Raw genomic sequence first — 144179 nt, 5'->3', positions numbered from 1 at the left:
GTTAAGGATGCGAAAGACCGTGGTTTCAAGCAGGGGGAGGCCACTTACATCAAGCAATGTGAAGCTTCAAAAGATCTTTTCTTCAAGTGTAGATGAACGGCGGCTGTGGCGCAGCTTGGTCATAGCCAGAGACCGAGGTCTTCAACCCTCCTCCGTATTTCATACCGAGCTTTATGGCGGAGTACGCTGCGGCCATTCAGCAAAAAATTCTAGAAGAGGAGGACGAAGATGCTGCTCCAGAAGACAACACCCAGCCCAGTCGCCAGTCTATCTCCCCAACTTTAGTGGTCTCCATTCTACCTTTGCCTGCAGTGTCTGATGCGGTGCCTCCAACCGAGCTGAACCGAGAGGTGCTTGCAACAACCGAGCTACCTCTGGGTGAAGACCAGGTTGTTTTGGACGCCGACCTAGACGATCTTTTCTCCTGATTTTTCTTTTTTGTCTAGCAAAAGAATTTTGTAACCGGGCTAAAGCCCCATCTTTTGTACTTTGGCTTTGCATTATCAATTAAATCATCCTTTGTTTTCCTCAAATGTCTATTCGGTCTACTTCTATGATATAATCTGAATGAAGTAAATTCTCTGGCCGAGATATTTATCCCGGTCTTAACTTTGCAATCTAACTGGGAATACCTGCCAACCTCTTTAGCCTAGATCCTTATCTCGGCTGAAGAACAATAAGTGTTGGTTTTTCCAGCCAACCTCTGCAACCTAGATCCTTATCTCGGCTGAAGAACAATAAGTGTTGGTTTTTCCAGCCAACCTCTTCAGCCTAGATTCTTATCTCGGCTGAAGAACAATAAGTGTTGGTTTTTTCAGCCAACCTCTTCAGCCTAGATCCTTATCTCGGTTGAAGAACAATAAGTGTTGGTTTTTTCCAGCCAACCTCTTCAGCCTAGATTCTTATCTCGGCTGAAGAACAATAAGTGTTGGTTTTTTCAGCTAACCTCTTCAGCCTAGATCCTTATCTCGGTTGAAGAACAATAAGTGTTGGTTTTTTCCAGCCAACCTCTTCAGCCTAGATTCTTATCTCGGCTGAAGAACAATAAGGGTTGGTTTTTTCAGCCAACCTCTTCAACCTAGATCCTAATCTTAGCTGAAGAGAGCTCAAAGTTGGTTGTTCCTGCCAACCCTGAGTGAAGTGTTTGGTTATTCCTGCCAAACGTCCTGCAGCTTGGATCCTTATCCTGGGCTTAAGAAAGGTGCTGGTTATTCCAGCCAACCTCTAAGTTAGTTATTCCTGCCAACCTAGAGTAAAGTGTTTGGTTATTCCTGCCAAAACGTCCTGTAGCCTGGATCCTTATCCTGAGCTTAGGAGGGGTGTTGGTTATTCCAGCCAACCTCTAAGTTGGTTAATCCTGCCAACCTAGAGTAAAGTGTTTGGTTATCCGACCAAACGTCCTGCAGCCTGGATCCTTATCCTAGGCTTAGGATAAGTGTTTGTTGGTTTTTCCAGCCAACCTCTTCAGCCCAGATCTTAATCCTAGCTGAAGAGAGCGCAAAGTTGGTTATTCCGGCCAACTCTGCTTTTGTTGCCCCTAGCTCACTAAAACAACTTTTACAAAATAAAACAATTATGCTAAAAAGAAAACTACTTGTTTTATTGAGGAAAAGAAAAATTACGAGTATGTCTAAAGAGAAAGCTAAAAATAAAATAGTTTGAGATTGGCAGTGTTCCATGGCCTGGGAATGGCTTTGCTGTCCTCGTCTTCCAAGTGGTATGCCCCTTTTCCTACTAACCCAACCACTTTGTAAGGTCCTTCCGAATTGGGCCCTAACTTGCCGTCTCTGGGTACCAAGGTGTTTCCCATTACTTTGCGTAGTACCCAATCTCCAACCTTGAATTGTCTTGGATGTACTGTCTTGTTATACTTTCTGGACAACTTTTACTGGTATGAGGCAATGTGAACCAGTGCTCTTTATCTTCTTTCTTCCGTAAGGTCGAGTTCCAAGGCTATGGCTTTCCTATGTAAGTCTGGATCGAAATTCTTGCTTCTCATTGTGGGGAGGCCGACTTCTAGTGAGATTACTGCCTCCATGCCATAGGCTAAAGAGAATGGCGTTTCTCTAGTTGATCGCCGAGGTGTGGTACGGTAAGCCCATAAAACATGAGGAAGTTCCTTAGCCCACTTGCCTTTTACTTTCTTTAACCTTTTCTTTAATCCATCTAAGATGACCTTGTTTGATACTTTCACCTGGCCATTTGCTTGGGGGTATGCCGGTGTAGAGTTGTAGAATTCTATCTTGTACTCCTCACAAAAGCCTCTAAAAATTTTACCTTCGAACTGAGTACCGTTGTCTGATATCAGCGCCTTGGGTATGCCAAACTGAGTGATGATATTTTGCCAGACGAACTTCTTCACATCTTTCTCCTTTATTGATGCTTGCTTCTGCTTCCACCCACTTTGTAAAGTAGTCTGTTGCTGCAAGGAAGAACCTTCTGTTGCCGGGTGCTGTCGGAAGTGGTCCTACTATGTCCAAGCCCCACATTGCGAAGGGCCATGGGTAAGTTAGTGGTAGAAGCTCTCTGGCTGGTTGATGTATTTGGTGTGCGAACTTCTGACATTTCTTGCATTTCTTGGCATACTTCTTTGAATCTGCTTGCATGTAAGGCCACCAATATCCCTGCGAAATCGCTTTGTAAGCCAATAATCTTCCTCCATGGTGGCTGCCGCATACCCCTTCGTGAATCTCGAACAGGAATGCTTTGACCTTGCTGGGATGGATGTACTTCAGGTAAGGTCCTATGAAGGATTTCTTGTACAAGGCCATTGATGGGGAGTGCCAAAATCATTGCGACTTTGCTCTAATCTTGTTGGCCTCCTTATTCTCTTTGGGCAAAGTGTCGTCTTTTAGGAACACTATAATGTGATCCATCCATGAAGGGCCTAGTTCGGCACAACATACCTCTTCTACTTCGGGTTCTTCAATGCTTGGTCTTGGTAAGTAGTCAATTAGTAACGGATGTGGGATGGATGTATCTGTCATTGAAGCAAAGCCTGCTAGCTTGTCCGCTCTGTTGTTTTCTTCTCGGCCAATCTGCTCTATCCGTATTACTTCAAATTTCATGATCTTTTTTCTGACCAACTCTTGGTACTTAGCCATCCTTTCATCCTTTGCCTCGTAGTCGCCGAAAATCTGGTTTACCACCAGCTGTGAGTCACTGTAGACCATGAGCTCGGTGGCCTTCATGTAGAATGCTGATTTCAGTCCTGCTAAAAGTGCTTCATACTCCGCCTCCTTGTTTGATGCTGGGAAGCCAAGGTTGACTATCTGTTCCACCACTAGGCCATCCGGTGAGATGAGGACTATACCGAGTCCTACTCCGTGCCTGTTGGATGCTCCATCCACAAAGAGCTTCCACATCTCTCTAACGAATAGCTTCCAGCGGGTAGAGAGATCGGATGATGCCTTGGGGTGCTGAGTGTTGCTGGTGTTTTCTTCAAAGTCCACACTTACTATTTACCCCTTGCTATCTGATTGTACCAAGTCTTTATTTGTTGATGGGTCTTTGCTTGGTGTTGCATGGTTTGTTTCTCCCTCCCTTTGTCCACTCTGGTCTGTCTCGGGAGGTAGTTGGGTATCCTCTATTAGGGGTTACGCTATTCCGGCGCCACTTTCCATCCCTATTTCGGTTGTACCTGTAACAACTGGGCAGACGTGATGACTTCCTGGTGTGAATTCTACGACAAAGTCTACCAAAGCTTCGGCTTTTATCGCGGTTATGGGTTGAAACATAATGTCAAACTATCCCAACTCTACTGCCCACTTCAAGATTCGCCCAGAAAAGTTCGCCCTCTCAAACAAAGCTTTTAATGGAAAAGGTGTGAGGACGATTATGGTATGGGCGTGAAAGTTATGCGATAACTTCCTTGAGGCCATCATCAAGGCTAAGGCCAGTTTTTTCAATGGCAAGTACCTGGTTTCTGAGCCCAACAATGTCTTGCTGACATAAAAGATGGGCAGATGTTGGATTCCTTCCGCTCGGACCAACACTGCGCTAATTGCGTGCTGTGAAACTACCAGGTACAAAAATAGTTCTTCTCTAAGTATTGGGGTCACTAACAGCGGTGGAGAAGACATGTATTCCTTCAAACTTTCTAGGGCGCGGTCGTATTCTTCATCCCACTCAAACTTGGCTTTTAATGCTTGAAAAAATGGTCGACATCTGTCTGATGACCAACTTATGAACCGGTTTAGCGCGGCTGCCATACCGGTGAGATGTTGTACTTCTTTTACTGAGTTGGGCGTCTCTAGATCCTAAATTGCTTTGATCTGAGTAAGGTCTGCCTCTATACCTCGGTTGGTCATCAGGAAGCCTAGGAACTTGCCTGATCCTACGTCGAACGCACACTTAGATGCATTAAGGCGCAACGTGTGCTTCTTTAGGATCTAAAACATCTCACCTAGGTCCCTGAGATGGTCATTCTTATCCTTACTTTTGACTACCATATCATCGATGTAAGCCTCCATTGTTCTGCCTAACAATGGTTCGAACATCTTGGTGATCATCCGCTGGAATGTTGCCCCTGCATTTTTTAGGCCAAAGGGCATGACCTTGTAGCAATGCAGTCCTCTTGACATTGTAAAGGATGTGATCTCCTGGTCTGGTTCATACATAGCGATCTGACGGTAACCTCTGTATGCATCAAGAAAGCTAAGTCGATTGTGTCCTGCCGTTAGGTCTACTAGTTGGTCTATCCGTGGCAGGGGAAAGCTATCTTTTGGGCATGCCTTGTTGACTGTTTTGTAGTCCACGCAGACACGCCATTTTTCATTCTTCTTTGGCATCACTACTGTGTTGGATATCCACTTGGGATAGTGTATTTCTCTAATAGCTCCTGCCTCTAGAAGGTTTCCCACCTTTTCCGCCACTATCTCAGCGTGGTGGAGTGCTGATCTATGAGTGCGCTGTATGATTAGTCTTGCAGTTTGGTGGACATTCAATTGGTGACAGATGAAGTTTGGGTTAATGCTAGGCATGTCATACGGCGTCCAGGCAAACACTTCAATGTTAGAGGTCAAGAATTCCATGACCTCTATTCTCTCGGTGTTGGACATAGATGAGCCAAGCAAAAATAACTTTTCCAGGTCCTTTTCATCTATTTTTACCTGTACCAAGTCTTCCACTGCCTTCTGTTCAGCGTCTTTGCCAACATCCGCAAACAATTTATTGCTCTCAGGTTCTTCCACTATCTGAGCAAATGTGAAACCCCGTATTTTTTTATATAATAAAAATAATATATAATTATTCACAATATTTTGAATTTAATATTCTGTATATTTTTATACTGAAAATTTATTCAAAACAAAATAAAATAAAATATTTTTGACTTTATATTATTACTCAATATTAATTTCTGAACCGTATGATATTTTTATTATATTTTTCTCTATATTTTTTTGTAATCAAATTACACTAGAACCATATATTTGCTGTACTAAAACCCAATCAAAAACCATGGGTTGCTACCCCAGGTTTTCTTGCATTCCACCTGCAACGTGGTGAACATGCTGACCAAGTGTTCAATTTATTTTTTTATTTTTTTATTTTTTTATTTCTTTTCATTTTCTTTTATCTTCTTTTACTCTTCCTTATTTTCCTTCTCTTCCAATTGCATAGCCCTCTCTCTCTATCCGTTTCATCTCTCTCTCTCTCCCTCCATCTCTCATTCTCAAAACTCTCTTTCTCCTTTATCTATGTTTTTCCTCCTTCCCCAACCTCCATAGCCATGGCCTCAACCCACACTATCGCCAACCCGCGAATTTCACCACCATTGGCGCACCGTCGGACCGGCACCACCACCATCACCTATTTCTATTATCATCTAGAACCACCATTCACAAAGTGTTGTAGGTGAAGAAAGAGAAAAAGAAGGAAGATGGAGGAGAAAGAAACAAAGTTAGAGAAGTTTACTTTGAATTTCAAAAAGTTGGTTTTCGGCTTACTTTCGGCATGCCAAAACCATCCATTCCGGGAAGAATTGAGAAAAATGGATCATGTAAGATGAAGTACGGAGTAAGTTGAAGAGATTGGCGAAAGAATGAAGTAAAACCGTTAAGAATTAAGAAAGTTATGGAGTCCGAAAGATGGTTCGAAAAAAAATGTCCAAGACGGTAGGAAAATAATCTTATTTTCCATCAAATTTTGGAGATCCGACGGCATGCAAAAAGAGACGGAACGAGGCGTGTGAGTAGTGAACCAAAAACTAGGCCGTGAGGTGAATCCAATGACAGAAAAATAAGATAAAACGGAGTTACGATGAAGAAGATACAAGTATTTGAACTGGGGACATTGAAACCAAATTTCTGGGTCTCTTCTGCTCGTGCATGCTACGGCCTTGGGAGAAGATGAGCTTAAATTTTATCCTATGTTTCTCGGCCCATGCTGCTACGGTGCACCTTAGTACCTTTAGGTTAATCGAGTGGTCCTATGACTTTGGGGATGACCACCCTTAGGTTTTTCGACGTGTAGAATCCATTTTTCGGGTTAGATCTTGCAAATTTTGAGTCTAAGATGATGATCAACAACTAAAAGTTCTAAGAGAATCCAATGGCAGATCAACGGTGAGATCGCGTCCGATTGATGTGAAATTTTAGCAAGACGATCATGGAGCCAGGACAATCATATCTTACGATCAGAATCATAAATCAAATTCGGACGATAAATCGTTAACAACCTAACATAGTAAGTAAACTCTTATAACCGTCTAATTCTTTTTAATTGTTAAATATTTAGATTTGTGTTCATATGTTAACATAGCTAAAACTTTAGATAAAATTTTGTTTATAGTTGTATGTGAATTTGTGATTGGTATGTTATTTGAAGGTCATTTCTTTATTAGTAGCCTTAAAATCATGATATAATCTTGGATTTAGACTTGCATGTGTAGTTTGTGTCATTAAAGAGATGATTAAGAATTTTATTTGGTTTGATTATATAACTCTTCAATCTGCCAGAAATTTGTACGAATTTTTAGACAATTTTGTGCTCAAAATTTTGAAATGATTTCTTCTACAAAGTTGTTGAGAATGATGTCTAGTTCACCCAGGAATTTTCTTAACAATTATTGAGCTTGGTACGAATTTATACAAATTTATAATTAAATCTGCTACTGTAAGACAGATTTTAGTATATGTTTAAAAGCTTATTAAAAATTCCATATTAATCCAAATCTGGAAATTTCTAACTAAAATATGAAATTTGAGAAGTCTAATTTCATACTAATTTTGAGATTGTGGGTTTGATTTATAAATTTAAGTATGGAATTAATTTAAGAAAATGTGATAAATCTGTGTCATAAAATTTCTTAGAATTTTACAGAATTATTTATAACTTATTTTTGGGAATTTATTCCTGAAAAATGACCCAAACATATTTATTGAATATTCTGTACATTTTCACGAATTTTAGAACTGCATAAATAATTTATTTATAATTTTTATTACCTAAGGTATAACCTGAAAATTTCCTGACAGGTTTAAGATCATGACTTTAATTATTTATTCGGATAAAAATCAGTTATTGTGTTGGTCCAATTCATCAAATATAGTAAATTAGTAATCCATGTATGGGTGTATTGTGGTTTATTTAATATTGTGGTAGTCTAATCTTGCAAATTAAAGATCCATGCACGTGTGTGACTTTGGTTTATCTTCTCTGTATCTAAATTATTATTTCATACCATGGTTTAAATAAATTGTTTATTTAAATGTTGTACATTTATTTATTATTGTGTGACATGTGCAATATTTTATGTTGGGAATTTTAATGAGTTGATATAACATCAATTGTGATTAAAATTTGGAATTATTTGTGAGTAATATCAAAATTAACTGAAATGATTAACGGCATATACAAAGTTAACGATTGACGGTTAATATCAGTTGTTCAGAGTGAGTCTGGGTTTTAAAGAGTATACGAAATTAAGGGTTGACGGTTAATACCGGTTATTCAGGGTGAGTCTTGATTTTAAAGAGTGTATGAAATCAAGGGATTGACGGTTAATACCGGTTGTTCAGGGTGAGCCCTGGTTTTGAGAATTCTCACGTAAATTGTGTTGCGAAACTCTAAGATGGCACGGGACTTATTTGAACCCTTTTCGGTATTTGGTTTTGGAATAAGGGTGGATGTGCTGGTGGCACACAGGGAGGTTACGTACCCCTGGCAGACCGTTTCCTTGGGGCAGACCACGGATGCCACTACTTGGGTATATCACTCCGGACGTGGGCATCCCTGGTAGTTACGGTTGGTAACACTTGAATATTTGACCAAGGGAGGGTTTCAAATTAACCGTTGCCATGCTTAGTGGTTGGTAAGTTAAATCTCTTTGGTGAGATTTCGAGTGTCACCTAATTTATTAAACTTATTTTAATGGTTGTAATTTATGCTCACAATTATATTGTTACCTCATGTTTATAATCTCATTATTTTTCTCTTAAAAAGAATGGTAGGTTGGTTATGTTTTCTTACTGTGTTGCAAAACTCACGGCATATATTTTTGTTGCCCTGGCGTTTTATGCCAGGTCTTGGCGAGAAAATAACTGAAGCTGAAATGGAGTCGACGCTAACGTAGAGCCCTGGCTGACCTGAAACCCCGAGTAGAGCCAAATAAATTATATTATTTTATATAATAGCTATTAAGGACTTTATAATTTCATTGATGTTGTATTTGGAAAATTTTAAGTTTTTATCTATTGTTATTTGGACGTTTGGTTATGTACGAGGGTTGGATTACCCTATTAAGATGTCAACTTTTTAGTTTATTAAGTCATTTTGTTTATTTAATTTCCCTTGATGTTCGAAAAAAAATTTGGGGCGTCACAGCAAACCCTTTGGTAGCTCGGCTTCCATTTATTGTGACGAAGCACTGCTTGGACATAATTTGGTCTCCAAAGACCTCTTCAATTACTCTGGCTTCGTTGGGGAACCACATTACTTGATGGTAGGTTGACGCTACCAATCACATGGCATGCAGCCATGTCCTCCCCAAGATTATGTTGTAAGTGGAAGGGACTTTCAATACCCAGAATTCCACTTGTTTCGTCATGCTTCCTGCTCTGACTGGGAGGATAATCTTGCCAACTGGCCACTCTGGCATTGAGTTGAATCCGATCAGGGGAGATATGGCGGGTGCCAAGTCTTTGTCCTCCAGTTTCAGTTGTTTGAAGGTTTCGTAATACATTATCTCACATGAGCTCCCTTGGTCAATCAAAATTCGCTTGACGTTGTAATCCTTGATGCGGAGAGTGACGACCAGTGCATCGTTGTGAGGGCAATATATCCTTGCCAAGTCTCTGTCTGAAAAAGACATAACGTTCATGGCCTCTGTTCTCCCCTTTTTAATGGTGGGCTGCGCACTTAATACCTCCCTGAAGTGCTCAGCCTTCTTTATCATTCCCCTGAGCTCACATACTCGCTCAGGTTTGGATACCCCATGTATTATGTTTATCACGCCTTGAGGTGGAGCGTCGATTGGCATTCCGTCTGGGTGATCGTGGTTTTAGGGGGCTGGCTGTGTCCCTCCTTCTATGTACTGGTCAAGGTGCCCAGCTGCCACTAACTCCTCCAAGTGCTGTCTCAACGGCGTGCAATTTTCAGTGCGGTGCCCTTTTTCCTTATAGAAGGTGCACTGAGATCTTTCGTCATAGTTCTTTTGTGCCTCTCCCAATTTAGCTAGCCATCTGACGAAAGGTTCATCGCGTATCTCACTGGGAATCTGATAGATCGGTTTTTTGAACACCATGGTAATTGTAGTGTGGACTCTCAACCACCTTTTATCGTGGTCCTCTCCGTTGTCCCGCTTGCCTCGCCCGTTTCTGCTTGGACGTTTTACCGCGTTGACTTTTGCTAAAGTTTTTTTATTTGGTATTGCGGTTGTACCAGACTTCATTTTAGTACAGTCGCCATCCTTCTCCACCCGAATGTGCTGGTGTACCCTCTCCATTAAGGCTTCCATTGTGAGGGGTGGCGTCATGGTGATTGAGTCCCTCAACTTGTTTCCGACTAGAAGACCTCTTTTGTACTGCGCGATGGCGAGATTTGTGGAGCAATCTCCTATTTGGTTGAAGGTCTCCCAATAACGACTATTGTAGGATCTCAACGTCTCCTTGTCGCCCATGTCAATGGAGAGTAGCTGATCAATCTTTACTGGCGTCTTGGCGTTTGTTCTGAACCTTGTCACGAACGCCTCCGCTAATTGCGCCCAGGAGGCTATGCTGCCTTCTGGTAGCCTTTCGAACCAGGTCAAACCTAGGTCGCCAAGGCTGGATGGGAATAGGATGCACATCAAAGCCTCGTTCGCCGGTATACTACCATGACCTGGCGAAAGTGGCTTAGGTGCATGTAAGGGTTTGTCTTCCCCTCGTACATCGTAAATTTAGGCTGGATAAAGCCTAAAGATAATAGTGTGTTGTCAATCGCCGGAACGAACGACGAGCTATGTAGCCTTGCCAATGCTTTATCTGTTGGTTTGTAGGCAAGGTGTGGTATTGGCATTCCTACCTCGACGCTTCCATGCGTCCAAGGAGCCAACCGTTGAAGGGCTGAAACTCTGTGCAGGTCGCGTGCCCTGGCATCCTCCTTCCGTCGTGCCCTTTCTTCCAGCACAGTCCGTAAGTCAGACAATCTAGGCAACTCCGTTTTCCTGGATGATGTCTGGTGCGTATGTGAGGACCGATAGGTGCTTTCCTCAGTGTAAGACCTCAATGATCTCGTTCTCTCAGACCTGAAGTAACGAGTTCTGGAGGTCCTTGATTGAGTGTCGCCTGTTCTGAGGCTCCTACTCTCTGCTTGCGATGGCGTGGTATGCCTACCACGATCTTCTGAGTGGCGAGGGGGCGTGTTGCTTTTATGCCCCTCTCCTGTCGCCACTCCCTTCCCTTTTATCTGGCGCTTCATCAATTCCATGTCTGCCGCCATCTTCCTAATTAACTCCTCATGTTCCTTTACTCGATCCTCCAAAACTTGAGGGTCGATCCTCCGCCTCTGCCTATCAAAACTTGATGAGCGACGGGGGCTGTTACCCCGCCTCCCCCTTGCATCCCTCCGAGGGTTCTGTCGCTGGGGCTCTAAATCTGCCATGGGAGGGATGGAAGGCAAACCTTCGCGCCTCCCACCTCCCTCTGGGGTTTGTCCGTCAATGGCGGACTGCGACAAATCTTCATTGTGTGCCATTGCGTCTAATCTAGAGAGGAAAACTTTGATCAAGAGGTTTTGTTCTTTGTGTGATTCCCACAGACGGTGCCAATTGTACGAGCAAGAAATAATCTTCTCGTATAATCCTGTTGATCAAGTCTGCTCTCCTCTAAACGTCGTCGCTTTACTCCCTGAAAACACAAATGTGAGCTAGCCGGCGGGTGTGTGCCGGATACCTCTCCGATGCCTAAGTCAGCAAAATAGACAAATAGACAAAAGCTCTGTGTATTCGGGAATCAAAGTTGTGTTACCTCTCCATAGGTGATGTTATGAGCTTTTATAGGTTCCGTGTGGCACAATTCTAGTAAGACTCTTATTCCTTCATGCAGAGTCCTCCTAGGAATCACACTCCTGAAAGATAATGCTTATCCTTCAACACCCCCCTCACTGCTTAAACCAAGTGAGATGGTTTTACCTCGGTGGTATGACAAAACGACCGAGCTATCACAGCCATGCTATACTGGCTGAAATGACCGAGCTTTACCTAGCTCGGTTCTCCCCATCACTGCGTGAACATCAGCTTCTCCTGCTGAGACCGTGCTAACCATAACGAGATTGGACCGAGCTAAACCGTAGCAAGGTCCTGAGAAAAGCTCAAAATACTTCGGCTCAGAAGGGTATGGCCGAGCTAACTGCCATCACTCTAACAGCGGTGACCGAGCTAAATACAAGGCTCTCTTGGACCGAGCTAACTACAAGGCTCTTTTGGACCGGGCTAATTACAAAGCTCTTTTACTCAACCTTTTTTACTATGGCCCACAGAACGACCCATCACCCAGCTCGGCCCAATTTACATATAAATTACCCTCTCACTATCTATCTATTTATTATATAAGGAAAAAAAAGTTTCTAACTCACATGCCGTGTAGGAGTTCCAATATTCCAATCTTAATTTTCTAAATTTTTGATTTAAAAAAAAAAAACCTTAGCATTTATTGACTTCTCCCAAGCCACAAGCCTTTTTGACTTCTCTCATACCTACTCCTTCACCCTTTTCAACTTCTCTCATATATTATAGTTATTGATGGGATTGTTAAATTATTTTTATAAAAAAATTAAAAAAAATAATTTGTATATTAAAAAAATATCTAAAACGAATATAAATTCTTGTTAAATCTATCTATCTATCTATATCTATACTATATATTAAGCAAAAGGGGGTTTTTAACCCCCCCCAAGGCCTGTGGGAGCTTCAATATCCCAATCTGAATTTTCTAAATTTTTTATTAAAAAAAAAAACTCAGCATTTATTGATTTGGTCAAAATCTCCTGATCAGCATTTATTAACTTTTTTCAATCCACATGTCTTTCCACATGCTTGCATTTATTGATTTGGTCAAAATCTCCTAATCAGTATTTGAAATCCCCTCATACAAATAATTATAGATACAATCTGTGTATAGTTACTGCAGTACCCTTTTCAACTTCTCTTATACATTATGGTTAGTGATAAGATTGTTAAATTATTTTTATAAAAAATCTTAAAAAACATAATTTATATATTAAAAAAAATCTAAAACAAATATAAATATTTATAATTATCACGTGCATAGCACGGGTGATAGGCTAGTAAATTATATAAGTAAAAATGGGGTTTCTAACCACAAGTCTTGTGGGAGTTTCAATATCTCAAACTAAAATTTCTAATTTTTTGATTTCAAATAATTAAAAAAATCTTCTATAGCTTTCATTCAAGCAAAATTACACCCTTTTCAACTTCTCCCATAAACTATGGTTATTAATGGGATTGTTAAATTATTTTTATAAACCAATCTTAATTTTCTAAATTTTTGATTTAAAAAAAAAAAAAAAAACTCAACATTTATTGACTTCTCTCATACATACTCTTACACCCTTTTCAACTTCTCCCATACGCTATGGTTATTGATGGAATTGTTAAATTATTTTTATAAAAAAAATTTAAAAAATAATTTGTATTTTAAAAAAATACCCAAACTTTTCAAATACCCAAACTTTTCATATTTTAGTTAGTTTTTTATTTTTTAGATGTACAACAAATACCCAAACTTTTCGAATTCAACAACCGACTCATTTTCTCCTTCTTGATTTCTCACTTCCACACTTTCCTCTACACTTTCAACTTCAGTGACCACGTATGCTTTTTTGTTTTCTCCTTCTTGACTTCTCACTTCCATACTTTCTTCTACACTTTCAACTTCAGTGACCACGTATGCAAACAGTGAGTCTCATTTTTGTTTTCTCCTTCTTGACTTCTCCTTTTGTTTACTGTTTTAATATTGTAGTTATATAGCGCATAAAAATATTTGTGATTTGTCTAGCGAAAAAAATTATAATTTGATTTTTTAATATGATTGAAATTAGATAAATATAAACCCTCACAAAGAGAAAAATGTGATTATAATTAGTTTAATGGTTCTTTTTTTAATGTGATTGTAGTTAGTTCAATAGTTTTTTTTTCATTTATTTATTTTATTATGGGGAAAATGTGATATGATTGTAGTTTGTTCAATGGTTTTTTTTTTTTTAATGTGATTGTTGTAGTTAATTCAATAATTTTTTTTTAATATGATTTAATCTTTTTATTTACTGTTTTAATTTTATTTTTTAATATGCTTGAAATTAGATAAACATAAACACTCACAAAGAAAAAAATGTGATTGTAATTAGTTCAATGGTTCTTTTTTTTTTTTTTAATGTGATTGTAGTTAGTCAATGGTTCTTTTTTTCATTTTTTTTATTATGAGAAAAATGTGATGTGGTTGTAGTTTGTTCAATGATTTTTTTTTTTTTAATGTGATTGCATTGTAGTTAGTTCAATTGTTCTTTTTTTTTAATGTGATTTAATCTTTTTATTTACTGTTTTAATGGTTCTTCTTTACAATTATTTATAAAAAAATATGATTGTAGTTAGATTGCATAAAAATATTTGTGATTTGATTTGATTTTTTTGTGATTTGATTTTTAAAGTACCAATTATTGATAATGATTATATTGTATTTTCAAAAAAAATTGTAATTGATTTTTTTAACTCATTGTGTTTTTTGAGAAAAATTATTGTGTTTTTTTAACTATCAATTCACGTAATTTGTGATTTGATTTTTAACTCACTGTGTTTTTTGAAAAACAAAATGGATTGTATTCATTAGGGTTAATGCACCAATTATTGATGATAATGAGATTGTATTTTGAAAAAAAAAAAAGAGGATTGTATTCATTAGGTTCACATAAAGTACTCATTATTGATGATGATTAGATTGCATTTTGAAGAAATTTTTTTTTTGTAATTGATCATTAAGGTTGAAAGTTGTATTTCTTTTTTCTCATTTTTTTTATTTTGTTTAAAAATATTTAATATCTCTAGATTTATGACTTTCAAATGGAAAGTATATTAAATACATAAAATAATTTTATCAAGGAGAGCAATTATAAATTTTATTTTTTTAGTTAGTTCTGTTAAATAAATTTTTTTAACAAGGGGGTATTTGTAATTTTTCAAACCACAGGGGGCAATCTGTACTTTAAACAAATCTCAGGGGTGCATTTGTAATTTACCCTAAAATAAAATTTCAAATTTGGATTCTTACTTAAATTATGTTACTATAATTGGAATGAGACCAATATTCATTCCTTAAATTTTGCATCCTTTATTAAATTATAAAATAAAATTTCAAATTTATTTTTTTTTCAAATTATATTACTAAATTTTGCAATTCCAGCAAGGGGAGTTGAAAATTACATGATTAAATTTGTGACAAATTAAAAAATAATAAATAAATTGTGATAAAATTGTAGGACTTAAATTATAAATTTCAATCTTATTTGATTTCATAATTTGCATACAAAAATTTAACTATTTTTATTATTTTGTATAAAAGTATATTATTAATTTTTTACATGCCGTGCATAGCACATGTTACCACTAGTTCACATATATAGATAATTGTAAACATAATCTATGCATAGCACGAGTGATATGCTAGTTGATCAGTAATAGGAAAGGAAACTCTCTGAATTTGTGGCAAATTTTTATCAAGGTATTTTGTAGATTTAGAGAGCACTAGTCATGAATCAAGTGAAAGCTAATTTGATATACTTTTATCAAGGTATTTTATGTTGTCTATTTTTAATGTGTTCACTATTTTGCAATTTTGAATTTTTACATCAGATCTGCTGCTTTTGTTTATGTTTTGCATTGCCTTGCAAAGTAATTATGAAATATGATTTATGGTCTCCGCTTTGATTAGGTGTAGCAAATTCATTATTTGTTAAGTCTGGGCATGAGAAGCACTCATTATGCTAGTACAGAGACTTTACAAAACTTTTGGTTATTTTCCCTAACAGTCAATTTTAGGTAGCAACAACACTTGTTAACAGAAAAAGTATCCCCAAAGAAGAATGTATGAACCTAATTTTAGGTAGCAACAACACTTGTTAACAGAAAAATATTACCGATGTTGTTCCAATTGACATAGGGGTGTCTTTGATGTACCAGAGGTAGATGATGGAGAATCATTAGATGAACCAAAAGAAAACGATGTGTTCCAACAAGAAAATATTACCGATGTTGTTCCAATTGACATCGGCCCTAATGTTCAATGTTATAGAGATGGTGTTGAAGTAGAAGTTGTTACAAGGGTTAGGTCATCTGATGAAACAATGATAGAGAATAGAGTTGACAAACAAAATGAAGAGTGTGACGAACCTGATGTGGATTACGATATGGATCTTGATGTAGACTAGGATTTGTAGTTATTTTGCACTTTCTATATGAACATTGTTCTTAATTAATGTAGTTGAATTTCAGTTGTGGGGTTCATCCACTGTTATGTAGGTTTATCGTTGATTGGTCATATTATGTGTCTGATGGCTTTATAATTAATTTTTTCTATGATAAGTAAATGGTAAAAACAAAAATCATCCATCTCACTCTAGCCATATTTCAATGATTTAGAGCCTATATGACATATCCACTTGTTGAGATTGTTGTTGCTTTATGCTTTATGTATAGAAATACATAATTATCTTTTCTTTACATCTAATGTTCAATTATGCGTATCCACCAAAAAAATGTTCAATTATGCTTTATAGTTGGGCAAAATGGACGCTACAAAAAAAACAGTTGACCAAATCAAGTACCACAACTAAGAAGGTAACGAACTATTAGAAACAAAGAATGAAGAATATTTAATAAAAACCGTGAGAGAATGAATGCTCTAGGAGTGAAGAATATAACAACTTGTTTGAAGGCTGCGGTTCAACATAAGAAATTGAGGAAGGAAAAACAAATACCAATTGAGGAAAATGACGATGATTATCGACCGTCAGAGGCTGAAGATTGCAGTGACACTGAATCCTATGATTCGTTTGAGCATGAGGTACTATTCATTTATGCATTGTGAAATATGTTCTTTCTTGTTACTTTCAATTCATACACACATAGACATGTATATCTTTGTACATATATTCATATTTTATTATGTTATTCAGATGTTAGAGATACCATCGAGAGCCCGTTCACAATCTCATCATGAGGCATTGGCCCACGCATTAGAAGAGGGGGATACCTCTTCTCGTCCTAAGGTGGCTAGCCATCCGCCACCACCTCTCAATGTAGAGCCTCAACTTGAGGTGACTGCTGGTAATACTATTGGTAAGACACACTCTTTATTTACATTGATTTGAGATCTTAATTAAATTTGTTCACATACTATTTCAATAGTATGGCTTCACAATATCAGCTGCTAAGCGTGTTCGTGGCCCGACTCGAGGCAAAGAGGCTCAAGGCCTTGTTGATAAAGGTGGAAAGCCTAGCGTGCCTATCCCTCCAGAATTTCGTGCACCGGTAGGGGACTAGGCCTCAAAACTAGCCTCAAAGATTGGTGTAGAAGTGCGAACTCGTTTACCAGATCCAAGTGTTCGTAGGTGGAAGTATGTTGATGCCTCCGTTAAGGAGGCGATGTTTCAACGCTTGAATGTAAGTTCATTGTCTACTCTATTATAGGACATTTTACTCATTTTTATAATAGGTTAGAAATTTTAATTATTTATTGTAATTATTTTATTTTTTATAAGAATTATCTATGACTTATCTATTTTTTGCAAGATCAATTTGATTTACAAGGAGACCCTGTTGATATAGAGAAGGCAATGAACACAAATTTTGGTCGGAGATTGAGTAATCATACCTATAGGCTGCACAAACAATTCATGGAGCTGAAGGAGGCCAAATGAGAGGAGTATGTAAGAAACCACCCACCAAAGAATGTTGATCCTACCAAGTGGATTAGATCTTATTGATAAAAAGTGGAACACTAAAGAATTTCTGGTAACATTTTCATCTTTTTTATTTTATCAGCGAAGAAAGAATTTGATTAGAATAGAGAGAGATTCTAAAAAAATAGAAAGAACACAATCAATTTGCTGTGAAATTCCATATGTCTTCTTGTCCCTTTATCTTCTAGGCATGTAAGTGGAACATAATAAAAACCAAATAAGTGGGAAAATGAGAAAGGGAAACTATTAAACATGGATTAGAAGACTCACATAATAGGAGATTAATTTATGGTTCCTTAAAGTGCATCTTTTACGTCATAGAATAAAGAACTAAGATTTCAGTTTGTATGGTTGTATTTTCTGTTTGTTCTTGGGTTTGGTCTGAAGTTTCATGATAATGGTAAGCAACTAGCTAAGTAACTAATACAGGGTATTGAGACAAAACGTTAGATTTGATAGAGTTGTGGAAGAAAGAAAAGGTTATGAGTTTGGTATCAGTAATTGTTCCATATCTTGTGAAATGTAAACGGATATTTTCACAATGTATCTTGCTCATGCTTATATGCCCCCTATTTGTGAATGGTGTAAATTACTCGTTTTTCTTTTTTCACCCAGAAAAAACATCTTATGATGAAATCTCAACAAGTCCTCTAATCTATTTTTCAAAGAATTGAATGAAACTAGTGAATAATTTGAAATATCTTTTAAGTTGAAATGATATATAGAAAAATGATAGAGAGGAACAATGCAATTTCTTTATTATCAAGCATTAAATTTGTTTTACTAGTGATACATTTCATTGTTATAGTGGTTCATTATTCCTTACAGAAACAATCAAAAACCAACATATTTGTCTTACTAATGATACATTTCATTGTTATATTGGTCATTCTTCCTTATAGGAACAATCAAAGGCCAACATCGCGAATAGAGAAAGGATGTATACAAAACATAGGTGTGGTTCTAGGTCAATCCCTATTAGAGTAGAAAAATCGGTACGTATCCTTGCGCTTTCAGAATTATATTAGATTCTTAACTTTATCTATTGAATATTTGGCCTATTGAATTAGGCACGAGAAAAGAAGATGCTACCTAATCTAGCAGAGTTGTACAAGGAAACTCACCATAATGAGAAAACACATGAGTGGATCTCATCTCAAGCTCAGTGTAATTATGTGAGTATATATTGCAATTTTTATTAACAAAATATTAGAATACTATTTGTTATAATCTTATTTAATTTTCTAATAATTATTTAATTTTTTTTTTATATTTGATAGGAAAATATGATGCAGACACAGGCTAATCACCTCTCACAGCCGGGATCAACCCCTTTGACTGCAGAAGAGTTGTCAATCAAAGTCCTAAAGCCAAGGTTTGGCTATGTGAAGGGACTTGGCATGAGACCTTCATCCTCTATTAGGAGGACCACTACCATATATGCTGAAACAAATGATTATGTGAAGCGCCTTGAGATGCAAATAGAGATAGAAGGAACAAATACAAATGCAGAACAATAAAATAGAAGATCTTGAAGAGGGTAGGAAGAAGCAAGGGAAAGATAATGGTTGATGTTGTCAACTTTTTGAAGACCAAAGGATTCATTGGACACTTTGGAAGTGGAGGGGACTCATTCACAAGTGGACATACTTCTTGGTAAAGTATATTAACTTTAATATAACAAATTTTATAAAAGAATATATGTTTGAAGAATTAGGAAGTAATGGAAACATGCATATGACATCTAATTTGAACAGGTGCACGGGATGTATAAATTGTGAATTAGTCTAAAAAATATTTTTTTTCTCTATACTTAAAGCTTCAAAAAAGGCCGTCGAAATGCTAAATTATCACACAACTACAGATTTGTACAAGAACCAATAGAAACACTTTAGAAGGGACCAATATAAGTTGTATGAACTTGCGACACATTAATGGGATACACCATTTGTGAATTAGCCTTAAAATTAATTTTTTGTTCTCATAATCTCGAAAAAAGTCTGTTAGAGGGATAAATTGTATAATTGATCTATTTGTAAATTGATGAGTTACTAATGTTTTTAATCTTTTATATAATTGATTAATTACTAAAGCTTTTAATTTATTTTTTTGTAGATTGGATTGGGGTGGCATTTTTGACGTGTAACAATGATGTAATTTGCTTGAATGTTCATTTTTGTTTGATAAGGATACACATACTTTGTGGAGTTGCACTAGTTATTGTTGGATGTTTGGTGGAATTGATGAACAAGTTATAACTTTTGGATATTTTGTGGATATCTCACTATTTTATTGTATTAGGATGAAATTATTTGTAATGATGAATGGATATTTTCATTTTGTTAATTCGTAAATGTATTGATAACAAGTTAGGTTAAGATGTGATGGAATTGTTATATTCAACAGGTTTCAACATGAATAGGGTTATATTTGTTGAACTAAAATTTAGATTTTGATAAAATAGGTATATAATGTGTAAAAAAATATTATGGAATTACTGACAAAATTTTCCATCCCTAAAGAAGGTTTTTTTGTCTCTTATTTGGCTTAGGTGGATGATTAATTTTGTCATGAATTCTTTATTTCGCCGCTAAATGAATTTGTCATGACAAAAAATATTGTCACATTTTGTCACTATTACCCTCAATGTGTGACGAATTTTTTTTGACATTATTTTATCATTTTTAATGATGAATTTGTTTTTGTCTCTATTGGTAGCTTCTTTGACAAAAAATTTTCGTCTTCGTTTATATTAAATGTGACAAAATTATTTCGTCTCTATTTCTTATATTTATGACAAAATATTTTGTCTCTAATTTCTTCCTTTAATAACAAAATATTTTGTCGCTAATTACTTACAAGTATGTTCCTAACAGAGTGTATTGGAGACAAAAAAATTCATCACAAATTTATCATTTTTAATGATGAATTTGTTTTTGTCTCTATTGGTAGCTTCTTTGACAAAATATTTTCGTCTTCGTTTATATTAAACGTGACAAAATTATTTCGTCTCTATTTCTTATATTTATGACAAAATACTTTTGTCTCTAATTTCTCCATTAATGACAAAATATTTTGTTGCAAATTACTTACAAATATGTTCCCAACAGAGTGTATTGGAGACAAAAAAAATTCGTCACAAATTTATCATTTTCAATGACGAATTTGTTTTTTCGTATCTAAGACCCTTTAGCGACGATGCTTTGGCGACAAAATGGGTGACGAAAAATATTCATGGTAATTAGTTTGGGTGATGAAATATATACATTCTGGGACAAATTTGTTTCGTCTTTAAATCCCAAATTTGTTGTAAATTTGGTCGCTTTGCTGTTGTAAATTTTTTGAAATGCTTTTGATTTGGAAAATTCTTAACATCGAATTGGTTTATTGAAATTTGATAATTGACTAGATGTCATAGTGAGGCAGAAGTAATTCAGACTATATCTCTACACCAATTGTGAGATCAAGACCTGTCTTCTCATTTCTTACACCAGCAACACTTTCCCCACCGTGAGTCACCATATCTGTATCTCTCTCAAAAACCTTAATAGTATATAACTCTGATTTGCTCTCATCTAAATCACTTGTGGAGTGGGTGCTTTTTAGTTTTGTTTAAGTTCAGCTTAATTTGGTTTGGTGGCAGTATTAGGAGATTTCTTTATTAGTTTAAGTAATGATATTACCTTTGACTTTACTCTGCAGAGATGAAAAGAGCAATACTTCGTGAATGTCGGAACTGACAGTGGGTTAACTATAGCTGGCTTTTACTATATTTGCTTCTCTTGTAGTGATTGCTCCATCAATGGCTTTTATTATGATCCTAATAGCAGGTATGCTGCCTCCTTATTCACAATTCCTGATCAGAAGTGCTTCACAATCCACATTGCGACTCCCCTTTAATTCTTGAAAATATAAAATTGTTATGACAAACATGAGAAGTATGCATGTTCATGAACCAAACATGTTACGCCATGTACTTTATGCATTTTAGTTTGTATTCTCCTAAACCTATTCAAGTGATTGATAAGGACGTGTTCAACTTTGTCTGCAGCCCATTTCAGAAACTCGAGCTGAAATCAACTCATGAAGGAAGATTAGGTTTCTATTTTTCTTCATATGAGTTGCAATAAATGGAAATAGGCAGTTTTTTCCAAGACTGAATATGAGCATTTCATTGAGCCGCATAAAGTTTGTGAAAGTTGATGTTGCAGTTGCTGCTGCGTAAAGCTTGACAAGGTGAGGTCTGTTACATGTTGAGGGAGCACATGGAGAATCTGAACAATGTGAACTACAAAATTTACCATGGAAGAGTTGATGTTATGTGTGCTGTTTTTTTAATTTTTAATTTTTATTGTTATGTGCTTCCATCTATGCTGGAAAGATTATTTTGTATCCCCCATTGTTTAAACATAACTATAAAGCTCTAGCAAAAAAAGTTACTCTCTCCCTCAGCATATCATTCATTTTCCAGAAACCAAAAAATTCAGTGCGTTTTTTGATAAAAACACAAATAGAGATGTGTGTGTGAAGCTTAGTAGCTAAAAATAAAAATAAAATGAAGAAAAACTTTTAGCTACTAAATATTTAGTAGCTAAAAATAAAAATAAAATGGAGAAAAACTTTTGGCTACTAAATATTTAGTAGCTAAAATAAAAGCAAACTTTAGGCGACTACGAATTTAGTAGCTAAAAATAAATAAATAAAATAAATAAAACAATAAGATGGAAAAAAAACCCTTTGGCGACTAAAACTTTGGTCGCTGTAGATACTTCAAGTTTTGGCTACCAAAGTTTTACTAGCGGAATATAAGATTTTTGGCGACTAAAATATTATTTTTAGAGACAAAAAACATTAGTCGCCATTTATAGGACTTTTGACGATTAAAATTTTTTTTGTCGCCAATACTTTCACCGACCGTCTTTTCACAACCAAGTCGGCGACCAAACTATTTAGTCGGGAAAACCTTTTGGCGACTAAAAATTTAGTCGCCAAAAGTAAAATTTCTTGTAGTGTGGGTATGGGCATCCTGAGGCAGCAAAATGAAAAAGATTCATGGGAACTATTGCATAGACTTCACGATTAGATGAGTATTTCATGGGTATGCATCGGGGACTTTAAAGAAATTTTATTTGCTCATGAGAAAGCTGGGATGGTGGCTCGCTCTCAAACTCAAATGGATGGTTTTCAAAGGGCACTTTCTGAATATAATTTGGCTGATTTGGGTTTTGAAGGGGCCCCATTTACTTGGTGTAATGGTAGACATGAGGAAGGAATGATTAGAGAATGGCTCAATAGAGGAGTAGCGAATGATAGTTGACTAAATTTATTTCCTTTGGCTAAGGTGTATCATTTGGGTTGTACATCTTCGGATCATATCCCTATCTTGTTGGATGTAGAAAGGGCTAAAGTGATCGCACAACAGGCCCCAAAGCACTAAAAGTTATACCGATTTGAAGCGATGTGGCTGTGTGAGGCCGAATGTGAGGATATAGTAAAGGCTATGTGGAATCGGGATAACAATCTATCTGGGATGGAGTTAGTTTTGAGTAAAGTGGCTACAGCTACGTCCGGATTACAAGACTGGAACTGGAGGGTTCTTGGGAATGTTCAACGACAAATTCAAATGAAGATGCCTTTTCTTCAGCAGTTGCAAGCTCAACAAAGTTTGTTGGATAATGATATGATAGAGGTGAAGAGGGTCCAAGTAGAGATGAATAAGCTCCTAGAAAAAGAGTCGGTTATGTGGGCTCAATGGGCGCGGGCTAATTGGCTCAAGGAAAGGGATAGAAACACAGCATTTTCCCATGCCATAGCATCCTAATGGCAAAAGAAGAAGACTATCAATGGGCTGGAGAATGAAAGGGACGTTTGGTGCACAAAGTCGAATGAGCCGAACGAAATCGTGGCCAACTATTTTCAAGAATTGTTGATAACAAGTTCACTGAGTAACATGGAGATAGTGGTGGAGAGTATGACTCGTCCGGTCCTAATGAGATGGCACAAAGGTTAGATAGGATGTTTGTGCCAGAGAAGGTTAGACATGTGCTGTTCTAAATGCATCCTACTAAGGCTCCAATCCCTGATGGAAAACTAGCTCTTTTTTTCCAGAAATTTTGGCCTCTGGTTCGCCTGAATGTGTGTAAGGAAGTGCTTGGTATCCTTAATGATGGGTAGAATGTATCTTTAATTAGTAATACTTACATTGTCCTCATTCCTAAGGTGAAGCAACCAAGATCTCCGAATCAATTTAGACCGATCAGTCTATGTAATGTGGTTTACAAGCTGGTATTGAAAGTGTTGGCCAATTGACAGCAAAAAGTGTTGAATGAGGTGGTGTCTCCGACGCAAAGTGCATTTGTCCTAGGTAGAGCTATTAACGACAATGTTTTTATGGCTTTTGAAGTGTTCCATTATTTGAAGAATAAGATGAGGGACAAGGTTGGCTATTTTGCGTTAAAATTGGACATGAGCAAGCCATATAACTGGGTTGAATGGGAGTTCGTGAAAGTGATTTTGGTCAAAATGGGTTTCCTGCAAATATTCATTCGGTTGGTGATGCAATGTCTATCTAGTGTTTCTTATTCGGTGCTCTTGAATGGACGACCTACACAATAGTTGTTTTCGTCATGAGGCATTAGACAAGATGATCCTATATCCCAATATTTATTCTTGCTGTGTACGGAGGCCCTATCCGCGCTGATTCATCAGGCTAAAGCTGAGAACCTGATTTCAGGAATTTTGATCGGTCAGGGATGCCAGCGTCTCTCTCATCTATTCTTCAATGATGATAGCCTATTGTTTGTTGAGGCTAGTGACCAGGTGGTGGATTATATTTGTTCAACCCTCCAGAAATATGAGGCAACATTTGGGAAAAAAGTAAACTTTGAGAAATCCGGAATTTGTTGTAGTAAGAATGTGGGGATTGAAGAGCTGAATCGGATTTCAGCATTATTTGGGGTGGGTCAACTTGTTCGTGACGGTAAGTACTTGGGAATGTCATTTTTTGTGGGATGGTCGAAGAATACGGTTTTCAATCATATTAAAGATCGGGTATGGAAGTGTTTCAATGGGTGGAAGGAGAAGTCATTATCCTCAGCAGGGAGAGAGGTTCTAATCAAAGCAGTGGCCTACACAATCCCAATCTATATCATGTCGTGTTTCCAATTACCAGAAGACTTGTGTCATGCGATAAGTGCGCTTATAGCAAGGTTTTGGTTGGGACAAAAGGAAGAGGAGCAAAATTCATTGGCGTAGTTGGGATGGTTTATGCAAAGTGAAGAGTGAGGAAGGAATGGGATTTCGCTTCCTATCGGTGTTCAATCGGGCTTTACTAGCTAAACAAAGATGGCAGCTTCTCAAGTTCCCCAACAGTCTCGCGGCTTAGATTTTGAAAGCGAAATATTATCCACATTCTACAATTCTTGATGTGTCGTTGGGGTCAAATCCATCTTTTTCTTGGAGGAGTATTTGGGGTGCGAAATCTCTCTTTATGAAAGGCCTGAGATGGCGAGTTGGAGATGGGTAACACATTTGAATTTGGCACGACAAGTGGGTGCCACGACCATATTCATTACAGATTTGGTTTGCCCCATGAGTTTGCTAGTGCCTTAATTGATAATGATACTGGGAATTGGAACGTAGAGGTTCTAAATCAATGCTTTCTTCCGTCTGAGGTGGAGGTAATCCAAGCTATACTAGTTTGCCCATATCCGATAGATGATGGGTTGGCACTATACCAGAAATGGCCTATTCTCGGGACGATCAGCTTATCATCTTAAGATGGGTGTGCGAACTCATAGACATCATCAGAGGCTAGAACTTTAATGGAAAGGTTTTGGAGGAATTCTTGGGTAATAGGTCTCTGGGGTAGGATTAAAATCTTTGGATGTGAAAGAAATAAGAGAGTGTAAGAAATCTCTTGTGTATATTGTGTCTGACAGAGGAAGAGGAGACTCCTATTTATAGGAGCTATTGTTTACAACATCATTATGTTACATTACATAAAATATTAGAAAGTGGCCGAAAGCAACCGAAAGGCATCCTAGCATCCTATATATATATATATTAATATGATACAGCTGAGTGTGTTAATATAATATATATATACATATTAATATATGTTACATTATATTAATATATGTTAACATCCCCCCTCAAACTCAAGGAGGACAAACATCAACCAACTGGAGTTTGGAGACAAGGTCAACGAAGCGGCCAGGAGAATGAGCTTTGGTGAAGATATCAGCAAGTTGATCAGCAGAGGAGATTGGATGGAGATGAACAGTACCACGAGTAACGTGTTGACGAATAAAATGACAGTCAATCTCAATGTGCTTGGTGCGATCATGAAAAACATCATTGTGAGCAATTTGAAGAGCACTTTGATTGTCACAAAAGAGGGCGGTAGCGCCAGAGGGGGAAACGCCCATGTCAGCAAGAAGCCAACGAAGCCAGAGAAGCTCCTGAGTAGTATCAGCAAGAGCACGATATTCGGCCTCAGTACTGGAGCGAGCAGTAAGAGATTGTTTCTTGCTGCGCCAAGAAATAAGAGAATCACCCAAGAAAAAACAGAACCCGGTAGTAGAGCGCCGGTCAGTAGGATCCCCAGCCCAATCAGCATCGGAAAAAGCACGAAGCTGGAGAGAGGAGCGGGCGGAATAATGAAGTCCATGAAACAAGGTACCTTTGAGATAACGAAGGATACGAACTAAGGCAGCATAATGAGGGGTACGAGGAGCTGACATAAACTGGTTGACAATATGAACGGCATAGGCAATTTCAGGACGAGTAACAGTGAGATAGACAAGGCTGCCAACCAGCTGACGATAGAGGGTAGCATCAGAGAGAAGAGTGCCATCAAGAGGTGTAAGACGACTCTGAGGCTCCAGTGGAGTGGAGGCAGTCTTGCAATCCGTAAGCCCAGCACGGGTGAGAAGATCAGAGGTATACTTAGCCTGAGAGAGAAAAGACCCCGTTGAATCATGGAAGATTTCAAGACCCAAGAAATAGCTGAGAGGACCAAGGTCTTTCATCTCGAAATGATGGCTAAGAAACTGTTTAAGGCATAGAATACCATCAAGATCGTCACCGGTGATAATCATGTCATCCACATAAAGAAGAAGCAAGGTGGTCCCTTTAGCAGTGGTCCGGATAAAAAGAGCAGTATCATAAGAACTGGAGGTGAAACCACAATCATGAATAGTAGAGCTGAACTTGGCAAACCAAGCGCGCGGAGCTTGTTTGAGACCATATAAAGCACGCTGAAGTTTGCAAACTTTATGAGGTGGATAAGTAGACCCAGGGGGAGGTTGCATGCAGACCTCTTCAAGAAGAACACCATTAAGGAAAGCATTTTTGACGTCCATTTGATAAAGATCCCAGTGTCGAGTGGTAGCAACCGCAATCAGGCTGCGAACAGAGGTGAGACGAGCAACATGAGCAAAGGTCTCCTCATAGTCAATACCATATTCTTGGTTGAAGCCTTTGGCAACAAGGCGAGCTTTGTAGCGCTCAATAGATCCATCAGAACAAGTTTTGATTTTGTAAACCCATTTGCAACCAATGGCAGTCTTGCCAGGAGGAAGATCAACAATGTCCCAAGTGTGAGTTTTGTCTAAAGCCTGCAATTCATCAGTCATAGCTTGCTGCCAAAGAGGATTAGAGCGAGCCTCACGATAGGAGGTTGGTTCATAAGTAGAAAAAGCAGTAGAACCAACAATAAAGTCACGAAGACGAGTAGAAGGTTGGGTTACCCGGTGTGGTTGAGTAGAGGCAGGAGGAGCCAAAGGGAGAGACGCATCAGGAGGGGAGGATCCCGAGGGAACAAGAGCAGGACCATCAGAGGTAGCAGGTGCATGGGACAGACCAATAGGCAAGGCAGGCTCGAGAGAAGCTGGTGGGGGCGGTGGAGCAAGCTCATCAGAGAACTCGAGAGAGGCTGGCAAGGGCGGTGGAGTAAGCTCATCAGAGAATAGATCCGTGGAAGGGTCAGTAAAAAATAAAGTGGATGAGGGAACGGACAAACGGAAGAGAGAGAGAGAAGAAAACATTTTGTGTTCCCAAAAGACTACATGACGAGAGATACGGAGTCGCTGGGAAAGAGGATCCCAACAACGATACCCCTTGTGTTCAATACCATACCCTAAGAAGCAACAGAGGCGAGAGCGTGGTTCAAGTTTGGTACGTTCATGAGGTTGGAGAAGAACAAAACAGGCAGAGCCAAAGACCCTAAGGGTGGTGTAAGGGGGACGGGTGCCATGCAGACGCTCATAAGGAGTGTGATTATGAATGACAGGTGTAGGGATACAATTGATAGTGTAAGCAGCAGTGAGAGCTGCCTCTCCCCAAAAATGTTCCGGACAAGAGGAAGACAGAAGAAGGGCGCGAGTAGTGTCAAGGATATGTCGATGTTTCCGTTCAGCACGTCCATTTTGTTGAGACGTACCGGGACAGGAACGATGAGGTTGAGTACCATGACGCTGAAGAAAAAAAAGAAAGTCAAAATCTTTATATTCCATGGCATTATCGGAGCGAAAAAGCTTAATAGTTGTAGAAAATTGTGTTTTAACCATGGCAGCAAAATTGTAATAAAGTTGTTTGAGCTCAGAGCGATTTTTCATAAGAAACAACCATGTAAAACGGGAAAAATCATCTATAAAAACAACAAAATAGCGGGCACCCCCCATAGTAGGAGTAGGAGAGGGTCCCCAAATATCAGAGTGAATGAGATCAAATGGGGCAAGAGAAACAGAGTCACTTTTATTAAACGATAAGGCGGGTTGTTTGGCAAGTTGACAAGACACACAATCTAAAACATCAGAACTTACGTGACCTAAATGACCACTGGAAATTAAATATTTTAAACGACCAACAGAAAGATGGCCCAAACGACAATGCCAAAGCTGAAAAGGAGATAAAGGAGAAGCAGTGGTAGCAGTGGTAGGAGCTGTGATCTGAGAGGAATCTGGAACATGAAGATGGATGAGTTCGTAGAGACGTCCATGCTTACGGTCTATCCCAAGAGTTTGCCCCGTCCGAGGGTCCTGCACCAAACAACCAGAACGAGAAAAGGTAACAGTTAGACCATGCTCACATAATTGACTAATGGAGATAAGATTTAAAGTAAGAGCAGGCATAAGATAGACATGAGATAAAGATAAGTGAGAGGTTGAAACAGAACCAACATGACTTACAGACAGAAGAGACCCATCAGCAGTATGGATAGAAGGAACATGAGGAGTAGAAGAGAGAGGAGTAAAAATAGTAGGGTCAAAGGTCATGTGATTACAACAAGCGGAGTCAAAGTACCAAGAAGAGTTACCTGCGGTGGCAGAGAAAGCAGTAGATGGAGGAGTACCGGAATGCTGCCAAAAATGTTGAAACATGGCTTCGACATCGGATTGAGAGAAGACTGGAGTGGAAGGGTCTACAGGAACAGAGGAAGGTAAATCCTCTGAGGCAGCAGCAGCAGTGCGTTGAGCAGGCAGTGGTTTCAACGGGGTCCCAGAACGGTGAGAGTGGCTGCGAGAAAAATTCCCGGGGGAAGGACCAGGGCGAGAGGCACGGGCAGGATTGCGGAAGCAATCTTGTTGAAGATGACCAGGGCCAGTCTTGTTGCAAAACCGACAAAGACGAACTGGACAATTAACCAGAAGATGAGTGGACGGAAGATTGCGGTTGTGATAGTAATTGCAGGCATTGGACTTCTGTGGTGAAGGTGGGGAAGGAGAACTGCGAAGCTGGGGAGTGGCAAGAACAGAGTCCACAGGGTGCGGATGGAGAGTACCAAATCTGGTTTCCTCTTACAGGAGTTCAGAAATTGCTTGCTCAAGAGTGGGTAAAGGAGTGCGATGAAGGAGAGATGCGCGTACTGGCTCAAATCGGGGAGTGAGAGCCATGAGAAACTGAACCAAGCGTTGTTGGTCACGGTAAGTAGTAAATAAGGCAGCATCCTTAGTACAATCCCAAGGAGGTTCAGAAAGAGCGAGCTGATCCCAAACAGAATACATTTGGGAGAGGAAATCATTAATGTTCTAAGTTGTTTCTTGGCGCATACGGTGAAGATGACTCAGAAGCTGATATTGGTGAGCAAGGCCAGTAGTTTGATAGCGTTCTTGTAAAAAATCCCAGATGTCTTTGGCAGGAGAGGAAGCAGAGTCAAGTTGGAACCGACCAAACTGAAGGCTGATAGAGGTAATAGAAGTATTGCGAAACCAAGTGATGATCTGATAGTTTTTACTATCCCAATCTTCCAGTCGTTCGACATATTTGGTAGTGGAGTCCGTGGCAGCAGAATCCGGGGTCCCTTGAATGGGTTTGCACACATCCCCAGTGATGATGCGCCAAAGTTTCTTTCCTTTGAGGAAGCCAGACATAGCTTGGGCCCATAGGAAATAATTAGTCCCGTCAAGAATAACGGAAATAGGGTGGTTAGAGAAGTCCAGGAGATCCATGAGAGAAAAATAGCACAAGCAAGGGAGAATCTGAAATTTCCAAGGGCACCAGTGGGTGCAGAAGGGCCAAAATAGTCAGAAACCGGGCTGAACCGGTCAAAAAGGTCCAAAAATGGAGGTGAATCGGCTTGGGAAAGTGGCTGAACCGGTTTGAGCCGGACTGGCTGGAGCCGAGTGGGTGACCAGCAGGTGCAGGCGGTGCGAGCCGGCGCGAGGGACGTGTGAGCCGGCGCGAGGGACGCGAAGAGAGGTGGCTTAGGCGACTGGGGACGCGTGGAGCGCGTGTGATGCTGAAGGCCGAAGCAGGCGACGCGCCGGCGACAAAAATAGCGCGTGACGGCGCGTGTGACGGCGAAAGAGGATGACTCCGGTGGCCGTGGATCTGTAGTGAAGAGATGAAGGCTTCGGTGGTGTCCAAACTGTAATTGAGAGAAGGATGAGAGGGGCAGCAATCTGCAGACTGCCAAGAGAGAGAGAAAAAAAAAGGAGGCTAAGAAAGAGACTGGGCAGTATACCTGTGCTCTGATACCATGAAAGAAATAAGAGAGTGTAAGAAATCTCTTGTGTATATTGTGTCTGACAGAGGAAGAGGAGACTCCTATTTAGAAAGTGGCCGAAAGCAACCGAAAGGCATCCTAGCATCCTATATATATATATTAATATGATACAGCTGAGTGTGTTAATATAATATATATATACATATTAATATATGTTACATTATATTAATATATGTTAACAGGATGGAAAATGTGTTTAAGCATATTACCTGTGCAAACTAATTTGCAGAGGTGCAAGGTGCTCTTTAATGACGTTTGCCCACTGTGTAAGGTGGAAGCTGAGTCTGTTCAACATTGCTTTGTAGATTGTGATTTTGCCAAAGAGGTGTGGGAAAATAGTCGCTTCGACTCAATTGTGGGAAGAAGGACAGGTGGTGGTTTTTTTAGGTGGATGGTGGATCCCCTTTCAAAGCTGGATGAGGAAACATGAGAGCTCTTCTTTGTTTTTTGTTAGTGCATTTGGATGAATAGGAACTAGGTGGTATTCAATGATAAATGGAGATCTGGGATTGAGTTCGCAAGGTATGCTCAGGAATTCTATGTTGAGCTATCCCAGATTAGAGTTCGTGTTCAGATTATGCCGGGTGTACAGTCGCCGATGTGTTGGCAGCCTTCTGCAGAAGTCTTTTTCAAGATTAACTTTGATGGGGCTTGTTTAAAATCTGAAGGCTTGAGTGGCTTGGGCGTAGTTGTTTGACACCATTGGAGAGCGGTTATTGCAGGTATGTCAGCAGCTCGGAAGTCATCTATAGAGGTAGACTGTTTTGAAGCATTTGCAGCTCTATCTATGGTTCAGCTTGCACACGATTTGGGCTTGCACTTGATCGTTGTCGAAAGAGATTTGCTGTCAGTTATACGCGCGTATCAGTCCTCGACAGAAGTGCTGTCATCTTCTTATGGTGTAGTGTGGGCTATCCGTACTCCAATAGTTCAGCTTGTGAGAGGTAGTGCATGTGAAAAGGCAAGGAAATTTGATGGCGCATTCTTTGGCTCGTATGGCAATTGAACATGATGGCTGCACGATTTGGATGGAGGAGTTGCCTCTAACTTTGCAGTCCCTAACTAGAAGTGAAGCTTCTTTTGTTTAGTTTATTTGTGTTTAGCTATCTAAAAAAAAAATGTGTACACATAGAAAATATATTTACATTGTTCAGTTGAGTTTTCAATATATATATATATATATTTTAAAAATAAAAACTAATTTAATGAAAATAAACACCAAAATAATATTTTAAAATTTACCAAAAAAGAAAAAATCACGTGAAAGTGATTTTTTTTTGGTTTACCAATTTAACTTTTATTTAAAAAGAAAACAATATACAGATTTTTGAAAGTTCAAAACATGTATGGTGATTAAAATTTTTGGTTTGGTTACCAAAATTTGTTTTTGAAATTTTTTGGAAAAAATAAAAAACTAACTGATGTTTGGTTTGAATTTTTTTTCCTGAAATTAAAAAAAAAAAAACACTAAAAACATATTTTTAAAACTTTTAAAAATCATTTTATCTTAAAAAAAAATTATATAAAATTGATGAGTGTTTATTTATATAAAATTGATGAGTGTTTATTTATTTACTATTATTTTTTTTCACAAAATTAAGCATTGTTTGGTTTGATTTTAGGAACTTATTGTTTATAAAATAAAAATTTAAAATTTAAGTTAATAAAATAATAATAAATTAAATACACTAATTAAAGTTAATAAAATAATAATAAATTAAATACACTAATTATTTCATATAATTTTTTTAAGAGATAAAAATAGTTCTTTTAAATTAAAAAATTTCCTTTTATTGTTTATTTTTGTCAACCTAATTCATGTTTTTTCAAAAAAAAAGAAAGAAAAAAAGAATTCAAAAACTTATTCAAAAATTGAAACCAAACCGAACCTTAAGGCTTCATTTGGGGGAAAAAAATTTTAGTTTAATTTTTTGATTGTCTTAGCCTAACTAAAAAAGTTCTATTTGAGATGAATTTTTGATTTTTTTTTATAGTTTTATAAGGAAAAAAAAATAAAATTATTATAATTTAAATGTGATTTTTATTTTATTTATTTTATAATTTATTTTATCTGAGTTAAATTAGGGAGTATTTGGCATGTGTTAAAATAACGCATATTATTTTAACACATTATTTTATTTAGGTTATAATCATCACATTTAAGTCACACTATCGCTCTAGAACGTTATTTTAAATTTAATTAATATTTTATATCTTTTCATAAAAGTTAAAAAAAAAAAATTTAACACATGCAAATCACCCTCTTATACTGTATTTGATTAGAAAATTTCGAAAGAAATTTAAAAAAAAATATAAAATTAAATAAAATATAAATATATTTTATTCATATTATATTTAATTTATTTATATTTATTTATTTTTCATTTCTGTTTTCAAATCGCGCCTCAACTTTCTGTAACCAGACCGAACATTAGTCTCACCCTCTTACTAAGGCCAAGTTTGGGTACTTCCAAAAAAGCCAAAAAGCCAAAAAGTTACTCAAAAAGTTAAAAAGTTAACACTATTCACCAAAAGTCAACAATTACGGCTGCACAACTCCCAATTCAAATTTTTCCCTACAAATCAATTTTTACAATTTTTTATTACACATTTTTCAATAAAAAGTCAAAAAGTTAACCCAAACATCCATATTTTCAACATCAATTTTTTAGTCCAAAAAGATAAAAAGTGCACTTTTTTAGTCTTCCCAAACTTGGCCTAAATTATCACTGATTCGGCCGACACAGCACAAAACCTTGACCATAGCGTTGCGTTCCACCTCTCTCTAGTTTCAAGTTTTGAACCCTCGCACCCTTCCAGCACTCTCTGTTCTCTTCAACTTCGAAGCACAAAAGCGCGGGCTCGTTTTTTTCTAGGGTTTCAAATTTCAACTTCTCTCTTCCAATTTCCAATTCTGGAACTCAAAAGCAGCTTCAATGGCCACCACCACAACTCCATCTTCCACCGATCAAGCTGTTACCACCACCAACTCCGTCGACCCCTCTCTCTGGTGGGACTCTTTCTCTCTCTTACTCACTGACCTCGAGAACTCTCCTCCCTGCTCCGACCTCCCTCCTCATCTGGTACAATTCGTTCCTCTCAATCCAAAATTCCCAAATGTATATCAGTATTTGATGTATTTTGACTGTAAATCAGTATATCAAGTATTTTTAGTATGTTGTGAGGTGTCTTGTATTTACTCAACTCCCAGCCCAGGGTGCGCGACGCACTTGAATTTGCTTGCAATCCGGGGCCGAAATTGATATTTATGGGCCTGTAATGTTTGTTCCGGCTCAGTGTATACGTTGTACGGTTATTGAGAAAAAAACATAGAGCTGCGGAGTGTTTTGTAATCCGAATTGTGTATAGTTGATTTGATCATTTCACTGAACTACGTATATCTTGTGCTTGTGTGTGCACTTCTTCTTCTTGTTATTTGTTTATTGTGTGATTGAAACTAGGTTCTTGCATACCGGAGTAGTATATGCTTTTATATATGTTGTTTTGAATAAAAAAAAGTTGTGTATTTGTTTAGGTAAAGAAGATGAATGCTAATCATGCGTGGTTTCTGGACACTGTTTCTCGTTTCAAGCCCCCAAATGAGAAATCAAGAGAGGTTTTGAATTCACACCGAGTTAATGTGGGGTCGCATCAGTTGACTATACAGCCTGAATTGAAAGATGCGGCGCTCAAAATTAGTTTGATTTTGGTAAGCTTTTTGCTCTTCTTTTGTTTGTTGAATGTTGTTGTGTTGGGATTTTGTTGGAATTTAAGAAGCATGGACACGGACACGTGACACGACATGGATACGATACAGACAAGTCGACGCGTTAATTTTCAAAAAATGTAAGACACGACACGTGGAGACACGCATGAAATATATAATTTTATATATTTATTTTATGTTATATATAAATATATTATTCAAAGATAATAAAAAATATAATATGACACTAATTCCTATAAATATATATGGGTTTTATTATTGTATCTTAAGTTGTTTTGTTCAAACTTATAATTAGTTTTACATGTGTCTAATCAATAGACATGTGTGTTTAAGCAATTGACATGTGTGTCTTCCAAATATCAAAAGAGTGTCTGGGTCTTTAAAGAAATTTAAAAAATAGGACACGTTTTGAAGAGTGTCGGACACGTGTCCTAAGAGTGTTCAAAGAGTGTCGGCGTCTGACACGGACATAACACAGAACGTCACCTTCTTCGAAATGTCCGTGCTTGGAATCAGAGGTGGCTTCCCTATGTCTATCTTTTGTTAGTTGTTTTCGCCTTGATGCATGTCTTAAAGTTGCCTTTGAAAACTTCGGTTATTATAGACTAAAGCAAAGTTGTAAAAGGCTATATTGAGAATCACATTGAGGCTTGAGGCGAGGTTAAGGCAAAGGCCACCGAGACTTTGATTTTTAGGTGATACTCGCTAAAAGATCACAATCTCAGACGTGCACCTAAGGTGCGCCTTGTACCTCTCTTGCGTATAAGCATATGGAGATTACACATATGGAGAGCTTGTCTTGAGCTACTTTTAAACTTAGTCTAATACATGGCTTAAATAAAAAAAAGGACCTCTCTTTTGTAAATATATTCCATGGGCAAAATAAAGTAAATGATTAACAAAGAAAAAACACAAAGCTCATACTCAAGCGACAAGCTCGATAACTAAAGCTTAGAATGTCAATTTTACCTTCATTGAGAACAAGCTTCCTTTTTTAGTAGTGAAATGTTCGACACCCTGAGCTAAAAAATATTTACACCTTTATATTTAATTTTAATATTTTTACTATTTTAAAATGTTTTATCTATTTACTAAAGATAAAATTCAAAATGCTTATGCCTCGCCTCATGAAGGGTAAAATGTCTCACGTTATGCATTTGCCTTTAAAAACTTTGGTGTGGAGCACCATTGCTTTTTGCAACCAACCCTTGATGACCAAAAAATCTCTTCCAATCAGAATATCTGGAAACCCCATTGAACACTTCATTGGCCTTCCCATGAAGTGAGTGTTCAACTTTAATGGCATTGCCAGTGTGTATTGGCTTGGAAAATGTAAGAATGACATTGTTTCTATGGTCTCTAAAAATGCCCCCATCTCCAATCATGCATTTTTCCTATAGAACATCTATCATAATTAAACTTGAGTCTTCCAAGAGGCGAACCCACAATGTACTAATAAAAAAAAAAAAAAAAAAAAAGTGAAAAGAGAGGGGAACCCATAATGTTGGCAGTGGTCCAAGTGTCAATGGTAATAGTTTTAATGCTTGTACTAGTGGCTATGAGAGGGTGGTGGCTACCAGTGTTTTTAAAGGCGAAAGCCAAGGCGAGGCGTTTTACCCTTGTTGAGGCGAGGCGAGGCGTAAGCCTTTTGAATTTTGATTTTTTTTATTTTTATAAAATACAAAATTAATTAAATATAGCATAAAAAGAGTAAAAAAAAAAAATAAGAATTACCAAATAAAATTCTTAAAAGCCATTCTAAGCATAAAACCAAAATTAATTAATAATTTCAAGTATTATAAGAGCTTTCTAAGTCATTCTCATTAATACTATAATAAAAAAATGACTTGAAGTGATGGTCAAAATAACGTAAACTCCAATTGTTCAATAAACAAAATAACTTAAACTCTAATACTCTATAAACAAAGCAATAAACAAATAATTGGTCACTCTAAGTCATTCTCATTAATATTGTCTTCATCTTCGTCCGCTATATCTATAATGGGATAGGTTCCATCATCTATTCCGCCAACTTCTTCCAACTCCATATCTTTATCCACAAGGGTGCATCTTCCTGCCTTGCCTTTTCCTCTATCATTTCTGTTAGAATTTACCATAAACCTACCACCACTACCACCTCACCTACTCCACTAAACCTAACCCACTACACCACTACCACCTCCACTTCACCTACTCTCCACCTACTCCCAAACACACTCCTATATAATAGGAATCCTTGTAATTGTAATATACACAACACATCAATATCAATCAATAATACTTGAATTTTATCATGGTATCAGAGCAGGTTTAGAACCTAGTATTTTTGCTTCCCCGGCGGGCGGCAACCTTACCTTAGCCGTCCGCCGGACCTCAACCTAGTCCGCTTGAATTTTTACACATACCTTGAAATTTCTTTTCTTCAACCTGCTTATGCTCGTCTTCTTGAGGGTGATCCGTTAAAGGTTGATCAGTCTGCCCTTACCGGAGAGTCACTTCCAGTGACCAAAAATCCTTATGATGAAGTTTTCTCTGCTTCAACCTGCAAACAAGGCGAGATTGAAGCTCTGGTTATTGCTACTGGCGTTCATACCTTCTTTGGAAAGGCTGCACATCTTGTGGATAGCACAAACCAAGTTGGGCACTTCCAACAAGTGCTTACTGCAATCGGGAACTTCTGCTGCTGCCGCCCTTATGGCTGGTCTTGCGCCCAAAACTAAGGTTCTTAGGGATGGTCGATGGAGTGAGCAGGATGCTTCAATTTTAATTCCGGACCAGTCTACGAAGTCAAGTAGATCCACTTGGCTTCTCGGAATTCCAGAGGCGGATTCAGCAGACATGGCGTGCGAGTCTTTCAGGCTGAGAAAAAAGTCATCCCAGCCCTGCAAAATCCATGATGCACCCATACAAATACAAACACTCTTCTCTCTCTCCTCTTTCCACTTTTCAACCCACACATCTTTTTTTAATCCACCGCCCAAAACCATTGCCCTTGCCAGTTTTAACAAACAGTGGGCTATTAGATGCTTTGCTTCACGAGGCGACGACTCTAAGTACAAAGCATCAATTGTCTGACAAAAGTTCAAATTCTTCTACCACCACAAGTAAAAAAAAAAAAAAAAAAAAAAAAAAAAAAAAAAAAAAAAACATCAAGGTTGCTTGGAAGAACAGACAATGAGATAAAGAACTACCTCCACTTTACCTTTATTTATTTTATTTTATCTTCTCTTTTTCTTTATCTGCAGCTGCTCCCACACGACACATGCTTTCACTATTACTATATATTATTATTATTATTATTCTTACACAATCAAACCATTAATATATAGTTTTCAAGCCCACGGTTTTCATTATTATTATTATTCTTATTATTATTATTTTTTTATTATTATTCTTATTGTTGTTAAAAAAAAAAAAAAAAAAAAACAAAATCACACATTCTCACCCCTTGATTTTTTCTGCATATCCTTCCTACCATCCGGGTTTGCACAACACATTTGTTTTATTCATATCAGGGGCTAAACCCCGATCACCATTTTACACCAAAAAAAAAAAAAAAAAAAAAAAACAAACAAACAAAACAACCACACCCACAGTGGGATTTTTCTTTTCCCTTCTCTATTCTACTGCAGGTCTCTTCTTTTTACTTTTATCTTGGGTGTCCCGTGCCAGTCCGGTCTCCGTACTTCCTAGTCCACCGAGCACGTTCACTCCCCCATACTCCTCCACTGCAGCATATGGCGGACTTCCAAATCGGAACATCACAGTGGCCTTCCGCTTCAGCTCCTTGTTTTCCGCCTTTAGCATACTTATCTCTGCTCGCGCATCCTTATACATGCGTTGGAGCAGAGCCAGCTGAGAGTTTAACTGCTGCACCTCATTTGTCCTGCTCTGCAGCCGGTGCGACAAGTTTGTGACCGCCGTCATGCTTTCCACACATGACTTCAAAGTATACTGATTGGCCTCCACATCCGACTGCACTGCCATTCTTTGCTCCACAGACCGCATCGGAAAGTTCAACGGAGTAAACTCCGGGGCGCTTGGTTGAGGTTCCAGTGCCACCGCACCAGTTGTCTCTCTTGTTGACTCGTTGAGGTCGGGAAAGAGAGTGAGCAGCCCACGGGACGACGAAGCCATTTTCTGGGCAAGTGTTACAGAGTCTCTCTCTCAGAAACGGAAGAGTTTTTTCAAAGGATTTTCGCAGTTTTTTTGTCTCAGCCTTTTGCCTCGGCCTCAGCCTCTGTCTTGGTTAAATAGCCGAGGCAGCCACGCGTATCGCGCGCCTCTTGCCACCAGACGACAAAACGGGCGCGCAAGCCAAGGCGCCCACGTGCCTCGCCATCATGTCCGGCACACCTTTTTATGACTTGGGCTCGCCTTTTGATGGCACGCCTTTTTATGGATTGGGCACGCCTTTTGATGGCACGCCTTTTGATAGATTGGGCACACCTTTTGAGGGTGCGACTTTTTATGGGTCCGACAAGACTCTGTAAACTGTCCCGACATTGATTCCGGTTAGCTCCTTTATGGGTCCGACAAGACTCTGTAAACTGTCCCGACATTGATTCCGGTTAGCTCCTTTATGGGTCCGACAAGACTCTGTAAACTGCCCCGACATAGATTCCGGTTAGTTTCTACAAGGGTCCGACAAGACTCTGTAAACTGTCCCGACATAGATTCCGGTTAGTTTCTACAAGGGTCCGACAAGACTCTGTAAACTGTCCCGACATTGATTCCGGTTAGTTTCTACACGGGTCCGACAAGACTCTGTAAACTGTCCCGACATTGATTCCGGTTAGCTCCTTCATGGGTCCGACAAGACTTTGTAAACTGTCCCGACATTGATTCCGGTTAGTTTCTACAAGGGTCCAGCAAGACTCCGTAAACTGTCACAACAACTGTCACAACATTGTCTGCTACAACGGTCCGACATGACCCCATAAACTGTCTTCTACAACGGTCCGACATGACCCCATAAACTGTCTTCTACAACGTTATGACACCACCATACAGTGTCATCTACAACGTTATGACACCCCCATACAGTGTCCTCTACAACGTTATGACACCACCATCCAGTGTCTTCACCAACGGTCTGACACGACCATACAGTGTCTCCTATCCTTTTTTATTTTTATGTATTTTCTTGTTGTGTTCCTCTCTTCAAACTCAAGTTGGTTAGTTTCTATCCTCCTTAAGTTTGCGGGGGGCTGTTAGAATTTACCATAAACCTACCACCACTACCACCTCACCTACTCCACTAAACCTAACCCACTACACCACTACCACCTCCACTTCACCTACTCTCCACCTACTCCCAAACACACTCCTATATAATAGGAATCCTTGTAATTGTAATATACACAACACATCAATATCAATCAATAATACTTGAATTTTATCAATTTCCTATACAAGAAATAGGATTTCAAATTAATTAAATACGCACATATAATAATATATATGCAACTAGTCCATAATTGTTTAACAACTTGAACCTTCGCCAACTTTTCTTTTCTTTGCATTCGAAGATGAGTCAACATTAATCGTAGTCGTAGTTGATCGATTCTCCATACTTCAATCATAGGTAGTGATAGGCATAGTCCTAATTGTTTCAGCATCGAACAATTCTTCTTCATCAAGCCAAAAAACATCAAGGGAGAGGACATGATCGTCTTTTTCAGCAATCCATTCATCATCCGAATCAATTTCATAAATAAGTATTGGATCGATGTTTTGTCTTCTTCTGATACTCCTCTCTCTTAGTTTAGTGTTGTACTTCATCTAGACCAAAGCATTCAAACGTTTGTGCTCAAGCTTATTCCTTTTTTTTGTATGAATCTAATATAATAATATTAGAAATGAAATATAACGAGTTAGAAACATGAATATTTTATTTTATGCATAAGAAAGTTTCGGAAAGAAAGATATATTACTGACTCAAAGGTGCTCCAATTCCTTTCACATCCCGAAGCACTACAAGTTAGACTAAGTATTCGAATAGCAAATTTTGTTAACGTTGTTGTTTTGCTTCCAAAACGAATCCACCAATCAGCTACATAATTTGAAAAATGCACAAATGGTTTCAATCTCGTATTTTAATTTTAAAGAATGTAATTGGAAAATTATTTTCATATTAGTTTCTTACCGGGAGAGCGTATCGCTTTGGAATCAATTGCAACACGGCTTCTGAATTCCCCTTTTGCTTGGTCATAATAGTCCAATTGGATATCAACCTTGAGATGCTCATCATAACTCAACATTCTATCCATGCACTTATACAATCCTTGCCTCACCTCCTCAACATTGGAGAAGGCATCTTGATATCGCAACTGAGGGTTTAGATAATAACCAGCAGCATGTAAAGGTCTATGATGTTGTGGTGTCCACCTTGCATCTGTCTTATTCCAAATTGGTCTGTACTTCCTAACATTTCCTCTACAATTGAAAGCAATCTTTTGTTTAGCCGAATCCATCAACTCATAAATGTAACCCATAGCAGGCCTCTCATCTGAATCAACTTCTCGCAAAACACTAACCAAAGGTATTGTGCTTTTGATTCAAAAAGCAACATTAGGCCAAAATTTTGGATCAAACAACACAGTTGCACAAGCCTTTACCCCTTCAACTTTTCTTGCCCAACTACTAGAAGCCCACTTTTCTGAAGAAAACATAGTTTGGAGTGGTTGCTTTTGTTTGTAAAGACTTTGGAGAGTAAGATAAGCAGTGGCAAACTGTGTTACTGTTGGACGGAGTAGTTCACTGTTCTTTGTAAATGATCTCATCATTGAAAGAACCCAACAATGTCCATATATAAACTTGACCACTTGCCTAGCTAACGAGAGAGTTTGGTCACAGACTTTCAATTTTCCAATGTCTTCCAACATTAAATCAATATAATGCGCAGCACATGGCGTCCAATACAACTTCTTCCTCTTCTCCATATGTCTCGACCCGGCATTGACATAGCTTGAAGCATGATCGGTAATAACTTGAACAACATTATCTTTTACAATTTCATTTACAACACTATCAAGATAGTTAAACATCAACTCCCCATTTTTTATAGTATCAGATGCATCAATTGATTTTAAAAACCAAGTTCCAGCAGGGCTATTCACAAGAAAATTAATAAGAACTCTACTTTTCCCATCTGTCCAGCCATCAGACATAATTGAACATCCATATTGTTTCTATGCTTTCTTATGTTCCTCCATCATGACATTTATATCTTCTACTTCTGCTTTAAGAACCTAAGTCCTCAATTCATGCATAGAAGGGGGTTTGAAACCAGGTCCACAATTTGCAATTCCATCAACTGCAGCTACCCAATACGAATCATTCACCAAATTAAATGGAAGAGCTTTACAATATATAAAACGCCCAATCTTTCGGCACACATCTTTTCTTTCTTCTTGTTTCCATTTGGAGTTCAGTGTAGGTTGTCGTGCTTGAGAACTAGCAAATTTATCCATTGGACCCCTCGGTTTTGGTGGTTGTGTCATACCACTAGTATTGCCTTCAATAGATTGAGAAGCACCACTCTCGCTCTTTGCTTCAGCACCCATCCCAATTTCATATAGCATCTCATTGTGGGCACTTTTTTGCTCAAAGAAATTTTTTAATGCATGTTGGCATTCTAAATTTACATCTTCAGTAACTTTTGAACACAGTTTAATGCCTTTATGCGTGCTGGCTAAATGATTTTTAATCGACTTACAGTACCACTACAATTTTGATCACAAAATTTACATCTAAAATACTTTTCCCCATCAACTTCTTTTACATATTTCTGGACAATCTTTTCTTTGGCCTTTGGGTTCAGTCATTTTTTTTCCCCCACAAACTTATCAACAGTAGCACTGTATAAAAATAAACAAATAAAAAAAAAAAAAAAAAAAGATATTGGTTAGGTGGGATGGCAAAAAGAAGAATAGAATGTTAACAACAATAATAATAATAAATTAAAGTCTATCAAATAATAATAATAAATGAAAGAAGGAGAAACTAAGTTATAATAATAATAATAATAATAATAATAATAATAATAATAATAATAATAATAATATATTAGTCTACAATGTAGATAAGTATAATAGAGAGATATTTGTTTGTACAGAAATAGAGAGATAGATATATACATCACGGTCGGAGTGAAAGAACCAACACGATGAGAGAGAGAGAGAGAGAGAGAGAGAGAGAGAGAGAGAGAGAGAGAGAGACTTCGTACCTTGAAAACCCTTGTTCATTGGAGAAGATTAGAAGACAACGATTAGAAGACTGATTCGAAGTTGTTGGGACTCTGATTCGAAGAAGATCGACTTACATGGTATTTATATCTTCTTCTTGAGCAATTTTTGTTTCAATTGAAGTCGTTTATAGCAATTTTCCATCAACTACTCTATCGTTTTCCTTTTTTGATTTTTGAAATTGAACTTCTCAAAGGCTTGCGCCTCGCTGTCAAAAGCGTAAAAAGTGCATAAAGCGCGGCAGATGCTTACGCCTCTGCGTTTAACACGTACGCATATCTGGTGTCTTGCCCAAAAAAGAACGCATCTGTGTATTGTCCGTACGCCTCGCCTCAAGTTGTGCCTCGTATATGCCTTTGAAAACCTTGGTGGCTACCATAGTTGTCAAATCGGGATTCGAATCGTGAATTGAAATGATATTGTACCGAATTGCGAATTGAATCGAATAGTGAATCGTAAAGATTCGGTCACCTTTTTTTAATTAGATAGAAAATATATCTACACGCTTACATCTTAAATATATCTAATAAATATGAAATATTTAGACTTAATTCAATAAACAAATTGTTTTAAATGATGATCATTTGGTCTGAGTAAGAAGTTAACACTGGTTCCCATGTTTACCACTTCACATTTTCCCTTTTAGATACTATTCCTTATCAACAGTTCTTAATAAAGAAAGCAAATAAAGACAAACTTTCAATTTTCAAGTAACAATAACTCAACAATAATGTTTTTAATTTTTTACAAGGTTAAAAAAATCAAAATCTTCGAACTTTTTAAAAATCTCACTTGATGCCTTCAAAAAATTCATTTTGTAAATGCAAATACTTAGATAAAATTGAATATGTAAGCCTAGAATATTGTAGAGAGAGAAAGTTCATTTTTTTCTGCTATGGTTTAAGTATATAAGAGTAAATAGGGAGGGAGAAAGTCAAAAGACGGCATATAGTAATCTTAGAGACCTTAAAAAGGTTGTTTGAACTCTTTTCCAACAATAAAAAACCAAAAGAGAAAGTCAAACATCTATTTCAGCGAATCGAATCGATTCAACCACGATTCATAGTTATTTGCGATTCACAGTTATTTGCGATTCACACAACCTGTTGTTAGAGAGGTGTCGATGATTGGTGATCTTGATGGTGGCGGAGACAATGGCCTTCATTTTTTTTAGATGAAAAAAATTTATTTTACTTGACTTTGGTGCGTGTTTTCAAGTGGTTCAACAGGTAAAGGGGTTTTGTTTCGATAGTTTTTCTCATTATTTTTGATAAATAAGGAGTAAACTTTTACTTTAAAGAGCATCAAGGAGATGCTAAACAATACACCCTCTGCCAAAAAGAACTAAACATATAAGCATCTATAAAATCCAAAAAAAGAAAATAATCTGGAGATACTTTCCCCGTGACTCAAGTATACGGGACCCTTAGAAAATTATTCTTCAAGATAGACAAAGGGATTGCCACCCTTGGAAAATCTGCTGATTACGTTCCAACCAGATCAACTACATCAAACACTACGACGCCAGATCCCATGCCTTTCGGCATCTCTTCCCAACCCTAACCTCTTTCCAACTGGAAAGCACACCCTCCACGCAACTCGGCTACACCTAGACTACCCCAATCACCAAAAAAATCGACGACCAAAACTGATATGTGATGGGGGTAGTGAAGTAAAAGGTAAGGAATAGACTCTGCATCCATACTACACATGCAACTCCAATTTACCAAAATCTGGCCACACCGAATAAGAATATTTAATGTCAAAATCCGATTAGATTCTGCCGTCCACACAAAAAAAGCCACCTTAGATGGTGCCGCAGACACCCACACACTTCACCAAGGAGAAGGCGCAGACCCTCCTTCCACCTGAGCATGATAAAAAGAAGAGATAGAAAAAACCCCTTTGGCACCCTTACAACACCACATCATACAATGCCAACAAATCCACTAATTGACCAACCTGCCAATAAAAAATCTATCGACGAAGTCTCACATTCCAAACCACTTGGCCTGTAGTTAACACCATGGATCCACCGCTATGCGAAGTATAGGAAACGGAATTGCCAAAGTCTGGTCACCACGCCACCTGTACTTTCAAAAGTGCACCGTATTCTCGCTACCCACTCAAAAGCCAACCCAGCTCTAAAACTCCACCGTATTAGAAAAAATACCTTTCCACAAACCCTCCTACGAGTTCCTAGCACCACTTGTGAACTCTAATCCCCCCACCTAGCCATGGTTATTAAAATTGCAATCCGGATTGTAGGATCGTACGATTCTACGATCCTACATTGCTAAAATGATCCAGATCGTTGTAAGATCGATGTTATAACAGAATTGCAAGTAGGACTGTAGGTAGGATCGTTGATTTTGTGATTTTTCACCTTATTTTTAATTTGTATCATTCTAATTTGTATTTTTATCTTTTTTTAATAGAAAGTAGGATCCTATGATCCTCGATCTGATCCTACGATCCTCGATCTGATCCTACGATTCGATCCATGAGACCCTCTCACCAATCCTACCTAGGATCCCGATTTTAACAACCTTGCACCTAGTGTTATTGAAAGCGATAAGCGCACCAAGGCGCCAAGATCTCTTGAGGCCTTAGGCGCAAGGCGATGTGCTGCACAGTCTTCATCGAAGTAAGGCGCACCATGGCATGTTGAAATAATATAATTTAATATGAGGCATATAAACAACTAACTAACTGGTATACCATAAACAAAATGAAACATTGAACATTTTAAAAGTAGAGAAGAAACAGAGCAATTCAGAATAAATATTTAATAAACAAGGCAGTTCAGAGAAGAAAATAAAAAAAAGAAAAAAGAAGAAAAGTAGAAAATAAAAGCAAAAGAAAAGCTGAGTAGAAGGTAGAGAAGAAAAGCAAAGAAGAAGAAGAAGAAGCAGATAGCATGGGTATATTTGAAGCCCTAAAAATCTCAGCTTAGCCTAACTCTATAAACAAGAATAGAGAGAAGAGAAGAGAAAAAGAGAAGAACAAATGAAGAAGAAGAAAAAAAAGAGACGAAGAAGAAGGACATGACGATGACTGACAAAGAGAAGAGAAGAGACGAAGAGAACGGACAAAGAGAATGGGAAGAAGAGACAAAGAAACAATGAGAAGAAGAACATACCTACGAAGCTCCTGGATTGGACAACGAGTTTGACTTCTTCGGAGCTTTGGATTAGGGCTTGTTTTTTCTTCTGTTGTTTGTTGATTTGGGGCTAAATCGACAATATTAGCATGTATATTTGAAGTATATGATCTGTTGTATTGTAGCTAACACATATAATTTTAGTGGTCTAATTGGAATAAAAAAAAAAAAAGCCCTTAAGGCCTGCACCTTGGGCTTAATTGCGCCTTGTTCCAGTCACGCACTTTAATCGTGCCTTAATGAAGTTGCCTCGCCTTGACCATTGCAAGGCGAAGGTGGCGGGCATGGCTGGGACTTGAGCCTAGGCGCGCTTTTAATAACATTGGTTGCACCCAACCCCATATTTACCTGCTACAACTTTATGCTAGAAACGCTCCTCTGTTGCGAACCACCAAAGCTACTTCTCTAATAAAACCTTGTTAAAGACCAATTTCCTCAACCTCAACCTACCCATTTCCTTAGGGTTACCCTATAGTTTAGAGTTTAGAATATGTTCTTGGTTGTTACAAGTTTTAGATTCTAATGGATTTAGCGTAAAGTTTAGAATATGTTCTTGGTTTTCTAACCAAATGCAAATGTAGAAGTACATGCTTTCTCATTAATGATGTGTTATTGTTGTGAAACAAATAGGCCCCATATATTAGATGTTTAACTTTGTAGGTGGGATTTTATTGTGTGAATAATGCCTGCTAGATTTCTTGACATTCAATGTATCAACTCTCATCTATTTGTTGAGGAAATGAAATAGCTTTTCATTCCTTCCAGGGTTTAGATGAGGTTCAGGCATATATTCTTGTCAAAAGGGTGATTGAGCGCAATACTCTAGCCATTGATCTTATAGCTAATGAGCTTCTTCATTCGGTTAGTATATTTTCTCTTTTTGATTCTTCCTTCCTCATTTTTTCACTAATTGTATTTTTTTTATACTGCACTCTCTTTAATTGTTGATGCTCAACTAGTGGCCTCAGATTTATTTTTCGCGTTATGTATAAACAATCATTGCTAGATCCATGATGTTATAATAATCATTGTTCTGGTTTGTATTGATATTAAATGCAATGTATAATCCCCTCTGGCCCATGATTGTCTACCTTATAAGACTAGTTATTTCATTTCACCTTTCTATCAGATGGCCTAATTAATGCCATCACAGCTTGAATGCTTGTCACTATTATTTCATGCCATGGGTTACTGCAAAAATGACAAATCTTCATGGACTTACTTTTCTACAAGGGTGCCAATCTTTGTGGGACAGAAAGACATTTGTTGTCACAATCATGTGTTGTCATGCAAGCCAGGTTCATCTGATATTTCTTTTTGTTGTATTTGTTGTTCTTATCATTTTCTTGTTACCATTCTCTGCATATGAAAATTTGCGAAGTACCAACTAACTAAATGTTAGATGATAACTTTGATAATTGCAAACTTATCCCTACCCTTCAAAGATTGAAATAATGAGTTATCTTGGCTGAGGAGGTAGGGTGAGTTAGGCCCCATTCAGATATAATCCTTCCATCTTTCCATAATTTTTCTCTCATTCACTACAGTCTTTGTTTCCAACTCTAATGCACTCATCGCAACCTGTTCATTACATACACGCACTTTTATTGTTCTAGGTTTTTTTGGTTGGTTTTTTTTTATTATTATTAGTTTTCCCCCCCCCAAGGCTGCACATTGTTTTGGCCTCCGTTATTGGGCACTCCCTTTCTGTTACTCACAATATGCGGAGCTGTCCCCTTTGCCAACTGACTGTCAATAAATAACCATAAGGTCCATAACAGAAAAAATGTCAATATGTTAATAGTTCACCACAGTGATTTTAGCCTTATTGAAGTTGATGAAAATGCACAATATCTTCCATTCCTTTATGGTTTGACTGCAATTCAACTAAAAACAGGCTACTGATGCATAAAAGTAATCCCATTGTGCCACATCACCATAGTAAATCTAACGGAGCATCTACTGTAACCCAAACAATAGTTGTAGGCCTCCTTGATCTTCTTGGTGAACACCACCACCACTATTTGCCTGATTTCATTGCCATTCCCAAACACCCACTCTCAATGCCCTGATGTCAGTGATGGGGACAAGTCCCCTATCTTCTGATTTGATCTTTGCTGTTTCACTGACAATGAATAACAAATTCTGATTTGATCGTTGCTGTGTCACTGACAATGAATAACAAATTGATTTTGTATTCATTGCATTACTTTCAAAAGATTGGAAAACCACTTGTAATTGCAAGTTTGTTTGTTGGGGTTTTTAATAATGATGGTGAGGTGGGTGGTGTGATCAGGAGGCAATGCAAAGGTTGAATTGGGAGGTTTGGAGAGTGCAGAGGGAGAATCATCATAACAATGATCATGTCATTTCAAAACCCGGCATTGTCACTGTCAACTAACCCATAAAACTTCTAGAATCTTTTTCCTCAATTCTACCCCCATCTCCTTGTTTGTATTCATTCATCACAACCAAACCCAATCATCATGGGTTTTCTACATTCTTTCAACTAGAAGAAGAAACACATGAATCTCATAAAGGTATATTTAGTTGACTTGTGATTGTCAAAAGTATACTGTTATGGAACATCAATTATATGTGGAAGCTTTAATATGCCGAAGCGACCCATATGACATTCTGTTTTTACTTTCTCTTTGTTGTGAAGGTAATGCTTCAGTACTACATTGAGCGGCAATGCTTATTGAAGTGTACCCGTCAGATTATCATGCATGCATGTAAGTCCATTATGCAGCTGGTTTAATTCCATTTTACACTTGTGCTCTCTCTCTCTCTCTCTATATATATATATAAATGTATACATGCATATATTTATGAACTTCTTTTATTTTTAAACTCAGGGAAGGGTATTCTGTTTATTCACTTCGGTAGAGGTTTGGGATATACATTTGCCATGTGCATCATATAGTATTTTGAACTGTATGCGCACAAGTACTGTGATTTTATAAAAACAAATCAGTTATTAGTACTCATCTCCCATTCCTGTCAATTCATGGAAGTACTATCATTTATAACCTAAGATTAAATGCAACCTATAATCTATGATTATCATATGATATGATTATGTATAGCTGGAAGTGTTCTGAATTCTGATATCTTTGACAGTGAGGTAGATATTAACAGTGTTTACAGTGTGCGTATTTTTTTCCATTTGGCAATCACTGATGAGCATTGGCATTTATTGTTCATACCCTTACATTATGCTTTCCTTATCCAGCATCCTGGTAATTCAAATTTGTTGCTATTTATACTAAAGTGTATGTTTTAAGTAGTTAAGATAAGGTCTGTACCTGATGTGTCCTGCCACAGTTACGGAAGTGTCAAGGCTTATTTGATGCTAGCCCCATGAGAGGATGATGTGGCATTTGATGAACTTAGTCTCTAGCCCTATTAAGATTCTTTTTTTGCAAAAGTACTGCTAAACTTTAAACACTGTAAAGTTCTCAGGTTTTAGGAATATAATTGTATTTTACGCTTTAGACCTCTCCCCCCCTTTCTTCTTTACCTCTCTTATTTTCGTCAGTCCTTTCTTTTGTTCGTCTCACTTTCTCTTTCTACTCTTCTTCTACCTCCCTTTTTAAACACTTCTTTTATCTTGAAATGCTTCAAATTATTATTTCCCCTCTCTGTCGCCAGCCATGGAACATGAGATGGAGAAACTTGCTTTGATTTTAGAATTTTACTAGATGCTCCTTAAGCTCCTGGATTCTGCCCATTGGTGCCTTTAGGGAAATATCCTATTTGCTATTGGTTCTTGGTATGCTGGCTTGACCTTCAATCCGTGGAAAGGACAGGGATGACTTCTGATTTGATTTCTACACCATTACACCTTGTTTGAATCTATAAGCGACAGTGTGACCACTTGAGGGAAGCTTTACTTCCGTTGTGGTTTCTAAATGCAGTGAAATTTCCCTTCAAAAACCTTTTGAAGCATCTTAATATTTTATGGGTGATGCTGGATTGCCTTGAACACTCTTATCAAAGTTTGACTGCCAAACCATTATGTTTGGATGGTTGATCAAGGTGCTTGAACTGTGCTCATAGTACAGGTTCAGAACAAGACTTGGACACCACATCCCCACCTAGACTGTTTCCATTCTTTTAAAATGTCATATTGGCGTGCTCATGTTGCGTTAGTGTATCTGTGTTGTGTTGGCTCTCAGTGTCCATGTCTGCATTACTTGGTAGATGATAGTGTGCACCTGCAAGTTAGGACTTGAATGTTCTGTCTAAGTTCAATGACTGTTGGTAAAGTTTGAATGTGCTAGATTTCGAACTTTCACTAGTTTGTCTAATCTAATTCATCGCTGCTTTGATTCCTGAATAAACATTTATTCTGATGCAGTGTATGTTGGAACTTCTAAAGAAGGTAGTGCGGTAATGGATGAGGCACAGAAGCTGATTTCTGATGGACTAGAAGGCCGATTACTATCTGTCCTCGAAAATCTTTTGTCGTCCTGTCATCCAGATCACATGGTAAGTTCATTGGTTCAGTGATTTGAGTTCATATGCTCTGCACTTGTCAAATACGTTTGTGTGCATTAGACATATTGACAAGATAAGTGGCTTTTGAGGGTGCTAAAGGAGACAACTTGTACAAGAGAGTTGTGATGGATAAGCTTTGCTATTCAATGAGTGAACTTCTAACAAGGCTAGCTAGTGGTCAGTGTGAAATTGGTTAATGGAAAATATAATGAATGGTTAAGTTGATTCTTGCAAAGTATTGAACACTCTGTTTGATTTGGAATTTTCAAAAATAGTTTTCTAAGTTTTTAATTTGTATTTTTTGTTTTTGTGAATTTTTTAAAATGTTTTAATCAATTTTTTTTTTTTTTTTAAATTTTTAGATCCACTTAATCTAGATACACTTAAAAAGTATAAAATTTGTACTAAATTTTTTCAAACATTCATTGAACACAAAAAAATATAAAACTAAATTAAATAAATCTAAAAAGTTTGATTAAAATGTTAAAAAAATCACTAAAAATAAAAAAAAAAATATAGATTACAAATTCAGAAAACTAATTTTGAAAAATCTAAACCAAACAGAGTGTAAGTTTTTGCAGGGATTAGAGCCTGCATTTTTGGCTTAACTTAGTGTGGTGGAAACAATTTCTAGTTTTAGTTTTTTATTTTATTTTAAAAATTTTCTGTCTTTAACTAAAAATAAGACGGTATCTGTCGAAATTACCTGTTGTTGTTTTTCTGAACTATCAAGCACTATTTCAAAGGTCTCAACTATTTTAAACAGAAGTTTTCACCTTTAAGTATTATAAACATAAATGTGAAGTGGCAAGGTGGAAACAATATGACACAACAGAACTGATTGGTTGGCTAACTTCTGTGGTTCCTTTGGTAACTTCTCTTTGACTACCTATCTCTATGATCTGGAGCGTTGTGATGAAGAAGATCCACAACTTTAGAGGCTTGGTTATATAGGCTTCGATTTAGTATTTATTGAAGGAGAAGATATTGGGCATTATATAGATTCAAGTGGATGATCAATATATATATTAATTTTTAATATAGGATCTGATTTTGGGTTATTTATTTGTGTTGTGAATCTGTTAGACCATGAGTAGAGTCACTGGTACCAGTGTAGTTATGCTTTATTACTTAAGGTTTAATCGACAGGCAAACATTGGTGCTCATGCTTGATAATAATTATGTTTGCATGCAAAAGGAATCAATAAATTCAGTAGGATATTGTAATTAACATGGATTTTTTGCAGCAGCCTTCTGAAACTTTTAAAACTTAAATTATATTAATTATACAGTACCTAGAGTCGAATTGAAACAAGATATGACTCGAGTATATCTGAATTATATTTCAAAAAAACACTCTCCATGGCCATCTAGGTGATCACTCTTGCTTTCCAACAAACTTGCTTCCAGAGTGGGTAGGGAGAGTCATCTCTCCACTTTTGTTCACTCAAATTCATACAAGCATCTCCTTTTCTATGGAGGTTAGTATAAATTTCCTTGTTGGACAAGGACAAAAAGTCAATAATGTATTTCCGATCAGGGACTCTTGAAATGAAATCTGATGTAATTGAAATTGATGAAATATTCTGGTGTAAAGGAAATGATTGTCTTGGAACCCAAAAAAAAAAAAAAAAAAAAAGGAAAAAAAAAAACAGGACGACTTATCTTATTTTAGTCTCAAGGTACTCTAGGAATTTTATTTAAGTCTAGAGCTGAGTCAGTTTAATGGATTATTTTTCCTATTGGCCATTCATAATAACTTGGGTCTAAGTCATTTTCTCTATTAAGGTTACCTGACGGTGAAGTTATTTGCGGGTGAAGAAGTTAGTTAGTATTCAAAGACAGTTACTTGGAGGCTAATTGCTTCAAGGCCAAATTTCATTAAAATTATTCATATACAGCTCATGTGATGAAGATTTTTGAAAATTTTGGCGAGAACAAAAATTCAGATGATGTTTGTCTTTTTATTTCACATATTATCCGTTCCTGGGTTTTTTTTGGAGCCCATGGCCCATGGTTTCAAGCGTAGCTTTCTGACTGAAATCAGTTTGTTTTGGGTGTTTTTGGCCTTGATCTGAGTTTGTTACACATTCAGTTATGGTTGATGGAGTCTCTATTTAATACATCAGGACCAAAAGGACAATGGGAACTTATGACAAAATCCCAACATCCTGCAGGGCCTTGTCAGTTCTTTGGCGATGTTGTCAGATCTTTCAGGCTTCACTATCTGATTGGTGTCTTCAGAAGCACAGTCAATACTGTAGACTAGGTTGGTTTTGGCTGGTATAAGTGCAACTTCCTCTTATTGGTTTATTACTATTCATATGTCTGTTAAGTACTTAGTCTCTTGCACAGCATCTCTGAAGGTTGAAGGAAGGGAATGATTGTGGCAGTTTTTAAAAGGCATGCCTAAGCGCGAGCTTAGGCGTGAGGCGCACCTGAGGCGCCTCAGACAGCTTGAGGTGAGGCGCTATAGGAAAGGCGCATTTGAGGTGCTTGAGGCGTGCGCCATAGAGGCTTAGGTGCGAGGCGCACATGCGCTTCATTTAAAATTTTGCTCCATCCTTATTCTTTGTGTGTGTAACCATATGAAATTACAACCCCTTTAATATAAAATGTAATCACATGCTTTGAGCTCCAATTTTCATATCAAAAAAAGCTCTAGGCATTAAGCGAAAGTTCTAGGATTGCAAGATGGATATATGGCTTTGGGATCCCTTTCAATGTAGTAAATTATAACAGTTTTGGGCCAATGATTGAAGGTATTAGGCAATTTGGTCCCAATTTAAAATTAAAACCACTAAGGTATTATATGACGTGAGTTCCTTGCCCAAAAAAAAAGAAATAAATCACGTTAATAAATTGATAAAGAAAGATAAATAGCATAGGGCAAAGTAAGATTGAATGTTATCTTTGAGAAATTTTTGAAACGTTAAATTTTTCATGATTTTTGGAATATTGAATGTTGTTCTATTTTTTTTTAATTTTTTTTTTTTTTGAAATTCTAAGAATATTTGTTTTATGTTAAAAACTTTGCCTATATTAATATTTTGGTTATCTTCAACAACTTGCGCCTCACGTTGCGTCTCACGCTTAAGCTCCAAAAGACCTTAGCACCTCAATGCGCCTGGAACTTTTTAAAACACTGGTTTGCGGTAGCTACACAACCAGGTGACATATAAGAAGGGTTGGAATACATTGCTTCCAGTGTAGTTAAATGACCCCATTGAATTCAAAATAAAAATTAGGTCTATCTATATTCTGAAAAATTAGGTATTTATATAATTTCACCCCACTAAAATCTTTTGGAAATAATGTAGAATGTTGTTGTTTTCTAATGAAGAGTTATTCTGAATATGATTAATAGTTGCATAATGCTTTGCGTGCCACAATATGGAGATGAGTATGTCTATGTGTGTATGCGTATATACACATTTATATTTATAAACATAATAATGCTTTGCATGCCACCGATAACATTCTGTAACATATGCTTTCTTTTGAAGGAAAAAGGTAATGTCTGATTGTTTTATATGCTGTTGCCATCCATTCGGTCCTCGTCTATTCATTTATTTATTTATTTTTTACTTCTGCATTTGACCTTTGATTTGTATTATGTGAGGTGTCCCTTGCAGGATGTTGACCTTTTTACTTTGTGGGCTGAGGAGACACTAATTGAGGATAATCTAATCCTTGACATTCTTTTCCTTGCTTACTATGAGTCCTATTGTACTTGTAATGGCAAACAATGGAAAAAGTTATGCTCACTTTATGAGGTATGGTGTTATCCTTCTGCTGGTATTGGTTTTTGTGACCTTTCTTATCCTAATCCTTGCTTAAGAGCACGTAATGCAGGGGATCGTATTGGGCTCTTCTAACTTTGGGAGGCTGGCAATATCAACTGAAGCACTGCAATCCATTTATCATGCTAAAGTTCAGTTGCTACTTATTCTTATAGAAACGTTGGATCTGGAAAATCTTCTCCAAATGATCCATGACGAAATGCCATTCAGGTTTTAGCAACTTGTTAGTTTCCTTTCTTTTTTATTTTTGTTAAGATATTACTGTTACATGAGTTATTTGGTCATGGACAAATATCTTAAAGAACTTTAGTACAAAATGTTTATACTAGAGGCCCATTGTGTAAGATACATATCATTCACCCTCACATCCCCATTTTATTGACGAAAGATCTCAACACTAGTGTTAAGGCTCATGCATAAAGTTATCAACTATCTGCTTTGCTTTGTGTGGCATATTGAGCAAGTTTACCATTGCTTGAATCATTCCATAAATTTGCATCCTGATTTTTTGAAATTAAATAGAGAAGTATGAGCTGATGAGGTCTACTAGGAAGCAAGAAGAGTAACACTTGTCTCAAATGGAAGCCAATGGCCTAATGATTATTCTGAATAATTCTTGTTCTTTGCCCCAGTTATGCCAAGTAATTGTCAGCTTCCCTGCACTGTATATAATATTACCTCTAGTCTTTTAAAAATCAAGGAAAAGGCAATCCCCAGGGGGTGACCAAATCAATGCCTATTATCCTACAATGGGTTGATTAAATGCTGGAGGACAATGGAGAAACCACAGCGTTGTCCTCATTTAAAACTTGCTTTTAATATTTGGAGAAATAGTTTACATCCATAATTTTTGAATCAGATATTTATTTGTTTCTTTCCTTTTTTGGGGATGCCATATTTTTTTGGATTTTTTAATTTTTAATGTGCTTTCTATAATTATTATTTTTGCTCAGGCAAGGTTCTACTGCTCTTTCTTTGAGCGACATTCAAGAAATAGACGCAATAATATCTAGTTTCAGTGCTTTTGAAGCAAAAGATTCAGGCCCACTAATTCTATCATGGGCAGTATTTCTTTGTCTCCTTTCATCTCTTCCAGGAAAACAGGAAAATAACGTGCTAATGGTATATTGCTTTGTTAGAATGTTGCTTCCTATTTTGTCTTACGTACTCCAAAAATTTGGTCTTATTTTTTATTTTAATTTCTATTCTATATTTCAGGACATTGATCATGTTGGCTATGTACGTCAAGCATTTGAGGCTGCAGCTTTGAGTTATTTTCTTGAAATTCTTCAAAGTGACATATTGAAGCATTCAGATGTGAGTTTCTCAGTTGACAGTTGTTAAGTATTATTGTATAAGGGTAGTTAAGGATAGTTATGTCTTTTGTTCCTTTAGTCTTTTATTATAAGTATGTGTAACCCTAATAGGTTTATGTGTGTGAATAATATACAGTTCTCTTCCTTTTCTTTCTTTTATGCAAATCTAACATGGTATCAGAGCATCATCTTCCTTCTTGAAGATTCGTTTCTTTTTCTTGTTTCTTTCGTTCTTCCTTGTACACAGAAAAAATCAAAAAAAAAAAAAAAAAAAAAAAAAAAAAAAAAAAAAAAATCGAAAAAAAAAAAAAAAAAATCCTTTATGGTCGAAATTTGATGGGTTTTCACCCTAGATTTTTATTTTAATTTTTTGATGAGTTTTTGAGTGTTTTTCCAATTTTTGTTGATTTTTGGAAAAAACGATTGATTTTTTTGGAAGCCCCTGCTGCGGCCTGTTTTTGGCTGTTTTTTCCCTTCCTCCCTCTACCTTGGGAGCCGACTGGGACTGATCTAGGGTTGGGAGGACTGGTTTTGATGATTTGGCAAGCTTTCACTCTATTTTTGTCAATTTTCCTCAGTTTCAGCACGTTTTCTCTCAGTTTCTGACTGGTTTTGGTCTCTCCAGCCCCTGTTTCGGCTCTGTTTTTGTCTCTAGAGGTAACTATTGTCCCTAAGTTGAGTTGGTGGATTGCCTCTGTTGGTTTTTGCTGTTTTTCGACTGGTATTTGCTTTTTTCCTATTGTGGGCATTTAATTTTCAATGGCTGAGGGTGAGACTAAGGATACAATTAGTGATGAGGGTGGCCTCCGTCGTGTTATGACTCTTACCGACAATCCCTCTCTTCAAATTAGTCCTGTTAAATTGGATGGTTCCAACTATTTGATTTGGTCCCGCTCATGTGGTCTTGCTATTGCTGCTCGCCGTTTGACTGGCTACATTACTGGTTCTCTTCCCCTACCGGATGGTGATGCCTCACTCCATACTCAATGGATTTCTGAAAATGCTCTTGTTATGACTTGGCTCATCAACTCTATGCAGCCCACTATTAGTCAGAGTTTCCTTTTATTAGATACTGCTCATAAGATTTGGACAGCTGCAGCCCAAATGTACTCCCAACAAGGTAATGATGCACAGGCGTATGAGTTGAGGAAGAAGCTTCGGAGCTTAGATCAGAAAGATAGATCACTCGCAGTCTACTATGCTGAGTTGAGTAGTTTGTGGCAGGAACTAGACTATTACCAAAGCTTCCAGGCTGTTTGTTCTCAGGATGCCACGTTGTTTCAACAAACCGTTGAGAAAGAGCGTGTGTATGACTTCCTTGCTGGCTTGAACTTGGAGTATGATCAGATTCGCGTCCAGGTGTTGGGTCGTTCACCTTTTCCCACCCTACGCGAGGCTTATGCCCTTGTCCAGCAAGAGGAGAGTCGCCGTAGTGCTATGGTACATTCCTCTATTCAGGATCGTTCTGCTTTAGCTGTTGCTCCTCCTCCTCGGGCTCCTCGGCCTAGTCCAGTTCAGTCTGGGAGTCAGGGTACACTGGTTGATCGAGATCGCTTGAAGTGTGATTATTGTGGGAAAGACAGACATGATCGAGAGCATTGTTGGAAACTGAATGGTCGCCCTACTCGGGGTCGAGGTCGTGGTAGTACAGCTCGACCCCAAGCACATGTGTCCGAGATTGCTGTGAGTCCTTCTGAGCCCAACACTCTTTCCCAGGATGAGTTACACACTCTCAGACGTTTGATGGCTCGACTTGACTCTCCTTCTACCACAGTTTCTTCTACTTCTGCTTCTTCCAATTTTGCCAACACAGGTATTCCTGCTAGTGCTCTTAGTACCTTATCATCGCCTTCTTGGATTATTGATTCCGGTGCCACCGATCACATGACAGGTGCCTCTAGTCTTTTCTATTCTTATTCTCCTTGTTCCGGCCGAGACAAGGTTCGAGTGGCTGATGGCACTTTATCCTCTGTCTCTGGCAAGGGTTCAGTTCATTGTTCATCTTTGCTTTCTCTTTCCTCTGTGCTTCATGTTCCTACTTTTTCCACTAATCTGCTTTCTGTTAGTAGTCTTACTACTTCTCTAAATTGCTCAGTGACATTTTTTCCTACTCATTGTGTCTTTCAGGACCTGGCTACGGGGAAAATGATTGGCAATGGTAGAGCACAAGGTGGGCTGTACTTTCTGGATGCCGTTCCTCCTGTCGTCCCATCTCAAGCTCTCAAGTGCACTATTGGCTCCTCTCTTTCTCTCCTTCATCAGTGGCATCGCCGTTTGGGTCATCCTTCCTTTAATGTTTTAGAGAAACTTTTTCCTTCTTTAGTTCGTGATTGTCCTAGGAGTATTTTTGGTTGTGATGCTTGTGAACTTGCAAAGCATAAACGTACTTGTTACCCTTCAATTAATAAAAGAAGTACTTTTCCTTTTATGCTTATTCATACTGATGTGTGGGGCCCTTCCCCTGTGGTTTCTACTTCTGGGTATCGATGGTTTGTTACTTTTATTGATTGTTTTTCCCGTGTGACTTGGATTTACTTGCTTCGAACTAAGAGTGAAGTTTTTTCTTGTTTCCAAACTTTTCATAAAATGGTGACCAATCTTTTTAATGCTCACATCAAAATTCTTCGTAGTGATAATGGGACTGAGTATGTTGATGGAGTTTTTCGGGCATACTTAGAGGAGCATGGCATTCTTTATCAGACTAGTTGTGTTGGTACTCCTCAACAGAATGGGATTGCCGAACGCAAGAATGGCCATCTTCTTGAAGTTGCTCGCTCTCTCTTGTTTACCATGAATGTCCCTAAGTCTTTTTGGGGTGATGCTGTTCTTACCGCTGCTTACCTTATCAATCGTATGCCTTCCAGTGTCCTCCAATTCCAGATTCCTCTTCAACTGCTTCCTGTCGCATATCCCACCTCGTCTCTTCCTCCTCGGGTGTTTGGGTGTGTCTGTTTTGTTCATTTGCAACCTCGTACTCGTGGGAAACTCGATCCTAAGGCTGTGCGTTGTGTCTTTATTGGTTATTCTGCTACTCAGAAGGGTTACAAATGTTATGATCCTCACACTCGCAAAGTGTATGTCAGTATGGATGTCACTTTCCGTGAAGCTGTGTCCTTCTTTCCTTCTCCTCCGCCATCTCCTCCGGGGGAGAGTAGTGGTATGGATGAGATTGCGGATGAGGAGATGGCCTATCAACACGAGTTGTCTTTTTTCCTTCCTAGTCAGCGGACTATTATTTGTGGTGAGGGGGAGCCTAATAGTTCTCTTGATGTGGAGCCTGACATTAGTGGTCGTTTGGACAGGGCTGATTTTAAGACTTATTCTCGACGTCCGAAAGAGCAAGCATCTCTTGTGCCACCAAACCCATCATCATCCCTCATGCCAGTTCCAGGTAATGCATCTCAGTCTATCCCTCTACCTGTAGTTGAGAGTCCTGTTGTCAATGATTCGAGTCTTCCTATTGCTCTTAGAAAGGGGGTTAGGGCATGTACTCAACACCCCATTTCTAAATTTGTGTCATACGATTCATTGTTTTCTACATATCGTGCTTTTGTTTCGTCTTTGTCTTCTGCATGTATTCCCCAGGGTTGGACAGAAGCTATCAATGATCCTAAGTGGAAAGTAGCTATGGTAGAAGAGATGCAAGCTCTAAGCAAGAATAACACTTGGGAGTTGGTTTCTCTTCCTAGTGGAAAAAAGCCTGTAGGGTGTAAATGGGTGTTCACCATCAAGCAGAAAGCAGATGGAACAATTGAACGGTACAAAGCATGGTTAGTGGCCAAGGGATTTACTCAGACATATGGAATTGATTACCAAGAAACCTTTGCTCCTGTGGCGAAGATGAATTCCATTCGAGCTATTCTCTCATGTGCAGCTAATTTGGGATGGCCTTTACAGCAGTTAGACGTGAAGAATGCATTTCTCCATGGTGATTTGGAGGAGGAGGTATATATGGATATACCACCAGGATTCTCATCTCAGTCTACAGTTGGGAAAGTTTGTAGGTTGAAAAAGGCGTTATATGGTTTAAAACAATCTCCTCGGGCTTGGTTTGATAGATTCCTAAAGGTTATGTTGAGGTTCGGGTATAAGCAAAGCAATGCAGATCACACAATGTTTGTCAAACGTCACGCAAATAAGGTAACTGTGCTTATAGTGTATGTGGATGACATAGTTGTGACAGGTAATGATGAGGAAGAAGTGACACATCTTAAGATGCTGTTGGCCAAGGAATTTGAGATCAAAGACCTTGGTTCATTGCGGTACTTTCTTGGGATTGAAGTTGCCAGATCTGACAAAGGTATCTTTCTTTCTCAGCGAAAGTATATTCTAGATCTTCTTGAGGAAACTGGCATGTTAGGCTGCCGACCTGCTGATTCTCCAATTGAGGCTAATCACCATCTTTGTAGTGGTGTTGGTGATCTTGTGGAGAAGGAAAGGTACCAGCGACTTGTTGGAAGACTTATATATTTATCCCACACTCGTCCAGATATTGCCTATGCGGTTGGGATAGTGAGTCAATTTATGCATGAGCCTCGTGCCCCTCATTTGGATGCAGTGTATCGTATTTTGAGGTATCTTAAATCTGCTCCTGGAAAAGGGATTTTATTTTCCAATCATGGTCACTTGAGGTTGGAGGCATTCACAGATGCTGATTGGGCTGGTTCTATAGATGACAGGCGATCTACCTCCGGTTATTGTGCATTTGTGGGGGGAAATTTAGTGACATGGCGTAGTAAGAAACAAACAGTGGTGTCCAGATCTAGTGCAGAGGCAGAATACAGGGCTATGGCGCATGGTACATGTGAATTGATGTGGCTCCAGTCCTTGTTGAATGATATTGGGTTTGTTTGTAGTGAACCATTGACACTGTACTGTGACAACAAAGCTGCCATTAGTATTGCTCACAATCCTGTTCAGCATGATAGAACCAAGCATATTGAGATTGACAGACATTTCATCAAGGAGAAATTGAATAAGGGTTTCATATGTATGCCTTTTGTGAAGTCTGCAAATCAATTGGCTGATGTCTTTACTAAGGGTCTTAGTAGTAAAGTTTTCCATCCTATTTGCTGCAAGTTGGGCATGAGAGATATCTTTGCACCAACTTGAGGGGGAGTGTTAAGTATTATTGTATAAGGGTAGTTAAGGATAGTTATGTCTTTTGTTCCTTTAGTCTTTTATTATAAGTATGTGTAACCCTAAGAGGTTTATGTGTGTGAATAATATACAGTTCTCTTCCTTTTCTTTCTTTTATGCAAATCTAACAACAGTTATGAGTGTATTTAAGATCCCTGGTCACCTGTGCCACCTAATGTTACATGTGTAATTAGTAGTGTATCCTTCTGCTTATATTAATGGTTGTATTGTATTTATGCTTTGATATCCAATCTACTCCTCCAAGACCCCCCATCAAATTGGGACTAAACTGGGTGGAGTTTTATTCCGTTGTGACATATTGATGTTCTTTTCTTTAATTGTGCAAATGATCTTTGCCAGGGTCCTATTGCTGGTTATAGAAGTGTTTTGAGAACATTTATCTCAGCATTTATTGCATCTTATGAGATCAGTCTTCAGGTAATTTTATTACTCCCTCCGTCCCATTTTCTTTGTCCACCTTTCCATTTTGGTCCGTCCCAAAATATTTGTCCACTTTCTATTTTGGGTATTGAAATTTTTTAGATTTCCAAAATTACCCATTATACACAAATATAAACACATTTTAAAATTCAAAATCAAAGGGTATTATGGTAAAAGTATTTTAAATTTTGAATTGATGTGTAATGATTGCTTGTCTCCTTAATAAGTTGGATTTCTCAAAATGGACAAATAAATTGACACGAAGGGAGTAATCATTTTTGTAAAGGATTTATAGAAGTGTCTTGAGAACATATTGGCATTTTATTCCTTCTTTTTTTTTTTCCTTTTTGCATTGCAGTTGGAGGATAATACCCTTAAATTAATACTGGATATCCTTTGCAAAATTTATCGAAAAGAGGTTTGGATGTAAAATCTCATTTTTATGATATTGATTGATGTATACTTTATTTGACATTATAGTTTGTTTATTTGAGGCATGACCATGAATGATGCAGGAGTCACTTTGTATTCAGTTTTGGGATAGGGACAGTTTCATTGATGGTCCCATACGTTGTCTTCTTTGCAACTTAGAGGGTGAATTCCCATTCAGGACTATGGAATTTGTACGCTTATTATCAGCCCTCTGTGAAGGAACTTGGCCTGCAGAATGCGTGTAAGCTGTTCTTGTGCTTTTCTTGGTCATCATCTAGGCTTCATGTGTGTCACTTTTCCTTGTGCCAAATGAATCGTTATTTGACAGTGAGGGGAATATTGAACTTGTAAATTTGTATGGGTTAATGATTGATTGTAGCGATTTTGGTTTGCATGACTATTTGCTGTTTCTAAAAGCAATTTAAGGAGCCATACAATGAGTATCGGAATGGAGTTTCTGTACTTGGCTCAGTGAAACCTCTAAACTGTTAGGATCATCACCTACTTTCATCCTTGGTAAATGTTTATCGGGACAGTTTCAATTTTTTTAAAAAAGAAAGTATTTTGCATGTATCTATTTCAATTGACAAAGTGGCACTCAAAATATTTTAGAGCTCTGAAAGATTACTTCTCATTTAAGCAAATTTTCATGATTCATAGTTGTTAGAATCGTGCAATTCATGATTCAATTCATATGATTCGATATGAGTTTCAACCAACACGATTCAAGTTGTGTTGTTGAATTGGAAATTGAGTGTGAATTGTGCGATTCACTGTGATTCACTTTATTCAGTTCACTTCAGTTCTGTTTTTGTTTGCATAATGCATGAAGTGATGCTGTTTTCGCCTCTCTATCAATAAATAAAAAGAGTTAAATAAGTTGTGTAGATATATGTGATTTTGTATGTATATATATATACAACTTAGTATATTCATATTTATTCCATTTTAAATACGATGTGTGTAGTTTTATATATATATACATATATAATTGTATAGTATATTCTATAAAGTGAATCTTACGATTCACAAATCGATTCACGATTCAACAACGATGTCGATGAATACATAGCCACCTTGGATTGTTGAAGTCGTACGACTGCGTCCTGCAGCCACCTTGGAATGTTGAAGTAACACATCTGCTTCCTGCTAGTAATTGTATGTTACATGTGGGCAAATTCTTTTTGACTGCATCACTGAATTTATATTCAGTCCTTGTCTTTCTTTGTTAAATAAATGAAAATAGTCCAAACTGTTTTTGTTCTGTGCTAATTGTATATGTCATCAATGTCTTGGCTTTTGTAAATTTTGTGGAGGATGTGATTATTTAGGTTGCTGGGCCCGATGTGGGTTGTTTATCTTTTTGTATTCTTTGCATCGTCTTGATGCTTTTCTAATAAAGTTTGATTATTTATCTTCCCCCCCCCCCCCCAAAAAAAAATAAAATAAATAAATAAAAATAAAAATAAAATTGTATATTTCATAATGAGTAAATTACAAATTAACCAAATTCCCATAGTCATTTGTTTTTTCTCGTTACTGAATCTGATATGCAGTATAACTCTTTAGTTGCTAACACTTGTGTGTTGCAGTATGCCAAAACCAATTTAGCACAGAGGTTAAAAAAAAGTCCAAGTAATGCATCTAGGAGGGTTAGGGTGTGGGTATAATTCTTACTGTTTGTGAAAGGGGGAAAAAAAGAAAGAACAAAAGAAGATAATGGATCAGACTGTAAATCAGAACCAGTGTTCAAGCCACAATGCCTAAAACCTTTAATTCGAAATCTTTTGCCAAACCATTTTCTTGAGAAATATATGAAATGGGCTTTTTATATGACCTTATTTTTCAACAATATCTTATTCAGTTGATATGTTTTTTAACCTGTCAACAGGTACAATTTTCTTGATAAGTCTGTTGGTATATCATCTTTGTTTGAGATAAGCAATGATTCCTTGATTGATGAAGTTTCTCAGATTGTTGAAACCCGCCTGCCTTTGTACATACCTGGGGTTGAAGGTTTGCTAATTCCTAGTAATACTCGCGGTCATATTTTGAAAGTGGTTGATGGGAATACTGCCCTTATACGGTGGGAGGTAAATGGACAATCATTCCTTTTTTCCCCCCCACCTCCTTTATGTTTTGACCTTATAGTCTCATTTCGTTGTTCTCATCTTTTTATGGCGGTAAATTGATTTTTCTACTTTTGGCTTTTAACTATGCTTGAGTGCATTTGTTGCAAATGCACCGTATCTTTTGATGTTAGCAACTGGTACTGTGTTAGTCTTTTCCTGTTTTTTCACCCTTCCCATTCTTTTAATCTGTGGATTAATGCATTTGGTGTTGTTGGGTGGAATGCTCTCGTACGAAGGTTAATATATCTGTTCAAATATCAAGGAAATAAATGTGCAAGTAACAGTGGTGGAGGGCCTCTGAAAAAGTAAACGAAGTTGGTTATAGGATTAGGATTGCAAGTAACAAAAATGTCTTTTTACAAGTAACATTAATAGTCTTAGGATTGCAATTTATTCCTAACTTAAAAACCACATGAGGCCATTTTTCCTTTTTTTATTTTTTTGTTATTATATACGTCAAGGAGGTGAAGTGGAAAAACCCAAACCACTTGGTGGTAAAATGTTTACCTAAATTGTTATACTCTGTAACGAAATTTTTATAGCTTCCTTCATATTGTGTATCTGATAGTTGCCAGTTTGCACTTTTTTTTACTCCTTTGGGATACTTGCACTGCTTATTAAATTTTATGTATTCGTTGTATGTATGTAAGTATCTCAATGTTGTTGATAGCTACTGGAATAACTCTTTGTTGAGATAATTTGATTGAGTGCTATGACTGGCATATTCCAATAGATGATGAACCTGTGTTTTTTGTGGACATGGTGCAACTTCTTCTATCCTGTGTAAATCTAGTGTCCAGACATCAACTTTTTGACTAATTCACTTTTGTGTTGATGTGTCCATCACACTTGTGCAGTACACACAATCTGGAGTGCTTCTGTTGCTCTTGCGTTTGGCCCAGGAGCTGTATTTGAATAGCACTGAGGAAGTACTTGTCACTCTAGACTTGCTTAGTCGATTGGTATCCTTCAACACGGTAATCATTTCTGGGTAATCCCTCTTTGCATTTTTGTGCGCTGAGGGTGATTAATGGTGGCTGATCAATAAGTCATGCTCCTGTTGTTTCTTTTGCATTGATAAATGAGATGAAAAATCTTTGAGTTCTTAAGTTACAGATTGCCGTGTAGTTTGATGATTTCTCTTGTCAAATAATGCTTATTGATGCATTGGTTAATTATTTAATTTTGTTATTATGTTCATTACAAATTAGGCTATGCATGAGTGCCTGTTTGGAGCAATCAATTGTGAGACAGTGCAATGTGAAAATGCATTTAACATAGTGGGGTTAGGGGGAGGTCGTGTTGCTGGTGGGGTTTTCTTATATGTCTTGTGACTAGATCAAACGGTGTTCTTGTAGTTTGATTAATTATTTTGGTTAATCAAATTAATTGAAGAGTTAATATAATCAATCGACAGGATAAGTGCTAGAGTCTTCGTGTTATTTTAGGTACAATGTTAATTACTTCAAATCATCAAAAAGCAACCATAAAAGCTATGGTAATGGTTGGTTGGCCCCTTTTTCCCATTTCTTTGATTCACTAATAGGAAAATAAGTAAAATCTCGTAGTCAATTGCATAGCATGATAAGATAATTTGAAACTGGACCTAATGCAACTTTACAAACAATGGCTGACCAGTTTAGATTTCAAGTAAAAGTTTGGTTTTTAGTCAAAAACCCACTACAAGTTGTCACATCACTTTCTCTATTTTTTCTGCACATCTTTTCGTAAAAACTAAAAAGACAACTAAAATAGCCAATTCCCAAATGGGTAATAAATATCCTGATGATATTTGAACCATTACCCTCGGGGTATCCATGTTGCTCTCTGCACCAAAAATAATTAGGTTAATCAGGCAAAAGCCACGCCAGAAATGAGGTCATTAATCCAGCAAGTCCCTTGCACAGAACAACAGGATTTGAACCTCAAGGTTAGGAGCCCTGCGAGATAAAAGCCAAGTATGACCTGTTTCTTTTCCTAATGTTCAAACAGAAAGCACCAGAGGGCCTGCCAACCTCCTCCCTCCTTTGTTCCCAGCCTCCCTATGCCCAATGTGGTAAACCTTTGGATTCATACAAATAACGTAGTGAAGGCCACAATACCCATGCAATCAAAAACCTATATAAATAGAAATTGATGCAAAACAATATGATGATACATAGTTGTCAAATCATGAATCAAATCGTAAATTGAAATGGCTTTGTACTGAATCGCAAATCAAATCGAATCGTGAATCGTAAAGATTCGTTCACATATTCTAAATTACTCAAAATAATATATCTATATATTTGGATGTTAAATATATCTTACAAATATAAAATATTAAAACAATGAATATGTTATTTTGAATGATGATCACATAGTCTAATAGATAAGAAATTAACATAGGTTCCCATGTAAGATCACTATCTTACCTTTTTCTTTTTTAGATATTGTTTATCAACAATTCTTAATAAAGAATGTGACAAAGACAAACTCCCAATTTTCAAATAACAATAACTTAACAATGATGTTGATATTTCATAAGCATACATACTTTTACAAGTAACAATGACCCAACAATAAGAAAGAATTAATTATAATATGTTTTAAAACCCAAAGCATTTTAAAAGGTATATGTGCTTATTGTTCAAAAAAGAACTTACAGAGCCATTAGGTTTAACTGACTTTACCCATGTAATATTGAAATATATTTATTTTAATAAAATAGCAATAGATATTTCATCCTACAAGTTACTTTAACCTTAAACATCGTTAGAATATACATTATGATTTTTTTTCAAGAAAAAAAAATGAAAAGAAAATGTCAAAAATATGTTGGGTCTGACTGAACCTAATTAGATCCTATTGAAAACTCCTTGATATCCAAAACATAGTTGTCAAATCGGGATTCGTATCGTGAATCGAAATGATCTCGTACCGAATCGCGAATCGAATCGAATTGTGAATCGTAAAGATTCAGTCACTTTTTCTAAATCACTTAAAAATATATATCTACACATTTAGATGTTAAATGTATCTTATGAATATAAAATATTTAGACTTAAATCAACAAAAATGTTATTTTGAATGATAATCACGTAATTTAATAGGTAAGAAGTTAACAAAGGTTCCTATGTAAAATCACCATCTTATCTTTTCTTTTTCTTTTTTTTTTTTAGATTTTTTTATCAACCATTCTTAATAAAGGTAATAACCAAATAGAAACTATTAATTTCTAAAGTAACAATAGTTAACAACGATATTGATATTTGGACAATAAGTATATATACTTTTCTAAGTAAGAGTGAGCAAATAATAAGAAAGAATTATTTAGGATATTTTATTTTAAAGCCTAAAACATTTTAACAGGTATAACTGACCTCACACATGTAGTATTCAATTTAATAAAATAGTAATAGATAATTCATAGTGTAACTCTAATCTTAAACATCTTTAGAAGATATATTACAATTTTTTGAAAGGGACAAAAATGAGAAGAAACGTTAAAAATATGTTAGGTTTGACTGAATCTGATTGGATCCTATAAAAAACTCCATGATCACTAAAATAATAACAAATCATATATATATGTTGGTTATTTTGGTAATAAATATTATTAGAAGTTGTATTATGTCATTTTCACTAAAAAGATGGAAAAAATGAGTCGAAAATATGTCGAACACAATAATTTAAAAAATTGCATGAATCGTAAAAAGTGAATCGAATCATGAATCGATTGTGAATCGTGCGATTCACTAGAGATTCATTTCTAAAATAGATTCACTCATAGATTCGTGTCGATTTTGCAAAAATTGCGTATCGAATCGTGAATCGAATCGCGAATCGTAAGATTCTGATAACAGAGATCCAAAATAACAGCAAATCATGTATATATATTGGTTATTTTCGTACTAAACACTATTACAAGTTGTATTATGTCATTTTAACTACAAAAAATGGAGAATTTTTAAAAAAAAAAATATGTCAAACATGATAGTTTCAAAAATTGCATGAATCGAATCGTGAATCGATTGTGACTCGTGCAATGATTGTGAATCGTGCGATTTACTAGAGACTTGCTTTCAAATTAGATTCACCCACAGATTCGTATCGATTTTGCAATAATTGCAAATTGAATCGTGAATCCAATCACAAATCGTAAGATTCTTGTAACATGGTGATAGAATAGTGTAATTGAGAACTAGCAGCCAGATAGACAGGAATTCAGTTGCAACATTTATCAGATGGCAATAGAAAAATAGAAAAACCAGAAACTGATTTTCAATTTTCAGCTGCAACATCATTTCAAGTGGTTTAGGTTCTTGCATAAAATTTTACACAACCAACATTTCAAATTCTTCCCCATAAAGCATAAAGTAGAAGCAACTTCATCTGGATTAGAAGATGCAAGCTAAAACCCATATAAATATCAGTCCATATTAAATAATGTCTTAAAAATAAACAAAAATAACTAAAAGAAAAAAATTAAAATGTCCAATAGTGGGGTCAAACAAGCAAGTCACTAGGTTTCCAAAATCATGTACGTCCCAAATGTGATTCACCAATCAAGTATATGTGACATGACATGTTAAGGATGGTCAGTTATTTCAAATATGCACGACTCACGACAGTGACCAAGTGCGCGAGGCTCCTGCTAAAGCCAAATATGGGGAGAGCAAGATGTATGCAGCCTTACCCCCATTACTGGAGCTTTTGTTTCCATAATTACTATATATACGTAGTTTGAAAAAATTATGACCTAAAAACAAGCTGTGAAAAGAAGATTTGCAATTTAGCAAAGCTAAAATTTCACAAAATGGGGGTGGTGCAAATGCAGATGTTGGCAAGTGTGGATGATGGTGTCTAGGATCGTTGGGACAAGATGATCTAGGAAGATGAGAGGCACTCAGCTGGCAAGGGACTGCCAGAGGCGGAGGAGAGAGTTAAGGGCAGCCCTAAGAGAGACAAAGAGATCACAGTGGAGAGAGAGCCTTGTGATTTTTTCGGGGAGAGGAATAAACAATTGTCTTCCATGCATGGGTAGGATCCCTTTTATAAGGACATCTCTTGACCTGAGGGATCAGCTTTCCTGGAGATCTTCTGTTCCTTATGTTAGATCACCGATTCTTCAAAAAGCTTTAGTTGTTAGGAAATTGGTCCAACAATGTATATCAAGCTATCCAATGCTCTCCCTCAAGTGCAAACCTGTGTTGCCTGTGGAGAGACAAACAAGGAACCAAACATAAAGAAAACCGCACAACCAAACGAAGAAGAATTCTTGGTCATCATCTCTCTCTTTATGGCTGGTCAAGGGGGTACCAATAGGGACTTCATGATGGATCACTTGAGCTGGAGATCGTAATGCTCCTGGAAAGGCATATGTTTGGTTCCACCCTGGGCTCTCTAATATTACTCTCATTGAATGTGACTACCCACTCCAAAGGGGCAACTCAAGCAAACTTAACAATCTATTGACTCTAGCCTCTAAGTCACAATCCTCCAATGATCTTGTGTGTAGATCCTAAACCCTACTCCCAACCTAGGCGACTTGTTTTGAGGAAGTGTTAGGATTTTTTTATTTTTTTTTAATTAGAAGGAAGTGTTAGGCTGACTGGCATAAGGTACACCAAGTGATCTCCTTGGAGAAATCGTGGAGATCATTAACCAATTGGAGATCGGCTAATGGTGATTACTGCCTTGAGGAGATCTTGGCTGAGCCAAAGTAAGGCGATATGGGGGAGCGATTTGGAAAAGGAAGATCTGGTGGGGCGATCTGGAAAGGGTGATCCAGAGAAGGTTGTCGCAAGAAATCTAGACACATATGTACTTACAACTAGGAATGAATGGAAATTATTAGTGATAATATTTGTTACATAGCAACATGGGGGACAGCATGAGAGGGAACTCGTTAAGATGGAAAATTGTCATGATCCTTGTTAGTGTCATCTAGAATGCTAACCATTTTATTGGAGATCGACTAATGGTGATTGCTCCCTCGGGGAGATTTTGGCTGTGCCCAAGTAAGGCTATTTGGGGGAGCGATTTGGAAAGGAAGCTCCAGAGGGGGCGATCTAGAAAGGGTGATCTAGAGAAGGTTGTCACAAGAAATTCAGACACACATGTACCCACAACTAGGAATGAAGGGAAATTATTAGTGATAGTATTTGTTAGAAGTCAGACATAGCAACATGGGGGACAACATGAGAGGGAACTCGTTAAGATGGAAAATTGACATGATCCTTATTAGTGTCATTTAGAATGCTAACCATTGTGTGATGAATTTTGGGAAAACGGTTTACCACAAAAAATGGTATATAAATTGATCATAGAACTTTGAATAAATATGAATTTGAATGTGAAACAAAATTTTTGTGCATTGCATTTGGAAAAGAATTTTTTTTCTTTGATGTTAGAAACCATATATGTTCTTTCTTTAGCACCATTCAAATGTATGAGACATCGTATGAACAAAATAAAAAACTATATTATGCTTTTGCGTTCTGGCTTGGCTCTCTCTGTCGTTTTCTTGAATGTGTGCGCCACTGTGTCCTGTTGTATTCATGTCTATGCCACATCTATTTGCCACTTTTGTTCTCAGTTGATACTTTTTTCAATATATCTTCTCCTGGCATACCATACCCCCCCCAACCCACAAAAAAAAAAAAAAGAATTCTCGTTAGTGTATGCAAATATTATGAAAGAATGAGTCACCTCTCCTGTAGGAACTGTCATGTATTCCCTAAGCAATTCAACATTAACTGATGTGGCTGACCTCTGCTGTGAACCTACATGAAATGTCATTTTATTAGTATGTTAACATATGAGAGTTCATGCAAGAGTATGAACACTCATACGGGGGAGGTGAGAGAGCTTAAGATCTTTCTCTGTCTACATGCCCATACGTTTATGTCTTCTCTTCGCTAGTGATTTCCTTTTGATGTGACAAATGAACATGAACTTTTTATTCATTTCAATGGCCTTTTCCTGTGTATTTATTATTTCATCATGTTGTAGGCTGTATGTTATGGTTTGTTGGAAATTGGCAACTCTCTGCATAGAGAAGGCACTTGCATGAACGAGCACATAGAAAAGTATATAAGGTAATATTGGTTCAATACTTTCCTTTTTTTCTTTTCTGACTGGTTTGAATGTTTGTTATTCTAAAAGGGTTTTAGTTTGGTGGTTTGTCTTTGTATGATAGTTCCCTGTCTTCTGATTGCAGTGTCAATGTGGCTGAGATCATTTGCACTTTGGTCAAAAGAATTTCTCCTAATAGCAATGGTGCACTAATGATGTCCATGGGTGTTAATATCTTGGCAAAGATGTTAAAATGGTAATTCATTTCTAACTATATCGGAGTCATCCACATGCATTAGTTTATTTGACATTTTCTAATCACTGGTGTTATGGTGGTGTAACATATTTTCTAATAACTGGGTTTTTCTTATGTTGATGGGTTGTATCTTACATGTTTTGAAAATTTGAAAACACAACCAACACGATCTAATACAGGATATGAACGGGAGGCATCGGAGGAAAGACTGATGAACTGCTTGTGTTTAGTTGACTAGTTTACTGACTTGGGGTTAATGGTTGTTTTGTTACCGGACTCGTGTTGGTTCTTTACTACATAATTGATTTTCAAAAGTTTTCTTTAAATAATTGTTATTGGTGGTAAAAGAGCTCAAAGTTTTTACAATCGTGTGGTTTAATATGCTTCAGGTGTTCCTGCAACCATTGGGTACTTCATTCGATAATCCTCACTAAATTTGGCTTTGCATTGTTTTGGACAGAATTATAATTGGCATACAGATGTTGCCATGATAGTTGACATCTTGCAATTTCTTAAAATGACTCTATCCACTTGTCTGCTCAATCAATATCTTCTTCATTAAATTAAAACATCTGCTGCGTAACCAACACATATTCCTGTGCATGTTGACCAATCTCGGTGTAGCCTTGTCTTGTTATTTACTCCGGTGTGTTCTTTTTGTTGATTGTGTGCTATAATTCTTGCTTTGGTCCCTCTTCTTTCTTTATTGCAGCTCGCCATCTCGAATTGCTGCAGTGGCTCTAAACACAAATATATTTGATGTGGCCTTAAGGATGAATCCCTTCTATGTTCGCTTCGATGGTTTATCAAGGTGAATCATTTGTAGGAATTTACTTTATATTATACTGCTCTACTGCAGTTTGATGTCCCGAAACAAAGGTTCATACTTGAGAAACTGTGATAGTTGCATCCTTGATTTCATTGGATATCATTAATCTAATATTAAGATTTGGAGCTAGTTATGAATTTCATTTTTACTCCCTCTATTTTTGGCTCCGTTTGGTTTAGTTTTGGAATTATGATTTGAGTGTGGAATTGTGATTTAAGTGTAGAATTTTAAATTGATTTTTCAAAAGAGTTTTGAATTTTGAATTTTCAGAAGAGTTTTGAGTTTTGAAAATAGTTTTGAATTGTGTTTTGAGTTTTTGAATTTTGAGTTGTATTTTGAAATTTTTTGAATTTATTTTTTTTAAATATTAAAAGATGTTTAAGAAAATTTTATTTTTTTAATTTTAAACATATAATTTTGATTTAAATTTTTTTTATTTTAAATATTCTATTTTATTTTGTAAATATTTTAATTTTTTTAATATTTAAACTCAAAACATTACTCTATGCTCAAATCGTAACCAAACCTATAATTCAAAACTCAATTCAACAATTATTTTCAAAGTTCATAACCAAAGATATAACTCGAACTCCATACTACTTTCAAAACTCCACACTCAAATTATAACCAAACACATAACAGAAAAATTAAAATATTTAAAAATATATTTATAAAATAAAATAAAATATTTAAAATAAAAAATTAATTTTTAAATTTTTTTTAGTGTTTAAAATATTTAAAATAAAATACAACACACAAATGTATAAAATATAGTGCATATTAAAATAAATAAATATTTTAAAATAAATAAATAAATATTTAAATTATAAAATATTTATCCTAAAAAAATAAAATTAAGAAAAATTTTAAATATTTAAAAAAGCTCAAAATACAACTCAAAACTCTTTTCAAAACTCATAACCAAACAAATTTTCTATTTTCAAAACTAAACGCAAAACTTAAAACTCAAAATACAACTCTACACTCAAATCATGATTCTAAAAATAATTTTAAAAAACAAAATAAAAAATATTTTTATTATTTTTTTTTTAATTTTTAAAATAGAGTTTTGGAAAGAGTTTGATTTTGAGTTTTGAAAAGAGAATTAAAAATAGAGTTTTGGAAAGAGTTTGATTTTGAGTTTTGAAAAGAGTTTTGAGTTGTGTGTTTGGTTATGAGTTTTGAAAATTGTTTTTGAATTGAGTTTTGAGTTGTATGTTTGGTTATGAGTTTTAAAATTTTTTGATTGGAATCACAATTTGAAAACACAACCAAACGCTACCTTTGTTTTTGCCTACTTGTTGTGTGCATGGAATTTCTCATTCTTGGTATGGAGCATTGTTTTAGGTAAAAGTTTTAGGCTGCATCTGTTTTTGGAAAGGGTTTTTCAGTTATTGTGGGATTGTAACTGCAGTTCGGATATGTTATCTATTGAAGGGTGCTGGAAATTTGTGTTAATGTATATAATATGATAGTGGTGTTGGTGAAGGATAGTGGCATGTATAGAATATGATAGTGGTGTTGGTGGTAGATAGTGGCATGTATATAATATGATAGTGGTGTTGGTGAAGGATAGTGGCATGTATAGAATATGATAGTGGTGTTGGTGGTAGATAGTGGCATGTATATAATATGATAGTGGTAGATAGTGGTAATATATAATATGTAAGTGGCATATAATGGGTTATAATGATGTTTGTAATATCTCCTATATAAGGAGTGTCATTTGGTCTTGTAAAATAAGAAGTTTTGAATATAACAGAAATATATTCCTTCTTCCTCATATTTTCGGAGTTCTTCTTCCTCATATTTTCTAAGTTGGTATCAGAGCAACAAAAAACACAGCAGCCCTAAAACCGTCATAGCCATGTCGGAAGTCACGTCCGAAACCACTTCAACCCCTGCCGCTGCCATTCCGGTGAAAACGTCCAACTCTCCCTCTGTCCAAATCACCACCATCCGCCTAAATGGTGATAATTTTCTCCGCTGGTCACAATCTGTCCGGATGTATATCCGTGGGCAAGGAAAGATCGGTTACATCACTGGTGACAAGAAGGCTCCTGCTGTTAATGATCCGCTGTTCGACAGTTGGGACGCTGAAAACTCCATGGTTATGACATGGTTGGTCAATTCCATGGAGGAGGATATAAGCTTTAATTACATGTGCTATACTACTGCACAAGAATTGTGGGATAATGTTAGTCAGATGTATTCTGACCTAGGAAATCAATCTCAAGTTTTCGAATTAACTTTGAAGTTGGGAGAGATTCGTCAAGGAGATGATTCCGTCACCAAATATTTCAATTCGTTGAAAAGGTTGTGGCAGGATCTTGACATCTTCAACACATACGAATGGAAATCGGTTGACGACTGCAACCACCACAAGAAAACTGTGGAAGACAGTCGTATTTACAAGTTTCTTGCCGGCCTCAACATTGAGTTCGATGAAGTGCGAGGAAGAATTATTGGCAGACCCCCTCTCCCATCCATTGGCGAAGTATTTGCCGAAGTCAGAAGGGAAGAGAGCCGAAGGAGCGTCATGCTTAAGAAAAAAGGTACTGGTGAATCAATTGAAATTTCTGCTTTAATTAGCGATGCTGCGGCCAACAAGGCTGCAAATTACCAGCGCAGGTTTGATAATAAGCCACGGGTCTGGTGTGATTTTTGCAACAAGCCTCGCCATACACGCGAAACGTGTTGGAAGATCCATGGCAAACCTGTCAACTGGAAAAGCAGCAAACAAGGAGAGAAAAATCGTGGCTTTCCTACCGCTAATGAAGCCGATTCAGGTCCCTTCAACAAAGGACAGATTGATCAACTCTTAAAGCTGATAAAATTCAACTCCTCATCCGGTACTCCTAGTGTTTTGTTGGCACAAACAGGTAGAAATCCTAAAGCCTTCTCTTGCCTAAACTTCTCTCCGTGGATCATAGATTCCGGTGCCTCCGATCACATGACTAGTTTTTCCCATTTATTTAGTACCTATTTCCCTTGTTCTGGTCATGACAAAATCAGAATAGCCGATGGTAGTTTTTCACCTATTGCAGGAAAAGGATTTATTAAACTAACTGAGAAAATTAATCTCAATGCTGTTCTTCACGTCCCCAACTTAGCCTGTAACCTTTTGTCTGTCAGTAAACTATCTAAGGATTCTAATTGTCGTGTTACATTTTTTGAATCCCATTGTGAATTTCAGGACCAGAACTCGGGGATGATGATTGGGCGTGCTAGGATGCTTGAAGGTCTTTACTACTTTGATGAAGTACCTGTTAGTAATAAAAAAGCTCAGAGCTTTAATAGTACTAGTTCAATCTCTGTTCAAGAAAAAATAATGCTATGGCACTATAGGCTAGGACATCCTAGTTTTCTTTATCTGAAACATTTATTTCCAGAATTATTTAAAGGGATTGATTGTTCTTCTTTTCATTGTGAAAGTTGCATATTTGCAAAATTTCATCGCTCTACTTATTTGCCAAAACCTTACCAGGCTTCCAAACCTTTTTATTTGATTCATAGTGATGTTTGGGGCCCTTCTAAAATCACTACTCTTTCTGGTAAAAGATGGTTTGTTACATTTATTGATGACCATACTCGCTTATGTTGGATTTATTTGAAGAATAAAAAATCTGACGTGAAAAATTTATTCACAAATTTTTACAATATGATTGAAAACCAATTTCAAACCAAAATTGGTATTTTACATTCTGATAATGGAACAGAATATTTCAATGAGCAGTTGGGTGAGTTTTTGAAAAAAAAAGGGATTTTTCATCAATCTACATGTCGGGATACCCCTTAACAAAATGGCATTGCAGAACGAAAAAATAAACATCTACTTGAAGTAGCACGTGCTATAATGTTTTACATGCATGTTCCTAAATATTTATGGGGTGAAGCAATTTTAACAGCCTCTTATTTGATAAACAGGATGCCTACAAAGGTGTTAACATACAAAACACCTTTTGATTGTCTCAAAACTTTTTTTTCCTGACACGAGGTTGTTTTCTGATTTACCTGCCAGAGTTTTTGGATGTACTGCCTATGTTCATGTTCCCAGTCAATTTCGTTCAAAACTTGACCCCCGTGCTATAAAATGTGTTTTTTTGGGTTATTCCTCAAACAAAAAGGGGTATAAGTGTTTCGATCCTCAAACCAAGAAATTTCATGTGAGTATGGATGTGTCATTTGTGGAAACAAAATCCTATTTCCCCAACACTTCTCTTCAGGGGGAGACAAGTGGAGTAGAAGACCGTTTTTGGGATATTTCTATCCCGCTCCCCAATGTCATTTATCCTACACAAAAACCACATCTGTCTGATAATGATCACTTAGGAGAATCAAGTTCTATGGTGCCTAGTCAAGAAGATTCTTGTTTAGGGGGAGAAGTACTACAAAATGATCTAAATCCTGAGCTTCAGGTTTATACTAGGAAGCGATTTCATCTGAGGAATAATGACCCGAATGTCCATCCTAATGACCCGAATGTCCACCCGAGTTCTGGCATCGAAATTTTAGGTAATCCTATTCATTCTATTTCCGACTTGATGTTCCTATAGCAATTAGGAAAGGTGTCCGAAATTGCATTAAATATCCTATTGCAAATTACCTCTCCTATCAAAGACTGTCTAAAAACCATAGAGCTTTCACATCTAGGATTTCGCACTTGTTTGTTCCAAGGAATATACAGGAAGCATTGGATGATCCGAATTGGAAATTAGCAGTCATGGAGGAGATGAATGCTTTAAGGAGAAGTGGTACTTGGGAGATAGTTGATCTACCCAAAGATAAGAAAACAGTTGGGTGTAAATGGGTGTTTACGATAAAATGTAACGCAGATGGAAGCGTTGAGAGATACAAGGCGAGATTGGTGGCTAAAGGCTTCACTCAAACTTATGGGATCGACTATCAGGAGACGTTTGCTCCTGTTGCTAAAATAAATTCCATCAGAGTACTGTTATCTCTTGCAGTAAATTCAGATTGGCCTCTACATCAACTTGACATTAAAAATGCATTTCTCAATGGTGATCTTGAAGAGGAGATGTTCATGAGCCTACCGCCGGGATTTGAGCAGAGACTTGGAAGCGACAGAGTATGCAGATTGAACAAGTCATTATATGGACTCAAACAATCACCAAGAGCGTGGTTTGATCGCTTTGGGAAGGCAGTTATCAGTTGTGGCTTCTCGCAGAGTCAAACAGATCACACAATATTTTATAAACATTCAAAAAACAGTAAAATTGCAATTTTGATTGTTTATGTTGATGACATCATTTTAACTGGTAATGATGAAGCAGAGTTAGCAACCCTCAAAGAGAAACTCGCAAAAGAATTTCACATTAAGGATCTGGGAGCCCTCAAGTATTTCCTCGGAATGGAATTTGCAAGATCCAAGGAAGGTATATTCGTTAATCAGAGAAAATATGTTCTTGATCTCCTTGGAGAAACAGGTATGCTTGGTTGTAAGATGGTGGAGACTCCGATCGAGCCTAACTTGAAGTTACAAGCTGCTAAGGCTGAAGAAGTCAAAGAGAGGGAACAATATCAGCGACTTGTAGGGAAATTGATATACTTGTCTCATACGCGGCCTGATATTGCCTTTGCAGTCAGCATGGTAAGTCAGTTCATGCACTCACCAGGGGCAGAGCACTTTGAGGCCGTTTATAAGATCTTAAGATATTTGAAAGGAACTCCAGGGAGAGGCTTACTGTTCAAGAAACATGGGCATCTTCAAGTTGAAGTATACACAGATGCAGACTGGGCAGGAAGTGTTACAGACAGGAGATCAACATCCGGATACTGCTCCTTTGTAGGTGGGAACCTAGTTACATGGCGGAGTAAAAAACAGAATGTGGTAGCTAGAAGTAGTGCAGAAGCAGAGTTCAGAGCTGTTGCCCATGGAATCTGTGAAGTAATGTGGATTAAAAGAATTCTTGAAGAATTAAAGCTTTCTCACCCGACACCTATGAAGGTCTATTGTGACAACAAAGCAGCTATATCTATAGCTCATAATCCAGTTCTACGTGATCGCACAAAACATATAGAAGTGGATAAACATTTCATCAAGGAGAAAATCAATGCTGGCATAATCTGTATGACCTACTTTCCAACAGGTGAACAATTAGCTGATGTGCTAACGAAGGGACTACACAAGAAGCAATTTGATAAGCTGACTAGCAAGCTGGCTATGGAAGATATCTTCAAACCAGCTTGAGGGGGAGTGCTGGAAATTTGTGTTAATGTATATAATATGATAGTGGTGTTGGTGAAGGATAGTGGCATGTATAGAATATGATAGTGGTGTTGGTGGTAGATAGTGACATGTATATAATATGATAGTGGTGTTGGTGAAGGATAGTGGCATGTATAGAATATGATAGTGGTGTTGGTGGCAGATAGTGGCATGTATATAATATGATAGTGGTAGATAGTGGTAATATATAATATGTAAGTGGCATATAATGGGTTATAATGATGTTTGTAATATCTCCTATATAAGGAGTGTCATTTGGTCTTGTAAGATAAGAAGTTTTGAATATAACAGAAATATATTCCTTCTTCCTCATATTTTCGGAGTTCTTCTTCCTCATATTTTCTAAGTAAGGGTGTCAGCATGTGGTCTGACTTACTATAGTATATCATGTGTGATTTTATTTTTCTATTTGTTTTTATGTGATGATTCCAGTGGATCATGGTTACTTCCTGGAAGACTAGCAAATATGCTTCTGATTGACTGTGAAAACAATGACAGCTGCTGCCCATTAACTCTTTCAGGCATGTCGTTTTATTATTCTAATATTTTCTTGATGATTTGTGTTTTTGTGTGTGCATGCGTGCGTGTGCACACGCTTGTTCTCTTTCTATCCCTATCTTCTATTTATATCTGATTCCAATAATCTATGAAACAAAATCTGTGTATCTATTGGCACTCCACAAATTCAGAGAAAGTTTCATGCCATATCTAGGAGCATTCTATGACAAACAAGGGGTGTTTTTAATGGGCTGGTTGGAAATTAACAATTAATTTGTCATTGATTTGTACCATGGGGAATAGATTTGGGACATGTGAAGAAAAGATATGTTGACTTCAAGTTTGGGACACGGAGTAATACTTGTTTAGGCCAGATTTTAGATCTTACCTCATGTGTACACCTGACACCATTTACTTTCAGATAAAAAAATATGTTTATATTGTCAAGGTGGTCTAGCTTTTGGTGTTTTAAGAATTTTAATGTCTTTGACATACTAATTTTAATTGTTCTTGTTAGTATTTATTAGATTCCGGTGATGTGCAGTCATGTTTCTCCAGAGCTGGTTTTACTTGAATATGTTTTATATTGTTTGTAATTTTGCTTTGTGTTTTGACTTGCATGGCTTCAATTCTTCAGTACTGGACTTCACCATGCAGCTTGTCAAGACGGGAGTAGAAAATGATGTCGTCTTGGCTCTTGTTGTGTTTTCCCTTCAGTATGTTTTAGTTAATCATGAGTATTGGAAATACAAGGTGAAGCATGCTCGCTGGAAGGTGACATTGAAGGTAACGAAAAGTAGAAATATGTTCCCATTTTCCATTTGATTCAACTTTGGGATGGGTATCTAAAATACTATATGGGTAGTTATTTTATTTTTCTGTAGTTATTTTTGTCTATAGACATTAATATCAAAGAAAGTGGAGTGAAGCTACAATGGTACATAACACCCAAAGTAAGGGAGCACCATTGGTCAATGCCAAACAGCCTGTGACAGTGCATAAAAAAGTGAGAAATTAAGGCCCTGTTTGGTTTGGGCTCTCAAAACAATTTTTGAGAGCCCAAAATTGAAAGCTCATTTGTTGAACTCTATTCCTAAAACTATTTTCAAAATTTTTCTAAATTCATCTCTATTCCCAAAACTATTTCAAATCAAATTTATCTCTATTACCAAAGTTACATTAATTGAACCAATATGTATGTTGAAGTTTGTGGTACATCATATTTTCAAGTTAGTCAAATTTTTTAGATGAAACTTTGTAAGGAATTATTTGTCAATTCATATAAAAATTTAAAACCAAAATGAATTTGCATTTCAAAATTAATATATATATATATATATATTTTTTTTTTAAAATAGTGAAAAAAATTTGTTAAATTTAAATTCGGACGCCTAGTTTTTAATGAGTAAAATACGGATTGAAACTCAAAAACAATTTTTGAAAAATCAAGAAGTAAAAAATTTGACTAAAATACAAAAAGTACATTTAGATTAGGTGCATCTAAAAAGTAAAAGAAAAATTGACTAAAATACAAAATAAGTTTATTAAAGACAACAAAACACGAAAAAAAAAACTCAAAAGTTGTTTTGGATTTTCAATTTTCTAAAAACTATTTTCAAAATATACAACCAAACAAATTTTCAACTTTTATAACTCTTTTCAAAAAGTTTTCTTTCAAAATTGATTCTGAAAACTAAACCAAATGGACCCTGAAGTTCTCTCTGTATGATATCTTCATGATTATTAGTTTCCATGGGGAAAGTGGAGAGTCATTTGGAAAGACTAATACCAATCTCATTGGTTGATATCATTTTCAGATCTTTGTGTGGGTTTTTGCATGGTTGTTCAAGTTTTTTTACCTTCAAGGGCTTTGTTTGTGATAAAAATATTAGTGTAATACTTTATTTATCAAATATATATATATATATATTATTGTAATACTGGTTTATCCTTTTATTCCCATTGTACTTAATTTCTTTGAATGGAATTTATTTTTACTCTCATCAAACAATAAATTATGAGATGAATGTTACCTATTTTCTTTTCCACATTCATCCATGGCGTGCAAATACAGTTAGGAATACAATGGGTCTGCTTTCCCTGTTTTTTCTGTGGATAATGGACATGACACAGCTATCTTTGCTCTATTTTAGTTTGTCGGTTTTGTTTATTGTTTGCCTTGCTGCAAGGTGCTATGACAATATAATTATGAGAAAGCCAGTAAACTTCATGTACTAATTGTGGTTTTTATGTCCAGTTATTATGGTATGCATAGGTGAATGTGTTAAAAATATACACTAAAGGCACTAGAAGGGCACAACCTTTGTACGCTGGTATACATAAAAAAGCTAAATTCTGTCAAACCTACTTTAAATCTCCAATAAAATTTACCAACTAAGAAGCATGGACACCATTCGTTGAACACACAAATCCAAACATCTTATTATTTATTTTTAGATCAAGACAGGCATTAGACAATTGGGGATAAACATGTTCATCGTTTAGGCACACATAAAACTCATTACAAGTTTAAAGAAATTTATTTAGGTTCTAATGTTTAAAAAAAAGGAAAAAAAGAAGAAGATTTATGTCAATTAAGCCTTCCGTTTTTTTATCAGACTTTAGGAAATATTGGTTTTATTTATTTATTATTATTATTTTTTATATGAATGGAATACACGTATATGACATATAGTTAATATGTATAACCAACAATGGTGTGGGATGTGTCGAATACTTTTCATCAGATACTTCTAATATATTTGTATTTAATATTATCATTATATGCATATGTTGTTGTGCAATTGTTTTAAAATCAGTAAAATGCCTTTTTGACACTATACGTTACATGTAACACCATTTTATTTCACATAATATATTAGAAATATAAAACATGACCTTTTTATGCTGAGTCTATGTAGACTTAAATTTGAGATTTAATGTGTCTGACCTCTAGATACATACTCACACCGAACTCCCGTACCCTAGTCCATGTAACATAGGTTGTATTAGCATGTTTGTGTTCACGCTTCTTACTCCAACAACATAAAAGATAATTCATGAAATTTCCTTGTAAACCAAAAATGTAAACTGTGCAGAAGATAATGTATTATTGACTTGTACTCTTGCATGCATGTTAATATGTATCTATTTGCTGGCATCTTCTTGAAGCTCACAACCACATCTGTATGCTGAAGTGATATTTGTGTTCTAGGGGTGATGATTCTACATTGACCTACTTCATTGTGCCTGAAAAGACTGGATTTAGAGTTCAGAGGGGATTTTTAACTCCTAATCAATGAAAATCCATACAAATTTTTGTACAAAAAGTTCAAGCAAATTTGTTTACTGTAAAAAATTGTGATTCGTGGATGTTGATTGACACAGTTGGCTTCTTACGTTAATTCATTGTTGGATCTTCATTTTATGACCTGGTTCAGACATGAAATATTGGTTTTATGGTCCCACAAACTGCTTTGGATGGGGAAAGTAGGTGTTGCCACTATTATGTATTGCACTTGCAAGATTTAATAAAATTCTCATTTTTAGATTTTGTTGTCATTTTGAAAATGATTTAGTGGATGTGTAATGTTGGAAATATCAATCTGTTATGATGTGTTTGTTGTTATAGGTGCTTGAAGTGATGAAGGAGTGCATTTGGTCAATCCCCTACTGTCAGAAACTGGGTGAGGTGGTCCGCAATATTTTGTTTTGTGATTCTTCAATCCACAGTGCCCTCTTTCGAATTGTTTGTACAACTGCACAGGCCTTAGAGGTCAGTCTTGCTGTCTTCCTTACTTGGTGATTTGCATAATTGATTATTGATGCGTGATCATTTTGTTTTCCACATTAAATTTGGTCTATCTTTTTACAGAAACTCTATGTCAGCCGTCTTTGTGAGTTGATGGAGATTGAAGGATTACAGCTGTCTATATGTTCTGTGTTAGATATTCTCTTCAGCATGCTTACTGATCTTTCTCAGGTATGTGTCAAGGTTTAGACATTGATTATTGTGATCCTTGCTAAGTCGGAATGATTGTCACACAGTATTGTACCCTGTTAATTTTTCTTGGCTAAATGAGAGGTAATCTCGTTTTTCTCAAATGCATGTATTCTCATGTATCCAGCTTTTATCTTTCCATTTCTTTTCTTTCCTCTTGTGGATATCTGTTGGTCTACAGTTTTTGTGAAGTTAATGGAGAAAAAATAGCCCCCACTCTCTCTCTCTCTCAGGCACGCATGTGCACTTGATTTTTCTGTTTCTCAGTAAACAATGTATATTCATTGTCTTCAGAAAGTATTCACTCTATGATTTATTTGTTGTGCCTGCACATCTATAGTCTATATTTTTATATATACATTCACTGCAACTATGTACATGATGTATATCTGAATCTTGTTCACTTCCGTGACACTTTTTCTGTCAGATCTATTGAGGATGGTTTTATGAGGTCTTGACATAATATATCTGTACTCAGTTGTACTATTCTTTTTCAGGATATTTTGCCCAGCCTTCCTGTCTTTCACCAAGCTGTGCTGTCGTCTGCAATCAAACCGATTCCCGTTGTTACTGCCATGTTGTCCTTGATGTCGTACTTTCGCAATCCTGTATGTGACTGTATTCTCATATAGCCACTATTTCTAGATTATAAACATACATTTCCCTTGTACTTTTCTCATTAACCACTTTTTTATTCAGCATTGTGTTTTTTTGCCTGCTAATGTTTTTATCTCTATAGTGCTGCTATACTGTTCAATATGAGTATGTCATGAACTGTTTTTCAAAATTATATATTTTTATGTCAGCTTCTATCCTATGCCTCTCAATAGCTAAAAAAGCTCATGAAGAATGTGCATAGTAGATAATTGTGTACTCTTCACATAAATTTTGCTATTTTAATGCATTAGGAATAACTAATTACTTCTCAAGGGGGCAGATAAAAGCATTTATAAATTCTATCTAGGATTTTCATGAAAATATTATCCATGATTTTGAGGTGATTGATCATGCATGCTTTTTCTCCATGATAAGATTGTGGCTGATAGGATTAAAGTTTTTAGATATAGACGAATGTGGTAAATAATAGGTGTTGTGTCTGTATGTGCACGAACCCTTTGCTAGAGCTTAGTGGTGTGAAGGGGGCACATCTGCATGGGATACCTTTGAACATCCATCCCCATTAATTTAGGCCCATAATGCACAAATATATAGTTGAAGTTTTAGTAGTTTTGGATATATGCAGTATGCTAACTGTGGTTTAAGTTCTTGGGACTTTTGGGGTGTGGCTGGGACACTTTAGGCTTACACTAGCATGGCTGATTGTCGAGCAGGGTATTATTTGAGTTATATGAAGACATTTGCAGATAGGCATGCATGACAAATATCTCTTTTCTTGGTTTTTTAGTGTGTTGTCTTGTGAGAGGTACCTGTGTCTTTCTTGCTACCCGATGTCTTCCTCGCCCATTGTATTTTCGTCATTTCCTTTATTGTGTTTCTTACTAATTTAATTATTGCATTTCTTATGTAATAGTTTTTTACTTGACCATGCAGACGATACAAGTGGGAGCTGCAAAAGTACTGTCTATTTTGTTTGTTCTCGCAGATTGTTCACAACCATATGTGTTTGGGAATGCATGTTTTGGTCTGGATGAAAAGAAGGTTTAGGCTCATTGTTTAAGGACCCTTGTTGACTTGCAAACTAAATGACTAGATTATTTGTTTCTAATTTAAATTCTTGAATCTTGTTGCCAGATTACATATCTTAGGCATTGTCTTAATAGCATTCTGTGTGACCAGTCTCCATCAAATGAAGATCTCTCTGTTGCTACATTTAAACTGCTCACTTCAGCAGCACATTACCAGGTTTGTTGATGTTTATTGCATCTTGAATATAATCTCTGTTGCTTAAATGGCTGAGTAAACAAAGGAATTAGAATTCCACAATTGTGTATCTGAGTTACTTTGTTCTGATTTTAATTGCAATTGGTTTGAGATATATTATGAACTTTATTTTTTTTTTTGGAACTTTACAATTGCATTCTGTTGCCATCTTGGAGAAAACCATGCATATTGAATTTGTATATGTACTTGCTCATGATAAATAGGTCAAGGACCAGAGTTTACTTTGATTTAGATGGCAAATTTAGAAAGATGTCTAGCCGTGCATGTTGTTTGTTGACAATATAGTTTGAATTGAGAAAACTAGTTGGGGGTTAATTCTAATTTAGAATTCTGATGAGACAAGTTAGAATCTGAAGGTTTTACTTTTACCTAAGAGTGTTCATTTCATATCTTATTACGAGGAAGGGGAAATTTACATGGATGTTTCTCATAAACTTAGAGCAGGATGGATGTAATGAATGGTGCTTTCAGAGTATTGTGTAATCTTGAAATTCCTTCTGAGTGGAAAAGAAAGTTCTATAGGACAACTATAATGCAAGTTATTTTATATGGTGCTAAAAATTGAGCATGTAAGAAACAAGATGTTCAAAAAAATGTATTTATTCGAAATAAGGATGTTTAGAAGGATAGATGGTGCTAAAAGAGACAATAGAATTAAAAAAAATATATGTTAAAATTAATGTATTATTGATTGATATATTGTTATGTTTACAATGATTCCTATATATAGAAGAGAAGAATAGGTAGTAGGTGGAGTAGGTGAAGTGGAGTAGGTGAAGTGGGTGGAGTAGGTGAAGTGGTAGGTTTTGGTACATTTTAACAGCCCCCCGCAAACTCAAGGGGGATAGGAACTAACCAACTCGAGTGTGGAGAGAGTAACAAAAACAAGAAAATAGACTAATACATAAAATAAAAAAGGATAGGAGACACTGTACGGTCGTGTCAGACCGTTGGAGAAGACTGTATGGTTATGGCAGACTGATGTAGAAGACAGTTTATGGGGTCATGTCGGACCGTGGTAGCAGACAATGTTGTGACAGTGACAGTTTACGGAGTCTTGCTGGACCCTTGTAGAAACTAACCGGAATCAATGTCGGGACAGTTTACAGAGTCATGTCGGACCCATAAAGGAGCTAACCGGAATCAATGTCGGGACAGTTTACAGAGTCTTGTCGGACCCCTTAAAAGTCGCACCCTCAAAAGGTGTGCCCAATCTTTCAAAAGGCGTGCCATCAAAAGGCGTGCCCAATCCATAAAAAGGCGTGCCATCAAAAGGCGTGCCCAATCCATAAAAAGGCGTGCCAGATATGATGGCGAGGCACGTGAGTGCCTTGGCTGGCGCGCCCGTTTGTCGTCTGGCGTCAAGTGGCGCGCGATACGCGTGGCTGCCTCGGCTATTTAACCAAGACGGAGGCTGAGGCTGAGGCTGAGGCTGAAGCTGAGACAGAAAAACTGAGAGAAACCTCTGAAAAATTCTTCGTTTTGCTGAGAAAGATACTCTGTAACACTCTGTTGCCCAGAAAAATGGCTTCGTCTTCCCGCGGTCTGCTCACTCTCTTTCCCGACCTCAACGAGTCAACAAGAGAGATAACTGGTGCGGTGGCACTGGAACCTCAACCAAGCGCCCCGGAGTTTGCTCCGTTGAACTTTCCTATGCGGTTTGTGGAGCAAAGAATGGCAGTGCAGTCGGATGTGGAGGCCAATCAGTATACATTGAAGTCATGTGTGGAAACCATGACTGCGGTTACAAATTTGTCGAATCGGCTGCAGAGTAGGACAAATGAGGTGCAGCAGTTAAACGCCCAGCTGGCTCTGCTCCAACGCATGTATAAGGATGCGCGAGCAGAGATAAGTGTGCTAAAGGCGGAAAATAAGGAGCTGAAGCGGAAGGCCACCGTGATGTTCCGATTTGGAGGGCCGCCATATGCTGCAGTGGAGGAGCAGGGAGTAGTGATCGTGCCCAGTGGAGCGGGAAACACGGAGGCAAAACCGGCAAGGGCCGCCCAGGACGGAGGCAAGAAGAAAAGACCGGCGGCAGAGTAGAGAAGGGATGTCGGGGTGGGGCCGTCTGCAGAAAAGAAAACAAAGTCGTTGTGTGGTTGTTGTTGGTTTTTTTTTTTTTTTTGGTGGTGTAAAATGGTGATCGGGGTGAGCACCGACATGAATAAAATGAATTTGTGGAAGGATGAATGTTTTGGTTGTTGTTGTTGTTGTTGTTTTTTTTTTTTTTTTTGTTGTTGTGAAAAGTAAGGGAATCAAATAATAAAAAAAAAAAAAAAATATGGAGATGGTGATGAAGAATAGATAATAATGAATAAAAATAGAGCACTAAGTAAATTGTATAATAAAAAATAAAATGTGGGCGGAGAAAGAATAAAGAAATAAAAGAAGAAAAGGAAAATGGGGCTTTTGTGAGTGCTTTGTGCACTTGTCTGTTGCTGTGCACTTGTCTGGTGCTTTTGTTTTTGTGTTTTGTTTTTTTTTTTTTTTTTTTTTTAATATTTAATAAGAATAACAATATATTAATGGCGAATAGCATGTGCGCCGGTGGAAGTTGCATAGAAAAGAGATAAAGATAAGTGTGATAAAGAAAAGAATGGGGTAGAAGATGATGATGGGAAAAAGGATGATGATAAAATATGAGGAGGGGGTTAAAATAAAATAAAATAAGATAAAATAAGTCTTTGATGGGCGGTGGGAGCAGACAGCTGCTTGAGTTGAAAGAGAAAATGGAGTGGATGTGAATATTAAAATAAAAAGAAAGGAGAGAGAGAGAGGGTTAAAAGTGAGAGAGATGTCGTGCATGTGTGTGTATGTGGCAGTGTGAATGGTGTGTGCCCATGTGCATAGGCTGCCGAGATCGGCATGCATCATTTCTTGTTGTCCAGCACAGTTCGAACCCGCATTCCTGGGGAAGCAGATTGGTTTTATACCCCTGGACAAACTTCCGAACAAAATGCTCGGCGTACTGCTCTCCTTCTGCATGGTTATCCAGCACACCTGCAGCCCTTTTTTTTTTCTTTGTTCACCCTGACTTCAGGAGTGATGCATATGTTGCGCACCAACTGGAATCCGCAAATCCTTACAGCTAACCCTACGGCCGCAAACAATGGATAAACCTCGGGCCTCAACCATCGGTTGACAGTGGATGAAGCCATCTGCAGACACGCAGAGAGCAATTTTTGAGAAGAGACGGACGATCGATGATGATGAGTCTGGGTAGGTCGGACAAGGTTGTTGCGGTGGTTTGGTTGTCGGTCTCCATGGTAAAAAAACACTACGGCTTTGTTTGGCCGGCTAGTGTTATGAGGTGGGACTTTGGTCTAATTCGAATTCGAATCAGATATGGCAGGAACAACAGGAGAAGATGGGGTGTTCGGTACCTAATGAATTGAAGATGCAGCAGATCTCGACTGGGTTTCCGGATCAGACTGCTCAGGTTGATTTATCGGGTATGCAGAACAGAGAGAACAGCGGTGGGCTAGGAGGACTTGATTGGCAAGGTGTGTGTAGAAACTAAACGGAATAGGTTGAGGTCCGGCGGGCGGCCAAAGTGAGGCTGCCACCCGCCGGTGAAGCGGAATTACTAGGTTCTCAACCTTGCTCTGATACCATGTTAAAATTAATGTATTATTGATTGATATATTGTTATGTTTACAATGATTCCTATATATAGAAGAGAAGAATAGGTAGTAGGTGGAGTAGGTGAAGTGGAGTAGGTGAAGTGGGTGGAGTAGGTGAAGTGGTAGGTTTTGGTACATTTTAACAATATATCAATTATCAGAAATAGAATTTAAAAAAAAAATGGTTAATAATGGCATTGTACTTTTTAAAGAAGTTATAAGTGACACTAACACTGACTAAAGATAAAATTAGGGAAAGTCAATTACGATTTTTTTACCCTGTGCAATGTAGGTCAACACATTAGTATGAAAGTGTGAGCACTTAAGCACACATGAAACACATTACAAGTTTGAATAAAATAACTTGGAATTCAGTAATAAAAGAAAAACAATGTGAATTTATACCTATTCTCCTCCTCTAGATTTTAGAAATTAGTGTTACATTACATTTTGTTATTATCAAGCAGTTCAGTCCGAAAAAGAGATGTCTGCGTTCATTCTTGCTCAAGCTGAAGCTCAGTCAATTAGCTCAAGTTGCTTTGAATTAAATATTCATTTACATGATACATAATAGTAATAATATATATGGCCTATTGCTTTCATTCTTGCTCAAGCTGAAGCTCAGTCAATTAGCTCAAGTTGCTTTGAATTAAATATTCATATACATGATACATAATAGTAATAACATATATGGCCTATAATAAATATATGTAAAATTATATATTTTGTGTCTCCCATGTGTCACGTGTATTACATTTTTTTTGAAAATATCTGTGTTGGCACGTTTTTGTCTGTGTCCTTGTTTGTGTCCATGCTTCTCAGGTGAAAACAACTTTTTTCCCCGTCAGATTTTGAAAAATTTGAAAACTATTGCCATTTTTGGAAATGAAAACAGCATGTTTTTGTTTCCAGTTTCTGAAATTTTTGTGAAAATAGAAAATAAAAACATTACCAAACGAGCCCTTACCTTTCAAAAGCTCAGCTCCCTTTAAGCCATAATTATGTCTCTGAAAGCCAATTGCGTCACTTTTCTTGCAAAATCAGTCTTTCATCTCAATAGTTTGCCATTGTTTTGCTTTCTTGGCATTGTTTACCTGTTAACAGTTTTCTATTGCAGCCTGCTTTTATTGTTGCTGTAATTGCTGCCAAGGAAAAAGCAGATGTCAAATTAAGTGATGCCACTGGTGTGAAGCAATCAAATGAAGCTACTGTTGGGTCATTGGGCTCCTCAGATGCAAATCTTTTGGTTGCAGTTCTGCAATATGTTGGGCAATCCACTGATCTTGTCAAAAGGTACTGCTTTCATTATTACCATGTGTCTGAAGTCCCATTAATTTGATTTTATCAGTGTGTTACTGTTATTTCTCAATGGATGATGGAGTGTTCTTTATTTCCAGCAATCCCTGTGTACTGTTGAATGTCCTAAATTTCCTCAAGGCATTGTGGCAAGGAGCTGCCCGGTTTATGAATATTTTGGACTGGTTGAGAAACTCAAAAAATTTCTGGAAACAATTGTCCAACTCTATTCTGCAAGATGCTAGTATGGAAGGTAGTCTGTCTGAAAATCTAAGTGAAAGGGAGTTTCTAAACATAGCATACAGGCATCAATGTCAATCTGCTGTTCTGCAAATAATGGCTTATGAGACGTTCCTGCAGAAGAAGTTATTACGCGCAGAGTTGCTTGTAAAACAAACTAATGAATCATTGAATGATAGAAAAGAGAAAGCAGTTGAAACTGAAAAACCAAAAGATGCAAGTTTTCTTGGTCTCAAGGATATTTTGTCAACCTTGCGTGAAGGCTTAGTTTTGGCCAACCTGATCAAGTCATATGCATCATGTGAATATGATAATGACATATATCTTCGTGCAAAGGTGGGACTAATATTCCTTTCCCTTTGTTTTTGTTTTTTTTTTTTGAAATATAAATTCCTTTTCTTATTGGTCAAACTCAAAACACAGTATAAGCCTCCCTGCTAATAGCAGGGGTAATATCACCCGTCCCCGGCCCTGCTGTAAAGCGCGAGTCTTGAGCATTGCGATGTTGAGTTAGGCACTTTTGCAATTTGTGAATTTCTGAGTTTGTAAATTATGTCTTTGTTCCGTAAGATGATGGTATGAGTGAGAATTTGAAGAATTTCCTTGAACGAGATTTAATATGGAACTACTTTTGAGTCCGATAGCCCATTTTCTTTTGAAAATCTTGTCTATTTTTTGCACTAAATGTGAATTGATCCTTCAAATTTTGATGAATTAAAAACAATTTTCGAACTCATATTCAATCTTTAAAACTGTTCTTGTTCATGCCAACACTGGACATAGTTCTGGTAGGATTTGAAATGCTTGTGCAACTTTTTGATGTGTACCATTAATATCAGTAGGTAAAAACGGGTTGATGCTCAATGGAGCACTTGAATGAGGTTTTGGGTATGATCTTCTAGAGGTTTTAATAATTAATTAGTTGTCTCCATGCCACTTTTCTTGGACTGCGTAAGTGTTGCCTTCTCCCAAAACATGTACCAAGATAGATCTACCATTCATTTAACCATTGAGACTTTGTTGGAATGCATACATCTTTTTCCATTTCTGTTTTGACTTATCTGTATGTCAAAGTTCTCATACATGTTCTTATTGTAGAAAGTTTTGATCGTCTGGATTCTTCATTTTATGTCTCATTCTGTTCTCTCACATCCCTGGGCTGCTATTTAGTTGTAAATGACAGCTATTGTGGGTTGTTATTATGGGCTTAAAGTTTGTTTTGCTGCTTTTATTCCAATGCAGAGGCAATTTGAGACTGGCTTCTAATATTTCTAATACATTTGTTCAAATTTGTTTTTGGTTATGAACAACTCTGCAGATTGCTGCTGGTTTATTGTCTGTGCATGTGATGGAGAAACTAAAAAATGGTGATACAGGGAGTTTGTCTGTCTCTTTAATTGAGAAGATTCACGTCTTGTTGAAAAAGGTATGATCCTCTCTAATGTGTAGATTTATTCCTCGTCACACTCCCAAATTACCTACAAAAAGGGATAAAAATGCTCTGTTGACATTTCTGCTATCTTATCTCAATAATAGTTATGCATGTTTAGTCGTACTAATAATAATAAAAAAAAAAGTTCTGCATTGTTTACTCCTTCGAGATTTGTAACAAATTGATATCATAACAGGAGGGTTCGTATTTTTCCCTAACACCCCCGTCCCCCTCTTTTTCTCTTGTCAAGATCACTTTACTAGTTTCATTTCAATTCATCTATGTTTCCTATCTACAGTTGAGTGAGCTGCCTGCTTTTTTGGAATTGGTAGCTCAATATACACAGCATGGTTACAGGTTTGTGTTCTAAGCTTAACTTGCATATGAACTGGATGCAGTTTGCTTCATCTAGTTTATTACCCCATTTTCAAGATTCTCATACATTTTATTTCAGTTATCCACGTTATACAAGGCATTGAATTTTCTCTTTAAGTGCTGTCTTCTAATTTCTTTTTATTTTCCTTTTCCTTTTGTTTCAGTGAAGGAAAAGAGTTGCACGGATTAATACTTAGTGATCTGTACTATCATCTACATGGAGAGCTTGATGGTCGTAAGATTGATCCTGGACCGTTCAAAGAGCTCTGCCAGTATCTGGTCAAGTCAAAATTTTTGCAAATGTATCGGCATAAGTACAATGGAGACCTTTTTGCACATGCCAAGGATGTCTACTTGTTTGACTCTTTACGTTTCCGAGCAGATTTGGGAATTGATTTGTGGGATTATTCCGAGTGGAAAGCATCCAAGGCAGTAGCAGAAACAATGTTGCTCTGTTTGCAGGATGCGAATTCAATGGTTTTGCTTGCAAGTTCTAAGCTTTCTGCATTAAAATCATTGATAACTATCTTATCCATGAATGAGGAAGATGTAAGTTTTCTGAATTCCGATTTCCATTCATGCAGTTATCATGATTGGACCTTTGGGACCTATAACTAGTTTGCTATTAATGGAGTTGTCTGAAATCTCAAAATGTTTCATATTAATAATTATTAATTATTGAAAAATTAAAATTTCAAAACGTTATTGAGATTTTTTTGCAATCAAGACAAGAAGAGATTGTCACAAAGCTTTACGCACATGTAGGAATAAGGAAATTTTTGAGTATATTAGTTAGCTAAAAGAGACATTAAAATGGTAGTTAAGGAAGCCAAGCAAAAGGCTTGTGAATGTGATAATATTTATTTTATGTACAGTACAATGGATGGAGAGAAATATATGATTTGTGAGGATAAGAGAGAAATTTAAAGTATGTTAAAGTGTGGTAAGGTGAGGATGAGAAACTACTAGTTAAACTAAGACTAGATTGAAGAACGACATTGCTATTTTGACATGTTGTTTGATAAAATATAACTTACTAGTATTTTAATTTTGCAAAATTAGGGGTAGTTGAGGTAAAAGAGGCTACAAAATGAAAATAGGGAGAGCTGTGGGACTAAATGGAATTTTTATTGAAGTTTCGATTGGAAGTGTTTGGGTGATGATTGGTTAACTAATTTTTTTAATAAGATCTTGCAAACTTATAAGGTGCCTGATGAATGGAGGAAAGTTATATTGGTTGCAAATTTGCTATGTGTAAGAGTAGGGTAAAACATAAGTGTAAAGAGAATAGTTCATCATATGGTATTTAATGACAGAAGATTGTACGATAAGATTCGAAGTGAGATAATGTGGAGAGTTTTGGAAATAAACAGTTTCCATTGCATATACTAAATTGTTCAAAGACATGTATGGTGGAACCGTGACTAGTGTGAGAAAAATAGGGGAGTCTTCCAATAACAATAGGCTTACATTAAGGATCAACAAGTCCTTACCTTTACTTAGAAAATATGAGGAAGAAGAACTCCGAAAAATATGAGGAAGAAGGAATATATTTCTGTTATATTCAAAACTTCTTATCTTACAAGACCAAATGACACTCCTTATATAGGAGATATTACAAACATCATTATAACCCATTATATGCCACTTACATATTATATATTACCACTATCTACCACTAACATATTCTATACATGCCACTATCTACCACCAACACCACTATCACATATTCTATACATGCCACTATCTACCACCAACACCACTATCACATATTCTATACATGCCACTATCTACCACCAACACCACTATCATATTATATACATGCCACTATCTTATTATTAACACAAATTTCCAGCACTCCCCCTCAAGCTGGTTTGAAGATATCTTCCATAGCCAGCTTGCTAGTCAGCTTATCAAATTGCTTCTTGTGTAGTCCCTTCGTTAGCACATCAGCTAATTGTTCACCTGTTGGAAAGTAGGTCATACAGATTATGCCAACATTGATTTTCTCCTTGATGAAATGTTTATCCACTTCTATATGTTTTGTGCGATCACGTAGAACTGGATTATGAGCTATAGATATAGCTGCTTTGTTGTCACAATAGACCTTCATAGGTGTCGGGTGAGAAAGCTTTAATTCTTCAAGAATTCTTTTAATCCACATTACTTCACAGATTCCATGGGCAACAGCTCTGAACTCTGCTTCTGCACTACTTCTAGCTACCACATTCTGTTTTTTACTCCGCCATGTAACTAGGTTCCCACCTACAAAGGAGCAATATCCGGATGTTGATCTCCTGTCTGTAACACTTCCTGCCCAGTCTGCATCTGTGTATACTTCAACTTGAAGATGTCCATGTTTCTTGAACAGTAAGCCTCTCCCTAGAGTTCCTTTCAAATATCTTAAGATCTTATAAACGGCCTCAAAGTGCTCTGCCCCTGGTGAGTGCATGAACTGACTTACCATGCTGACTGCAAAGGCAATATCAGGCCGCGTATGAGACAAGTAAATCAATTTCCCTACAAGTCGTTGATATTGTTCCCTCTCTTTGACTTCTTCAGCCTTAGCAGCTTGTAACTTCAAGTTAGGCTCGATCGGAGTCTCCACCATCTTACAACCAAGCATACCTGTTTCTCCAAGGAGATCAAGAACATATTTTCTCTGATTAACGAATATACCTTCCTTGGATCTTGCAAATTCCATTCTGAGGAAATACTTGAGGGCTCCCAGATCCTTAATGTGAAATTCTTTTGCGAGTTTCTCTTTGAGGGCTGCTAACTCTGCTTCATCATTACCAGTTAAAATGATGTCATCAACATAAACAATCAAAATTGCAATTTTACTGTCTTTTGAATGTTTATAAAATATTGTGTGATCTGCTTGACTCTGCGAGAAGCCAACTGATAACTGCCTTCCCAAAGCGTTCAAACCACGCTCTTGGTGATTGTTTGAGTCCGTATAATGACTTGTTCAATCTGCATACTCTGTCGCTTCCAAGTCTCTGCTCAAATCCCGGCGGTAGGCTCATGAACACCTCCTCTTCAAGATCACCATTGAGAAATGCATTTTTAATGTCAAGTTGATGAAGAGGCCAATCTGAATTTACTGCAAGAGATAACAGTACTCTGATGGAATTTATTTTAGCAACAGGAGCAAACGTCTCCTGATAGTCGATCCCATAAGTTTGAGTGAAGCCTTTAGCCACCAGTCTCGCCTTGTATCTCTCAACACTTCCATCTGCGTTACATTTTATCGTAAACACCCATTTACACCCAACTGTTTTCTTGTCTTTGGGTAGATCAACTATATCCCAAGTACCACTTCTCTTTAAAGCATTCATCTCCTCCATGACTGCTAATTTCCAATTCGGATCATCCAATGCTTCCTGTATATTCCTTGGAACAAACAAGTGTGAAATCCTAGATGTGAAAGCTCTATGGTTTTTAGACAGTCTTTGATAGGAGAGGTAATTTGCAATAGGATGTTTAATGCAATTTCGGACACCTTTCCTAATTGCTATAGGAACATCAAGGTCGGAAATAGAAGGAATAGGATTACCTAAAATTTCGATGCCAGAACTCGGGTGGACATTCGGGTCATTAGGATGGACATTCGGGTCATTATTCCTCAGATGAAATCGCTTCCTAGTATAAACCTGAAGCTCAGGATTTAGATCATTTTGTAGTACTTCTCCCCCTAAACAAGAATCTTCTTGACTAGGCACCATAGAACTTGGTTCTCCTAAGTGATCATTATCAGACAGATGTGGTTTTTGTGTAGGATAAATGACATTGGGGAGCGGGATAGAAATATCCCAAAAACGGTCTTCTACTCCACTTGTCTCCCCTTGAAGAGAAGTTTTGGGGAAATAGGATTTTGTTTCCACAAATAACACATCCATACTCACATGAAATTTCTTGGTTTGAGGATCGAAACACTTATACCCCTTTTTGTTTGAGGAATAACCCAAAAAAACACATTTTATAGCACGGGGGTCAAGTTTTGAATGAAATTGACTGGGAACATGAACATAGGCAGTACATCCAAAAACTTTGGCGGGTAAATCAGAAAACAACCTCGTATCAGGAAAAAAAGTTTTGAGACAATCAAAAGGTGTTTTGTATGTTAACACCTTTGTAGGCATCCTGTTTATCAAATAAGAGGCTGTTAAAATTGCTTCACCCCATAAATATTTAGGAACATGCATGTAAAACATTATAGCACGTGCTACTTCAAGTAGATGTTTATTTTTTCGTTCTGCAATGCCATTTTGTTGAGGGGTATCCCGACATGTAGATTGATGAAAAATTCCATTTTTTTCAAAAAACTCACCCAACTGCTCATTGAAATATTCTGTTCCATTATCAGAATGTAAAATACCAATTTTGGTTTGAAATTGGTTTTCAATCATATTGTAAAAATTTGTGAATAAATTTTTCACGTCAGATTTTTTATTCATCAAATAAATCCAACATAAGCGGGTATGGTCATCAATAAATGTAACAAACCATCTTTTACCAGAAAGAGTAGTGATTTTAGAAGGGCCCCAAACATCACTATGAATCAAATAAAAAGGTTTGGAAGCCTGGTAAGGTTTTGGCAAATAAGTAGAGCGATGAAATTTTGCAAAAATACAACTTTCACAATGAAAAGAAGAACAATCAATCCCTTTAAATAATTCTGGAAATAAATGTTTCAGATAAAGAAAACTAGGATGTCCTAGCCTATAGTGTCATAGCATTATTTTTTCTCGAACAGAGATTGAACTAGTACTATTAAAGCTCTGAGCTTTTTTATTACTAACAGGTACTTCATCAAAGTAGTAAAGACCTTCAAGCATCCTAGCACGCCCAATCATCATCCCCGAGTTCTGGTCCTGAAATTCACAATGGGATTCAAAAAATGTAACACGACAATTAGAATCCTTAGATAGTTTACTGACAGACAAAAGGTTACAGGCTAAGTTGGGGACGTGAAGAACAGCATTGAGATTAATTTTCTCAGTTAGTTTAATAAATCCTTTTCCTGCAATAGGTGAAAAACTACCATCGGCTATTCTGATTTTGTCATGACCAGAACAAGGGAAATAGGTACTAAATAAATGGGAAAAACTAGTCATGTGATCGGAGGCACCGGAATCTATGATCCACGGAGAGAAGTTTAGGCAAGAGAAGGCTTTAGGATTTCTACCTGTTGTGCCAACAAAACACTAGGAGTACCGGATGAGTAGTTGGATTTTATCAGCTTTAAGAGTTGATCAATCTGCTCTTTGTTGAAGGGACCTAAATCGGCTTCATTAGCGGTAGGAAAGCCACGATTTTTCTCTCCTTGTTTGCTGCTTTTCCAGTTGACAGGTTTGCCATGGATCTTCCAACACGTTTCGCGTGTATGGCGAGGCTTGTTGCAAAAATCACACCAGACCCGTGGCTTATCATCAAACCTGCGCTGGTAATTTGCAGCCTTGTTGGCCGCAGCATCGCTAATTAAAGCAGAAATTTCAATTGATTCACCAGTACCTTTTTTCTTAAGCATGACGCTCCTTCGGCTCTCTTCCCTTCTGACTTCGGCAAATACTTCGCCAATGGATGGGAGAGGAGGTCTGCCAATAATTCTTCCTCGCACTTCATCGAACTCAATGTTGAGGCCGGCAAGAAACTTGTAAATACGGCTGTCTTCCACAGTTTTCTTGTGGTGGTTGCAGTCGTCAACCGATTTCCATTCGTATGTGTTGAAGATGTCAAGATCCTGCCACAACCTTTTCAACGAATTGAAATATTTGGTGACGGAATCTCCTTGACGAATCTCTCCCAACTTCAAAGTTAATTCGAAAACTTGAGATTGATTTCCTAGGTCAGAATACATCTGACTAACATTATCCCACAACTCTTGTGCAGTAGAATAGCACATGTAATTAGAGCTTATATCCTCCTCCATGGAATTGACCAACCATGTCATAACCATGGAGTTTTCAGCATCCCAACTGTCGAATAGCGGATCATTAATAGCAGGAGCCTTCTTGTCACCAGTGATGTAACCGATCTTTCCTTGCCCACGGATATACATCCGGACAGATTGTGACCAGCGGAGAAAATTATCACCATTTAGGCGGATGGCGGTGATTTGGACAGAGTGAGAGTTGGACGTTTTCACCGGAATGGCAGCGGCAGGGGTTGAAGTGGTTTCGGACGTGACTTCCGACATGGCTATGACGGTTTTAGGGCTGCTGTGTTTTTTGTTGCTCTGATACCAACTTAGAAAATATGAGGAAGAAGGAATATATTTCTGTTATATTCAAAACTTCTTATCTTACAAGACTAAATGACACTCCTTATATAGGAGATATTACAAACATCATTATAACTCATTATATGCCACTTACATATTATATATTACCACTATCTACCACTAACATATTCTATACATGCCACTATCTACCACCAACACCACTATCACATATTCTATACATGCCACTATCTACCACCAACACCACTATCATATTATATACATGCCACTATCTTATTATTAACACAAATTTCCAGCACCTTTTAACATTAGTTATTGATAAACATATTATGAACATTCAAGAATATATATATATATATATATATATAATTTTAGTTAATGAAACAAGAGGAGCAGTGAACTCAAAACTATAATTTTTTAGATACTTTAGAATCTAAAGGTTTTAAAGTAGGACTAAGATAGTTAACGTAGGGTAATTTTCTAATTGGTTTATAATGCTGTGGTTAAGAACCAACCTATTATAAATTGAGTATAGTTAAACTGAAAATGTTGAGATGAATGAGTGGTGTTACAAGAATTGAATAAATGAATGCATCGAAGGTAGAAGTGGCACCAATTAAAGATAAAATGAAGTCTTATTTATTTGAAATGGTATGGCCATGTGAAATGTAGGCCAACTGACACACCTCTATGCTAGGAAGCACGGATATGATACGATACAGATACGGTGATAGGAAAAAATCTAAAAAAGTAGGATACAAATACTGTTAGAATTTACCATCACCTACCACCAATTTACCATCACCTACCACCACCTACTCCTCACCTACTCCTCACCTACTACACTCACCCTCTCCTATATAATGAGCCACTCACCATTTGTAATATATATCAATAAAAATCAATCAATTTTTACATGGTATCAGAGCTATAAGATTTAGGCCTATACTCCTTTCTTTCCGGCGGGCAGCCGACCGGCAACCTTGCCTTCGCTGCCCGCGGGAGTTTTTCAACACATATCACAAACACATACCAGAAACTCTTCTTTCTTTGTTTTCTCATCTTCATCGTCACTAATTTCTTTCTCTGTGGTGACTCCACCCGAGACATCTCTTCTTCCTCCTCTTCCTCAGAAATGGCTTCGATCTCTGCTTCTCCGACTTCGGGCTTCGATGCCAACTCTGTGTTCGCTCACGTTGTTCGCGCTCCTGAAGATCCAATTCTCAGGGTGACTGTTGCATATAATAAAGATCCCAGCCCAATAAAGTTAAATTTGGGTGTTGGTGCTTATAGAACAAAGGAAGGTAAACCTCTTGTTTTGAATATGGTGAGAAAAGCAGAGCAGATCCTTGTTAATGACAGCTCCCGTGTTAAGGAATATCTTCCCATTGTTGGACTGGCAGATTTCAATAAACTGAGTGCTAAGCTCATATTTGGTGCTGACAGCCCTGCTATTCAAGAGAACAGGGTTACTACTGTCCAGTGCTTGTCTGGTCCTGGCTCATTGAGAGTTGGAGCTGAGTTTCTGGCAAAACATTATCACCAGCGCACAATATACATTCCCCAGCCAACATGGGGAAACCACCCAAAAAATTTTCACTATAGGAGGGTTATCAGTGAAGACTTATAGCTATTATGATCCAGCAACACGTGGGCTCAATTTCCAAGGCTTGTTAGATGACCTCAGTTCTGCTCCATCGGGAGCAATTGTGCTTCTTCATGCATGTGCTCATAACCCAACTGGTGTTGATCCAACGCTTGAGCAGTGGGAGCAGATCAGGAAGTTGATGAGATCGAAGGGCTTGTTACCTTTCTTTGATAGTGCTTATCAGGGTTTTGCAAGTGGAAGTTTGGACGCGGATGCACAGTCTGTTCGCATGTTTGTTGCTGATGGTGGTGAATGCCTAGTAGCTCAGAGCTATGCAAAGAACATGGGCCTCTATGGGGAACGTGTTGGTGCCCTGAGCATTGTTTGCAAGAATGCTGATGTTGCTAGCAGAGTTGAGAGCCAGTTGAAACTTGTGATCTGCTTTCCCAATCCCTTTTACTCTTTTTTAAAAACCCCCACTTTACCTATTTATTTATTTATTTATTTTTTTTTTCTTCCCTTTTTTTTCAACCCATGTGCACTTTTGTTTTTATTCTACTTTTTGACCCACCATTCCACTATTATTTTTTTTTATATTTGTTTTAATCCCTCTTTTGCAAAGCCACCGACTGTTTGCACACCTATCATCATTTTATTTTATTTTATTTTACCCCCTCATCCTATTTTGATCATGATCATTATGTCTTCACTACCCCACTTTCTTTATTTTATATCTATCTCTATCTCTCTCTTTTTTATTCTACCCATATTATTATTATTATTATTATTATTATTATTATTATCAAAAAAAAAAAAAAAAAAAAATCCTTCCAGTTGATTTTTCTGCATTACCACACCTACCATTCGCGTTTGCCAACCACACTTGCTTTATTCATTTCAGGGATCAACCCCGATCATACTTTTACACAAAAAAAAGACCAAAACAACCACATCCTAAGGCGGAATTTTTTCTTCTCTACTCTGCCGTCGGTCTCTTCTTTTTGCCTCCGTCCTGGCCGGCCCTTGACGGTGTTGCCTCCGTGTTTCCTAGACCACCCAGCACGTTGCCTCCTCCCTGCTCCTCCACTACAGCATATGGTGGACCTCCAAATCGGAACATCACGGTGGCCTTCCGCTTCAGCTCCTTGTTTTCTGCCTTTAGCACACTTATCTCTGCTCGCGCATCCTTATACATGCGTTGGAGCAGAGCCAGCTGGGAGTTTAATTGTTGCACCTCATTTGTCCTGCTCTGCAGCCGGTGCGACAAATTTGTGACCGCCGTCATGGTTTCCACACATGACTTCAGAGTATACTGATTAGCCTCAATATCAGTTTGCACCGCCATTTTTTGCTCCACCAACAGCATCGGAAAGTTCAAAGGAGCAAACCCAGAAGTGTTTGGTTGGGGTTCACTGGCCACCGCACCAGTTATTTCTCTTGTGGACTCGTTCAGTTCTGGAAAGAGCGTAAGCAGACCACGGGAAGAGGAGGCCATGTTCTGGGTAGCTGGACGGGAAGAAGAGGCCATGTTATGGTTGCTGAGTGTTTCAGAGATGGGTTGGTTACAGAGTGTTTACAGAGTGTTACCAGTGTATCTCTCTCAGCCCACGAAGAGTTTTTCAGAGGTTTCAGCCTGGTTTGATTTCCACATGTTCTCTCAGCCTCCGCCTTCATTTATATAGCACATGACGAAGAGGCCGACACGCGCACTGTCGATCACGTGCATCGCCGCGTGTCTGGCGCGCCTTTTGATGGCACGTCTTTTTATGGATTGGGCACGCCTTTTGATGGCACGCCTTTTTATAGATTGGGCACGCCTTTTGATGGCACGCCTTTTGAAAGATTGGGCACACCTTTTGAGGGTGCGACTTTTTAAGGGTCCGACAAGACTCTGTAAACTGTCCCGACATTGATTCCGGTTAGCTCTTTCAAGGGTCCGACAAGACTCTGTAAACTGTCCCGACATTGATTCCGGTTAGTTTCTACAAGGGTCCAGCAAGACTCTGTAAACTGTCACAACAACTGTCACAACATTGTCTGCTACAACGGTCCGACATGACCCCATAAACTGTCTTCTACATCGGTCTGACACCGCCATCCAGTGTCCTCTACAACGTTATGACACCACCATTCAGTGTCTTCCCCAATGGTCTGACACGACCATACAGTGTCTCCTATCCTTTTTTCTTTTTATGTATTTTCTTGTTTTGTTCCTCTCTTCAAACTCAAGTTGGTTAGTTTCTATCCTCCTTGAGTTTGCGGGGGGCTGTTAGAATTTACCATCACCTACCACCAATTTACCATCACCTACCACCACCTACTCCTCACCTACTCCTCACCTACTACACTCACCCTCTCCTATATAATGAGCCACTCACCATTTGTAATATATATCAATAAAAATCAATCAATTTTTACAAATACGGTTAGGTTACATTTATAAAAATTATATTTTAAAAAAATTATTGGTAGTGAATGAGTTACACATAAACTCAAGAATGTTGAGAGACCACATTGTAATTTTATAATGCAAAACACTAACCTTTAAGAATTAGGTATTAATTTAAGACAGTTGCTTGTTTATTTTTAAATTTTTTAATATGTGTTATATCAAGTTTAATATGTTTATGTTATAATAATAGAACAATCCACAATTTGTTCTTATGCTTTTCCCTTTGGTATTAGTAAAAATATTATATTCAAGTTTACTTGCTTATTTATTTATTAATTTTTAATTTTGCTATTGTTATATTCTTTTGTCAATCCTTACTTTTGATGTAGTTAAAGAGGACATGTGTGAAACAATACAGATACATCAATTTAACAAATTTTATTACTTTGACTTTCACTATGTTCTTCTTATCAAATAACTAAAAGTATTAGGAGTAATATATGAGTTGGAGTATCCGATACCTTAAAATTAAGTATCCGATACGTATCTGTGAGTATTCAAGGAGTAGCGATATCCGATACAGATGTGATATGGATATGTCTCCATTTTGAAGTGTCCGTGCTTCATATCCTCTGAGGATGAGTGATTTGATTCATGTTGAGGGGCCTAAAGAAATAATGGTCGGTTATGCGGGCATTGGTTTTTGGAGACAAATCGGATCCACCATCCAAGTAATTGACCCCAAGTAATTGGGACAAATGCAAGTTAAGCTCTATCTGAATTTTTTTGATAATTCAATTCCCAGTGTGTATTATTTCTTATATTGTAATGAAGTTTTGTGGGAGTTGTTATGCCCAGAGTGTGTATCCTAGGTTAATAAAATAATATAAACTGCTTAGGTTTTTCTTTTTTTTTGAAAACAGTATATGGAAATTTAGGTGCTTGTGAGGCCTTAGGGCCTACAGATTTGTGATGTCTAACCATTGATGCTTACCAGACTTGAATATACTTACAAAATCTTATGCGTCTGTGTAACTCATCAATTATGTATACATCTCCAGTAAATTTTAAAATTTTGGTGACTGCATCTTGATTCCATCTTGCACTTGCAAAGAAGTATCGGAACCATACTGCAAGGTAGCTTATGGTTTTGGATAGGGTTTTGACCCAAGCCAATAAACTTTTGAGAATCTTTAACTTTATAATTAAAGCATGGAATAAAAGTCATTGCAAAACTCTAAAAACATTACGTAAATAAGGAAACAAGAGGCTGAAAGTTGTCACAAAACTCTAAAAACATTAGATAAATGGTAAAACTGCTATAAAGCTAAAGATTCTTGAAAGTTTATTGTCTCGGATTAAAACCCTATCCAAGAAGTGCACCACTGAAACATAAAGGTGGCTGCTCGTTATGTATTACCTTTGTGTCAAGGCCATGTTCTTTAGCATACTGATTATAGTTTGAATAAACAGATTTTAATAACTATGGATGCTGAATTTTCATTCTGCAATGAACTTATTTGATACATTATTGATTCAATGTTTACCTGTTCATGCAGTTGAGTGAGAAGAAGGCAATAAATGTTCGTGAGATTCCACAGCAACTAATTCTCTCATGCATAGATCAAGTATGTCAGTGTCTCCAAGCCACTATAGAATCATTAGTTCCACTTCCCGATGCTTCTGAAGATATCCTTGATTTCATTGTAGCTCAAGCGGAACTGCTACTCCATCTTATTAGATATGTACAGAATAACCTGTCCTTGTCTTCTTGTGTACTTGTCTTAAAAACTTCTGGTTCTGTCCTTAAAGTGTTGAATGACTTCAGGCCATTGGTTTTGGGTGTTAAAGATGCAATGAAGCTTTTACTTATGTTGCTTCTCTTATCTGTTAAGTCAAGTCACAAAAATTCAAATTTTGGTGGGGCAATGAAGATGGAATCCATTGAAGCCATTGCCGAGGCATCGAATGCGAGTTTGGGCCTACTACCCCTTCTTTGCAACTGCATGGAACCTGCTGAACATTGCACCCTCTCTCTGACTATTATTGATTTAATTCTGAAAGGTTTCTTGATGCCTAATACATGGTTCCCCATCACACAGAAACATCTCCAATTGCAACATCTTGTTCTGAAGCTTCAAGACAACAATTCTCGTACTTCCATCTCCATAATATTGAAGTTTCTTCTTACTCTTGCACGAGTTAGAGAGGGTGCCGAGATGCTTTTCGCTGCTGGTTTTCTTCCTTCTCTGAGAGTGTTGTTTGCTGACTTATCAGAAGGAAACTCTTTTTCAGCGATTCAAAGTGAAATGAACGTTGTTAACTCATCTGACAAAATTGAAAAGCCCCAGGACATATGGGGACTTGGCTTGGCTGTAGTCACTGCAATGATTCAATCTTTGGGAGACAGTTCTTCATGTGCTGATATTGTGGACTATGTGATCGCTTACTTCTTATCAGAGAAAGCTTATCTAATTTCTTACTATCTTAGTGCACCAGAGTTTCCATCTGATGATTGTGACAAGAAAAGGGCTCGGTCTCAGAAAATACCAACTTCTCTAAGTGCTCTTAAAGAAACAGAACATACACTGATGTTAATCTGTGTTCTAGCAAAACATCGGAATTCATGGATGAAGGCCATGAAAGAAATGGATTCACACTTGAGGGAAAGAAGTATTCATTTATTGGCATTCATTAGCAGGGGAACACAACGCCTCGGCGAATCTCATAGCGGAGCTGCACCTCTCTTGTGTCACCCTGTTCTGAAGGAGGAGTTTAATTGGTACAAGAAGCCATCGTTGGTTGACAGCAGAAGCGGATGGTTTGCTCTATCTCCTCTTGGATGTGGGTTAAATCCTAGGTTTTCGGCTGTATCATCTAAAACAACTGCTCTAGTAGTCAAGGATCAAGGAACTGAAACTACTGATCCGGCTTCTCATACATATTTCTCAGACACCATTGCAACACAAATATATCGTATTGCATTTCTTCTTTTGAAATTTCTGTGTCTACAAGCTGAAGGTGCAATTAAAAGGGCAGAGGAGGTGGGGTTTGTTGATCTTGCTCACTTTCCTGAGCTTCCAATGCCTGAGATCTTACATGGCTTGCAGGTAAATGTTTACTCTCTTTCTTGTATTTACATACTTTCAAAATTGTGTGATGTTGGATAATGGGAAGGAGTGTACACACACAGCCTAGTGATTCTGAGCTACCTAGTTATGAAGTCACTATTACCACCACATCGAGTAAGTAGAAGACATTCAGTTGAAAATCTAAAAGGGACCACGTTAAACATGTTCTGGTTTAAGGTTTTTATTTTTTGGAAATCACAGATAATTTGTTAGGAACTGTTTTCAAAAACAAATTTCAGGAACTTTTCGAAGTTTTAAATTCATCAAAAACTCTTCGAATTTTTTGCTCTCTGTTTTAACACAATGAAAAATTAATATAAGAATGACAAGTGTTTTCAAACTTTGAATTGTTTCGTTTTTTAAAACACAAATAAATAAAAACAGAAATCGAAAACAGAATCAAACAGGCGTATTGCTTTCTAATTGAGATGAAATCCATGTTTTCAAAGTTCAATTCTTTGGAATGCAGGATCAAGGGATTGCAATTGTCACTGAATTGTGTGGAGCCAACAAGTTGAAGCAGGTACCGTCTCAAATTCAGGGGGTGTGTATCTTACTGCTACAAATTACGGAGATGGCCCTATACTTGGAATTTTGTGTTTCACAAATTTGTGGGATAAGACCTGCGTTAGGACATGTTGAAGATTTTTCAAAGGAACTAAAATTCTTGATGAAAGGTAATCACCATCTCTGTTCTGCTAACAGCCACTCATAACATTGGCACTATATGGTTGTATTACTGTTTTCTTCATTTTTGGTTTTTTGGGTTTTCAAAAACAAAAAAAGAAGTAAAAGTTCAAAGTCTCTCATATTGCATACACATCATTTTCATTTTTGTTCAAGAACAGTTTAGGCTTTTATGATTTGGATATTACTGTTATTCAGGCTTTATGATTAGCCCTAAGTTGTTTCTTGATTATTTTTGCAGCGACGGAGGGGCATGCATTTTTGAAAGGGTCAGTGAAGTCCTTAAATCACATAATATCATTTGTCTATCCTGGATTATTGCAAACCGAAGGCTTCATGTAAGATAATTATTTAGATTAAAATGTATATTAAGGGTAGAAGGTTTAGATGTTAGTTCCAGCTGTGACATGTTCTCTTGGCCATTCTTGGATGTTATCTTAAAATGACAAACTTTGTTTTTGGCAACGAAATATTCTTGGGTATCAAATTTGTGGCCATACATGGTTAATGTAATGTAGACTTCAATGATCTTTCCTCTCGTCTAGATGTTTATTCATATCTGTCTCTTTTTGAACGTGGACACCCTCTTACGGAGTCCCTTTTTGTTAACTTTGGTTGTCAATGGTCACATTGGAAAGAGTTACTCAAATTTGACTTTGTTGCAACTCACTTCCTCATGGAGTGGACATTGTTGGAGTTGGTTTTGGGCTGGGCTTGCACTACCTAGTAAAAGATCTTGTGTTTGCCTAAGTGTGGCACATCCTAAACATCGTACATATATAGCCAACTGAAACCCAACCCTATTGGGAAACACATTCACCAAATCTGTCTATTGGGCCTTCCTTTATATGAAATACTTAAAATTTTATTTTAAAAAAAAAAAAAAACACCGATCACCAACCATCAAATCTAACAGGTAAGAACAAAAAATGCAATATAAATTTTTTTTGTTTTTTAGTACGTCAACTAACAAGAACTAGGGAAGAAACCGAAATTTTCAGCCCAAAAATTCCACTTGACAGTTTAATAATCCATGGTTTGACAATTAGGTAAGATTAGAAACAATTTTGAACTACCATTCAGAGGATGTACAAGAATGGTTTAGAAATAAGTTGGCCCAGAAATTCCAATTGATAGTTTAATTGACCATGGTTTGACAATTATAAAAGATTAGAAACAATTACGAACTACCATTCAGAGGATGTACAAGAATGGTTTAGAAATATGTTGCAGCGATAGATAATAATAATAGGGAAGTGATTGAGACTTCCCCCAATCACCACCCCCACCATCCCCACACACACGTGGCGGGTGGTGATTGGAAGAGAAGGAAAAAAAGAAAAACTGGCCAATCAATGAGAGAGGGGTCAAAGGGAGTGCCTCTTTAAGGGTCCAACTCATTTTCCATAATAATAATATTAAAAACTGAGGTAAAAACGACACAAATTCTACATAAAATTTATGTTTTCCAACATGTTACATAAATGATAATAATGATAATGAGGATGCATAACTAGTGGCCCGGGCTTGGTCAAGCTGGGCTATGAGGTGAATATAATTGTAGAGGTTGTCAGAAGCTATGAAATAGAAAGTTATTATAATTATTATTGTTTAGACTTTTTGTATTTCATTATATTTATTCTGTTAGGATTTTTTTGATTTCTAGCATTTGGGAAAATAAAAAAGCCTACGGTTAGGCTTAATGACTTTTGTTTGTATCTACAAAGTTGTAGTCTATAAATTGGCATTGATGCCAACATAATAAGAAAATGTAAATTCTTTCCATCTTCGTTGCCTAAACTTTTCCTTGTTCTGTTTTTGTTGCTTAACTTGATTAAAAATAGCAAAATAGAAATAGTAGAAAACTCCTTTCCTTATTTGCAATTGGTATCAGAGCTTGGCGAAGAGCTTTTGAAAGAAAAATCAAGTTATGTAAGTATTTCTATCTATGTTTAAATTTTGATAAGTGTGTTTGGTGCGCTTAATGATATAATTAAAAATAAATAAAAAATTTAGTCACTTTTAGTTGTTAATTGTGTATCATTTGTATTTTATATCTTCATAATTATTCGTTTCATTATAGTTGTTGTAAAACTTATATGCTTAGTATATGTCAAAGCCCATACACTCATTAAGAAGTTTTGATTGTTGGCCATAATTAGGTATTTTTAAGTCTTTAAGATCATAAAGAGAGGTTTTAGGCACCAGATAAATACGTTAGGAGGGTCTTAGGTACAAACAACAATCTATAATGGTAATTAACCCTAATGAATCTGCAAATATGCTTTGGAAATTCAAAAAATAATGTTAATAATAAATATGACCATACTTTGCATATTACCAAAGAATCTGCAAATATAAATAGTGTGTGTTCTAATTTAAATAATATTACTGATATTATGTGTTTTTGGTTTTCTAAATTAGATAAAAATCAAAAAATAAATCAAAATTATTTAGAATCCAAAGTGGAGTCTATAGAATCTAAAATAGACAATTTAGGTTCCATAATAAATATTGATTTAAACAAAGAAGCAAAAACCCAAATAAACAATTTGGTAACAAAATTAGAAACTATATCCTTCATAAATAAGGATGGAATGAATAGTCCCGGAGATAACTCAATTTCTAGGCTATTTTGTGGTATAGAAGATATTATGGTACTTCAAAGTAATACCTATAATAGTATCGAATATGGATATATTGGATTATTGGAGAAAATTATATAAAAATCTAGATTTAGGTATTGATAAAAGAAATAGGCTACTATATCAGATAAGATAAACTTATCCAGAACATGAAACCCTTTTATAGCACTTTAACTATGATATTAATATGTCAACTAATGATGATGATAATCAATCATCCTTTTCTAAAGAAATATTAGATCAAGATGTTTCACTAGAAATAAATAAAGGAAAAAGAAAGGTAGAAGAACCAATTGATCCTGAATTGTTTGGCACATAAGGAGATGGAAAAAATTTTGACTTTATTCAAACAAATGAAATTAAAAATGATACTAACACTGGAAGTACTTCCAATCCTATACCTGAGCCAATAATATCTAGAAAAAATAATAATCATAAGTATCCAATAGCTCAAAATGATACTTATTTAGATTTGTTTCATGTTCCATTTAAGGATCAGTCACAGGCAATTGATGATTGGGTATAATCATTGTCCATCATAATTATCAATTATAAAAATAGTGGGTCAAAGGAAAAATTCCTGGATTATATTGCAGCAACCCTCCAATGAGATATGTTGCAATGGGTAAGACAGTGAAAAAAATCTGAAATTGAAAAAAAGTCAAAAAAACAGCTTTATTGGCAAATTTTCTCACACTTTACACAATATTAGCTGAGTTTGCAAAAATCGTAAAAGAAAATTTATGTGGTTTTGCAGGAAATACTAATATGCAAGAAGATGCAAATTATATTTTGACTAAATTAGAATTATGTAATATTTGTCTTTTTGAAGACTGCGTTCAAACTTTTAAAAAATATTATTATCTTATTGATCCACCAGCAAATCAACCCTGGTTAGATCAATTTTTTCATAAACATCCTAATTCATGGGATAAGTTATGTATTAAAATATATCCTGACTTTCTCAAAAAAATAGGAAAAGAAGAATATCATAATCTTGGTTTTTGCATTAATTATGTACTAAGACAAATAGCAAATCGGTGTCTAAATTCAAAGGCGAAAAAAGAAATAAAAAATCAAATTTCCAACTCACAATATGGTCAAAAATGTTGTGATAAAATTTGAAAGAAAATTAGAAAATTGGTTGTAATACATTTCCCAAGCGAAAAGGATTTTCTAAAAAAGTAGAAAACGTAAATGAAAACCTTGAAAAAAGAACAAAACTTTTTCAAAAAAAAAAAGGTATATTCGAAAAAAGAAACCAACAAGTGTTTCAAAAAAGAAAACTTGTAAATGTTACATTTGTAATGAAGAGGGTCACTATGCACCTGATTGCCCAAAAAGGGGAAAATGTGCAAAAAAAATTATCAAAATTCTTAAAGAACAAGATTTTGAAATAATATATGGCGAAGAAATTTCTAATGAAGAAGAAATCTTGTATGAAATTTCTAGTGATGAATAAAGTTCAAATGAAGAACTAATCTTCATGATGACTAATATAAATAGTCGAGAAATATCTCAAGAAGCAGATAGTATATCTCAAGAAGAATTACAAGTAATTCGACTCGGAGATGTAATCGGAGAAGAAAAAACTTTTACCAAAAAAGAATTAGCAAAATTCAAAAAATGCAAAAAGTTGCTATTCCAAAAATTTACAAACTTTCAAAATTTAACTTCTTCTTAGCAAGAGTGTTTGAATAATATAGTGGCAACACTCCAGCAAAATGGTCAGAGGAAGGAAACATTGATATTACCTTTTTGATAAGAAAAATGTTGCAAGATGGAAAAAGAAATATCCTAAAATTCAATAAATTCATATTGGATTAATACAGGTAACCATAACAGCCTTATTCTGCCAAGGGATAGATACTCCTATTTTGGCAGTAATCTTTGATAAAAGATTTCCTGATTCAATGAAAGCAATCATTGGAGGAATTCAATCTAATTTGGCTAATGGAGTAGTTTGGTTTAATGTTAGAGTAAATTTTTTTATTTTCATAAATGATCCTAATCTTGAAGACATAGTTAGAATAAGAATTAAAACACAAGGATTATGAATGAAATCGAATTCCCATGATTTGGCTGTTCATTGGAAAACAATTTACGAATTGACCAAATTTCCTGAAACAAAAATAAGATCAAACGATAATAAAATCGTTGAAATCTTTGAACCGAGACCATTTGACACAGTAATCCAACCGCGTCTAATGAATTGGAGTGATTTAGAAGTCCATCGACAATGGTTAATCCATGACCTAGTGGAACAAAGAGAATCTTCTAAAACAAAAAAATTCTGCACAAATACAAATGCAAGCATTAGGAAAAAAATTATATGTTCAAAATACAATTCCAAAAATTAAAAGATCAACTTCTGTATTTGAAAAAGATTTTCCTAACAAAGTATTTTCAAAATTAAGCATTGGTGAATCGAGTAATAATTCTAATCAAAAATCTATTACTTGAACAAATGTTCAGATTCCTATTTTTCCAAAAACAAGAAGACAATTTGAACATACTAAATCTACATATATGTATCATTTTCAAACAAAAAATGATGATATTATTTTTTCTCCTAGCCAAGAAAAAAGAAGATACACATGCATTGGGGACATTTAATTTTGCAGGTTATAAACCCTATAGCCTCAGTGTTCTCATAGACACATGAGCTACAATCAACTCATGTAAATGGAATGGCATACCAAAAGAAAAATGGACATTAATGAAACATCCAATTTTGTTTACTGGAATTGATGGCAACCATACTTCCATACAATTCAAGGCTAAAAAAATAGCTATTTGGTTAAATGATAGCAAGTTCATTATACCAAAAATTCTATGTTTTCCTTATATGCATAGAGACTTCCTTCTTGGCAATAATTTTATATATAAATACCTTCCAATGCAAATACAGGAAAAAGCCATTTCTTTAAGTATAAACAATCTCTTAATTCATATTTCCTTGTTAGAACAACATAAATATATTTGTGATAAAGAGTTTGCGCCCATTCCGCGTGGTGATTTAACCCCCATCATCAAAATTATTAATGAATCACATTGGATTTATAAAATTCTGGAAGAAAATTTTAGTGAAAATCTATTAAAACTATGGCAACGTAGTCTGCGTTATTGTAGTTTGAAATTAAAAAACCCTAACGTTATCATTAGAGTAAGACCAATGATCTATACTAGACAAGATACAGATGAATTTGATATTCAACTTCAGGAACTTTTAGACAAAAAGTTAATTAAAGAAACTAGAAACCCTCCCTCTAGTCCAGCTTTTATGATAAGAAACCATGCTGAAATTAAAAGAGGAAAAACCCGAATGGTAGTCAATTATAAACGACTAAATGAAAATTTAGAATTTGATGGATATTTTATTCCAAGAAAAGATGTTTTGATTAACTTAACCAAAGGATCAAAAATCTTTAGCCAAATTCAATTGATTGAAGAGTCAAAAAAATTGATAGCTTTCAGCACACCTAGAGGACATTACCACTGGAATGTTATGCCTTTTGGGTTAAATATAGCACCACATGTATTTCAACAGTGGATGGATGCAATTTTTAAAGATTTTAAAGATTGTTGTGTAGTTTATATTGATGATATACTTATCTTCTCTAAAATCCAAGAGGAGCATAAGAAACATTTAAAATTACTCTGTGAAAAATTCCAAAAACATGGAATTATGTTATCAACAAAAAAGATTGAACTAGAAAGAGAATCAATTGAATTTTTGGGAATAATTTTAAACCAGAAAGGTTTAAAATTACAAAAACATATTTTGTCTAAAGTACGAGATTTTCCTGATACTCTTGAAAATATAACACAATTATTGAGTTTATTAGGTATTTTAAATTATGGACAAAATTTTATCAAAAATCTTTCAAAAATAGAAATTCGTTGGTTAACCAAATTAAGGGAAACTGTTATTTTTGAATGAACAACAGAGGATGTTGCTTTAATTAAACAAATTAAAGAAAATGTTAAAACTTTACTAGATGTTTATCTTCCTAAAACAAGTGATAAATTAATTTTAGAAACAGATGCCTTAGAAGCATGCTGGGGATGTGTTCTTAAAGCAATATCATGTAACTTATGGCATGATAAAGAGATACCTTTATAAAAAAATGGGATTAAACCAAGAGAAAATCTCATACCCATAAAATTACAAAAAGAAGAACTAATTTGTGGATATAATTCTTGAACATTTAAACCAAATGAATAGAAATATATTATTTTTAAAAAAGAATTACTTGTAATAAAATTGGTAATAAAACGTTTTCAAATTTATTTAGCCCCAAAAATTTTTGTTATACACACTGATAATAAGGTAGTAAGAGATTTTTTGATCAATAAAAAACCTATTGAACAAGGAAAAAGATTAACTTGGTATAATAAAATTTCTGAATATACTTTTGAGGTAAGGTACTAACAATTTTCTTGAAGATTTTCTTATTTTAGAAAATTAAATTACTACAAAAGTAATTTTAATTTTTGCAGAAGACCTCCAGACCAAGAGGAAAAAATGGACAAGGGTAAACAACCTGCTTAAGGAGATTGGGTGACAATTGCTAAAAAAGCAATCCCCAGACAAAAAAAAGTTTATGTTGTGTTTGTAGGAAGACAACCTGGAATTTACACAGAATGAAATGAGTGCAATAAGCTTTTTACAGTGCACCAGCTATGCCTGAATGAGTGCAATAATTTTTGACAAACAAGCTAAAAGAGCTTTTTATAGTGCACCAGTTATGCCTGTTTATCAAAATAATTTTTGTCAAGTGAGAACTAACACAGTTCCAACTAATATTCAGACATCTAAACTAGATGAATCTGAAATAAAAGATTTTTTCAACCCTAGAATATACAGAGAAATTTATACAGAACTTAATGGAGTTTGAAAAACTCACATTGTAGACAACAAAGTGAAATTTCAAAAACACATGGGAGTTCTGGCAAAAAATTAGCTGAGCAAACAGCTAAATTAAAAGATTTGCAAAATCTTTATTTCAATATCCTTAAACAAATGAATTGGAATGAAGATTTTAATTTTGAAAAAATAAAAAAAAAAATTTAGCTATCAGACCTTATATCAGATGAGTTTTCTGATCCAGTTCTTGAACAAATAAAAATAATTTGTCTTTTGAAAAAGCAAGAACTTTGCTTCCAAAAGAAAATTTTCTGTTAATCAAAAATTGAGTTGAGGATCATCATGATAAGATTAGACAAATCTTAGAACGATCCTATGATAAATTAAATTTTATAGATGGGATTCCCAAAATAACCATCATGACAAATCATGACAAGTGGTATTTTGAAGATATAGATTGGGATATAACTAATCAAGTTATTTTTCAAATTTTAGATCCAATCCAGTGGATAGAATATCCAATGATCATAAAAGCAATACTCTCATGGGTAGTAAAAGGCTTCCGATGAAGTAAATATTTTACTTTCTGGATCTCCAGCGTAATTGGTTGGCGAGAGCGAGAACATTATTTCCAACCATACCAAATTTGGTATCTCAAAGAAATTGAAGATTTTGAATTTGAAGATGATTATTTGGATGAAAATCGCAGGAGGAAGCGATTGGAAAATATTCAAAAACTTCTTTGGACAGAATATTGGATAGACAGTCTATTAATTGTTTCACAGGCAGTTTCTAATATCCATAGCTCAACAAAATTGTCATTCATGGTCACAGATGGTAGAATACTATTTATAACTGATTTTTCCATAACATATCAAAGGTCTCCTACACAAATTAATGAAGCTCTTGACATGTTATTAAATCTCAAAAAAAGAAATAATTTGGGTCTTCTGTTGGAACTAGCCATGACCGCAGATGATGTAGAACAATTTCAGAATAAGCGATATAGCCAGGATCCTGATTTCCCTCCATCAGAGACTGATGAAGAATATCACAATCTCGTCAACATGATGGAAGCATAGTGGACCCCACTATCACATACATTTATCTCATGATCGATTCCAACCTTATCCAAGACACGTAGAGCAACCTGCATTATTAGGCGGAAAGTGGTTAGACAAATCCTTTTGGCAGACGCTACACGACAAATAGGATCAGTTAAATCTTATCTATATCAGTCTATCCCTTTGAACAACGGGGAGGGTAGACAGTGTATATAATTGTAGAGGTTGTCAGAAGACATGGAATAAAAAGTCATTATTATTATTATTGTTTAGACTTTTTGTATTCCATTGTATTTATTATGTTAGGAATTTTTGATTTCTAATCTTTGGAAAAACAAAAAAGCCTACAGTTAGACTTAATGACTTTTGTTTGTATCTACAAAGTTATAGTCTATAAATTGGCATTGACGCCAATATAATAAAAAAATGTAAATTCTCTCCATCTTCGTTGCTTAAACTTTTCCTTGTTCTGTTTTTGTTGCTTAACTTGATAAAAAAATAGTAGAATAGAAATAGAAGAAAACTCATTTCCTTTCCTTATTTGTAATTGGTATCAGAGCTTGGTGAAGAACTTCTGAAAACAAGATCAAGCTATGTAAGTATTTCTGTCTATGTATAAATTTTGATATATATGTAAGCGTTTATGGTGTTCTTAATGATATATAAAAAAATTAAAAAAAATATTCGTCAAGTTTAGTCTTTAATTGTGTATCCTTTGTAATTTATATCTTTATAATTATTTGTTTCATTTATAATTGTTGTAAAACCTATATGCTTAGTGTATGTCAAAGCCCATATACTCATTAAAATCTTTTGACTGTTGGCCATAATTAGGCATTTTTAAGTCTTTAAAATCGTAAAGAGAGGTTTTAGGTAGCAGATAAATACACTAGGAGGGTCTTAGGTACCAACAACAATCTATAATGGCAATTAACCCTGAAAATATAATATACTTTGGAAATACAAAAAATAATGTTAATAGTAAATATGGCCATAGTTTGCATATTACTAAAGAATCTGCAAATATAAATAGTGTGTGTTCTAATTTAAATAATATTACTGATATTATGTGTTCTTGGTTTTCTAAATTAGATAAAAATCAAAAAATAAATCGAAATTATCTAGAATCCAAAGTGGAGTTTATAGAATCTAAAATAGACAATTTAGGTTCTATAATAAATATTGATTTAAACAAAGAAGCAAAAAACCAAATAAACCATTTGGTAACAAAATTAGAAACTATATCCTTCATAAACAATGATGGAATGAATAGTTTAAGAGATAACTTCATTCCTAGGCTATTTTATGGTACACAAGATATTATGATACTTCAAACCAATACCTATAATAGGATTGAATATGAAAATATTGTTGAAATATTGGATTATTGGAGAAAATTATATAAACATCTAGATTTAGGTATTGATGAAAGAAATAGGCTACTAGATCAGATAAGAGAAATTTATTTAGAACATGAAGCCCTTTTACGTCACTTTAATTATGATATTAATATGGCAACTAATGATGCTGATAGCCAATCAACTTCATCTGAAGAAGCATTAGATCAAGATGTTTCACCAGAAATAAATAAGGGAAAAAGAAAGGTAGAAGAGCCAATTGATCCTGAATTGTTTGGGGAGATGGAGAAAATTTTGACTTTATTCAAACAAATGAAGTTAAAAATGATACTAACACTAGAAGTACCTCCAATCCTACACCTGAGCCAATAATATCTAGAAAAGATAATAATCATAAGTATCTAATGTCACGCCCCAAAAAAATACAATAAAGATAACTCATATGCGGAATAAATATGAGAAACAACATACTTTCATATATCAGAGTTTACTGTTTAACAACCAGTTAAATGCCAAGTAGGCTTACATGTTTCCAAGTCATTGCATGGTTACACAAATTGAGTCTCGCCCATTACATCTTAAGCCCTTGGCTTTACAAATAACAAATATACATATACATAAGGCATAATTGAGAAGCTCTTGCTTCCCAAAACTCCATCCACGCTATTGCCTTGGAGAAAGCATCTCACCTGTACCTGAAAATGATATTTCCATATAGGGTGAGCCAACAGTCCAATAGAAACAATCTAACATAATTTATGAGGTTTAGCAAAGGTATAAATACCACGTACATAAACAATACCGATCCTAAAACATCCACAAGACCTGCATATCCATATGCCACTAAGACCAACCTTATTCCATTTTCCTTTAATTTCATTTCCAGTTCATATATACTACTCAATTCACGAGTTAAATTCGTTATCTTTCAACAATCAAAATGAGACTACAACTCAATGATTTTCCAATTATGCAAAACTCACATAAACACTTCAAACTTGCCATTTTAAGGATATTTCGTCTGAAGGAATCGACACCCATTTGTATATAAAATTTCGGGTCTTTCACCCAGGACACTTCGGCCAACTTGCTTTAAATGGAGTCCATCCCCTTTCTCCTCCCAAACAAATATACATATGCAATGTATTTATAAACATAATCATATATGGAGTACATCCCCTTTCTCCTCCCAATAAACATACATATACAATGTATCTATAACATGGTCATATTCAATGACACCAACAATGGATTAGCATTAAATCGCCTAATCCTCATGTAATTTCTCCAACAATCATAGCTATTCTCCACCGATTGCCCAATGCAATTATTTCTAAAGAGATGTTCAATATCAAAATAAATAGTTTATTCAAAATTTCCATAGGTGAGATAATACATATCCAATATCACCATTTATAAACACAACCTTCCAATTTCACGTTTTCAATGGTAATCCCAATTATTTATGTAAAATAATAATTTAATCAAAATTAGGGCAAAATTCCCCTTTCACCAAATATCAACCCAAACACCAAAATCAATTATTTTGGCATAACATGATCTTATATTCAAGCCTCATACTCGTTTACCTCATATTCATCAAAACCCCTCTTTTCATTTCATAGCCAAATCTTAGATTTGTCCAAACCACAACCAAATCTCATCATCTATACACAATAGCAAATAACTAAGTTAAAAACCATATTAGAGTGTAGAAAATCCCTACCTCAAGTTTGAAGAAGAAACGAGTTGAAACCCCAAAATCAACGATGCCTAAGCTCGATCTCCACCGCACACAACGTAGCTCTCGCCTAGATAACCAACTTTGATGAAGGACTTGGATCTAAATCCCAATGGATTTGGAGAAATCAAAGATCTTGTGAGGTTTTTGGTAGGCAATGTAGAGAGAATGGAGAGGAAATATTTTTAGAGAGAGATATATATACAAAAAGTGACATTCAATCAGCCCAAAGAGAGAAGAAATGGAAAAATTTTGGATCTACCTAACTTCCTGCACCTCCAGCTGCACCTGCCTTTTTAGTAGTGTGCTTCAGCCCCCTACCCTGTTTTCTGCACGTGCGGCCTCATTTCCTCCACGTGCGGCCCTCTCCCGCACTCCAGACCGATCGAGCGAACAAGCAACTTCGAATGCGTTTTGCATTTTTGTTTTAAGGGGCGCTGCCCCTCAACCCCGCCAAGGGGCGCTGCCCTTTGGACCCCTACGAGCTGACCGGGCAGCTCGACCCTCGCCAGGGTGCTGCCCTTGGACCCGCCAAGAGGCGCTACCCCCTAGACCGCCGCGAGCTGACCGGGCAGCTCAACCCCTGACCGGCCCAATCAAAGTGGCAAAACATGAAAGAAGGATCGAAATCGGGATCGCTACATCTAATAACTCAAAATGGTACTTATTTAGACTTGTCTCATGTTCCATTTAAGGATCAACCACAAGCAATTAATGATTGAGCACAATCATTGTCCATTATTATTACCAATTATAAAAATAGTTGGTCAAAGAAAAAATTCCTTCATTATATTGCAGCAACACTCCAAGGAGATGTGTTGCAATGGTTAAGACAGAGGGAAAAATCTGAAATTGAAAAAAGTCAAAAAATAGTTTTGTTGGCAAATTTTCTCACACTTGATACAATATTAGCTGAATTTGCAAAAATCATAAAAGAAAATTTATGTAATTTTGCTGGAGACACTAATTTGCAAGCGGATACAAATTATATTTTGATTAAATTAGAATTATGTAATATTTGTCCTTTTGAAGACCATGTTCAAGCTTTTAAAAAATATTATTATCTTATTGATCTACTAGCAAATCAACCCTACTTAGATCAATTTTTTCATAAACTCCCTAGTCCATGGGATGAGTTATGTATTAAAACAAATCCTGACTTTCTCAAAATAAATGGGTAAAGAAGAATATGATAATCTTGGTTTTCGCATTAATTATGTTCTAAGACTGATAGCAGATCGGTGTCTAGAAGCAGAAGCGAAAAAACAAATAAAAAAATCAAATTTCTAACTCAAAATATGGTCAAAAAATGTTGTCATAAAATTTTGAAAGAAAATTGGGAAATTGGTTGTAATACATTTCCCAAGCAAAAAAGATTTTCAAAAAAACGCAGAAAATATAAATGGAAACCTTGGAAAAAGAACAAAACATTTTCAAAAAAGAAAAAATATATTCGAAAAAAGAAACCAATAAGTGTTTCAAAAAAGAAACTTGTAAATGTTACATTTGTAACAAAGAGGGTCACTATGCACCCGAATATCTAAAAAGGGAAAAAATGCAAAAAAAAAAATTTATCAAAGTTCTTGAAGAATAAGATTTTGAAATAATATATGGCGAATAAATTTCTAATGAAGAAGAAATCTTGTACGAAATTTCTAGTAATGAATAAAGTTCAGATGAAGAACTAATCTTCATGATGACTAATACTGATAGTCAAGAAATATCTTAAGAAACAAATAGTATATCTCTAGAAGAACTACAATCCATTCAACTTGGAGATGTAATCGAAGAAGAAAAAACTTTTACCGAAGAAGAATTAGCAAAATTCGAAAAAATGCAAAAAGTTACGGTGCCAGAAATTTACAAACTTTCAAAATTCAACTTCTTCTCAGCAAGAGTGTTTGAATAATACAATAGTAACACTCAAGCAAAATGGTCAAAAGAAGAAAATATTGATATTCCTTTTTTTGATAAGAAAAATGTTGCAAGATGGGGAAAAAAATATCCTGAGATTAAATATATTCATATTGGATTAACATAGATAACCATAACAGCCTTATTCCGCCAAGGGATAGATACTCCTATTTTGGCAACAATTTTTGATAAAAGATTTTCCGACCTAATGAAAGCAATCATATCATTGGAGGAATTCAATCTAATTTGGCTAATAGAGTAGTTTGGTTTAATGTTAGACCAAATTTCTTTATTTCCATAAGTGATCCTAATCTTGAAGACATAGTTAGAATAAGAATTAAAACACAAGGATTAGGAATGAAATCGAATTCCTTTGATTTGGCTATTTGTTGGAAAACAATTCACGAATTGGCCAAATTTCCTGAAACAAAAACAAAATCAAACGATAATAAAATCGTTGAAATCTTTGAACCGAGACCATTTGACACAGTAATCCAATCGCGTCTAATGAATTGGAGCGATTTAGAAGTCCCTCGACAATGGTTAATCCATGACCTAGCAGAACAAAGAGAATCTTCTAAAACAAAAAAAATCCTGCACAAATACAAATGCAAGCATCAGGAAAAAAAATTATATGCTCAAAATACAATTCCAAAAATTAAAAGATCAACTTCTGTATTTGAAAAAAAAATTCCTAACAAAGTATTTTCAAAATTAAGCATTGGTGAATCGAGTAATAATTCTAATCAAGAATCTATTACTTGAACAATTGTTCAGATTCTTATTTTTCCAGGATCAAGAAGACAATTTGAACATATTAAATCTATATATATGTATCATTTTCAAACAAAAAATGATGATATTATTTTTTCTCCTAGTCAAGAAAAAAGAAGATACACATATGTATTGGGAACGTTTAATTTTGCTGGTTATAAACCCTATAGCCTTAGTGTTCTTATAGATATAGGAGCTATACAATCAGCTCTTGTATATGAAATGCCATACCAAAAGAAAAATGGACATTAATGAAATCCTCCGCCTGCAAAATTTGAAAAGGAAAATTGGCATGTGATTCGAGTGGTGCAACGTGATGAGTCAAGAAGATGAGCGTCTCTCTCCAACAGATATATTTTAGGGTATATATAGAAGTGTTTTGGTTGGAGAAAAATAAGAAGTAGAGAAGAGAAAATTTTGTGATATTGTCAAATATTGTATTGTGCTTTATTGAGTTGTATTTTCTATGAGAAAATATGTTGAGAGTTTGAGCAAAATTGTAAAAGGGTTTCTATCCCTTATTTATATTATTCTTGTAAAAAAAGAGTTTTTGTGAGTGATTTTTCGGGATAAAAAATCACTTGGGTTACGTTTGAGTAGGCACCGGATTCTAAACTAATCGAACTGATAAGAATTTATCACTCATTGTAAAGGTTCACTAGCACCCGTGAAACTAGTAGTGTAATTACTATTTGAAGATTAGTTAAGAAATTGCTGAGGAGGATACTTAGGGAACGAACGTAGGCCCGGTATGTCGAACCATTATAAATTACTGTGTTTGATTTTCTTTCCCTATCTTTTTTACTTTTATATTAATTATTATTGCTCTATTATTTTACTTGTTGAAATTCAAATATTTTGATTATTATTTTTAAATAACCCAATTCACCCCCTCTTGGGTTGCCTACCTGGGATAACATGTTCAAATTTATATCTATATGTTTAAATTTTTTTTATCTATTCAAATTATTTTCTGTCTATTTAAATTTTTTGTTTATCTATTCAAATTTATATCTATCTATTCAAATTTGTGTCTATCTGTTGAATTTTTTAACCTAACTATAGAATTTTTATAATTTATTTTTTCTATCAGTTCAAATTCACACTATTTTCAATCTCTCTCTCTCTCTCTCTCTCTCTCTTCTCTTTTCTCTCTCAATCTGGTAAATTTTTTTAAATTTATCTACTAAATTTATTAAGCTTATTTTTAATCTATCTATTCAAATTTTGATAATATCTGTTCAATTCTTTGATTTTATCTGTTTAAATTTTGATCATATATTAAGAAATGATACATCCCTCTAATTTGGAAGCTCTAAAAAGAGCACTAATGATGTAAAAAATCAAAAAAAAAAAAAAAAAAAATCAAAGCCAAAACATCACTCACATGGGACCCACACACCAATTAGAGCTATTAGACCTCTTAATTTAGAGCTCCGAATATTTTTTCTTTAGATCAATGCAACATTTTTTGTCCAAAACACAGATAGACAAACACACACAACCAGACAGATAACCAACAATAACAACAACAACAATAATAACAATAACAAATTATAGAAAAAAAAAAAGCACAACATTGATATGTCCATTCAGTTTCAAATCAAAGACCTCTCCACTAACTACATTCTTCACCTCACTGAGTGTGATATATCCATTTCTTACAGGAAGACACCTTAAGGAGGAGAGCTTGAACTACACATTTCAAGCAACACCATATTCAAAAACTCAAACCAATGCATCAAACACACATGCATATGAATATATATATATATATATATATATATATATATGTTGAGATAGAGAGAATCGAAAACTCAAGATCCATTTAACACTGACCTAGAAAAAATATGAGACTCCTCTGGCTCAACTCCCGTCCCCCCCCAACCAAACTCTCCTTAACCGCACGTACTATAAACTCCTTTTCCAATACATCACCAACTTCATATCCATCGATCTCATGGCCAAAACTCTTCTCTTTGCCAGCACATTTCGAACTATGATACACTCGTGCCATAAGATTCCCGAATTCACCCCGAGTGTTGACGCTCACTTTGTCAACGTCAGTACTCTCACGGCTGAGTGGTTGCCAACGATGAAATCGACAGCACAGTCGGGTAAGAATTTCCGATCTATATAGAAAGGCAGTCACCTCCTTCGTGACTAATTTCTTTGGTAGTGGCACATGACGGAGGAAAAGATCATGTACCATAAAAGACCCGAGCTCGTCGCTGTTCGTCAGCACGATCTTAGATCTTAGATATGGAGACTCGGATTTGGATCTCAGTCTGTTTGTTGGCCTTTTCACTGCTATCATCGGCTTATGGCTTCACGGCATCCTAAATTGACTTCATTGTGCTCTGCAGACGCCGGTCGTTAGGGATGCTCATGAGAGAGAGGAGAGAGAAAAAAAAGAAATACAGTTGAGGGAGAGAAGAGATACAATAGATAGAGAAAGAGAGAGAAACACAGTTGAGGGAGAGAAGAGACACAATAGATAGAGTGAGAGTGAGATAGAGAAACAGGTTTAATTGGGGGTGAGCAGCGGATATACCGATCCACCAAAACCGACCGAATCGAACTGATCCGCTGCATTTTGGACGGATGCGTGATGACGAGCGGACGGTTGCAGATTGATTTTCTCTAATCCACCAATCTGGTGGACGGATGACGGATTTGAGATTCCTTTGGCCGCAACCAAACCGCAAACCGTAAGCACCCCTAGTAATTTATAAGACTTTGTGTTTTTAGTTTGTTTAAATATTCTGTTTGTATTTTCAATTAAAAAAGAGTTTAAATATTCTGTTGAAAAAAAGTTTTCAACTTGAATATCTTTTTGAATTGAAAAAAATAAACGTATTATTTATCTATATTTTTTGATTTTTAAATCTACTTCTAAAAATAATAAATAGAAAAAATGATATATACTGGTTGGTTTTTGTTTTCAAAAACAAATAGATGTAACAATACAGAGACATATAATCTCTATTACTGCTCTGTTCATAGTTTTTGTGGTTTGAATTATTTTTTATATTTTAAGAACCACAGATTATAATGCTTTATGTGGATGAGGCATGCTGTAATTGTGGCATGTGAATAAGGCATGCAGTGATTGTGATATTCTAAAGTTTCAAACTTTTTTGCTTTGGATGAGACATGCAGTAATGGTAATATTTTTTTAAGTCATTGACTGTAATACTTTTTTTTTTTTTTTTTTTTGAGAAAGTGCACAAGTTGAATTATGTTGAAAATTTATAAAATTTGAAACCGCCAAACCGATTCGCATCCATCCGCCAAACTGCCAATCCACTCAATCCACATCCGCCCGATTGGCAGACGGATGCAGATTGATTTTCTTCAATCCGCCAATCTGGCAGATGGATGGCGGATTAGAGGTTCTGTGACCGCAACCGACCCGCGCCCACCCTTAGGTTTAATGGTAAAATAGAAAGAGGAGAGGTTTTAAATATATTCGGGCCTAGACCTTTAGATTTAAAAAAAAAAAAAAAAGGATTTGGACTATTGGATAGAGTGTCCTTAATATTATTCTTTTTGTAACACATATCATAATATAAAATATCATTGTATTATTTAAAATTAATTCTATTTTCATTTTGAAAAATGATTGAGGGCCCGAAATGGCTTGGCTCGAATGTGGCTCGAATTTTTTTTTTTTTTTTTCTTCTGCCATTTTCGACGCAGAGGAAGCGGAGGAAGAGAGAGAGGGAGAGGGAGAGAAAGAGGGAGAGGGAGAGGGAGAGGGGTCGCCGCCGTCTCCGATCCGTCGCCGATCGCCGCGCCTCCGCCTCCGTCGCCTCCGCCATGCCTCTGCTCGCCATGCCTCTGCTCGTCGCCTCAGCCATCGCCGATCGCCGCCTCTGCCATCGCCGATCGCCGCGCCCCCCGCCTCCGCCTCCAGCCCATTTTTTAGGCCCCCTCCAGTCCCCCTCCTCCCCCTCCCCCTCCCCCTCCTCCGTCTTCGTCTCCCCCTCCCCCTCTCCGTCTTCGTCTCCTTCTTCTGCTGGAAAAAAAAAAAATTAAAACCACGAAACGACGTCGTTTCGTGGTTTAGGGGCATTCGGGGCGGAGGAATTCGGGCCCTGTAGCATTGTTGTTTCATTTTATGTCAGACATCATATCTCTAGAAGTGATTTACATACACGTGTAGCATCCAATTTGATATTATTGATTAAAATAATGGAACTCAATACTTTTTTTGTTAAGTTTTTAGAAGATGAATTGATAAATGCCAAATAATAAATAGTGTAAAGTATTTAAAAAAAAAAAAATAATGATTCATAAAAAATGATTGTGCATATTTAAGACACCTATTGATGTTTCTTGAATAATTTTTAAATAAACATTTTGAATTTATAATATTATTGATAATACACCTACATGAGTTTTGCTAGAAAAGATATGCAAAAATAATTTGGTTGAAATATAAAATTTAAAGTTATTATGACGTGTCGCATAATTAATCAGAACCATTTTTAGAATTGAAATTATTAAGGTTATAGAGATTTTGTACCTAGTTTCATTTGAGGACATTGTTTATGATTTGAATTTGTAATTTTTTGTACATCAATGTGAATAACTTTTATGATCTTACAGATATAAAAATAAATCTTACCTTTGAGTCAAACCATCTTAAGCACTTTTTTCATGTAATAAAATATTTGAATATTGTCATATAAAAGTATTATAATAGATCATAATCAAATACTACTTGAACTATAATTAAAGATCTGATGCATCACTTTAAACATAACCAAAAACATAAGAAATTAGCAAAGACCTTTTCGATTAATAACTATAATAATACACCATGAGTTATAACCAAGTCATAATTTGTATATTATAGAATTTTTTGTTTTTTTCTATTATTTTTATTTAAAATTTTTTTTCAATACAAGTAGAATTAATGATTTTTAGTAATTTTAATTAACATAAATGAGGATTTGATTTCAGGTTGTGAATACACCTTTTTTTTCTTCTTAATTTTTTTAATTTTTTTTATGAGTCTTTTACATAGAATCACACACACAATGACAAATTTTCATCAATCATTAATAAATTTGTTTGTACATGGCACGAATCACCTATGAATAATATATTATAGTAAAACAATACTTAACGTTGTGGAACCACAAGATGCTGCAAACTGTAAGAGAGCCACTACTAAAAATTGGACCTTTTGCGACGGTCTCAAACATCCCGAAAGGTGCACATGTTGTCGCAAAAAACTTTTTGCCAAATTACCATAAAATCTACGGAAAAAAACTATTGATGACCAAATCAATAACTGAAGCAATTTTTTATATTATTATTATCAGCAAATCAATAACTATAGCGATTGATCTGCCTATCAACAAAACTATTTGGAGAAGCCATCAGATATCTTTATATGGGTCATGATTGAGACCCCCTCCAATCACCACCTCCACTACCTTCCACACGCACGTGGCGGGTGGTGATTGAAAAAAAAAAAAAAAAAAAAAGTGGCCAATCAGGTGAAGAGAGGGTCAAGAGAGTGGGAAAAAAAAGGGGTCCGGGTCATTATTGATCTTTATATATAGCTAAAGTTGTACAAAGGAACACAGCTGCACAGTATAAAAGAGAAATTATTAGGGAGAAAAACAATGGATTGTATGAAGAACCAATAAGCTACTCACAGATTGAAAATGAAATTAACTGGTTCCACAAACACCCACTTATTCTGACACCATACACAAAATGCTATGAAGCATGGATATTTTGACAAACATGTCGTACCGATCAAACAAAAGCTCCCAAAATTTGGACAATTAAATATTAAATTAGGACTAAACCCTAATTAATATTCCATCATCCAAATCTTAGGGGTGAAATAAAATCTAATGTTCACGTCTCATAAGAATTTAAGTAAATTTTCATCCTCAAAAGATTACAAGGGATAAAAAAAAATTAACAAAACACCAACCAAACCATCCACCATAAATTCATAACTATCCATTACCTCCAACATTAAAGTAGCAACAACTTGTCAAAACAACTTAAATAATGTAACGTTGAAAAACAACCTATAATGCCAAATTGTCAAAAATACTAAGGTCATAAAAAATAATAAATACATAAACTAATATCAACCTTAAACTCAAGAAAATCAAAAGAAGTCCAAACGACATGTCCAACAACTATATTTATTTTTCTTCACCACTGTAGTCCCAACTAATCCTGCAAAGGAAGCTCGGCTGCGCTCAAATAGAACGTATCCGAGTTGCCAAGAGACAAAACGGGTTAGTATACAAGTATACTGGTATGAGTACAAATACTTGACACCCACGTGTCCACTAGACACAAACAAAAATACATTTAATTCTTGTTACGGGACAAGACAAGTAGTTTCATTCGCATCGAGATGAATGGATAGTTTCCCGAGATACGGTGACATTTAGTTTCTTGCCCGTACACAACGAAATATAAATTGAGTATAAAATAAACAAAATAGAAATAAAAATATGGTAGGTCAGCCCTAGATAAAAAGTTAGTAAGACCCACCATTTTACAAAAAAATAAAATTAGTATAATTTAATCATAAGTAACTTGCTGAAGAAGTATAAAAATGCACCGTTTCATACATAAATAATTCGAATTGACCAAAACTCAAAGAACAAAAGTTGTACAAAGGTTACGCGAACAAATTTAGTAGAAACTGAACAGGTTGAGAAAAAAACTTAATAGAAAATCCTAAATGAAATTTGATCGAAAAATTTGGAACTGAAAACGAAAAGAAACTGCTGTAAGATGAATTTTTTTGGAAAAGTTTAAAACACGAAAGTGTTAAGAATAATGTTTTACTTCAGTTTACGCGAAACCAATAAAAATGAGCTCGTTTTTTTGGGTTAAAACAGCCTCTAAAATCTACATTGCTAAAATGAATCAAAACTACTATAACTAAAGATCATCCGATTATAAGTTCTAATTAATATTTTTAATAAAAAATTAAAACACAAAAGTTGTCTAGAATCACGTATACATGCTTCTGCTCAAATTTTATAATTTATCGAGGTCGTTTACTATTTTTCAAGATGTACAAATCAATACAATTTACACTATACCAATAAACTCATAATTAAATTCTTTGTACCTTAACACCATCACTTCGGCCCTTCACTTCCGTCCTACACATATCCCATGTGCCTCCCGTATACCTAACACTGCTTCGGAGCCAAACTTGCACGGGAATATCGTCCCGAGTTTGACCCACACTCCCCGAATGGTTAGCATATACGTACGCGCGTAAATCAAAGCACTTGTCTACTCATGAGAACGAGACAACAATATATATATACACAATCTCTCGTCTACTCATGAGAACAAACATAACAATGCCATGCTTAAGGCATTTAAATAAATTTAATAATCCTCACTTTTTTTCTTATACAATTTTTCTCACCATCACTCAAATAAAACAACAATCTATGGAGTCATGATAGAAGGAATTTATTTATAGGTTCCAAGTTTATTTTAATTTCATATAACCATAAGTGTGATTACAACCATAAAATAAATCCATATAAAAATCATAAACCTTACATACACAACTAATCAAAATAATTAAAATCAATCTATCATCTACATGCAAAATACAAAATCAAACCAACAACAGATAAATAAAAACAACGAATTAAATATAAATCAAGGGAGGTGAGTTTTGCATTCATAATATTTTTTAAAGATCAAAGAAATATTTAAAGAACTAATAGAGTCACCAAAACAAAACCCTAACCCTTTCTTTCTTCTCCCTTCTCCTCTTTCTCCTCGCTGCCTCTCTTTTCTTTGTTGATTAACCCTCTCTCTCTCTCTCTCTCTCTCCCCCCATGGCTGCTACTAACTTGAGGATTCTTCACCCATACCTTTATAATAATAACAACCTAGGTTTAAATAACCTAATAACATTATATAATAAATAACACATTAACATTATATTTTATTATATAAATGCAACCTATATAAATATAAATATGATATATATTTTGTCAATATATAAAACCTTTTTTTTTTTATATAAACAATATAAATATATCAATATTTAGATTAATTACCTATAATTAAATAACACATTAAATTAATTAAACAACACATTCAATTCTCATGTAACTACGCAATTAATAAACTCAAAAATAAAATAAGGTAATAATAAATAATAAAACATAAATAATGACCTACGAAAAATTAAGGTCACTACACTAATTAGCAGAGAATTAAGAAACAAATACAAAAATAACTAGAATCAAATTTATCTTTGAATTTGAACTAAGATGCATATATCAACATGAAACGAAAACACGTCAATTTGTCTAATTAGATCATAACACTTTCTCGTCTAACGATCATACAAAAAACTAATTAGCAAAGAATTAAACAAAAAAGCTAACTAGAATAGAACTTTATCTTTTGTCTAATTAGATCATAACACTTCTAATTAGCAAAGAATGAGACAAAAAAAAGCTAACTAGTATCGAATTTATAACAGTAAAATACAAATGAAATCAAGCAGAACATTACTTCAATTGCCTAACATTGAGAATGCGATGCTCAAGAAAATCATGGATGGTTGGAGAAAATTGAATAAGGGATCCAGATCGTGGGGTGTTGTTCAAAATAAAGATATAATGGCAGGAAAATATTGAGGTTGGTGATTGGAATTTGCATTATGGACAACTAATAATCACTAGCAAGAAGAGATGAGATATCCACAATCAGATTTTTTTTTTTTTTGAACAATATCCACAACCAGATTGCTGAAGCAGAAAGTGCAAAAGGTGTGAAAGTGGGCTATCAAAAATTTAGCTTAAAAGTAAAGAAAAACCATTTCAATGTCAAATTCCAATCTGCTAAAAAATGGATTTCACCTAAAACTCGATATAGATAGGAAACTATGAGTGGGAAACAAAACACAAGCCAAAAACAAGAACAAGAAAAACCCTATAGAAGTAGAAAAATAATATGTAGTTTGAGTAGGGAATTTAAGCAAACATGTGTAATGCATTGTAAAAAACACACAACCAAAATACAAGATTAATAAAACCCCATTTCATATTTTGAATCCATGAATCAAGATCATCATATCATAAAAAAATTCAAAATTCCAGTCATTCGTCAATGGCGGTGGTTGGGTCAATTTGGGAGTGGGTTAGTGTGAAGGAATGCGAAAAAAACCCTAGAGGCTGAAATTGGGGGAAAAGAGATAGAGATATAGAGATACACACACAGAGCAAAATATAAAGAACATACCTGGGGGTAGTGCTCCGATGGTGGATCGTGCTGCGAGATAAGAAGAGAATGGTTGCTAGTTTGCGATGGTGATATCAATGGCAGTGGTAGTCATCGAGGCAGTTGTGAGCAGCGGTGGCCATGTAATGATGTGCACCGATGAGCGACGGTGAAAGATTAACGAACGCTATGTGGTCTTGTGCAACATTGAGATAAGCGATGGTGGCTTCGACATTGATGCTCTACAAATTTGAGCTCTTGCTAGCGTGATGGGAGTGATTCTGAGTCGTATGAAGAGGGAAGATGGAAGATGCAGATGGAGAGAAAGAGAAAGGCAACAAGGATATGATGAAATTTGGGGATTTTGGGCACCAAGGGTTTCAGGAAAAGGAGCTTTTTTTTAAAAAAAAAAATTTTAGTGACGGCACAACAAAGGCCATGGCCAAAAAAAAAAAAAAAAAAAAAACTATTTGCCACAGGAAGAAAGAGTTGTCGCAAAAAATAGGTCTTCCGTGACGGCTAGTGGTTTGTCATCGCAAAACTCATCCAACATACCTTTCTCTCTTTTTGAGATAGTAATTTCTGTCGCAAAAAATTATCATTTGTGACGGGATATTAACCGTTACAAAAAGTTACTTTTTACGACGGCATAGTTTTCCGTCACAAAGGATTCCGTGTCTTATACCCCATTTACTAGTAGTGAGCTTAGGGTTTTTATTTATTAATTACTCTCCTTTCTTTTAATTTATTTTATTACTCTTTCCAATAATTAAAATAAAATATAATTATAAAGTCAAAATATATTTATTAATTTGTCAATTTTTTCTTTGAAAATAATAAAAATAAAATTTTAGACGAATTACACTTACATTCCCTATAGTTTGGGTCTTGTGTCACTTTAATCCTTAACTTTTTAATTGTGACACATTTAACTATGGATTTTAAATTTTGTTCTAAATAAGGACAATTAAAGATACCACTGCTCAATTTCAAAAGTAAAGTCGTCAATTTGATAAAATATAAACTAATTTGACAAAAATAAATGTTAAAAAAGTATTTTGTGAATTTTTAAAAATTATTTCTATCCATTAAAGATAAAATTATGTAAAATTGATAAGTATTTTAGATAAATAAATCTTAACAACCACCCATTACATGATGATGATCATCTAAATACATAATAAAAATTAATAAATAAATGTCTAAAAGATTTATCAATTTTACATAATTTTATCTTTGATGGGTAAAAATTATTTTTAAAAATTCAAAAATATTTTTTTAATATTTATTTTTGTCAAATTAATTTATATTTTATTGAATTGACAATTTTGCCCTTAAAATTGAGTAATGATATCTTCAATTGTTCTTATTTAGAACAAGATTTAAAAGTCATGATTAAATGTGTCATAATTGAAAAGTTAGAAATTAAAGTGATACGAGCCCCAAATTATAGGGACTGTTAATTAAAACTTAAGATTTTCAAACAAAAACTAATGTCTCGTTTGAGAACAAATTATTTTAATAATTTTTTAATTTTTATAAAAATATATACAAAGAAATAAAAAAAAATAATATGATAATTTATAATAACTTTTTAATTTTTTAATTAAAATATATAATTCACAAAAAGACTAGAGTTTGAATCCTAAAATCTCCATATCCCCAACCCCCCTTAGGTAGGTAGATGTACTTAAAAAAAAAGGGGGGGGGGCTATTCTTTGAATAAAGGTTATTCTTTATTTATTAGATGTTTTACATGATATTAGTTAGGATAAAGACTGGTAGGTCGAAAATCGTGGCTCGAAATCGGGTCGAATTGCAAAACGACGTCGTTTTGTAATTCGATTTTTTTTTTTCTTTTTCTTTCTTCCTTTTCTTCTTCTTCTTCTTCGTTGAAACCAGAAGAAGAACAGAGGGGAAGAGGAGAGAGGGAGCCTCCGCTGCCTCCGCCCGCCGGCCTCATCGCGAGGAGCTCGTCGCCTCCGCCGCCTTCGCCCGTCGCAGAAGCTCCGATCGTCGCAGCCCCGCGCAGCCCCGCCTCCGGCCCCGACTCCTCCTCCAGCCATTTTTATGGCCCCCTCCCCTCCCTCCTCCCTCCTCCTTCCTCCTCCTCTTCCTCTTCTTCCTCCTCCCTCCTCCCTCTTCCTTCTCCTGCTGAAAACAAAAATCGAGCCACTCTCGAGCCACAAGATTCGAGTTACGAATCACTGCCGTATTAGTTAATACAACAATTTCGTTAACGGATTTAATGGTTTGAATAACGGGAAGCTAGTATACTTTACTCTTAATTTTGTTAATAAGCATCTGTACGGGAAAGAAATAATTCTTCTCGTATAATCCTGTTGACTAAGTCTATGCTCCTCCGTACGACGTCGCTTTGTCACCTGAAAACATAAACGTGAGCCAGCCGGCGGGTGTGTGCCGGAACCTCTCCGATGCCTAAGTCAGCAAACTTGACAAATAGACAAAGCTCTTTTTATTCAGAAAGCAAAGTTGTGTGTTACCTCTCCCAAGGTGATGTTTGTGAGCTTTTATAGGTTTCACGTGGCATAATCCTAGTAGGACTTCTACTCCTCCATGTAGAGTCCTCCTAGGATTCATACTCCTGTAGGATAATGCTTATCCTTTAACAACCCCCCCTCACTGCTTAAACCAAGTGAGATGGTTTTTACCATGACCGAACTACCATATGACCGAAATAAAACTGGCTATGCTGAGCCACAGAGTAGGCCGAACTATCCTTAGTTTGGTTTTTCCTTTTACTCCTTATCTCGGTTCTCTTCTGTTCAACCCATGGTGTGTTGGACCGAACTAATCAAATTGTGACCGGTGTAACTCCAAGGCCGGTTTAACTCAAAGGTACTGCTTAGACCGATCTAACTTCGTTCTTACGTTGGACCGGACTAGCTCCAAAACATTCACAAAACCGAAATAACTTGTACGTAACTAGGGCCGGAGTAACTTTTACGGCCTTTTTTACACAGCCCTTTGTATTGTGGCCCAGTATGACAATCTCATAGCTCGGCCCAATTTTTACCAAAATTACCCTCTCAATTGCCCCTTAATTCCATCTGCACAGCATGATAGGGATTATCTGTTTATCAGCCGAGCAATAGTCCCCAAACCTTCCGGCCGAGCTACAACCATTTAGTTTATCCTGCCGAGCTAAACTTAAACCGAGCCGCTCCCATCCGGTCACAATGTCTTTTCAATCACCGAAAATTGAATCGTTTCCTATTCCGTATACATGTGGCACGTTCTCATTCATGGAAGGCAGCTGTCAACGCCGTCTTCGTATTTCGCAATTTTTGAACAGTTCCTGCCCTTTCTCTCTCTTTCCACAAAACAAGTATTCTGTCTTTGAATCATTCACCCACACTTTTTCACCTTCTTCTCTCTTCGTGCCTCTGCTTTTCCAACCTGAGTTCGTGTTCTTCATTGGTGCTGTTGCTCCCATCACCAGCTTCATTTTCTCCTGGTAAGCTCCACAAAATCTGTTTTGTTTTTCTTATTTCTGTTTTCTATGTTTTTGCGAAACATGCTTGTACATTTTTGTTTTTACTATTGTACTTTCATGGAAAAATCAGTAGAACCTATGAGTATATGTTATATATCCTATAGAAAACTCGCTTTTGATTCAGAATCATGCCCCAACCGAACTAGGAAACTGTTTGTGCTATATAGGTAGATCAATTCAGACAATAACCGAACTAGATACACTTTAGCCGAGATACGCTTACCGAACGAAGTTCTGTAAGGAGTAAACTAGGAACCTTGGTATTCGACCAAGCTAGGCCTTGGGGCTAAGCCAGCTTTCTTAGTTTCTAAGCCAAACTCAGAAAACTGCCCCTTGAGGCTCAACTGAAGTAACAAAACTCATAGTTCAACCGATTTAGGCCTTTGGGGCTAAACCAGCTTTCTTAGTCTTTTAGACCGAACTCAGAAAGCTGCCCCTAGACGATGAACCGGTCTAACAAAATTGTTTCCAAAGCCAGTATGCCGAGATGCTTGCCAAGATCTGGCTAATAAGAACCCTGCTCAAACCGAGCTACAAAGCATTTTGCTGAACCGAGATTGAACCTGTCCACAAAGCCGAAGTAGGGCTCTTTTACCTTGCTTTTAATTTGTAGCACAGTCCAATGATCCGTGCTTAACCCCTTTGTTTTCTACTTTGCAGACTTAGGTTGCCCAGGCACTCCTTCGTGCGCTCAACCGAGCTACTGAGCACAATTTTTGCACCGATATAACTTATTCATAATTTATACAATAGATGGGGAAGTATAGGTACCTAGTAAATACTCCGGGCGGCCTAGCCGAATTCAGAAAAGACTACAATATACCCGATGACGTTCACTTGATTTTAGCCGAAAAAGATGTCATTCCATGGGGTAATGAAGGCTTTGTCCCCTTCACCCTTTTGTCAATTATTGAAACCGGACTACGATTTCAAGTCCAACCTTTAATCTGCGAGTTTCTTAGGCAAACTAGATTATGCCCTACCCAACTATCTACCAATTCATACCACATCATTATGGGAATAGTCGAACTGAACCGTCAAGCCGGACTAAACCTTGGCCTGGCCGAAATCTTCCACCAATACTCCATTGGTTCAAAAGAAGATGGGTAGGTCTACTATTTGAGAATACGTCGTCGCTGAGAGAAGATAATAAAACATACACCGGATAAAGACTTAAACAACGACGACTTTTTCTGGGTGTCTGGGAACTTTGAGGATTACCAAGCCCAGATTCCCGGCCGACCTATAAACTGGAAAAAAGGAGAACCCGGTATACTTACTTCGGTTTTCTTACTTGCTTTATGATATTTTGGTTTTTCAATGTAACGACCGGACTAACAGTTGTCTTCTTTCGCAGATTCTGCCCATCTCTATTCCTTATACAGCTACCCAAACCTTGCGTCTTTGCGCGCCGCACTACGATATCCAGAACGTAGTTGGGCTAAGCTGTTAAAGTTCGAGCCGACCTACAGATACAGCGGTCATCGTAAGGCAAGAGTAACCGACTTTCTTCTTGAGGAGGCCCCAAAACCGGACCCAACCTTACCCGAGATCAAACTAATCCCATTCACTGCTGAAGAGGAGATGGCCAAAAAGAACAGAGTAAGAGCTCTCTTGACCGAAACCAACAGGGCCGAAGTACCACCAGCAAGTCAAACCCAAGAAACAGTGGTGGCCCTTCCTATTCAACAACCGTCCTCATCCCGCCGAACCAAGCGCGCCCGGACCGCCGAAACTGAACAAAGTTTGGTTGATGAAGAAGAAACTGCTCTTCCACCAAGCCTGCCACCGAGCCCCCAACCGGAGCCTTCTGACTGAACTACCACTAGCTGGGTACCAAAACTTACCTTCAACAACCGAGATATCCAAGACTCTGACTCGGTTGTTGCTAAGAAGGATCACCAGTTGGCCTTCAACCTGGCCAAGAGTGTATGCCTCTCCAAAGATATGGAGCACCACCAAAAGCAATTGAACACCGAACTGAAGGCCATCCGGTCTTCCACAAAATCCATGATCTTGGTAAGTAGCTCTATCCGTTTTTCTGTCTAATTTTTCCAACTTTCACTTCGGCTTAAAGGACGTCTTTGTTTTGCCAGGCCATTTAGAAAAATAATATCACTTACAAGAAGGTGGTAGAGCTCAGGAAAACAACAAGGCAAGCCGTGGCAGAAGCTGAAGCGAAGGTGACCGAGCTAGAGGAGGCCAGAAAGCAAATGGCCGAGCTACGAGCTGAGAACGGCCGTCTGGCTGGATTGGTTAGTTCGGCCGAGGCAGAAAAGCAAAAGGCCGCCATTGTGCTAAAAGACAAGTATCTGCGCGAGCTGGTGAAGCTTGAAAAGAAGAAAGATACCGAGATAACCCAGCTGAAGGAGAGCGCAAAAGAAGCCGAAAAGAAAGGCTTCAAGAAGGCAGAAGATGCATATGTCAAGCAGTGCGAAGCCGCCAAGGAACTTTTCTTTAAATGCGGCTGGAGGGCAGCCGTTAAGAAGCTCGGCCACGATCCACAGACCGAGGTTTTCAACCCTCCAGCCTACTTCATACCGAACTCCCTAGTGGAGTATGCTACTGCCATTCAGCAGCAATTTCTTGAAAGCTCAGACTCTGATGAAGACTCTGCCTCTGAGGACACTCCGGTTGTCAATGCGGACCCGTCAGTTCAGCCGGAGCCCACGGTGGAAGACCTAACTATTGAACAACCAGGTGAAACCATGGTTCTGACCGAAACAACCCTTGTGACTGAGAACGAGCTCCCGCCTGAAACCGGTCTTCATGTTGATGCCGATGCTGCCTTTGATGCCGAAATTGAAGATCTTTTCTCTTGATTTTGTACATTTTTTTTTTATTTTTTTATTTTTTTTTTACTTTTGTAACCGAGCTACGGCCCCTCCTTTGTACTTGCTTCCGGATGAATGAAAATTTTCATTAACTCTTACTTCAGTTGATGTGTACGTTTTGGTACTTGTTAGGATTTTTCCACGATCTTTGTGCTTCAACTGTTATCTCGGTTTTTGCTTGTTTAAACTAAATATGCTTACCAGCCAACCACTGCTTAGCCGACATAATTACTTCGGCTGAGGAGTACACAGAGTTGTTTAATCTAGCCCACCACTCTTCAGTCATGCCCTTACTTCGGCTGAAGAGTATAAAAAGTTGGTTTAACCACTCTTCAGCCATGCCCTTACTTCAGCTGGAGAGTATAAAGAGTTGGTTATTTCGACCAAATGTCCTGCAGCCTGGATCCTTATCCTGGGCTTAGGAGGGGTGTTGGTTTATTCCAGCCAACCTCTAGGTTAGTTTTTTCCAGCTAACTTAGAATAAAATGTTTGGTTATTCCGACCAAACGTCCTGCAGCCTGGATCCTTATCCTGGGCTTAGGAGGGGTGTTGGTTTATTCCAGCCAACCTCTAAGTTAGTTTTTTCCAGCTAACTTAGAATAATGTTTGGTTATTCCGACCAAACGTCCTGCAGCCTGGATCCTTATCTTGGGCTTAGGAAGGGTGTTGGTTTAATCCAGCCAACCTCTCTTCAGCCATACCCATACTTCGGCTGAAGAGTACAAAGAGTTGGTTAATCCAGCCAACCTCTAAGTTAGTTTTTCCAGCCAACTTAGAACAAAAATGTTTGCAATATTCCTAACTTCACTAAATCTAACTTTTACAGAGAACAACTCGTGCCGAAAAGAATCGCTTTGTTTTATTGAAGAAAGAAAAATTTACACATGTTCGAAAGGAAAAAAGCTAAAAATAAAATAACTTGAAATTGGCCGTGTTCCTTGGCCTAGGGATTGCTTTGCCGTCCTTGTCTTCTAGGTGGTATGCCCCTTTGCCTGCTAATCCAACCATTTTGTAAGGACCTTCCCAGTTTGGCCCTAACTTGCCATCTCCTGGTATCAAGGTGTTTCTCATTACTTTGCGCAGTACCCAATCTCCGATCTTGAATTGTCTTGGATGCACGGTTTTGTTGTATTTTCTAATTAACTCTCGTTGGTATGAGGCAATGTGAACCAGTGCTCTTTCCCTTCTTTCTTCCGCCAGGTCAAGTTCTAGTGCTATGGCTTCTCCATTCAAGTCTGGATCAAAATTTTCGCTTCGAATTGTGGGGAGGCCAACTTCCAGTGGGATTACTGCTTCCATTCCGTAGGCTAAGGAGAATGGTGTCTCTCCTGTCGATCGCCGAGGTGTGGTGCGGTAAGCCCATAAAACATGAGGAAGCTCGTCCGCCCACTTGCCTTTTGCCTTCTCTAACCTTTTCTTCAATCCATCCAAGACGACTTTATTTGATGCTTCTGCTTGGCCATTTGCTTGAGGATATGCCAGTGTAGAATTGTAGAACTCTATCTTGTACTCATCACAAAAGCCTCTGAAGATTCTGCCGTCGAACTGAGTGCCATTGTCTGAGATTAGGGCTTTTGGTATGCCAAACCGAGTGATGATATTCTGCCAAACGAACTTCTTCACATCTTTTTCTTTGATTGATGCCAATGCTTCTGCTTCCACCCACTTTGTGAAGTAGTCTGTTGCTACGAGAAAGAACTTCTTGTTGTCGGGTGCTGTTGGAAGTGGTCCTACTATGTCTAAGCCCTACATTGCGAAAGGCCATGGGCTGGTTAATGATAGGAGTTCTCTTGCTGGTTGATGTATTTGGTGTGCGAATTTCTGGCATTTCTCACAGTTCTTCACATATTTCTGTGAGTCTGCCTGCATGTATGGCCACCAGTATCCTTGTGAAATGGCCCTGTAAGCTAGCGATCTTCCTCCTTGATGGTTTCCGCACACCCCTTCGTGTATCTTGTACAAGAATGCTTCCACTTTGCTGGGGTGGACACACTTTAGATAGGGTCCTGTGAACGACTTCTTGTATAATGCCAAAGATGGGGAGAGCCAAAATCGCTGCGACTTTGCTCTTATTCTGTTGGCTTCTTTTTTCTCCTCTGGTAAGATGTCGTCTTTTAAGAATAGAATGATGGGGTCCATCTAAGAGGGGCCTAGTTCTGTGCAGCATACTTCTTCTGCTTCTGGGTCTTCAATGCTTGGTCTAGGTAGATAGTCGATCAGTAGTGGATGAGGTATGGAGGTATCTGCCATTGAAGCGAGGCCTGCTAGTTCGTCTGCTCTGCTGTTTTCCTCCCTGCCGATTTGTTTTATCCTTACTACATCAAACTTCTTGATCTCTGTTCTGACCAATTCTTGGTACTTGGCCATCCTATCATCCTTTGCTTCATAGTCGCCAGAAATTTAATTTACCACTAGCTGTGAGTCGCTGTAGACCATTAGTTCGGTGGCCTTTATGTAGTATGCTGATTTGAGTCCTGCGAGAAGCGCTTCGTACTCCGCTTTATTGTTTGATGCTGGGAAGCCAAGGTTGATTGCTTGCTCTACAACCAGGCCGCCTGGTGAGATGAGGACTATGCCGAGTCCTGCACCATGCCGGTTGGATGCTCCATCCACAAAGAGCTTCCACATCTCACCAACGAACAACTTCCAGCAAGTGGAGGGGTCAGATGATGTCGTGGGGTCAAGAATGGTGTTTTCTTCAAGGTCCCTGCTTGCTGTCTGCCCCTCGCCATCTGATTGTACTGTTGGTGAGTCTTGGTTTGTTTCTTCCTTGCTGTCTTTAATTTGGTCTGCCTTGGAGTCTGACAGAGTGCTTTCTGCTAGGGGTTGCGCTATTCCGGCGTCAGCTTCCATCCCTAGTTCGGTTGTGTCAGTTAGGTCGACTGGACAGATATGATGACTTCTAGGAGTGAACTCTACGACGAAGTCTGCCAAAGATTGGGCTTTTATTGCGGTCCTGGGTTGGAACTTGATGTCGAATTGTCCCAACTCTACTGCCCACTTCAAAATTCGCCTAGAAAAGTTCGCCCTCTCAAACAAAGCTTTTAGTGGGAAAGCTGTGAGGACGACTATGGTATGGGCGTGAAAGTAGTGTGCCAATTTCCTGGAGGCCATCATCAAGGCTAATGCCAATTTTTCCAGTGGCAAATACCTTGTTTCAGCTCTCAGCAACGTCTTGCTGACATAATAGATGGGCAAGTGTTGGATTCCTTCTGCATGAACCAACACTGCGCTAACTGCGTGCTGAGAGACCGCCAGGTATAAGAAGAGTTCTTCACCAGGTACTGGGGTAACAAGCAGTGGTGGGGAAGACATATATTCCTTCAAGCTTTCCAGAGCTTGGTCGCATTCTTCATCCCACTCAAACTTGGCCTTTAGGGCATGAAAAAATGGTCGTAGTCTATCTGACGACCTGCTTATGAACCGGTTGAGTGCAGCTGCCATGCCGGTGAGATGCTGCACTTTTTTCACAGAGTTTGGCCTCTCCAAATCTTGGATGGCCTTGATCTGGGAGGGGTCTGCTTCTATACCTCGGTTGGTCACAAAGAAACCCAGGAATTTGCCAGATCCTACTCCGAATGCACACTTGGACGCATTAAGGTGCAACTTGTGCTTCTTTAGGATCTCAAACATTTCGCCTAGGTCTTTAAGATGGTCATTCTCATCCTTTCTCTTGACCACCATGTCGTCGATGTAAGCCTCCATTGTTCTGCCTAATAATGGTTCAAACATCTTGGTGACCATCCGTTGGAATATTGCCCCTGCATTTTTCAAGCCAAAGGGCATGACCTTGTAACAGTATAGTCCTCTTGGAGTCGTAAAGGACGTGACCTCCTGGTCTGGTTCATGCATGGCGATCTGGTGGTAGCCTCTGTATGCATCCAGAAAGCTAAGTCGGTTGTGTCCCGCCGTTAGGTCTACCAGTTGATCTATCCGTGGTAGAGGAAAGCTGTCTTTTGGGCATGCCTTGTTGACTGTTTTGTAGTCGACGCAGACACGCCATTTGCCATTCTTCTTTGGCACTATGACCGTGTTGGAGATCCATCTTGGGTAATGCACTTCTCTAATTGCTCCTGTCTCCAGCAGGTTACCTACTTCTTCTCCCACTATTTCGGCATGGTGAAGTGCCGATCGGCGAGTGCGTTGAATGACTGGCCTGGCGGATGGGTGGACATTGAGTTGGTGACTGATAAAGTTTGGATCAATGCCTGGCATGTCGTAGGGTGTCCAGGCGAACACTTCAATATTAGAGGTCATGAATTCCAAGACCTCTAATCTCTCAGTGCTGGACAACGACGAACCGAGCAAGAAGAACTTATCCGGGTTCTTTTCATCTATTTTTACCTCTACCAAGTCCTCCACTGCTTTCTGATCAGCTTCTTTGTCGACATCCGCGAATAGTTCATTGCTTTCAAGTTCTTCCACCGAAATGAACGTATCCTTTGGCAGCGCGGCTGCCATTCACCGTGGCGAAACATTGCTTTGACATGATCTGATCTCCATAGACTTCTTCAATTAGTCTGGTGTCATTGGGAAACCGCATTACTTGGTGGTAAGATGATGCCACCGATCGCATGGCATACAGCCATGTTCTGCCCAAGATGATGTTGTAAGTGGAGGGGACCTTCAATACCCAGAACTCCACTTGTTTTGTTACGCTTCCTGCTCTGACTGGAAGAATTATTTTGCCGACGGGCCATTCTGGCATGGAGTTGAATCCAATTAGGGGAGATACTGCAGGCGCCAAGTCTTTGTCTTGTAGCCTCAGTTGTTTAAATGTTTCGTAGTACATGATTTCACATGAACTACCCTGGTCTATCAAAATCCGCTTGACGTCAAAATCCTTGACTCGGAGAGTGACGACTAGGGCATCATTGTGTGGACAGTATATCCGTTCTAAGTCTTTATCTGAAAAAGACATGACGTTTGTTGCCTCTGTCTTCCCCTTCTTTGTGGCAGGTTGGGCACTTAGCACCTCTCTTAAATGTTCAGCCTTTTTGATTGATCCCCTGAGCTCGCATACACGCTCAGGTTCAAAGACTCCATGTATCACATTGATAATGCCTTGAGGTGGGGCGTCGATTGGCATTCCGTTGGGGTTATTGTGATCCTGTGGGGCTGGTTGCGTCCCTCCTTCAATGTACTTGTCCAAGTGGCCTGCTGCCACCAACTCTTCTAGGTGTTGTCTCAATGGTGTGCAATTCTCCGTGTGGTGTCCTTTTTCTTTGTGGAAGGTGCACCGCGATCTTTCGTCATAGTCCTTCTGGGCTTCTCCTAGCTTGGCTGGCCACTTGACGAAAGGCTCATCTCTTATTTCGCTCAGAATCCGATATATCGGTTTCTTGAACACCGTGGTTATAGCAGTGCAGATCCTCAACCATCTTTTATTCGGGTCTTCTCCGTTATCTCGCCTGCCACGTCCGTTTCTGTTCTGACGATCTACCGTGTTGACCTTTGCTGAGGTCTTCTTTTCTGGTACTGCGGTCGCACCAGATTTCGCTTTGGCACGTGCACCATCCTCTTCTACCCTGATGTGCTGGTGCACTCTTTCCATCAAGGCTTCCTGTCACGACCCAAACCCGGCCCTATGGATTTGGCACCGTAACCGGCCAGTAATCCGAGATTACCGAAGGCCTGCTGAACAGTAATACAGTGAAACAGAGTACAGGGCCTGGCGGAAGCCAATACAGTAAATAAATAGTGTCCAATGAGCTGTGACAGTCTGTATGCAAAAGGACTTTTCACACATTTATACATAAACAGTGCAGAATAGTATACACAATATTCACATGCATTCAGATTAGGGACTCGACCCTATATAACGGTACAGTAACATACAGTCTATACAGAACGGTACGGTCTATACAAAATTTACAGTCACACAGTACAGGGACCTACTCCCTGTATAACAGTACAGTAAACAGTCAGTCTATACAGAACAGTGAAACAGTACAAAAGGGGGAAATTCTAAAACACCCCTAAGCCTTAACAGTAGGCTCGGAACCTCGCGGTGAGGCACAAAGGCTGGCTTGACAAAACTGGAGTAACCCTGACGCTCCTAGCTCCGTTCTGGTGCCTGTACACCTACATATATATATGAGCAGTGAGCTAAAGCCCAGTGAATAACATAAAGCGTAAAGGGGTTTAGAATGAATGTCCTTACAGTAATGAAAACAGTTCATTTCAATCAGTATTTCAGTTGCTCAGTACAGTAAACAGTCATATGTGGTACATCCATTAGCATAACAGTAACAGTAGGTCTTAAAAGACCGAACAGTAATGATGGCCATCAGTCAGTAAACAGTAGTGGCTCCACGAGGGAACCGACAGAGATCTCTGTAACAGTAACAGTAACAGTAAACCGTAGATACTAAGGATGCCACAGTACAGTTCAGAAATAAAGGACATACATTCATTCAGTAAATAATACCAGTTCAGTAAACAGTTCAGTTCAGTATTCAAAAGATAATCAGTTGAACATATCTTTACACAATTGTTACTCACAGAGTTCTGGGCTACAGTATGCTAGAGCGTGTCTCCCCAGTTGCCAACCCTACACAGTTCACAGGTTGAACACACTAAGCTACACAGTTGGGAAATCTCATAACTTAATCCCTAATTTGCCTTGGTGTGTTCTACAACGATATCCTCATCAAGATGCCTTAAACTAGGCCTAAGAATGCCTAGGATGGGATGAGGATGCAAAAAATACACTTAGAAAACATTTTGCAAACTTTGCTGAAAATAGGAGCCTCGCTCGAGCGAGACTTTCTACGCTCGAGCGTAAGTCCAAAATCAAAGGATTCGCTCGAGCGAGGAATCCTTCGCTCGAGCGGTCTGCAAAACAGTAAAAGTACTGGATGCTGAAATTTTACGCGCGATCATCGCTCGATGGTCGCTCGAGCGGAGCCCTGGACAAAGGTGCTCGCTCGAGCGGGAAATCCTTCGCTCGAGCGAGGAAGCCAAATCTGGAATTTCCAGATCTGCCTCCCAAGCTCAAACCAAGCATTCTACCACTCCAAACTCGACCTCTTGGGCCCAAATTCTGGAAAACATCACTAAATTCAATGTATAACAAGTTTCAAAGCTCAATTGATGAAACCAAAGCCCAAGGGTGTTTAATTAAAGCCCCATTCAAACCCATCTTCAAAAATATGAAGAACATGCAAACATGCAAGGATTTAAACCAAATCAAAGCTTCAAAGCTTGTTCAAATGAGCTCATTCTTTTCAAAACAAGATGAAAACATGGTCTACTCTTACAACATGGACATGCATGTAACCATTTACCATGAATTCAACTCAAAACTCATTAATTCAACCATGCATGCAAGAAATGAGCCTCAATTCACCATTAATGACCCAAATCATGACTTAGTTCTACAATGAAGCATGAACCATGCAAGAACTAGTTCAATAGCATCAATAAGAAGATAAGATCCTTACCTAGAGCTTGAATTAGAAGACTAGGAGCTCAAATATGCAATCTATACTTCAATTCCTTCAATTCTCCAAGCAAAACCCAAGGTAGAATTCAATTCCTCTCACTCTCTCTCCTCTCTTCCCTCTTGGTCGGCAATGAGAAGGAAAATGGCTGAGGAAATGTTGTTCTTGGCTCAAGTATGTGTGTGAGATAGTGGCCCACTCAATGGCAAAACGGTAATTAAGTCCAACTCTTCAATTGGCTTATTTTAATCTAATTTAATCACACCTAATCAGTTTTCCGATAATTATACCATAAAATCATATTAATTATGAGGGTCACGGAACATCAATCGGTTTCTAATTCGGCCGCCGATAAGGCCTTCAATTAGTAGTTTAAACATATAAACATGAACAGATAATCAGACAATCAAACAGATAGAATGCAATTAAGTAACATATACTCAGTTAATTCAGATTCCAATTTCAATCAGTCAGTTCAGTACTTTACTCAGTTCAATTATCAGTCAGTTATCAGTTCCGTTTAGCAGTAATCGGTAATTATCGGTAATCAATCAGTCCTTAATCAGTAAACAGTATGAGGGTTGTTACAGTCTCCCCTCCTTATAAAGAGTTTAGTCCTCTAAACTCGAGTTACCTTCATTCTGGAAGAAAACAGGATTCAGTGGAAACAGTTCAGGATATCTTTTAGCCATGTCCTCTTCCCTTTCCCACGTGGCATACATGCCACCGTGGTTCTGCCAGTCAACTTTCACTAGCGGAATCTCTTTGTTCCTCAGTTTCTTGATCCGTCGGTTTACAATCTGTATAGGCCGTTCCTCGTAAGTGTAGTCATCACTCAACACTATCCGAGTAGGCTCAATCACATGGAAAGGATCCCGGAGGTAGTCTCTCAACATAGAAATGTGGAAGACGTTATGCATATGCTCCATTTCAGGAGGAAGCGCAACTTGATACGCCACCGGATTGATTTTCTCAATGATCTCATATGGTCCGACGTATCTCGGTGCTAACTTGCCTTTGACTCCAAAACGAGTCTGGCCTTTCATTGGTGTCACTTTCACAAAAACGTGATCACCCACTTCGTATTCTCTGTCCCGTCTTCTGACATCTGCATAACTTTTCTGTCTGCTCTGTGCAGTTTTCAGTCTTTGCTGTATCAGTTTCACTTTCTCAGTTGTTTCATACACAATCTCGGGCCCAAGCAAAGGCCCATCTCCAACTTCTGCCCAGCAGATTGGAGATCTACATCTTCTGCCATACAATGCCTCAAAAGGCGCCATTCCAATACTCGAATGGTAGCTGTTGTTGTAGGCGAATTCAACTAATGGCAGATGACTTTCCCAGTCTCCCTGAAAATCAAGGACACACATTCTCAGTAAATCCTCCAGAGTTTGGATGGTCCTTTCTGATTGGCCATCTGTCTGAGGATGATAGGCACTACTCAGTCTCAATTCAGTACCCAATGCAGTCTGTAGACTCTGCCAAAACCTCGATGTAAACTTCGAATCCCTGTCAGAAACAATAGACACAGGCACTCCATGCAGTCTCACAATTTCATCAATATAGATGACAGCCAATTTGTCCGCATTATA

General features: G+C 36.8%; 3 protein-coding genes, 2 long non-coding RNA genes and 1 pseudogene across 8 annotated transcripts; 4 read left to right on the top strand and 2 right to left on the bottom strand.

The window, feature by feature from the left end:
* The first annotated feature begins 14948 nt into the window (after nt 1–14948).
* LOC114297603 (uncharacterized) lies at nt 14949–19758 on the top strand. 2 transcript variants are annotated; one of them, XM_082867915.1, is made up of 7 exons: nt 14949–16553; nt 16666–17152; nt 17282–17503; nt 18354–18446; nt 18522–18626; nt 18732–19107; nt 19567–19758. In XM_082867915.1, exons 3-6 carry the CDS (start codon nt 17441–17443, stop codon nt 18969–18971), a joined length of 501 nt encoding a protein of 166 aa, XP_082724041.1. In that variant the 5' UTR covers nt 14949–16553; nt 16666–17152; nt 17282–17440; the 3' UTR covers nt 18972–19107; nt 19567–19758. The 2 variants fall into 2 exon arrangements, with proteins under 2 accessions (XP_082724041.1, XP_082724040.1); XM_082867914.1 differs by having other exon boundaries at nt 16666–17503.
* A 3151-nt stretch (nt 19759–22909) lies between these two features.
* Nucleotides 22910–24705, top strand: LOC114297573 (uncharacterized). The gene is made up of 3 exons (XM_028242017.2): nt 22910–23140; nt 23764–23958; nt 24136–24705. The coding sequence occupies exons 1-3, from the start codon at nt 22910–22912 to the stop codon at nt 24703–24705; spliced, it is 996 nt and encodes a 331-aa protein (XP_028097818.2).
* An 8457-nt stretch (nt 24706–33162) lies between these two features.
* On the top strand, nt 33163–105705 carry LOC114297572 (nucleoporin (DUF3414)). Of its 2 annotated transcripts, none has more exons than XM_082868271.1 (32): nt 33163–33543; nt 33996–34169; nt 46365–46460; nt 48265–48334; nt 49963–50093; nt 53738–53878; nt 53958–54115; nt 54859–55027; nt 55124–55222; nt 60721–60798; nt 61160–61219; nt 61317–61474; nt 63125–63326; nt 64223–64342; nt 70362–70447; nt 70570–70680; nt 71393–71491; nt 78192–78280; nt 78895–79043; nt 81889–82032; nt 82132–82239; nt 82755–82865; nt 83809–83916; nt 84010–84120; nt 88900–89075; nt 89180–89654; nt 90637–90744; nt 91049–91107; nt 91290–91674; nt 102909–104459; nt 104950–105157; nt 105409–105705. In XM_082868271.1, the coding sequence occupies exons 1-32, from the start codon at nt 33397–33399 to the stop codon at nt 105507–105509; spliced, it is 5982 nt and encodes a 1993-aa protein (XP_082724397.1). In that variant the 5' UTR covers nt 33163–33396; the 3' UTR covers nt 105510–105705. The 2 variants fall into 2 exon arrangements, with proteins under 2 accessions (XP_082724397.1, XP_082724398.1); XM_082868272.1 differs by having other exon boundaries at nt 33181–33543; nt 53958–54128.
* LOC145790442 (aspartate aminotransferase, cytoplasmic pseudogene) lies at nt 98380–99907 on the top strand (annotated as a pseudogene). Its single transcript, XR_014329148.1, has one exon. The product of XR_014329148.1 is annotated as an aspartate aminotransferase, cytoplasmic pseudogene (transcript).
* A 9855-nt stretch (nt 105706–115560) lies between the features above and the next one.
* LOC145790440 (uncharacterized) lies at nt 115561–129218 on the bottom strand. Its single transcript, XR_014329147.1, has 2 exons — nt 128813–129218; nt 115561–115799 (listed from the first exon to the last, which is right to left on the bottom strand). It is a non-coding gene; the product is annotated as an uncharacterized LOC145790440 (long non-coding RNA).
* On the bottom strand, nt 125502–127431 carry LOC145790439 (uncharacterized). The gene is made up of 2 exons (XR_014329146.1): nt 126663–127431; nt 125502–125766 (listed from the first exon to the last, which is right to left on the bottom strand). It is a non-coding gene; the product is annotated as an uncharacterized LOC145790439 (long non-coding RNA).
* Nucleotides 129219–144179: the final 14961 nt, after the last annotated feature.

The sequence above is a fragment of the Camellia sinensis genome, chromosome 5 (genome assembly GCF_055761805.1).
Source record: "Camellia sinensis isolate YWXY chromosome 5, ASM5576180v1, whole genome shotgun sequence".
NCBI classification, from domain to species: domain Eukaryota; kingdom Viridiplantae; phylum Streptophyta; class Magnoliopsida; order Ericales; family Theaceae; genus Camellia; species Camellia sinensis.
This window is presented reverse-complemented; position numbering and strand designations above follow the sequence as displayed.

Excerpts from the sequence above, each read along its gene's own strand:
- LOC114297572 (XM_082868271.1), top strand. The coding sequence starts at position 33,397 with ATGGCCACCACCACAACTCCATCTTCCACCGATCAAGCTGTTACCACC. Across the intron at positions 33,544-33,995 it reads CCGACCTCCCTCCTCATCTG|GTAAAGAAGATGAATGCTAA; the intron begins GTACAATTCGTT and ends GTATTTGTTTAG. Across the intron at positions 82,866-83,808 it reads TGTCGTACTTTCGCAATCCT|ACGATACAAGTGGGAGCTGC; the intron begins GTATGTGACTGT and ends TTGACCATGCAG.
- LOC114297573 (XM_028242017.2), top strand. The coding sequence starts at position 22,910 with ATGTGGCTGTGTGAGGCCGAATGTGAGGATATAGTAAAGGCTATGTGG. Across the intron at positions 23,141-23,763 it reads TGGATAATGATATGATAGAG|CAAAAAGTGTTGAATGAGGT; the intron begins GTGAAGAGGGTC and ends GCCAATTGACAG. Across the intron at positions 23,959-24,135 it reads TTGAATGGGAGTTCGTGAAA|GCCCTATCCGCGCTGATTCA; the intron begins GTGATTTTGGTC and ends CTGTGTACGGAG.
- LOC114297603 (XM_082867915.1), top strand. The coding sequence starts at position 17,441 with ATGTTGATCCTACCAAGTGGATTAGATCTTATTGATAAAAAGTGGAAC. Across the intron at positions 17,504-18,353 it reads GGAACACTAAAGAATTTCTG|GAACAATCAAAGGCCAACAT; the intron begins GTAACATTTTCA and ends TCTTCCTTATAG. Across the intron at positions 18,447-18,521 it reads CTATTAGAGTAGAAAAATCG|GCACGAGAAAAGAAGATGCT; the intron begins GTACGTATCCTT and ends CTATTGAATTAG.